The sequence below is a fragment of the Thunnus maccoyii genome, chromosome 11 (genome assembly GCF_910596095.1).
Source record: "Thunnus maccoyii chromosome 11, fThuMac1.1, whole genome shotgun sequence".
Lineage (NCBI taxonomy): Eukaryota > Metazoa > Chordata > Actinopteri > Scombriformes > Scombridae > Thunnus > Thunnus maccoyii.
This window is the reverse complement of record NC_056543.1, coordinates 29,923,190-30,043,104: the sequence shown is the minus strand read 5'-3', so window position 1 is coordinate 30,043,104 and position 119,915 is coordinate 29,923,190. Positions and strand designations below refer to the sequence as shown.

General features: G+C 39.5%; 2 protein-coding genes across 5 annotated transcripts; one reads left to right on the top strand and one right to left on the bottom strand.

Annotated features, from left to right (window-relative positions):
- Nucleotides 1-4,795: 4,795 nt before the first annotated feature.
- On the top strand, nucleotides 4,796-16,424 carry sec22a (SEC22 homolog A, vesicle trafficking protein). Its single transcript, XM_042425451.1, has 7 exons — nucleotides 4,796-4,899; nucleotides 7,453-7,663; nucleotides 10,377-10,540; nucleotides 11,379-11,558; nucleotides 13,330-13,448; nucleotides 13,914-13,979; nucleotides 15,650-16,424. Exons 2-7 carry the CDS (start codon nucleotides 7,482-7,484, stop codon nucleotides 15,848-15,850), a joined length of 912 nt encoding a protein of 303 aa, XP_042281385.1. The 5' UTR covers nucleotides 4,796-4,899; nucleotides 7,453-7,481; the 3' UTR covers nucleotides 15,851-16,424.
- Nucleotides 16,425-20,979: 4,555 nt separating this feature from the next.
- adcy5 (adenylate cyclase 5) lies at nucleotides 20,980-115,756 on the bottom strand. 4 transcript variants are annotated; one of them, XR_006098668.1, is made up of 22 exons: nucleotides 113,681-115,756; nucleotides 73,120-73,269; nucleotides 71,234-71,355; nucleotides 54,487-54,598; nucleotides 51,251-51,378; nucleotides 49,857-50,015; nucleotides 49,611-49,752; nucleotides 45,471-45,608; nucleotides 41,516-41,538; nucleotides 35,785-35,944; nucleotides 34,113-34,210; nucleotides 31,948-32,035; nucleotides 30,468-30,584; nucleotides 30,170-30,334; nucleotides 28,187-28,371; nucleotides 28,047-28,067; nucleotides 26,912-27,044; nucleotides 25,682-25,945; nucleotides 24,874-25,078; nucleotides 24,671-24,795; nucleotides 23,404-23,826; nucleotides 20,980-22,630 (listed from the first exon to the last, which is right to left on the bottom strand). XR_006098668.1 is itself a non-coding variant. In XM_042425450.1 (22 exons), exons 1-22 carry the CDS (start codon nucleotides 114,614-114,616, stop codon nucleotides 22,590-22,592), a joined length of 3,570 nt encoding a protein of 1,189 aa, XP_042281384.1. In that variant the 5' UTR covers nucleotides 114,617-115,756; the 3' UTR covers nucleotides 20,980-22,589. The 4 variants fall into 4 exon arrangements, 3 of the variants coding, with proteins under 3 accessions (XP_042281384.1, XP_042281382.1, XP_042281383.1); XM_042425450.1 differs by having other exon boundaries at nucleotides 23,769-23,826; XM_042425448.1 differs by having other exon boundaries at nucleotides 20,980-23,826.
- Between the last annotated feature and the right edge of the window lie 4,159 nt (nucleotides 115,757-119,915).

Below are 119,915 nucleotides of genomic sequence, written 5' to 3'. Positions count from 1 at the left end.
ATTATTATTGTTATCTCCACCACCGCTCATCGATCTCACTACCATCATTACTTTAATGAGCGGTGTTCACTGCTTATGTCACTCAATCTTTGTGCTATTCTGAGTAATGATACTCTTCCTGTGACACATACATGATCATTTGTTCACTGATGCAGCATTGAGGAAGCTTCAGACCGTGAGAACGTGTTCCAAGTGATTGTATTATTACACCAGCAGCACCCGGCTCAATAGTGGGCACAATGAAATAAATAGAAGTTGACCTTGTTGGGTCACTGGGCTGATGGACAGTCCTGGTAAGAGCAATTTTTGTGCAGGTTTATTTTGACATTTTTCTCCGTTGTGCATCTGAGAAAGGAAACAAATGGACAACAAGCTGCACTCAGCAGATCTGACACTGATGGCTTTATTATGAGAAATGGCTGGAAAATGGCACTGGACCTAAAATTGACACTGCTCACAGTAACGTCAGTGAAACTCTTAGCTTTACATCTCCGACTTGAGCATTCCCAGACTGAGAAGCCTGTTAAGTATTATGAATCATTACGTTTAGGATCAAGGTCCTGGGAAACCTGTGGGGAATTTAGTCCACATGACTCAGTCTAAGCTGAGGAGTGACTTTGAGACTGAAGTTTCTTGTCTTCAGTGTTTGCAGTCTACAGGTCTGCTTAGATAAAGTGGTGTTGTTGCGATGCATGCGGTGTTGAGCCACAGCAGGCTGATTAATGCCTGTGAGCACAGGCAGGAATGCCCTCTCAATCCCAATTTCACCTGAGAAGACTTTTAAAGGGATGTAGTACTTTTTCATGTCTGGGAGTGTTGCTTCATTACTTTTTTGTGTGTTTTCTTGGAGGAGGGTAGCCAAGGTTTTTAACCTTTGGACAATAAGCATAAGAAATGGAGGGCATAGGGTTGTTAATGCAAAGTCAAGGTCTGCTTGGATTCAAGTACCCTTCATAGAAGCCATTTTACCATCATGGATAATTGTGTTTGGGGCTGTTCAGGATTTTATCTGCTTGATGTCAATTTGCATTCTGCTTTTCTCCACCTGTCTGTCCTCTACCTCACCTCTGCTTGTTTGTGTCATCATTATGTTGTTCATGCTCATTTTTTTCTACCATCCTACCCGACCCCTCGTTTATCAGATGCATCTTTTAAAAAAGAAACTTTCTCTTGATGATTTTATCGATCTTTTCTGTACATTCTTTAGTCTCATCTGGTTGTTTTTGCAGTATTCAATATGCTGACTCTCGGACAAATTGGTCCACATACAGGCAGCCAGAAAAATAAATAGACCTTTAAGTATCTGCTTGTGAGAGATAAAGATTTTCTTTAGCTCGTTTTTCATGAGGCAGTAATCAAAATCATTTGCATCCCCTGCTGAAAGATCCATATGTTTACTCTCTGTGCAATTTAATGGAGCTGTCATTGAACAATGAGAAGAGCAACCCTTTCACTGTATTATTGATAGAAATTGGTAAAATATGGTTTTGGAAATCCATCCACCATGAAAAATGTCAAATTCTTACCCTTGATTGACAGGCCTTTGAATGGACTGCTCCCATGTCTGCAAATGAATGCAAGATAGAATTATGGATCAATCCATACTCCATCCTCCTCCAAGTCTTTGAGTGTGTCTGGTGGAAATGACTTTTATGGTACCCATCCAATGTTTTCTAGATATTGAATCTTGATTGGCAGCAGTCAGTCACACAGTACACAACATGAATTTACACGTGAACTGCCATTAGTCGTACAGTTGATTAGATCAAGGCATTTGCTGTCAATTATTTATGATCACTTCTGTTCAAGACTTTCCCCATGCTGAAGATGCTGTATCATGTCCTGTTTGTGTCACCACAGTCCAGTCATTGACATTGTTTAAAATTATATACTAAATGTGCTTTTCCAAATACTCACCAGACATCATGATTTGTTGTATTAAAATATTTAACATATTGAAATTTATCAACATATAATTACAATGTATTTTTTATTTAAATTTGCTTCTGTTTTTGAGTGTGAGACATATCTGCAGCACGACACCAGAATAAAACTCAATATTTTTAAAAAAAAAGGGGACTCCGGTTTAGTACTTCCATTCAATTTTGGACTCAAGAAAAAAATGATCAAACCTGATGCAGAGGCTGAGATATCCTACACTTCTCATAATGTATTTTGATAGGGTAAGACCCTCAACAAATATATGTAATCCATGTGCGCTGGCTGGTGAAGTCTGATTAGTTTTTCCTACAACCTGGCCCAGAGGAAGATTTCAAGATAGCTTACTACTGGACACACAGGCGTGAAATTTGGTTTGTATATTCACGTTCCCCAGAGGATGACTCATAGTGATTTTGCTGGGCATACTGACACTTTCCTCAGGAAAAAAAACTTTTGATTCTCATGACCCCATGGCCTTCCTTTTAGCACCACCCTGAGGATAAACTTTTTTACAGACTGTTCAATAGTTTGACATTGCAGCCTTTGGAGACCACTAATGAAGCTTTAAACATTTGTTTTAATAACATGTGTCACCCAAGACAGATAAAAAAATATATTTTATGTCAAAATTCTGCAGTTAAACTGAAACATTGCTTGAGACCCAAGAAATTGTGTATTTTTAGACATGTCACAGTTGTCAAGAATGAGCTCCAGAGCTACAAGTTGAAATGTATAATGATGACATGCTGGAAAAGAGACATTTGGTGGTGATGTATTTGAATGCTGATGCGTTTGCACCACTGTTTAGACTGTGTCACCATGAATGGCGACATTGCCTTCCTCACACCTGACATTCTCTACACTAAACACTCGCCGAGACCTGTGGCTATTCATCAACTTGTCAACAGCAGCGGACATCCATCATCCACTTTCACTCAGCGAGTCTGTCTTTCTCTCTCTGTCTCTCTCTCTCTGTCTCTCTCTCTCTCTGTCTCTCACTCTCACACTCACACACACATACACACACAGCTGTGTTTCCATCACTTCAGAGGACATTACATTGATTTACAGTCATTTCATGGAAACCTATCCTAACCTTAACCAATAACCAGCACATGCCTAACCATAACCCTTACCTTAACTTTAACATAACCCTAAACTAACCTTAACTTTAAACCAAGTCTTCACCCTAAAATTAATGATTTACCTTAAGGGGACTTGCTTATTGTCCCCATAAGGGAGGCGATGTGTAAACAGATTTATGTCCCCACAACATGAGGAATACCTGGTTGACAAAGCCATGAGGATAGTAGGAAGGTTCCTTCAGGCTGACACATTGCCTGGGCTCTGGGGAAATTGCATGGGTATGTGTGAAGGATGAGGCCACTAACCATATCTGTATTGTTGTTTTCATTTCCTCCAGCCACAGTTGTGTTTTCTTCCATATTCTAACAGGAAATGTATGAAAATAGGAGAAAATGCTGATGCCAGTGAATGGCCTATTTCAGGTCGGAGTGGAGCGCTAAAGCTTGGCAGGCTCCCGGTACACATTATTCATTTTTCATGTTATTTTAATTTTAATATTAAAAAATTCACAGCATCAGATGCTTGGAATATAGAGCTAATTTGTTACTGGCTTCCAGTGGGAAAGTAGCAACTGGGGCAACTAGCAGAGATGAGAATAAAAGAAGAGCCAAAATGCTGTGAAAATCAATCCATCACAAAGTTAATGATCCCAGTCCATGTTAAAGAGAAATGAGTGAATATAGTAGCAGACTATTTGCAGCCTATTAATCTTGTTGTGTTTATTTATTTCCATTGTGGTCTTTGATGGATGGAGAGTGAAGATGCTGGAGTCCAGGTGACATCAATCAATACAATAAAAATAAAAATGTGGTGTCTACTTCCTTATTTCAATTCCCAGCACCACAGAAGCTAAAGGAACAAGAGTATGTTGGTGTTATACCTCAGCAAGCAACACCTGTTCTAGTGTGGTTGGCATTAGTTTCCCCAACCTTACATAAGTGTCCTTTGAGGTACTCTGGGCTCTGCTGTTATAAATATTATGTACCATTTTGTCCCACGCTGGGCTGTAGTGGTATGGGTCTATCTACAAGGCCAACCATCCAAACTATTTGATTACTGTCTGTCAGCAGGTGCCCTTGTGTTCAAACCCAACTTGCTCTGGGAGATCATAAGTTACCTTAAGAATCATTATTATGATTATGAGTATGAGTATGATGATGATGATGATTCAAATTGTTATTATTATTATAAAGCTCGATTAAATTGCAAACAGCATCATTGCACTGATTTTTTTAAACAACTTTATTGAAATAATAAGACACAGTACAGAGAATAACACAAGACAATATGCAGAGAAGAAAAAACAGCCTTCATAAATGCATGCATTTAGAACTGTAAAACATTTTTAAATAAATAAAAGTTAGGTGGACAAGACACATCAATAATGACCAGATTAAAAAGGCAGTTTGAGCCCATAAACTGAGTGAGTGAGTGCAAAAACTAAATACATGAGAAATCGACTCCGTTTTACAGAAGAATGTTGGGGCTAGTAAGTATGTCATTTTTTTTTGTATTAATTTGTTTTTGGGGAGGAAATGCTATCTTAATATTAACTGTAATGTGCGGAGCAGAAGTTAAAATATCCCTGATTAGATATTCATTATTATTATTATTATTATTATTATTATTATTATTATTATTATTATTATTGTTGTTGTTGTTGTTGTTATTGTTATTATTATTATTATTATTATTATTATGACAAGAGAGAATCTTTTTTCATTTGGTGCTGATGAGAAGTTGGCTTTACCCACAATGCAAAGCGCCACAGCCACGTACACGTACAGGATCGCCGCTGCTGTTAGCTCTGTGCACAGCAGTGACACAGCTGCACATCACAGACTTCCGCATGATGCTACACCCGTTTACCAGGTAGTGAAGATCCAACTACCTCTCTCAGCTTGTCAGACATGGGTGTTTTTTTCAGGTGTACGTATAGCGTTGTCCTAAGTTGTGGGAGTGCAAAGTAGGTAGCTGTTAGCTTCTTAACCTGCTAACGTTAGCTGAACGGAAATGTTGTTGAAGAAGCTAATGTAGTTAGCTGCTAACCTGGTCTGTAGTTAACGTTAGTTATGTAGTTTTCTGTACTGTAAATTGGCCGCTAGTATTATAGGAAACTTTCCAGTAGAGAAATCTTGTAGTTAATGTGCTCAGCATTGGAGTGGCAGAGTTAACAGATGTAAATAAACTAGCTTGCTGCTGCACAGATGAACGCTATGTTACTCACAGGCGGCGCCTAAAGTTAGCTAACGTTAGCTGATTTAAACGTCTTTTTCCTGTCTAAACGTTGTCATGGAGTCTTGCTCGCTGTTCATTGTATCAAACTAGATACTAATGTTGAGCTCTTGAGTTTGTTTTGAAGCTTTTACGTCCTGTATGAGTGCAATGAAGCCTCGGTGCGATGAAAATGCCTCCCAGCGCTAGCGCTTCCTTTCATTGTGTGGAGCTGTCCATGGTTCCCAAACGCCGACCACACAACCGTCCACACACCCACCGACTCATCGACTACATACCCACTGACACACCGACCGCACAACCGACAACACACCCACTGACACACTGACTGCACAACTGACCACACACCGATCGCACACCGACCGACACGTGCATCATTAATTAGAGCAGCAGAGGTTCCCAAACTGAAATTTAGTGTGTCCCAAAGAACCAGGCTTATGAATTCATAGCTAAGTATGATAACATCTCCATTAGCCAATGAAAAAATAAAGGCAGGCATCAAAATACTTTGATTTTCATCAATCATAAACTTTATTTTACATCTTTACCCAGTATTACAGGTTAGTGTGACTGAATTTACTAAATTAGTAACGAGAGAAAAAATACACACTGCTCTGTATGCATTAAACCACCTTTGGAGAAATCAGCAGATCAATCGATCCTATTTATCTTGAATGAGTTATAAGGAAAGGTCTTTATCTTCTGCACCCACTTTAGTTTACTTTAAATTCATGTATATCTCAGTATATGTAGATGTAAGTGTATCTCTGTATATGCATGTGAATGACTTTGAGTACACAGTTGTATTTTTAAAGGGAAAACAAATGGATAAAAAAGTCTACTAAAGTATTGATAGCACTAATAGTAATTCTTTTCTTCTCTGCTGCTACAGATCACCTTGTTAGTTCAGTGAAGTCACATAATAAACATTTTTGTTATTTACCTTCACCATCACGCATTGTTTTGTGTATTACTACAGGGAATAGTAAAAAGAAACACTTATTATTTGTCACATCTCTGTTGTAATGAAAATCTATTCAGAAGTAGCCTGTTCACCTCATAGCTCTCCCCTAAGCGGAGAGCTTTTAATAATAAAACTAATTGGTATTAGTATCAGTATTGGTGACTTTGGCTTTGGTTTCACTTGGTATCTGATGAAAACCGATTCTTTGGTATCGTTTCACCCCTTCTACCTTATATTTTCTTTTACTTTTGAGACACTGTCTTTTGAAGTTTTCAGCTTTGTTCTGGCCCTCGCTTTCCCCTTTGGGTGTTACTGTGCAGGTGTCTAATAATTAGCTGCTTTTAAAGCTTTCATAACAGCTCTCCATACAAATCACACTGCAGCCACTCCATACTGTTTCTAAGTTATGTGGCAAAACCGTATGAAAAATGTAAACCTTATTTTTATACTGACATGCCTTCAGTTTGGTTTTAAAGGTGATGCTTGGTTGTGGATAGGCATCTTGAGGAACAACAGTCAGGCAGGAGATTGCCAGGAATGTGGAAAATGTCTGCTGACACACATTATAAGCAATATAAGCAGATGCCAGTGCAAAGTAGAGCTGCTATAGGAGCATTTTGAACTCTGTGAGACCAAAAAACTGTGTGTAAAGAATTATACACATAAAGATATTTTGTTGGGATCCACCCGTAAAGGGCCTGTAACCCACTTTGTGTTAGGAACCATAGTTTTAGAAACACTGAATTAGAGTCAACAGAAAGACTGCACACACCTATTTATATCTGAGATGCTACGACAAACATTTGAACAGTTTGTTAGTAAGAGAATGAACTGTCTAAACATTTCACATAAGCAATAAAGTTGGGTTGAAAGTTATTGTAGCTTGACATTTCCATCCATTATCTAAACAGCAAAAATAAAGTAGTAGCTCCATTTCATTTCTCAGTGTGTTATTGTAAAATCCTCAATATTATAAAAGTATGATATTTGAGATTTTGGAAAGCAACAATAGATTTTTGCTTGACTCATTTAGAGTGGGGGTGAACATATGAATACAGCATGATCTAAGACTCAAACTTCAAAACAACTGAAACACAGCTAAAGACACTACCACCAAGATGGGTCATATTGATGACAAAATACAATGTTTTTAAGTATTTAAGATCTTATGCTTATTGCCATTGAATTAGACATTAGATTTCTCTCTTCTCTCCATGTCTATGCAGGGCTTCAGTGACAGTGCCAGAGCTGTAAGATGTCGATGGTGGTGTTTGCCTCTGTGGTTCGGGTCGGGGATGGCCTGCCTCTCTCTGCATCCACTGACTATGAGCAGGACAAAGAGCTTCAGGAAACCAAGAGGCACCTCAAAGGTCTCTCCAAGAAACTCAGCCAGTTCCCGGACCGCTGCACACTAAAAACGGGACCATACAATGTCAAGTAGGTCATATGGAATGTTGACTTAAACTCCAAATGTTCAGTCATTTTAAAACGAGCTGTCACATTCAATAATATATAAAATATATCCACTTATAATACCTCTGTTAAAGTGGATAATGTTTAGTGTTTTCCATGAACATCAAATCCAGCTGCACATTATGTGGCCCTTTTTTTTTGTATGAGTGAATTCATTCAATTGACACATTTCAATCTCTTCAAGTTGAGAGATTTAATTTTAGAGATTTAGATCATCTCCCTTCTTTAACTCCCACGGGTGATTAAACTGTTTGCTGTTAGCAGTTTTTCTGCACTCCTCTTGACCCCTTCTAACAAAGTTTTGACGGAAAAATGCTTTTTAATTGAATTGATTTGACAGCAAGGCCTTCATTTAAGGTGTCAAACTGTTTCTAAAAAGCCCCGCTGGTGCTCGGGAAAAAGGCTTTGAAACTCTCTCACTCGCTCTCTCACGTACTGTTTGTTAAGAGCTAATTAGTCTTATTAAGATAGAGGACATGAGTTTAAAAGAAACTCAGAGTGAGCCATCAATGAGCCAGCTGCACCTTTCAACAACCACGGTCTCTTTTGATAAGTGTCTCTTTAATCAATGAGAGCCTGAAGCATCTGAAGAAGAGAAGGTCAGAAGACAGAGAAGGTCAGAATGAGAAAGGCAGGTTTAAATTCACGGGTTAATCTCTTCTGTGATATACTGAACCCTTTAGAGGCTGTTGTTATGCCTCAAATATTTCTGTGTCACAAAAGCAGCTGATTCCTTGTGTTATTCAGCAGGACTGTGAAAAATATAATCTGTAATATTACCCACCACTGGTAAACTGTGTCAGTAATAGCTGACTTTATTCAGATATTTGAGAGAGACTAGTTTACAGTAGTTGACTGCATAGTTTTTCTCTAATATCCCAGTAGGGATTTAGAACAGAACTGGTAGGATTAAAGTCGCCTTTAGACTTTGTGACAGTCATGTTTTTTGCATGTCACACTGTCCAAGATGGGTCTAATAATACAGTCTTGGTTCTTGGTTGCAGTCTGTGTCAGTCTGCACGGTATCAGTTTGAAGCTGTCAGATTGTGCGATGAATATGAAGTGAATTGTAGCGCCAAGAAGAAAAAAGTATATGAAAGCAGAAGCTCATCATTTTTTTGTTTCACTTCCATTGTTTTGTGTGTTTCATGGACGTATTAATCAGCATGTGTGTTTTTTCCCTAAACTTTATTTAAAAATGCCACTTATGAAATGTTGCGCTGGCCAGTGTATTCTGCATCATTTCATATTGTATCCTGATTGGTTGGTTTGTAGATGTGGGCCGTAGCTGCAGTCATATTGTGAGAATTTGGTCTTAAATTTCTGACACTGTCAGCTGCAGGCTGTCTTTGGTTGTCTCAACTTTGTCAACTTTTGTCTCAAACCAAATCATTCAGTGTAAAGGGACCTTTAGTGACTTTACAATAAGCTTAACAGGCTACTTTACTTTACTTGACTTTTTATTCAACAGTGAGTTTCTGATATTTTTCTTACATGGTAGCACTAAAATAAAATCCAGGCTGTCAGTCTGTGCATTCTGTCCAGACACTCTGAAGGTAATGGGAAACGTATATGTGGTCAGTTGGATGTCACAGGTGAACATTGACTTTTGACCAGACCCTCCAAAACGTCTTATGTGACATTGATCTTGATTTCTTCACACTGGGAGCCAGTATCGACTGCAAGATTCTTGTGATGGATTTCAGAGCTCTGCAGGCATCTGTCAGGCATCTGCCTGCATCAGTGAGCTACTACTGCCCTAAATCACCAGCAGGTCTCTGAGGTCCTCTCATCAGTGCTTGTTGGTTGTTCCTCCCTCCAGCCTTAACTAAAGAAGACTATCTTTGAGGTTGTGGCTTATAAATTTTAGAATTCATTCCCTTTGAATGGGATTTTTTTTTTTCATTTCTGTTGCCTCAGTTTTTTATTGTGAAGGACTCTGTTACATATGCTTTAGAAAGGTGCTATATAAATTAATTTTACTTTCTTACTATAGGCATAAAATCCAATTACACCCACATTAGTATTGTCACTCCCAACCTGGTGTGGAGTAACTGTGAGGGGAGATTTTGTGTTTTTCACAAAATTAGACACACAGTGTCAAGAATCTTATGAGCTTATGAGAGGAAGGTGCCAGCCAGCCTCTGTCTGTTATTTGTATATGAGTTCTGAGGCACCGCAGCTAAGTATTGACATGCTGGCATCAGATGCATCCTCATTCTTCAGATATCTACACCTCCGTTTTTTTGTGGAGTCCCATGATAAGCATCGCCTCAGTCTGTACTGTTTGTAGACATTTATGTTCCACATCAATTTAGATGTTGTTGTGATAACCGGCTTTCCCCTCAGTTGTGCTCTGAGCTATTCAGATAATGTAGAAGTCTTTGTATCTGGGGAATTTAATTTGTGCTCTGTGTATCAAATAACACTGCAGGGCCAAAAGATGGTGTCTGCCAAAATGCATTTGAATGTGGTGTTTTGTTTAATTAGCTGTGAATGTTAGGCACAAATGTGCTGAAATAGTGTGTTCAGAGCCGCAACCAGCATAATCAGAAATACCGTTGTATTTTTATTTTTTTTTTCTAAAATCTGCACCTTATTTAACTCTACAAAGTTTGTGTCAAGAGAACAAGAGTGCAGTGCATGAAAAGCAATAATGAGTGTGTATGTGTTTCAGTTTTACAAGCTCATTGGGTGTTGGATATCTGATGGTGTGCACTGCAAACTACCCCAACGTGCTGGCCTTCTGCTTCCTGGATGAGCTACAGAAGGAGTTTATCGTCACCTATGACACAAAGAGAATCAGCAGCGCTGTGCGGCCGTACTCTTTCATTGAGTTTGGTGAGTTCCATGGAGTATCACACCGTGTTTGACAGAATGTTTCTACTGACTGAACCTCATTATGTCCGTCACTCAGAGTCAAAGAGAAAGGGCTTCTTTGTAGCCTCCTCACTTTGCACAAACATTCATCAATAAAAAGGAAAAAAAAATAGGAAAACTTCCTCCTACAAGTTTAGCCTCATGTCGACACTTTTAATTGGACGCCTAACAATTTGAGTAATGCTGCATTCACGTCATATCATTTAAAGTGAAGATGTGAGCAACAGCAGTCAGTAAAAACCTTCATGTCAGCCTGTGGTTTGTACTTCAGAGTTGGAAACAGCGACAATACCTCCCACTTGGTAAACAGAAGTGTCAACAAACCGCTGGCTGTAAAAAGCCTCCGTCACTGACTGTAACGAAGTAACATTCTTGATGAATGTGTTTTAATATTTTTGTGATTAATTCTTGAATTGTTTGGTTTGTAAAATGTCATAAAATATGGAAAAATGCCCCCAGCACAAGTTCACAGAGGCCAAACTGAAATCTTCAAAATTACTTTCTTTGTCTAACCAACAGCCCAAAACCCAAACATATTTGCAATTATATAAAAGTCTGGAAACCAGAGAATATTTGGCATTTTTAGTTAATAATTTAACAATATACTCATTGAAAAAACGGTTGAGTAATTTTCTGTTGATTTATCGACTCATCATCACAGAACTAATGCAAAGTACCAAGAGACTGGAGTCTTGCTTTATCCCTGACAGAATCTCCTGCTACAGATGATCTGTGTATCTCCCTCGTTTCCTTCCCTGTTATTAATCACCTTCTTGTTGTGCTAACTGTCATCCATCAGACACTTTCATCCAGAAGACCAAACAGCGCTACAACAGCCCTCGCTCGCTATCCACCAAGATCAACCTGGCTGACATGCAGACGGAGATCAAACTGCGACCACCGTACCAGCTCTCCCCTGAGGACCTGCAGGCTATCAACGGATTCTCAGTGCACACGCCCTCTAAGTACAAGGGCATAGGTAGGACACGAGCCGCTGCCACACACATATACACATATACACATACGTGCCCCATTCAAGCATGAAAGAGGTTTGCTAGTGTAATATACTACTTACTTAATTTCCCTGGTGATCAATAAAGTGTTATCTTATCTTCCCTCATTGCTTGGCATGATTAACACTGCTGCTGGTCTTTGTAACACAATGACATAGAAAGGTCACATGATTTCTGCAGTATATAGTATCCTTCACTACAGCAGTAAAGGAAAGATACTGGATGCACCGTCACACCTGTCAGTGTTCATTTTTGAGCTGCTGGGTCTGACAATACGTGTAGACTGTACGTGTCCTTGTTATGATGTGTAAAGGGGCAGACCAGTACCAAAATAAACTCCTATCCACCCAGTTTCTCCAGTCCTAAATACTTCCTCTACTTGCTTATAGATGTGGTTATATTCTACTGTCCTGTACTGGAATGTTGTAATTGGTTCATACTGTAGATCATGTGTAGTATCGCATGAAAGAAATCTGTTTTTCTGTCACATAATGTACTTTGAACTTTAAAAAACAGGTGAAAATGTGATTTAAAAAAAAAAAAAAAACTTCAGATAAAAATTGGATTTCAGAATAAACAATTTGCAGCACAGCATTTATTGTTTTAATAATGACTTTTTATAGATAGTCAGCAGCACATTTTGTGTTTACTCTCCTTTTTTTCTTTCACTTTCAATTACATGAAACATTTTCTGAGCTTTTCACGATGATGTTTAAAAAACAAACAAAAAAAAGAACATTAAAGGTTCAGATGTTGTTCTGTATTTTTCTATTGTCAACAAATCACATGAAAATACTAAAACCAACAATAAATTAGTCTCTCAATAGTTCGACTTCACTACCCTGTCTGTTAACAAGCCTTTCGCTTTGCTTACATGTGAATCTTTAAAAATGGGTCACAAATGTATTGTGTCATTTCTTTTAAAGGCCCAGTAATATCATAAAACAGCTGGAGCTTTTTAGCAAACTCAGACAAGAGGAAATAATGTATATGTTAATCACATTTGGTGCTCAGATTAGTATTTCAGGCAGCAGGGTGGTGTGTGTTAGTGTGTGTGTGTGTGGGATAGACTCAAAACAAACTGTGTGTGTTCGTGGTAATGAAGAAACATTTCAGCCAATGCAGCAGTGTGGCTCATTGATGTGTTTGTAATTGTTTTGGGGGAAAATGGAGCTCTGTGGCACAGAGGAGAAAGATATATCAGGCTTTGGATGCACTGGTCATGCCTGTTAGCGTGCCCTTCACGGTATTTGTTGACAATAAGAAAAATATAGTATAATATCACCAGCCTTATCCCTTAAGGATACTGTGTCTGGTGGTCAGATATCCAGCTGCTTAGTCAAACAGCTCCTGTGTTTTGTGTGGCTCAGACTCCCCACCCCTCAGCTGCTCCAGAAAACAACCCCTTTGTACGCACCGTCACACCTCAACTGCCTCGAGCTAAGCGATGCCACCTTGGGTCACTTAGAGCTGTTGTGTTTCCCCCTGACATCTTTCGAGGCAGCTTTCCACGCATTGTTCACTCTCTGTTGTCCTTGCCAGTCTCAGTCTCAACATAAATCTTTCTGTCCTGAGTGATGAAGTATGCTAATCTGATAATAGTGACTCATCACTCTGCTTACCATGCCAAAAATGTTTTGGAAGTCACAAATGAGAACATTTCATAAAACGTTTTGTCATGTATCTTGGAAAGCAGATTTTTTTTTTTACTTAATGTTCAATCTTAAATTCTTCCAGCTCCCACACAGATGTTGGAGCCAGTGACTCTCCCTGGCATCGTCTCCTGTGTGCTCAGTGTCCTCTGTGGAGGCTTGAACCTGCTGAGGGGAGTCCACGCTATTGAGAGCATACTTCAGGTGAGGATGTGACTGACTTGACAATGAGATTCAGTTTCTCTTAAATCCCAGTTTTATACAAGCTGGGTCTTATTTTCATAGTTTTGGCTGTCTATCCTATAGGTAATAACAATAATGTACTCACAAAATTACTTCCTGAGACCTGGGAACATGGCTACATCGCTAAAATGAAGTCTGACAGGTCAAGAAACAAGCTGTCAGACAGTCAGACCAGTTTTAAACAAAGCCCTGGGTTAGCAAAACATCCAACTTTATTGTAGATATGTTATCATATAATGTCACACAATGTAGAATGCTGTCATAACCAATAAAAACAATGGCAAAACTACCAAAATGAAACTTCCTATTCTGTAAAACTACATGAGACTAAATGAGGGAACTGTTCTCATCATATTGGTTTCATGGTGCTTTGTTTAGACTTGGATGACTAGTGCTAAAAACTCTACCTTTTCCTCCTGTCTCCAGAATGACGATGAAGACTTTAATTATGTGATTGCCTTCTTCCTCGGCACAGCAGCCTGTCTGTATCAGGTAAGTGACATTCTGTGGTAAGAGCAGCCCATCACTGGCTGACTAACAGCACTTTACAGCTCAGCAGCTTGTCAGCTAGACTAACATTAGCAAAGGCACAATGCCTTTTACCCCACTAAAACATTTTCATCAGCTCCTCCTGTGCAGGTCTTGATACTAAATGGAGCACTGCAAATTGATACACTGATGGGGGGAAACAAAGTTACCAGACAGGATTTCTTACTTAATCCAGGCAGACACTGTACAGATTTAACTAATTTTAGAATAGTGCCAAATTTCTGACAGATTGATTGTGGTTTGATGTGCAGTTTTAGGGAACATGGCCGAAATACTTGCCTGAATGATCAACAGTCTGGCTCTCAGACGAATGTCAGTAATTTTGGTTGGCTGTCTTGCAGGTTGAACAGTTCCATGATCCAATTTTCTGGATGACTGCCGTCAAAACATGTATTTTAAACCATAGTGAGCTTGTTTTAATATTATTGGAGTAATCACTAGTACAAAACTAAAACTGCAGTGTTCACTGTGACTGCTGTGATATCAAATTGAAGACGATTGTATTGTCTTCATCTTCCAGCCACACAATTTTTTCTTCATACTCTACTCATAGTAGACTGGCACAAAGTAATGTTGCATTTCCCTTTTTGTCAACATTGTTGAGGATGCAGTCGCCTTGTTTGAATCATTTTTATTGGACCAAACGGACCGGGGGTTCTGTGCTTACGTTCAGCATGAGCTCCCACCACAAGTGGTGGCGGATTAGTTGATCCATACAGTGTGAGCATAAAAGTTGCAGGTTCAGGCTGTGCAGAAAGTAGGGATGCACGATATTATCGGCACGTTATCGGTATCGGTCGATAAAAGCTCTTAAATGAAATATCGGCATCAGCAAGTTCTCACCTTCTCCTCCGCCGCCTGACTGTGCTTCTGTCGATGGACCATGTCATCCTGACGGTCCCAGTGTTTCCTCCGCAGGCTCCACTTCACTCAGCTGCCCGTCAGACCTGCTGCTTCCTCCCACTTTAACCTGAATAACAAGCCGGGGCTCAGTGCTCTGGTTGGTTCCACATGGAGAGCCGGGGCTAAAGTTGGGGGGTGGGGGGGGACTTCTTTTTGGTTTATAACCAGCATATTAGGTGCATTACCGCCACCTTCTGCTCTGGAGTGTGGTCCAGAGATTAAATCCTACACATTAATCCTGTCTGTCTAATAAACACAAAGAAAACTCTGCTGCTCCACCCACTTGGCAGGTTCATTAAAGTTTTAATGCTGAGCTCCTGAACTTCAGTCTTTCTAAGTTCTTCCTTCATATATTGTCTTTCTTGATCATGCTTAGTACAATCTATGCTTGCATGTATAATAGTCTCCTCAGACAGCTGGTAAAAATATGTGCATATATTGGTATCAGCATTGGCAATCGGCCACAATGAGTTGGAAATATCGGCATATCAGATATCGGCAAAAAATCCAATATCGTGCATCCCTAGCAGAAAGGCCTTGAGTAAACACAACATACAAGACTAATAACAAAGCACAGTGTCTGGCCAGCTTTACTAACCAGACTTATTGTTCTGTGAAGGACATTACTGATGAAAACATGTTACTGCTCAATGTCAGTCACTAAAAAAAAGCGTGCAGCATTCAAATTCTTCTCTGCCATTTCCTTTCAGTGCTACCTGTTTGCCTACTTCTCCGTGTGGAGGAACAGTAAGTCCTTCCTGGCATTTGCACTCATCTGTCTGTCCAACATGTATCTGTATGAACTGAGGAACATGTGGCAGATCCTCTTCCATGTGGCGGTGGGGGCCTTCATGACCCTGCAAATCAAACTGAGGCAACCGCTGGGCAAAGCACCAGACTACAACGTCTGACAAAGACCTTAAACACAAAGGACTAACGGACCTCCAGTCAGATGTCCCGCACATGCAGCAGAGATGGCACTGGTCAGTCTGGGGACAACGTTCAGGAAGAGAAACCAAAAATCTCGCAGCACCACAGTTCCTGTTCACACCAACCATCATCCACTGATCACGGTGTGGACTTGGATAAAACTCTGCCACAAGCCCCAAGTACATACGGATCTTATTGGATTGATTTTGGGAGTTGTCTGCTCCCCACCATTGTTTTACAAATATATTTACTTTTACTTATTTTAAGTGCAGCCATAGTTTAAGTCAGGGTCCTGCACATGAGCAGTTTTGCAAACCTGTACCTTCCACATAGCTGCAAAGATAAGTATCAGAACCCAACGTACGGTATAATCACACACTCACTCTGTTCAAAGCTGTCTAGTTGTTACCAGGAATTTATTGTTTTTTAGATGGTGGTGCAAATACAATACCTGAATTAACCAGTACCAAAATTATACTTTTTTGATACCTTACTTTGAGGAATATGAAAGCTTTTTTTGTTTTTTCTTAAAAAATAAAGGTGCAGTTTGTGGAATTTTGTAGCATCTAGCGGAAAGGACTTGGCAGAAATGGAATATAATATTCGTAAGTATGTTTTAATTAGTGTATAATTACCTGAAAATAAGAATAATTGTGATTTCATTACCTTTGAATGAGCCCTTTATATCTACAGAGAGAGCTGGTCCTCGTCCACAGAGCCCGCCATGTTGCACCGCTCTGTTTCTGCAGTAGCCCAGAATGAACAAACCAAACACTGACTCTAGAGAGGGAATTTCACGTTATTCATGAGTTTCGCGGCCACCGTAGGTTCTCCTACATACCTCGCAGTTAGATGCTACTTAATCCTACACACTGGTCCTTTAAGTGAAACTTATTGAATGAATCAGTGGCTTTGTCCCAACACAAAGCCACCATATAGAGAACTTGGTGTAAATACATGCAGTCTAAAATGAGTACATTTATGATTTAAATCAAGGAAATATCTGATAACCAAGACTAAAGTGCAACACACATTGGTTGTGCTGCAGAGCATGTCATCAATTGATGTCCATAACACAAACCGGACATGTCATAAAGATAGAAGTAGTACAGTAACCAGGATATGCTAATCCTGGATCATTTCAATACACAGATCCACAGACACATGTCAGTTGGTATCCTAAAAGAATTAAGGCTTGATTCTCAGCCCTGTTGACTCCTTGAGCTTGAACAAAAACCCATGTAGTATTAATTAGGCTGAATAGATTTAACCAGCATATGGCAGAAATTATTTTAGAGAAGATGTTAAGATTAATACAAGTACTTTGCTAAAGATAAAATACGAGGACCACAAGACTTGAATTTCAATTTCTTTTTCGTCTCATGTTTTTTTTTTTTTACCCACAACCCACTGACATCTATTTTTTCCTGCTTTTTTCCCCATCTTTTTATCTCTCTTGTTTTCTTAACCCATTACATGCACTTTTTGCACATGTACCCACGGGTACCTGACCCGGTGCAGAACCCTGGTTTAGATCTTGGTTTAGAACTATGCAATGCTGCCTGGTGTGTATGGCCCTCATCTCAGTGTTGCTGTGTTCTGTTTAGTCAGGAGCCAATGCTCATATCTTATTTTGCAGATGTCGTTTTGTAGACAGTTAATTTTGCTATTTATTTACTGACTGACTGTTCAATGACATCTGGTCAGTGAAGATTCATATAAATCATTAATTTTATTTGTGGTTTTATGATTGCTCAACTTTGTACTCAGACTGATGTCTAGTCGTCACAAAGTAACTCATGCTCAGACACAAACAGCCTGTTAGCATTCATTCCCAACTTCCTCGCCTACACAGCTTCAAGCATATGCCAGTGTCAAGTGACTCTGTCAATAAACAGGTCTGTGTTGGCAGCAGTAAAGATGTGTGGCTGTGTTGTCGAGGCTGGTTGCTGCCTGTATCATCTGAGCAACCTCGGGCTGCGTTTCCTCCCACCGAGCCCCTCAGTTCAGACATAGTGGCGTCTGCCACTTATGAAGACAAAAACTCACTATCTCACCCTCTGCCTGTTTGATGGATATTAGCAGTGTTCTCATTTAACACAGTTACAGTCAGGAGAAGCCACATTCATCATTGTTAGGTAGTGTGAGATTTTTTAAGGGAATTATGGGAAGATTTCCCAGCTTCTCGACCTCACCGACAAATTATAGCAAACAAATGGAGAAGAACAGAGACTTACATCATGCCTTTATTGTTTGTTGTCTATGAGTAGCTCAACAGTTGTGCCACGATTGTTATAAAGGTTTTTTTTTGTTTTTTTAAAATAATCAGTCTCTCTGGATGAAGTTAAAAGTGAAAACGAAAAGGAGCGTGTACTCCACATTCATCTGGCATCTGTACTACAGATCTGTCAGGGGACCACTGCAAAACTTCAGCCTCGTATGATTCATCATCACGCTGTCTGAATGTTCTCTGCTTTCCAACAGCGGTACCACACCTACATGACCTAATAGCGCTTTTTACCACATGGCTCAGATCTGGATTGAGCTTCACTGGCTCAGATTGTGCTCACATTCTGCTTTTCCACAGCAGTTCCAGTAAACATGTAGTGTGGGTGTGAAGTGTGAAATATGGAGAGTAAACACAGTTTCTATACTGGTTTATCTAATTGTGGAAAACTAATGTCATCATTTCCAGGTCTTGAAAACTTTGGAATGAACTGCTAAAAACATGTTGTATGTGTTGTGCTAAATTTTCACCTTAATGTTTTATTTTACACTAGAGTGTCATGTGACACCTTTTAAAGTTCCCCAGTCATAATTAGCATACACATGTTATGAATTATATCCATTGTTAAATTCAGAAAATGAAGACCTAGGAAAGAATGGATTTAATTTGAAATGGAAAATGTGTTAGAACACTGGATTTGAAGCATATCTGAGATCAGTTTTCTCCTGCTCATGGAGACACTTTGATTCATCATAATGTGATCTGGTTCAGTCCACTTGAAATATATCTTCTCTTGTATTAGGCCTCATTGTCTATGAGCTCAGCTATAGAACATGGAACATTAAAAAAACTGAGATTACCGATACGATGATATTCATTCTTCAACCAAAACTGAATGTCCTATCATAGCGCTGCTGTAGGTTAATGAGGCATTCAGTGAGATCTGATGAATGTTGCTGTAATTGTGAAAAGCTGAATTATGAAAATATATATGTATATTACAAGACTCAACGTATCCTGTAATAAGGAGAATATCAGATCCAAGTCTTTTATTATTTAAAGAAAACATTTATCTAACCTTGGAGGCTGGAGCTTCCAGGATACGTTAAATGCTACACGTGTGCACTGATGTTTCAGCTGCTGAGTTGAGTTTAATGTTCCCCACCCATTCAGTCATTTTTATTCTCTTTGGAGCAACAACAAGTAAAAGATTGCCTCATGATTCAGAGGCAGCTGAAACATTTTTCAGGCAGCACTTTCTTTCCCCCTTTAATTTAGCAAGTAATGCCACAAAAGACATTGTGATTATTATAACTGATATTATTTGTGTGCACCTCATTATACAGAAAACCACTTTCTTCCAGATGTAGATTAATGAAACAGGGATATATTTTACCCTGAGCAGGAAGTGTGCGGATTTAAATGACAAATGGTTCCTGCAGGTGTAAATTGCAGACTACTTGGAAGCACAATTTCAGCTCAACATGCTTCAAGTGAATTTCAGTAGTGATAAATGTTTTTGTGGCAAAGCTCACACAGTCAGGGACTCTCAGATTGTGCAAAAAGGTCAAAATCATTTGACTGAAAACTGAACTAAACTGATTTAAACTGAAAGATATTTGCTCCAACTTGGGCTTGAGTTTGAGTTCCCCTGTGAGAAGCCAAGTAAACACCACTGTGGTCACTGCTTGTAATACAGTGGCCTTTCATTCCATGTCTGACCATTCCTCCAATCCTTAAATTGAATCTAAAATTACTCCATTTGTATTTAGATAATTAAATTCTCAATTACAGTCCGACATGGCTAATTAAATTCATATCACAAATATTAACTAAGACTGATTGATTCTTATTTGATGTAATGACCAGTGATTTGACTACTATATAAACATAGATATTAAAACTGTAACGGATGAGGTAACACTTAGGGTGCTAATCAGCAGATTATCATTTTGTTTCCATCTCCTCCATCATGCATAAACAGTAATCATGATGTAAAGAAGACAAAGGACCCTCCATGGAGACCAAGTGATGTACTGCTGCTGCCATCTGTTGGTGATATATGAACATGTCACAACTATTTCAACCTACTGAGGCAGAGGAGTTTCAAGCATTGTTGCATAAGAAAGGTTATAAAAGAGGGAAAGATTACAGTCCAAAACTATGGGCATTAATCTGCTGCTATAACAGCTTCCACTCTTCTGACTTCATGCTTTCTGCCAGATGTTGAAACCTGGCTGCAGAGATTTGCTCCCATTCAGCCACAAGAGCGTTCAAGAGGTCCAACACTGATGCTGGGTGATAAGACCTGGCTTTGTGCAGTGTCATGTTGAGACAGGAAAGGGTCAAACACAAACTGTTGGAAGCACACTATTATATAAAACATTATATGCTTAAGCATTAAGAAGTCCAAGCTGGAGTGTCAACACACTTTTGGCCATATAGTGTATGTCTGAGGTCTTTGGGGAAAAAAGACTAGCTTTTATACAGATTCTCCAGCTCTGGTACTATTCGTATGATTAAGTGTGATAAGACAACAGCTTGTAAAAAAGTAAACAGACATTAAATCCCTCAGTAAACTGACAACACAGACAGATTATGCAGAAAAGAATCCAGATGAAATCATGTTGTACCTGTGAAACATCTCAGCAGTTTATTTGACTGTTTAAAAAAAAAAAAAGAGCATAGTGTTTGGCATGACAACAAAAACAACCCATGGTTTTGTCTCAAGCTGCTTTTGCCACAGGTGCCACCTCACCTTATCTAATCAGTCATTATGAGGATCCTCAGCTGTAGAAATGAATGAAGTTGAGCTTCTACTTTTCCAACCGACTCAAACACCCCTCATTTCTGATTTGTGCCTTCTCCCCAACCCCCCCCCCCCCCCCCCCCCCCGTGTTTTCTAATGGCACATTCCTGCACAATAAACAGTAGAAAAGGGGCTCACAAGGGCATAGAATGGCACTGCATTCAATGAGTCACATGGGATGACACTTAAAGTTTTAGTAGTGGTGTGTGAAGATAATGGTTGCAGCAGTACAGTACATTAACAAAACAGAAACCATCAGAGTAGACCAGTGCAGGCGCATTTTCATTCTAAACGCTCCATGCAAACATTTGGACTAAGTGCCAAGTTTCTCTTCTTCCTTTCAAACAGGAAACTAAAAGCAAAACCACCAACATTTAAAACAATGTATCCATATTTTTCTTACTGTATCCAAACTGATGAGAAGGCCAAAACCAACAATAAACTGATCCACTGAGAAATATTATCTGTGTAGGAGAAGCTTGATACATCTTGTTCTTCTGTGCCACATAGCTCCAAAAACTATTAAAACACTGTAGTTTCCTGCCGCCAGAAATACATAGTAATGCACCAGATGTGTATTAGAACTGAAAACCATTTGATCAATCAGTCAATAGATAGAAAATTAATTGGCAGCTATAATCAAACTTACAAACTTGATCATTTTTAGTTTCAGCTTCTCAATTCTGAGGATTTTTTGCTTGGTTTTGTCTTATGTGACAGTTAACAGGATTTCTTTGGGCTTTTAACTGTTGGTTAAAAAATACAAGCAACTTGTCGAAGCAACTCTGGGGAAAATTTGTTGGGCAATTTTCACTCTGTTCTGACTAATTTTGGACAAAATGGTTATTGTGAAAATGATCAGCAATCAAAAATGTAAACAACTGTCAGTAGCAGCCTTTATGTGTTTTAATCCACATCTGAAAATAGTCTCCAACAAATGTGCTGTTTATTCCCTGTTTGACTAACTGCAGTGGCTGGCTGTGTAGGAAAGGACTGAGCCTCAGCTGTGGGGCTGAAAGCCACTGACAGGAAAGGGAAGTGAGACAGTCTTGAGAGATGGACTGTTGGTTTTGACATTGTTGGTTTTGGTGACAGTAAAAAAAAAAAAATACAGAATAACACCAGCCTTATTTTTTCTTATTTGTTTCAATGAACTTCGGTTTTCTCCAGATAAAAACTTGAGACTTGGTCCAAACGTTTACCTCATAATGTACTCTGGGCCTCAGCCAAGACAAACAGAACCAGCTGTAGTGTTTGGTATCAATATCACTAAAAATCACCCAAATCCATGGAATGTCCAGGGTGACATGCTGAGTTATGCTATAATACTGGAGGAAACTACTCTGGAAAAAAACAAAAACAAAACAGCAGATAAAATGGCACATTTTCACGTGGGCTTGTCTGTCCCTGTCCACAGGATGAGCATCATCACCGTCGTCAGTATAGAGTTCATATTAAAGGCCTCATCGGAGATCATTGGACATTCATTGGGTCGTACCATCTGATTGAGCAAGCAAGAGGGGTGTGAAGGAGGGGGGGAAGGGGGGACGGCTGAAAGCACTGGAGTGCAAAATGGCTTTTGAGCACCGAGACCGATGCATTCCCATCCTCTAGTCTGTCATTCAAAGTCTTACGGTGAGATTCAGACACACAAGAGGGGAAACCATCTGAAACCTCCATCCAATCAGCAAACAGTTGACTTCCTGCAGATCGAAGCAGTCGATGCTGTGAAAGGAGTGAGAAGCAGGCTTTCAGGGGCGTCAATCTGCTGAAGCTAAATGGTACATCAGCTATGCTGCTACGCAAAGACCAGGCAACACCAGTGAGGACCTCTGCAATCCCAACATGAGTGATACAGTATGTACATCTGAATACACATTGGTGTTTATAGATAGCTCTCTAATATATTAATGTACAAAATATAGAATCTTAAAATATCTGATAGGGTTTGGTGTTCTGAAGTCAAAATACAAAATGTCGAAGATTAGAAAAAGCTCTTCATTGACATCCTCTTTGTGTTTTTGTGTGTGTGTGTTTATATGCTGTTGATTCTGTGGTGTGAGTTTGTGATGGGAGGCTTTCTGTGAACACTGTGGAGTGTTTTCTCTCTGTTCTAACAAACTGTCTCTGAGGGACCTCCTCATCGATATGACACGACTTACTGCGACTCATCCATCAATCGGTTAATTACTGCTGTGATCAGATATTGATACAAGGACGGATAGTGCTGCTTGGGGTGTCCACACTTAAGAGATTTGTACCTGTATCACAACGGCATGGACAAAATTTGTTTTTACATACAATCATATACATACACATAAAACTGTCTGTGTTTTACATGTACATATATACTTCAGCAGGAGAAAGGCAGAGAAATAGAAGGGGAAGTGACACAGTTCATGTCCTCCCACAGGTTTGTTCAAACCCTCAGAAAATCTAGCAGAATGAAGCAAACAAAGTTTCTCAGAGAACATTTTCCCATCAGGACTGAGACTCACGCGGCAAAATCTGTCTACACGCTCTGATTGGACATCTTTGGTCTCAACGACAGACTCAGGTTAGTGAGAGAACTCTCCCGCTCGTAGTCTCCTCCGCAGGCTGAGAATTAGGATGAGTTTTCTCATCCTTCCCTGTTGTGACCTCAGTAGGTTCAAGAGGGGATCAGTGCCGCAAGAAGAGAGAGATGGTCTCAGTCCGCCATGAGCTATTTGAGGTCCATGAGCCTGCTCGCTGTTTCAGAGGCAGAGTTTAAGGTGCCTACCCCAGTGTGTCTGTCTGTCACTTAGTGTGGGTTAACTGCTGGAGGGTCCACCGGTGAGAAAATAGGTCATCATCTCTCCTTTGCCCTTAACTGTGACCATACCTCTGTATTCTAATGTGTAGTTATAGGAGCTCAGGAGTTGGTACAGGTCTGCGGTCACCTGAGGACAGAGAGGAAGTGAAAGTGAGTGCATATTTACAGTTTTTCATTATAATCATCACTAGTTTGTCTTTCTTTAGCACCTAATGACTCCCAGTGAGCACCGATTTGGAAATAATTAAGTCAAAAGATGTGTGTAGAACTGGTCTAAATTTGGTTGAAAAGTAGATAAACATTGCATTTTAATATATTTAAAGGTAAAACAAGTCCTTAACTAGACCTCCATGGGTCGATGAGATTCTGTTGAACATATGTGACCGGTGGGCAGCTGTGGTGAAAGTAAAGCGGGTCGGTCATTAATCTCACTTGCTTGGTTTTTCTGTAGATTTCAGCCACATCTCGAAGCAATTTCCATCCACAAAGGAAGACCAGGAGATGTGGCTGAAAGATCTGTAGAAAATGGTGCTGTTGCCTTGTCATTTTTTCATGTTCATTTGGAAGCAGCTCTTCATACAGTATTTGCTCTCGCATTTATGGTTTTTCAGAAGATGCAGTGGAGATGGATAAAAGGAAATTAAAGAGGCCCATCTGCTTTCAAAGTAGCTTTGAGTTTAAGCTTTAATGGGTTCACATCTGAGCCATTTTTCATTATGTTGAATAGACTTTTTCTAAATCCAGCGATCATTCATTAGATGAAGTTCAAATTTTTGACCAGAATGTTCTTGACTAAATTCTAAGATGGTAAAGTGAAACTAACAGCTGTCCTGAGCCAGATAGAATTATAAAATTTATTTTTTTCCTTATCATCGTTTCCTTATTATCATCAGTCAAAACCTATCAAGACAGGATCAGATACTTCAAAACAATGTTAAATGAATGCATAATTTAGTCACACTTTACGTCACCTGGATCCTCTCTGGTACACCTGTGCTGTCCATGCGACTCGCCACGTTCACTGTGTTCCCCCAGATGTCGTACTGAGGCTTCTTGGCCCCGATCACCCCGGCAACCACTGGACCGATGTTAAGACCTAAGAGGAGACACTGATGTAAGATGACACTTCTAAAAAAAGCTACAGTGGTGTCATCCCTTTTCCTATTCAACCCACCTATTTTCATCTTGAAGTTGTTAAAGGAGTGTTCATTGATGTATTTCATCTGGTCCATCATCCTCATGGCGTAGTCAGCCAGGGCGCGGATGTGCGAGCGCCCCACTTTGTCATATGTGGAGTCGTTGAGGCCGGAGGCCGCCATGTAGGTGGAGCCGATGGTTTTGATCTTCTCCAGCTGACGGAACTGGTCCTCACTGATGATCTAAAGGTGGCAGGAGAAGGAAGGTTTAAAGCAGAAGCTTCTATATTTAGCAGTGTTGGGTTCAGATAGCAGGCTCTCGTGGGTCCACATCAGTTAATAAAATTACTAGTTTTTTTAGGCCCTGAGTGTAATGATGCTCCTATTGAAATTTTTATGCCCTGTGTATTTTTTGGTAGCAAAGAACAACATACAAAACATTTAAATATTCCTTCAGGGAAAAGATAAATATTTAATCTAGTTTCAGTTGTTTGGTTTGAACATCAACTTCTGAGTTTTAGTTTTCAAATTTGATTTTAATATTGAATCATAGAGATAAAGACTTCTCACCTCTTCTGCCTCAGCTTTTTAGCCTCTTTTGGCTCACTGTTTTGGTTTTACAGCTCATTTACTGTATGGGTCAGTCTCATATAGTAAATGAGGATTCATCTATGTTGAATCCTCTCTTTTTACAAGCATTAACTTAGGTGAAGAGAAATGATCTTACTCCTCACTTTACTGGGGACCAACAGCCTCATTAAGCTTCACTGACTCCCATGGAACCACCATCCAGTGGAGACCACAGACCTACATCTTCACATTAACACACACCTGTTCACATCTCACCTCATCAAAGTCAGCGATGATCTCATTGAGCAGCCGCAGACACTCCACTCCCTCGTTGTTGGCCTCCAGCTCCACGTAGAACTCTGAGAAGTTACTGATGGAGGCGAACATAACTGCGACACACTCGCACGACTGGTAGTAGAGCTCGTCGTTACGCCGTTCACGCTGCAGGAAGTGGGCGGCCACATCTTTGGGCAGAATGTTGTGGAGCAGACGACGATTGTAGGCCTGCAGCTCCTCCATCTCCTCCTTCTCCTCTGTGGCCTGGTGAGGGGTTTGAGACGGGGACGAGACAGGATGTTCTTAGAGGCAGATCCCGACACATGTATGACAAAACAACCAGCTACTGCACTTCTGCAAAAGCCACACATGGAAACTACAGCACTGTTGGTATCCGGTAAGGTCATGATTTTTGTCTTTAGTGGTAAATCCTAATGACTGTGGTGATCCCCTGACTTTTAATCTAAAACATTTCAGTAAAGCATCTACTAGATGGATGTGATAATGTGATGCACTGTCCAAACAATCAGAGTGCAAAATTACAACTGCAATTTACATTTACTGCACCACATCAAGACCAGCATCAAAACCAAATGTTGGACCATAACTGTCATCCGTCTTACAATTAGGCTCTGTTTACAATGAGCATTACAGCCTCACATAACTGCTATTATGGCTGTAGACACTTAATCTTGTTTTATACTAACCATCAGTGGCAGCAGTAAGCTGGAAAATAAGCAAAGTTTTCTTAGATTTATAACTTGTTTATCCTCTTCACTGGATTACCCAGCACAGGCAGCATTAGGGGGGAGGGGAGGGGATTAGGCTTCAGTGAAGGAAGTTTCTTCACAACAAAGCCAGATACGTTACTTCCCTGTCACGCTACTTAGCAATTTATCGGTGCAGGAAGATTGTTACAGCTGCAGTCCTCCATGAAGAAGCAAGCCACAAGCTATTTAGAGCCACCAGAGGTTGTGTGATACTCAAAAGACAAGATTTTGGTGGATCACGCCTTTAAATAAATATTACTGAATGCAATATTCAACTAAATTTTTGTTTTATCTGTTAAAATTACAAGATCTTCAAATTGTACTCTCCAGTCTACATCTGGTTTCTTGTTGGTAAATACTTAGGTAAAAACGTAGGAGTCTTGGATCTCTAACCAAAGTCAGTCACACACACACACAAACACACACACACACACACACACACACACACACACACACTGACCTGCAGCTTCCACAGGAAGTCGAGTCTGGCTGTGGACTCCACCTGCTGGGCGTGAAGATAGAGGGCAAGAACGAAAACAGTGATGACCACTGGTGTCATGATCTTCAGAGGAACCTTGGAGTCCACCATACAGCTGGAGATCAGCAAACAAACATACACACACACACATTAGGTTCTCAGATGTGTTATGCTAAGTACTGTTCTGTACTGACTAAAGACCAAACTCTTTAGTCTGATGAAGAGCAGTAGTGCTCGAAACGTCACCTTGGTGCAATAAATTAGTGGACGTTGGAGCCCTGCAGTGCGCAAGCTGTTAATAAAAGAATATAAACTGCTCTGATATTCTGCTTAAACAATGTTTCAATTTTACAAAATGATACTATAACTTTAACACAAGATAGTTTGTGGCAAGTTGTCTCCAGTCTTTGGTAGCTAACTGTAACATTAAGCTAGCTGGCAAGCTCTAGTTCAAGTTTAACTGTCAAGCTAAGCTAACAGTTAGCATTTATTGAAATCTCATCAGCATTGTCAGGACAATTGTGGTTTGAGCAGAATATCAGGGTAACTCAAATGACACCATGGCTAATACAGGCTAGTTTGTCCCTTTCCTAGCTAATTAATGAAAAGGAACTAGCTTGCGGACAGTTTACACCATTCCTGCATTTGATACAGATACACAGGAGATTGCACTTACAGAAAGATTTTATTGTCATCAGCTGTAGTTTTGCGCACTGTCAACAGTATCTAGAATGACTCTGATTAGGGTTTTAGTGTTCAGAGCAGAGGGTTATCTCACCTTGTTATATTTTGTTTACAGTTTGTCAAATGATATCAATCAGATTTTGTAGTCTGTGTGCACACATATATGCACCCATGGCGACCCTGAAACCACAGAGTCCCCCCAAATAACAAATCCCAGTTTAAGGCCTGTTGATGATGTACTTTGTAGCAGCACTGTGACACACACACACAAGCCACCCACTAAATTTTGGCTCATTAGCCTTAGCATCTGTTGCCAGTTGGTCATTATCATTACATTTGTGCCAGCACAGTGATAATGATGCTGTTAACTTAATCAAATGACAGAGGTGATGCTTTGGGTCTCTGTGGTCATAAAAGTTGCAAACAGTCTCACCTTGTTCCATTAATATGCTCGCTGTGGAGGGAAGAACAGAGAAGAACACATCAGCGGTTAGAACATCTGCACACAGTCACAGTTGTGAACAGTCCACGTCTATCATCTCACACACATGCAGCAGTAATGAAATGACTCACACAAAGTTGATGGCGTTGGCCATGACCAGCAGGTCCTGGTTATCGAAGAGACTCACTTTGGGCACCTCCATGATGAGGACGTAGAGCAGCTCGATGAAGAGCATGAGGAAGAGCTTACCAAGGCTGCTGACCTGCAGAAAGACTGAGCAGGCCAGCAGGCTGAGCAACACGCAGGACGAGAAGTACTGAGGGAGGAAAATGAAGGGAAAGAGAATTAGGAAAGGTACATTTGTTTTTATGTTTGGAAGTGAAGGTTTATACTCTGTAACAGACAGGTCAGCCTGAATGAGATGTTGTAAAACACCCAATAAAGCCACACTTCTAACCACTTAACTGTTCATTTAAATATCAATGTGCAAACCAAAAGTCAACACGTATACCTGCAATTACCATCACTTACTATCTATTTGTTCTGCTACTGCTCACTTTACAACCACACAGTGTTGCTTCCCAGCTGACAGTCAGACAGAAAAAATGATGTTTTCCCTGATTTACACTGCTTGACAGGTATTATAAGCAGCACGTTTTGTTGTTTTGACATGCAAGCTGATTTGATGACACTGCTGGACATCTGCATGTGTGATTAGACCATGTAAAGTATGTTAAAATATTTATTCTATTCTGCTGGCATTTTATGCCTTTTGAGCAGGACTTGGCAGCGGCTCCAAAGTCTTTCTTGTGGAATAACTGAGACTGCTTAAACATTTGGAACAGATATATTTGATCAGTGTAATCACTCATAAATATACAATGCTGCATCTTTCTTGCTCAGATGAGCAAGAAATTTGTTGACGCCTCAGTTTGCCTGCTTCACTTGGATACGTTCATGGCACCTCTAAATTTGCTTGTTGCTGTAATAAACTATGTTCTGCTTTAAACAAGGCCAATAAGTGAAGCATGAAACATCTATCAGCTTTTCCAGGAGCTTTTAACTGTATCACCTTATCATCATCAATGAACACTGTGTGATAGGGTTGAAAGCTCCACAAAAAGCCAGTAAGTGGACCTGAGATTGTTTTGTCAAGAATGAACTTTAATGCTTCTTTCATAAGCCAACTCACACACAAAGTCCTTAAAATGGATGAAATTTTTGCAGCTACTGGAATCCAATGTCAACAGATCCACCTCTGTGACAACTGCGCAAACACCATCCATTGATAAAGACCATGTGATAAGGTTGAAAGCACTGGAAAAAGCTAGTGTGTGGACCTTTGTTGAGGTTTTTTTGGTCAACAATGTGCCGGTATACAGTTTCTACTGTATGCTGTGGTGAAACACTGACGGTATCAATACCGCCAATCATTACTATTACCACCATTACTATGATTATTGTCATTTTCAGAGGACACAGTGAACAAAAAGCAGCCCTCCTGCCTTCATTAGCAGTTTGACTTTGTTTAGCAAACAAGCAGCCTGTAGGAGCCAAGTACAACTTTTATTATGTTCTGTGTGCCTTTACAAAATTCTATTTCTTCTCTATGAATTTAACTGTTAACACCCAGCAAGTAACACTTACTACAAACTTCTTGTACTCCAGAAATCAATCAATCAATTCCATCAGGAAAAATTATTGAATTTTTAGCATATGAATATGTGTGCAGAATCTAAGAGACATTTCTAGTCAACTGTCTTCAACTTTGAACAACCTACTTTTGTTTACATGGTTTAAACAGTTTTTGATGTAGTTTCTTATGCAGAGTCCAATAAAGTTGCAATGTACAGACCACTGTTCAGTGAATAAAATCCAAAGTGATCAAGGTGTGAAGTAATTGGACTATATTTTAGCAATAACAGTCTATGTGCTAGTGATTATCATGATAATACCATTTATCGGCATATTTTTACCTGTGATAATCGTAGTGTGAAAATTTGATAATGGCCCATCCCTACTACTACTACTACTTCTACTACTACTACTACTACTACTACTACTACTACTACTACTACTACTAACTGCTGGCACACACTCAGCACAAGGCACACCTGTACCTCAGGAAAGCTGCAGTTGAGTGCGTCGTCTCCACAGGGGCTGTACTGAGTCTCCAGGCTGTAGTTGAGGAGGTGGGCGTGGCAGGCGTTCACACTGTCCAGGCTGATGTTGAGCTCTGCCTTGATGCAGCTCCGCAGGTCGTGGCTGCTGCAGGTGAACTGAACAAGGTCAAAGGTCAGTGAGGACGTGTCAGTAGAGAATCAATCAACATGAGCAGAATCTTTAAAAGAATTGTCTTACAAGGAGAAAATGATCCTTTTTGTTTTGGGACTCCTGTTAATTAAAACTCACAATGTTGATGAAAGCAGATAGAAAGACGACGATGATGGTGAAGACGCCCACCAGGGTGCTGTTCAGTCTGGACTGGACTATCCTCTTAGACAGAGCCTGCAGTGGGACTGGGAAGAGCTGAGAGCACAGGACAACCAGGAAGACAGAGCAAAGGAAGGAAGTGATGGGTAAAGAGGGGAAGATAAGCTTTGAGAGGGGGATTCAGTCTACAAGTATTTGTTTTTATTCCGTTTATTTAAGCTAAAGAAATAAATCCCTGAATACATACTGTAGCAGTGCATCTGCTTGGCACTGATTTGCATGCTGCCATTATATATTATAGTGTTCCGTTTGTACCAATTCTCTCTGTAAGATCAATAGATATAGTGTGGAAGATTTTTTTTTTCTTCTCCAAAACAGAACCATGAGTCATCAGTGAAAACCATCTACGGCAGCTCCACTTTTCTCCAGTTTTTCTGATCTCTTCTGTCCCTCATGACCCGTCAGCAGCCCACGAGAGGAGGAAAAAAGTCTCCTGAGGTCTGACAGGTGAGCTCTCATCTCAGTTTATAATACACAAACATAGGTGCATGAAATTGTGTGCAAGACAGAGTGCATGTGGGAAAGAAGAAATTCTTCCTCATGTATACAGTACTGCTGTTTCTACAGAAAGGATTCTGTTTTGACAGTATTTTCAAAGGATTTGAGGTCTGGCTGCAAAATTCCTTTGATGAGTCAGACTTTTCACATGAAGCAGTGAAGGGTGTTAAATTGAACAAATATTACAGAATATAAAATAGCAGAGTTTCAGTTTTATGATTGACTGACTGATTTTTAATTTCATGTGGTGCAACACAAGTCCACAAGAGCTCATAAGACATCAAGCACATTACAGGTGTAATAGTCAAATAAAACTTGGCATTAAAGAACATTAATTACCTTATAAACACTAAAACTTTGACAAAACACTCTGTCACCTCTCTTGAGCTCTGTATATACAACAAAAAGCCCCCATCCTGATCACAATCACATCACAAACAAACCTGTGTGGCTAATAGTGGTGCACAGTAGGATCTTTGACTTTGTGGTTCTACATTATTATATTATAATGAAAGATGTTCATAATTTAGATTTTTAACATACATCAACAAACTATCCTACTAGTGAGTCTCTGTTCTGCATCTCACATCTTTGTCTGATATGAAAAAGCCAAACAGCTGTGACCTGAATCTCTGTAATTTACGGTGTTACAACTTTCCTCTTCAACATCAGAAGAATAATCTAACAACAGGCCTCCAGTGGACTGACAGTGGTGTCGTCATCATGCCAAGTTTGACAACTGATAGGCTCACATAAACATAACCAATTCCACAAAACTCCATCCTTGTAAACAAAAACTTCTCTTATCACTCAGTTAGGTTTATATCTGGAAAAAACATGTCTCAGATCTGTATAAAGCTTTGACTTTATTTTTTATTCATCACAAGTAGAGACAACTCACCCCAAAACAGCAGTAGATAGCTGACACAAACATGACAGCCGTCAGGATAATGAGACAGGTGATGAAGAAGCCGATCATCAGACTGGAGCTGCAGACAACACAGAGTAAGAATATGATTACATACAATATAAGCTCCTGTTTATTTCTGGGCTGCATTTTCATGCTTTAGGGGTACAAGATAACAGCATGAAGGAAGTGCAGCAAACACAGGATCAAACGTGTGAAAACGATTAAGGAAAACAGATTAAACAATGTGAGGGAAGAAGAGGTGAGGAGTCTACAAAGGAGGGAATCTGAGGAGGACCATGAGGTAAAGACAAGAATAAAAGATGAGAGAAGAGTTGTATGATGAAAGGTTAATAAAGAGATAGGCTAAAGAAGATCAATACTGAGCAATGGGCAGGGAGAGAAGTCTGGAGTGCAGGAGAGAATGAGAAAAAGAGGAGGGATCGCCACGAGATAAAATCTGCTGGAGCTTTTTTGATTTGATATTCTCTTTTATAACTCGGCTGTTAGGCTTTTTATGTTGTGAAAACAACTTCTTCATTTGATAATTGTTTGTGAGATTGTGAGATGGAAGAAGTTGCAACAGATACTGGAAGGTCTAAAGCTATCTGAGGATTTGTGAGACTTCAAAGATTAAAGGCATAAACTGACCATTTGGAAAGATTAGCCACAATGACATGAGAACGTCAGTTATTTCCAATATAAGGTTTATAAGTCACACCACTTTCTAATAAGACCTGTTTATAAAGGATGTATTACTACCTCACCAACTATGTAACTAATTTATTATTGGTTTAAAAACGTTTATTGATGCCTTTTCGATCGGTTATATATCATTAATAAGGATAACGATTAGGTTGCCAGGTTGTAGTTTTAGCATTCAAGTAGTCATAAAAATGCTGAGAAGAAAAGGAAGTCAGTTTTAACTGTGAGCTAAACATGTGCCTATCCTTCTACTGAACTTTACTGGTGTCATCTGACAGTCATCTATAGTTTCCACCACTCAGTAGTTTGTGAAGTGCATCACTTTGTCAACTGCCTTAATCTGCTTAATAGCAAAGCAAAGTGTGCAGGCTTTATATACGGCATACAGTGGGAGTGAATGTAGTCGTGTGTATGTTGCTGAGCTAAATGATAAATTCCTGTAAAATCCCGTGTAGATTTATCTGATAATTATTTTGAAAAGTATCTGCTATCCAATGAGAAAAATTTGGCACCAATGATCAGATGTTTCTTGCCCCATTGGACATCATTGCTGCATTGTAGCAGTGTTGTGTTTCCAGAGCTCAACAATTACTATACTTAGTGAGTACAATGAAAAATAAGATCCTAAAACAACAAAAATAAGACTGGAGTTGTAATAAATCTGAATGATCTAATAATTCATCAGGAAGACCTCACCAACACACTGTTCAACACTTTACCTACTACAGTTAAATGTTCCTGCAGATAGCAAAGCACTAATGATTTATTAACATTAATAAGGCCATTAGTCACAAATAATAAACTCTTTTTATTATAACCCCTATGACTTATCAGACAGTGTGTTCTCTATATGTCGGGTATTTTTGGGTACACACTAGTGTTGAGTAATAGTGGGCTGATTGCCTTATCCAAGGTAAGAAAACCAAAGTTTTTAAAGTGAAAAGTTTATGTTTTATATGATATCGTTTATTGACTCGTACATTTTACTTTATTGATCCTGGCTGTATTGGAAACACTGCAGCCTATTCACTTACTGTGCAGTGATTTTTACTTGTGAGCATTCTCGCCTGCAACACTCACTATCTATGTAAATAAATGAATATTTCTGTAATTCAAAAGTTTTCACAAACAGCCAGACTGACATTTATTATTTGATATTATTTACCATTTAGCTTGCAGCTGTCACAAGCTCATTTCCTAACTTTTAAGACATTATTTAGAATAGTGGATGCTTGGTTAGCATGTAGGAGACACATGGATGATTTGAACATCTTTCACTGTTATTAGGCCTTCTGTTGTTAAATGACAATAATAACACAAGTGTCGGTGAGGAGTCATATTACTGTCATCACATCCATTTTATCATAATAATTATAGTTGGTAATAGGGACATATTTCAGTGGTGGGGGATAAGGAGGCTTTTCCAGATTGAAATTTTGAAAGCGATGACTCACGGTGGCACAGTGATGATCTGGATGAAGCAGATGAAGAGAAAGACGAGGGAGGCGCAGGCCACATAGGCCCCGAACCTGGAGTCCACCTGTTTGGAGTACTGCAGGAGGGAACGAGAAGAGCAGAACGAAACAGCATCTTAACATCTGACACCAGACCTTCTGTTCCTCTAACAGCAAACACTGTCTATCCGTAACAGATTAGAATCAAGGTCACTTTATTTGCAAAGTGCAAAAATATAAAAGGTATGACTTAGATATGCAGTTGCAAAGACAAACCTTATGTTTTGTAATTAATACTTACACATGACACATGGTAAACATGTAGCAGAGCTGTAGACGTGACACTCGTGACTTGAACTCAGGTCAGAATAAACTTAAGAAATAAGAACTTCATACCTGACTGCTGTGAGATGTGACTTTTGACCTTTCTCAAACATTTTTAGCTTTGTTCTCACAACAGTTGCAATTTCATGAATAAAGTCATATTGTATTCTCAAAATTACATCTGCTTTTTCATAACATTACAATCTCTCTCTATTTGGATGATGGTTATTCTCAGTGGCCTTCGTGTTTTTGACTCTTGAGATTTGACTCCCTCAAAACTTTTAGACTTGAATGTTTTGCTTTCAAGTCAAATTTTGACCTGGTAAAATCTCTGAACAATAAAAATAAATCAAGATAAGATTAAATATTTGATTATTTCATAAAAAACACAAGAGAAATGGTTCTGAGGCTACAGTACTTCAGTTTGATGGTTATCATTCAGACTTGAATGACTATAGTCCAAATAATACAAGGTTTTTGAGGTTGATATTGGAGAGTCCTTTGATGAGGATTCTTGGAACTTGGTTCTTGAAGAATTGTGATAAACATTTGTGAAGACATGTACTGAGGTTGACCCATGCCCCAGCCTCTGTTGCTTTCATTATGACCATTCTTTTTTGAGCAAGTCTCTTGTGTGTCCCTAAACCTTATGTAGTGTAATACTGAATTGCTGGAGAACTTTAAATGCTACTTTATGGGTTGAGAAAAAGTCTTAAAAAGCTAAAAACAAAAGGAGCTCTAAAAACCCACTGAAAGAAAAAAAAAAAACACTGTCACAGAGCTTAACACAAAGCTGCTTTTCTTATTTCAAGAGTACTTTGACTACTTTGATAGACGTGATACTTGGACTACTGATAACTATCAGATAAGGACTGGTGGCTGAGTCTCAAAACCGTTACTGCCCCGTCTAGGCCGATCAAACTGAGGATCTAAAGGACGCAGGACACAGAGGCAGAGATGATCTCACCCAAAACAAACTGGAGACTCACAAAAAGTCTTTCTGATCTGCTCTAAGTCTTCACCTCCTAACACTTTTACCACGGCAGAGAGAGTGATCCAAACTTAAAAAAACAGATTTTAACTCTTTTCCCCACACTCTAACCTTTTCTTCTTAACCTGTCCGTCTGAAGCAGTTTACTTCCTCTTCTTTCCTTTGGTAGCCGTCTCCAGTCAAACCCCAGTTCCTCCCTCTCTATGTTACACTTTGCTTTGACTGACCTCCTCAAGGGACAGAAGAGAGAGAGCAGGGGAGAGCTTTTTCTGCACAAGATAGATTGCTTGTCATGGCCAATTACTTGCTGCTATATTGGCAGTGTGTGTCGTTATGTGTGTGTGTGCACATCCTAACCTTTTTCTCCAGGTCAGGCTCTCTGAAGGTGAGCAGGAACCTCTTGACGTGTTCGGAGCGCAGACGGTCGATGCTGCGTGCATCAATGGCCCGGCCCAGGAACTCATCCACCTCGTCCTCTGGGTTTAGGTTTTCCTGCGTGTTTCTGAATATGAAATGCCTGAATAAGACAAGATGAGACCAGGTGACATTTATATGTCAGGACGACTGGAAAGGCTCTTCAGTCTCTGCTGTAGCTTAACTTTTTTGACTACAATGTCTGTTTTCTAAGGAGAACTCTGAACACCTGCAACCGAGCATCTAATGAGTGGGAACAACTGCAAAAGAAACAGAAATCTATAATTATCGTATGGTCACCTGAACAACCTACCCTGAGGTGCAGTGACATTTAGCTAATCATATGCAAAGTAAAAAAAGGGCACTTGACCTAAAAGACCGCCACACTCTTCAATCACAAAAGACACTGATAAGCAGGTTCATCTTGGACTAATCACCAAATCTGCAAAGTGTCATTTAAATTGATTGAAATTCTCCGGCCTTTGTGACAGGCGCTAATCAGCTGATTGAGATGTCATGCTACTGAGATCGCAGTGATTATACGATTGTCTAAGGCTGCTGCCGTTTTTTCGTCCTCAAAAATGCGTCCTTGATGAGAAAAAAGTGAAAAGAGGGTGAATGAATACAACAGCACACAGAGTAAATGCATGTGATGAGGTGAGAACTTGATATATGTTAGATGGGTCTTAAAGGTAGAAAAAAATGAAAATGTTCAACTTTGGTTCAAGTGGTTGTTTTAAAAAAAGACAGCAATGCATAGGAATATAAGGCATTTATTAATGTGAAACCTTGTATAATGGGCTCCACCTCCTAAAGGGTCATCTTTAATGTCTGTAGGAAACATTAAATTCCATTCTCAAATGTTATTCGACATCAACCCTTGATCACAAAGCCATGTTATGCCTTATTACTGAGGCGTTTCGTTGTGGTTGGTGTCGTCTCAGCAGGTCTGGGTTTGTCTTAGCTTAGCTGTAGTTAACTGCAGTGTTGAGCAGTGCGGCCTGGCTCGGGCCGTGTTGTAGATCTGTAGTCTTTGCAGTGGTGTTGAACCATCGGTGAAGAGGAGTCAAGCCATGTTTCAGGCTGCTCTGTGAAAGAGTCTTTCTCTCAGCTTAACCCCCAGTTTGGGCTGTACTGCTCTCAGCAAGCTGGCCCAGATCCAGTTTAAGCGTCGCTATCTCCTTCAAAGTGATGTTTCAGTTTGAGTTTAGGATTCAGGCTTTCGCTGGCTTCTTGTAATCTTAGTTTAAAGCTGAAAAAAGTTTAAGTTGACTACACTCAAATCTTATTCAGTAGCAGATAAACTCTGTGAGAGCTGATGTGATTTCAAAAGCAAATACTATTCATGGAAACATGAGACTTAATGTTACAAATTAACAAAAACAAACTGAACTTGTTTCGATAAAAGACTAAAATACGCGCTTACTTGGTCAAAAAACAAAGAAAAGAGATGTCTTAGAGGAATTGTGGCTTAGCTCATGAGTTTCTGTAGACTTTCTATTTATAATTTTGGTCAAAAGGGGCGGAGTTTTGTGTTTTAAACGATTTTGCACCGGATTGTTGACGAATATTCATTTTCTCTGTTTTGGGGACTATTCAGGTGTGGCTGACTTTGACTTGACATGGTAAATTATTTTACACTGGGGAATTAAATTTTGAGTTTTAAATGCAAATTTCACACTTCAGAGTCACTATGTCTGAATACTTCATGTCACATTGTAAACAATATAAATGGACTGCACTTATATAGCACACTTCTAGTCTCCTGACCACTCAAAGTGCTTTTACACTACATGTCAACATTCATCCATACACACACATTCATACACTGATGGCAGAGGCTGCCATGCAAGGTGCCAACCTGATCATCAGGATCTAATCTCATGCACATTCACACACTGCTGGTGCAGACGTTGGGAGCATTTTTGGGTTCAGTATCTTGCCCAAGGACACTTTGACATGCGGACTGGAGGAGCCGGGGATCGAACCACCAATCTCCCGATTAGTGGACGACCCGCTCTGCCTCCTGAGCCACATATTGTAAAACCATTCAGAAGAACAGTTCAGCATTATACATTCATTTCATAATAAGTCAATCCTTCCTAACATACACATTCATATTAATGCTTCTCCTAATGTTCAACCTTCATTGATTCAACCTTGTCAAACCATCTATACATCTAGTAGTGAAATAAAAGTTTAAAGCAACAATTATGTGATTAGATTAAACTTTCAGAGACATAATTTCAAATATAAATTCAACATAACTCTTACTTCATAATATAAAACATTCAATGTGACTATTAACCTGAAATTCTTCACACATTATGTCTAACATTCCTATTACTTCAGAGAACTTCATTCAATACAACTACTTATCTAAATAAAACGTAAACATTTAGGTGATTTTAAAGTACTATTGCATAGTAACTTAATAAACATTAATTCACTCTTACCATTAAAAAAATTAAATTTGAAGATCTAACCTTGTCAATTGGGCCAGTAATACAAAATGTAACAAAATCAGAAATTAATATCTCCTCAATAGATTATAGCATAGTAATCAAAATTATACCATTATTTATGATTTTTTATAAGAAACATGATTTGATATACATAATGATTAGACATTTAATTCACACCAATTCAGATTTGGCTCAGATTTGCAGAGAGACTCCATGAACGCGACCCAGGAATGTGAGTTAGAGTTTATGACTCCGGTCTTGGGAGATGAGAAAAGGGGTTTTCTGTCCATGTGTTGAGTTATCGGTCCTTTCTCCTGGTTCATTTATGCTTTTAGTTCAGGCTTTAATTTAGTTATTGGTCAGAAATGGCGAAGGAGGTCTGTTCAATCTCCATTTTGTCACAGTGTTTAACTTTGGTCAGTGTCATGTCACGCCAAGAGTGTTCCATGAAAACTAAAAAGCTTCACAATTTAGGATTGCAAAGGTCTTCAGATGTCACTTCACCAAATTTGAAGTTGCTTGGGTTAAATCTCTTGGAGTTCGTTAAAGTACAACGTCTATGTCTATGGCTTCACTTTGCAAATGCACAGTAGATTCAAAATGGCTGACTTCCTGTTGGACTTAGAGTATGACTCCAAGAGGATTTTTTTTAAGTCTGGAGATGTTACATCTGCCTACCAAATCATGTACATATACGTCAAATTTAAAGGTGGGGGCTTTGACATCGGAATTGTCTAGAGGGTGTCCTCGAGCCATTTTGCCACACCCAAACCTGAGACCCATATCAGATATGAAGTTTCACCACTTCTAATGCATGTGCAGCAAAGGTTTGTGAGTTTTCGAGCACCCCTAGCACCTGAAAAACGCTTTAAGTAATTAAAGGGTGCAGTAGAGCCAAGGTGCCACACCCAAGCCCAATTGTGATACTAATCGAAATTCTTACTAGCTCAAACATAGGTGCTAAGTTTCATGAGTTTTTGTGCATCCTAAAGGCCACAAATGTGTCAGTCAAATGGCTGACTTCCTGTCCAGCAAAAAACTTTTTTTTTTTTTTTTAAAGTATGTATTATGTCCAGAATGATGAGAGCAATGATCCCACCGAATTTCATTAACATCCAAGCAACCTTATCTCAACATGGCCCTGTATTTGGGGGTGCTATCGAGCCTGCTGGACACACCTGAGCCCAGTCACTACAGAACTTTGCAATTTTCCCCAGTTCTGATGTGTGTGCCAATATTTGTGAGTTTTCGAGCATCCCAAGTCCTTCAGAAATGCAGTGGCGTAGGGGAATAATAATAATCTTTACAAAAACAATAGGTTCCTCACACTTTTGTGCTCGTGCCCTAATAAGAGTTCTACAGAGAGATTGTTAATGAAGTGACTTTATAAGACAGACATGTTACAATACAAAACGTTCTTTTAGTAAGACAAAGTAAGGAGAAAAAATGGAGGAATTACTTGAGTCCAATCCACAATAGAGATGTCCTTAAATTGAGTCTCAATCCTTGTCATTTAAGGCCTTAATATAGTGGCATAGAAGAATTTTTGTAGCAGTCTAAGAGGCATTTTTCACCCCTGAAATGCCTTCATTCAGGGTATGCTTCACCTTCAGGGTCAGAGATGATTTTCAGAGTCCTCATAAATGGACTAAAAATATGTGACTGCTCACTGCAACAAGCCTCTGAATTCACCAGACCACTCAGCCAGATTTCCAAACTAAGCTGTGATATCATATCAAGTGATACCTTCTAGCAGAGCATGATAAAAACACAGCATGTTCTTCCTCTCCACTCCAAAAAATATGTCGGTCTGCATAAGAAGTATGATCTGTGGTGTAGCCTGGAGCAGAAGCTGTCAGCATGGACGCTCCGGCTCTGTGTGATGTCAGAATGAACTCACAGATACAGAACAGCATGGGAGGAGAGGAGGACGACCACTTCTTAAGAAATGACTGCAGTGCTTTGATCACTGACAGCCTGTGGCTTAAACATCCCCTCCCTGTCTTTTATAGATTGTAGCTGAGACAGTCGTCATTGCACCACATTATGAATATCTATCTGACAGTGGTAGACCTCAAAAGACGACATCATCCATGAATTGTGACAAAATGAGGACACTTTCTGAAAAAAAAGACTGAAGAACATTCGTCACAGTTACAACACTGTTTCAAAGGTTGGTCACATAAGGTTAAATGCCTATTAGCGGCATTTATCGGGTATAAAGCCTGCCAGGCCATCAAGACGTTTATATCTGGGTTTCCATAGCAATGTGAGACAACTGATAGGATTCCAAAGAGGACAAATCATGAACAATCTCAAATTCATATCAACAAATGATAAAGAAACTTCCAATGATACAAACCAGACAGTAAAAAGCTTATATGAGCCACTTTAGCTGTGTTGCAATAGTTTCTTTTTTCAGTGAAAACAATCATGGTTACACAAGACCACTAGACTAAAAGGATTCCCGTTCACAACAGTGATTTCATTACTTAAAAGTCCTTTTTCATCAAGTTATTTTGTGTACTGCCTGTATTTCCCTAGTCCTGCATCGATGAACACAACATGGCCAAAAGTATGTGCATGGCTAAGTATTACGTCCTTATGTGATTGTTTGTGTCCTTGTTTGTGGGTATTTATATGCCGCTGTAAAAATCTTCAATCTTCTATGTAGGAAGGCTATCTACCAGATGTTGGAACCTGGCTGCAGAAATTTGCTCCCATTCAGCCACAAAAGCATTAGTGAGGTCCAAGAAAGCTGCTCCTTTAAAAGCTGCTGCATCCTCTAGGTGCTCAGTAATCAGGTACACAATGCATTAAATTTACAATCTGTGCTTTGTTTCTGCTTGTAAACAAAGTGGTAAATGTCTAACGGGTATTTACATCAGCCATAAACAGCAGCAACATAAAGTCTCATAATATTTCATGACCACTACTAATGCTGGTCTTTTGTCAACAGTGTGGAAACAAAGCTAATTCTCAGATGTATTTTAGTACTGTAGATGGATCTTTAACCTGAAACAGTGTCAGACAGGCTTTGCAGTACATCCTTAGAGATCACAGCGATGTCCTGTGACTCAAACTGTGAGTGAAAGTCATTAACTTCACTGATTTTCATCAACAGTGCCATGGAACACAGACAAACAGATACAAGACAGAGAGGGATGAGAGGGAAGACACAATGCTATGGAGGTTCAATAACTACTCACTTGTCCTTGGGGTCTTCAAAGCCCTGCAAGACAGAAAAGAGAAGAGAAAAAGCAAAAAAGACAATTAGCTGAAAATTACTGCAACATCTGGGAACTTTATCAGTGGCCTCTCTACATTACTTTATCCCACATTATCCCATAAACAAAACAAATCAAATGTTGAGATCTATCTGGTGATTGACAGATAATATATTTCAAAATCTTTTTAATCCTTTGAGTCATTTATCAAGGAAAAATACTCTTCTTTTAGTCCAACTTCTCAGATGTGAAGAATTTGTTTTTCTCTTTTATATCATTGTAAATTAAATACTTATAACTAAGGCACTTGAGCCACCCAGTCATCCATCTATCTGAGTGTGCATCAGTTTGTTCAGTTTAACATTAATTATAAAAGTTCACATTGGCTTTATAACTTTGAAAATAACAGCACTTGGAGGCCTGTTGACAGTGACTCATTTGAGCCAAAGAAAATGAAATGAAACAGCAGGTATAAAGAAAAAAGTTCACTGAGCAGAAAAAAAGTCAAGCAGATGCCTGCTGAAAAATGAAAGAGCAAGCTGTGGTCAACAAGTAATTATAATAAGAAGTAAGTGATTTTTTTTTTTGGATTTTCTGAGGTCAGATTAGGTGAGAAAAAGTAAAAGAAGGAAGAGATGAAAGGTGGGAACGCGCAGAGACAGAGACAATGAGGTTCACTTATTTTCTGTAACATTCTCGTCTCCTCTTCGCATCTGTCTCACAAGAGGTAGCGGTGTCATAAGAGTGTCGATGATATTTTTCATTACGGTGTAAAGTAGATAACAGGAAAGCGGCGTACTGCACATAGTAATCATCCACTCCTCCGAGATAGGAGCAAAACCCTCAGACTGAAAAAGACATTTGCAGGTTTGCTGCTGCTGTTGGTTCAAAAACGGCAGCTGAACTTCAGTATTTAGTATTTAGTTCACACTGTGGCTGAAGAGAGGCTGTCTGACGTCTGTCCAAAGCTTCCTGCCACAGTAGATTCACCAACACTCACACTTTACTAAATGCTACAGCAGCAATATTATAGGAAACCATCAAAGAAAGTCTGAGAGGCAGGTTTGAGTTTCCAAAATAAATAGCTTTACTAATTTGACTGTATTTAAATGAACAGTAGGCATGTTCAGTAATGTATCCACATCTATGTAAGGTATGACAATGAAGTGAGCTAACACGTCTCTCTAGCTCCCTCTCATGAATAAACACAGTAATGTCACTGCTGAGGGAGCACAAGTAGTGCAGCTGGCCTCAATATGCAAAGACTGCAACATGAAAAAGCAGAAGGTAAAAACTAAACATTGTAAATCCTGCTTGTCCCAGTCTTTCCTCTCATGTTCTCAACATATTACAGTTGTCTGCTCAGCTCCATCTGTCTCTGGATGGAAGAACAAGAGAGAATATACATCCGTAACCCTCCTTCCCATTTGTATCTATATTCTCTCTCATGCCCTCTGTGCATCTTTGACTCCTCACTCTCTACGACTCTGTCTGCACAACTTGTTTTATCTCTGGTGCTTGCCGGGTGATTAATGAGCGGTACAGAGATAGAGAAGGAGAGAGAGTGATAGGCAGGGGGAGGAAACAGAAAGGCTGAGCTATAGCAAAATAAAGTTGATGTCAAAAGTGTTACAGTTTCTGCAAACTTTGAAAGAGCTCTTTGAGTCAAGGAATAAAGAACACATTCTAGCGACAAACTCATCAAACGAAGAAAAAACACAGAAGCCGCTGACATGGTGTCAGAACCAGTAATTGAATGTAGTCATCCAGAAAGCCGGGAGATAAACCTCTTTTTGTCTTTAATGCTGACCAGCCTGAGCTGTGGTGTTTCTACTTTTTCAGCCTGGCATCATTTTGTTGTCTTTTTCCTAAGATTTAATGCTGATGTGGTTGGAGTTTCAGTAAGTGCTGCTCTTTTTTTTGTCTATTTAATTCACAGTGGCTATTAGTGATCAAGCTAACCAGCTGCTGTGGAGCCCCTTGGGGGTCAAATACAAATATAAAAAATAATCAATTAAACATGTAATGCAGCAATAAATTGTCATACAACTAGTGAAAATACTTTTTGTTATTTGTCAAAATTCCTCTACAGGCCTGTACTTTATTCTCTATAATTAATGCATTAACAATCAAACAGGACTTACACAGTGGTTATTCTAGACATTGTTATGCCTCCTGTAGGAACAAAATCTAAATACAGTATCATCAAAAATTGTAAGCTCATCCCTCAATAACAAACAATTATTCTCACTATATTTCTCATTACAGGAGCATTCCAGTGGTTTAGAAATGCACTTCCATAAGGTTGGGGAACTTGCAAGAGACATTATAATAAATATATAAATATAAAGATAAGCGCTCGACTCACTTCTTCTATGAAATGTCATGCAGTGGTGATAGGACTTCAAAACGGTAAAGTCTGCACATCATGACTTATGCAGAAAATATTTTTTAATGCGTGGACATTTTGGGCCGAGGTCTTCCTCAGCGTGGTTAGACCTCACGTATGTGGCAGTAATACACAGACTGACTAGTCAACAAGGTACATCTGGCATAATAAACAACCAATGGCATCAGGAAAGCCCTTACAAATTCACAATAGCACCACAAAGAAATAACCAAATAAAAAATATTCTTAGCCCCCCTGCGGATCTTTACAAAAGATACGTGAAAGAAAAATCCTGATTTAAACTGTTAGGTATAAAGTTTGCAAAACATCAATCCAAAGAGACTTTTTTTTTTTTTTTTTTTTTTTTAAAGATCAATATTGATGCACCAGAGGATATCTTGATATATAGTCCCGAGGGTCGAGTTAAGCTTGAAAAACACCGGAGCCTACATTCCCCATGCTGTAACTTGATAGCAATATCCCTCTCTGGTAAATGCCCACATCTTTCAAACTGCACATCTCCAGTGTTGGCTTTATGTGAAAATGTTCAAGTCTTCAAACCCTGATAACCCTGATGAAGACAAGACATTATACCTTAAAATGATCTGTTTTCTCATATCGAGTAACCTGATAAAACAGTTATACTAATCTGATAAGAATGAATAACAAATTACATTACTTTAAAACTATTTAATCCTTATGCACAGACTTCCTATTCAATCTTTTAATTTTCTACTATGTGACCACCAGGGGGGTCTGTAGGCTGCTATAAACACAACTCAGATTTTTTTTTTGTAATTAGGAGATGAAGTGTGTGTGTGTTCCACAGGAAATGTGAAACTTCAGAGAAAAATTTGCATGCAGCCTGAGTTTTGTCATCTTCTTCCCTATAATAAATACAGTGAGAGAGGTGGGTGGACTGATAACATGAGGACAAACAAGAAGCAATCCTTTGAGTGTGTGTGCGCGTGTATGTGTGTGTGTCAGGTGTGGGTGCATCCATTCACTGAGTGAGTCACTGTGCACAGGGTCAGCTCAGCAGGGAGAGCAACGGTATGTAAATAAAAATCAATCTCCATACGGTCTCATCACTCTGCTGCTCCTACATTTCAAGTTTTTCCTCCAAATCAAATTCAGCCCAGTTTGGAGGACGGGAGTCTTTTTCTCTCTCTCTTTTTTTTTTTGCTGTTCAGATAGCTGTAGACCGACAATTTGCTGTGGTACTCGCTTCATCACGGCCGCCTGCATATTGCTGTTGTCTCCCTGAGTGCCCCAGAGAGCCTCTCAGAGCCAAGGTGAGGTGTGGTGAGAGGTGGAGTGTGCCATGAAGGGCCATCACCGCTGCTTATCAGGGCTGAAGATCAAAGTATCATGGGTATTAAAAATGTGTTGGCTTCATCACCAAATGAGAGCTGAGATGAGATATTGCCAGGAGAGATGCCTGGTTGTTGCACTCTATTAGCATTGACATGCATAATAGCAATGCTACAAAGCAAAAGGTCAGGACACTTTTCTAATAAGAATGACCACTTTTTAAATTTTTCTCACCATCCTCTTCATCTCCTTGGAGATCTGGTTGCCGCCCAGATGATTGTAGAACGGACGGTCAGTCCAGTGGCCGCTGTTGTGGGTGACAGAATTCGTCCTCTGTCGGTTCATTTTGGCTATCATCGCCTTTTCCTCTTTCTGTAAGAGAAGAAGATACAGAACAGAGAATCATTACCTGTACTATTACTGTAATACTCATTACCTGTTGATGGACTAACAAAAAACATAAGACGTTTTGTATCACAGTGCAATGTCACTAGACCTCAGAATGAGCTTGTTCTGAAGGTTCCCACCTTTGAAACCAGGCAATGAAAAAGCAATTAAAAGTTTCTTTTATCCTCAAGAGGATTTAAAGTTAGATCACCTGATTTCTTTGGCTGAATCTACCACTGACTGCACCTATTTGATGGTTAAATCTGCAGATCTTTAAGGAAAAGACATTAAGCTCTTACCACCTATTCTTATATTTAAATGTATGTATTGCTGGTTCAGTGCCTTTTGAAAACAGTTTTCTTTTATTTAAGTTTCAGTTTTGTATGTTTTAATGTTTGTTTTGATGCTTGTTTGGTTTTTTTTTTGTACTTAAACCTGCCGTATGGAACTTTTGTCTCCCCCTTCTGGCAGTGAGAGTAATTACACAATCGCTGTCGACGTCATCATTGCAGACACCTCATGCTTTTTACGTGAGCCAGTCCCTGCCCTGGCGATGCAACTCGGTTAGGGTGCACTGAGGACAGTCCGTCCCAGTCGATAGTCACAAACCAATCATTGCTGGTTGACGTGAAACGCATCACTATCGGTGCGCCAGTTTGGGAAAGTCACCACAGACACCAGATTTAAAAACTGTGGTATACTGCAAAATACAGAGAGATTTATCTGGCGGTGACAGACTTAATCAGCATTGTGTGAACTCGTTTGGCAAAGGCTTGAATGTAATGGATGTTCATTTATATGTAAAAGTCCTGCACTCCAGCTTTAAAATTGTTAATGTAACAATTCTGCCTTTATAGTCCTGTGAACAAAGGGAGCCCATGCAAAAGAAATAACCTCAATATATTGGTGGTGAAAGGCATTCTGTTTGTATTCATGAAAGCATGAGAAATTTACATTTGAAAATTATTCACTGTGAATAATTTTCATTGGGACTATTTCTTCAGTGGGAAGTAGTTCCAATGAAAAGTGTTCACAACAGGATCGCTGGATAAACCAGAACATTATTTTTAGAGAGAAACAATGGACATTTGAGCAACACCAAATTTTAATATCTTAAAATCTGGGCAAGTAAAACCAAAAATATCACATTACTATAGGTAAGAAGGAAAGGTAAGACAGTTTTTTTAGTAATATGGGTGAACTGACCCTTTAATATGACAGAAACAAATGACAAACGAAGATATTGTGCAGTATATGGAAAATGGGTGAGTTATGCCACCCCTCTTCTCTGTTCTTTATTTAATGTTCTTGTGTTTATGACAACAGCTGATGTACAGTTTTCATCCCAATCTCAAATTTTCCAAAGACAGCTGGTTGTGTCGTATCATGCGCAAATTTGAATGCAAAAGTGCAAATGGCTTGCAAATGGATTTCCAACAGCAGAGTCGCAGCGGCTTCACATTATAACTCCACACAAAAATGTGTATTTCTTATTACTTCAGTTGGATGTTTAAGCTTCACTGTGCAGAATGATGTATGTGCAGAGTTTGACACTAGACGGCTGTTTTCACATTCATCTGCTCTAAGTGGAAAGTTTCTCTGGGAGCACTTTAAATCTAAGTTTAAGACGTGTATCTATGAGCCTGATTTGTGACATCACAGGTAATTTGGAGCCAATCGTGGTCTAGTATGCAACTTACAAACCCCCAATGCACATACATGGACTTTTCAGTGAAGTAAGAAACATCTTGCGTTCAGCAGTTAAACTTTTTAAATGAACAATATCTGTATATTCATAGATATGTATCATTTTCATTGAAGGAGAAGGAGTAATTTTAAATTTGAAGAATTTCTAACTTGGTAATGGAACTTTTTTGTGGAAAACCCATATCAGGGACATATTGTTCAAAGAGGAGTATTTTTTTATTTTTTAAAACATGTCTGGATCTTTAAAAAGCGTTCCTGAAGATCTTAATGATTTTACTTTGTTGTTCACACTTGACAACTAACTAGCCTGTTCCTGAGGTTTTGCCTCAACAATTAGCTTTATTCCCTGGCAACACAACATGACAAAACAGAAACGGCCAAAACCCACACAGAAGCAGAAAAACATGGAATACCCAGCAGCTGCAACTGTGTTGCTTTCAAAGATGGTTTCTAGTGATAGTATCTTGAACTGTTTTATTTCTTGCAGATCTGAGATTAGAACGGCATACTTGCTCTAGGATGTATTCTTTAAAAATAAAAATTTGGAAGCTAACTAAAATAATTGGACCGTACAATCTTTCCTCTGTCTCACAGCATGAGCAGCAAAATGAGAGGAGGATACCACTTCACATGACATGCTATCTATAGTCACAGCTTGTGATACTGCTGGAGGACAGAGACAGCTGATAAAAGCAGTCCAGTCATAAACACACTGGGGCTCATGCAGTGAAGCGGAGACAAACTCATTCCTCTCTGAAACACAGTTCACATGGGACAGAATACCCGTTTATAAGCAATCATATGTGCAATATGTACTGGCCGTGTGTATCTTAAAATATAGCTCTATCAGTAACAGCACTATAGCTTTGGTTATAATGATGCATCAAAAATGTCAAGTTCTTAGATTCAGAATAATTCAACATCCACACAAAGAAGGTCTCAGTATATTTTTGGAAAGTTACATTGTGCTGTTTCAAGCCTTAATAGACACGTACCGTCAGCTCTTGGATTCAAAATAATAATATTCATTACATTAGAAGTACTGTCAACTGTAGCTATTGCAGCTCCACATGTACTGTATGTAAAATAGTTAACGCTCAGTGTTTTCAGTTTAATGATTCGTTACCAAGAATACAAACATCTTGTAGCAGTGGTTCAATGTTTCCCAGATTTTATGTTACCAATCATTAAAGTTGTCATGTTCCCTGCTGCCAGTGGATGCTTTTCAGCACATTTTTGACTACTTGTACACTGGGCCCTATGGGAATGAGGACAGCTCCAAAAATGCTTTCACTAACAAAAATTGAAGGGAAAAAAAGGAGGGAAAAATGCAAAAGTTGCTGTTTAAGCTGCAGATGAATCCCTAAAATGAATCCCCAAATAATTAAGAAACAATAAGTGATGAAACTACAGACAAAAGCCCCTTTCATACATGCACTGCAACCCTGAAGTTATCCAGATATCACCCAGAGGAGCTGTATGTGAGAAGGCAAATGTCCGAATCAGTTGGACCAGACATTAAATGGACTTTACCCTGCCAGCTCCCTTGTACAAAGTCCATATAATGTCCGATTTGTTCCCATATCTGAATAGAGCAGTGAATTTTCTGGAGAATTCACAGCATGTGAGTGGGCGTGTTTGATGATATTTCTATCATGCAACTGGCACAAAACCGAAAGAAAACAAATATCTGAGGGTGAAGAGGAAGGGTCATTTACATGAAGACACCAACAAAAATGTCTAACAAGATTCAGGAACTTCTGTCAGTAAGGGCCGACACCGAAATCATTAGACAAATTCAAGGAACGGCAAGAGACTTGGTTGTTTATGACCAAATTATGAACTGCAGTGTACTTTTCACATCATGTCCGGCCTCCTGAACGCTCTACTGAGGCACCCCCCCTCGCCTAAACTAAACAGAATATTCCAGTAGGTGAAAACACGTCTGACACGGACAATCTCCTGTTGTATGCTACATGTGTGAAAGAGCAACTCCGGATATTGTACAGAATTCATATGAGAAAACAGCATCAAGGTTTGCATTGCTGGATGTGTAAATAACCATTACTTGCTAACATGTTAGCCTGCACAACTTTAAAAGGCAAATATGTCGACGGCGTCTTTCTGTCAGCTTATTTTGTAATTATTCTGCCCCCTAGTGGCCAAAAGTTGATTAATGCAACTTTAAACAAAAACCTAAATATGGTTTATCTGTTTATAATCACACTATAGATAGAAAAGTGACTCTGCATTGTGGACAATAGTGAGGACTACCCGTACCCGTTTCTGACTGCATCCCACAATGAGGTAGGTTTCTATGTTGTTCTTCTTTAGGTAGGGATTTCTTTCTCCCCCTGCTCCCGGCTCCACATCATAGTCACCATTCAGATAATTCAGAGTGGCCTTGGTGATATGGATACGTCTGCAATGAGAACATAAAAAACACAACCATAAAAATGTCTGTAACATACTCGGCAGCTCATCCAGTTTTAGCAAAATGTTGAAGTTTATTAGAACTGAACATACCCAGCTTTGCCCCCGGCCTCCATCTGATTGGCTAGTGTGACGTCATTGGACCAGACGTCAAACTGCCACTTCCTGAGTCCCAGAACCCCACAGTGCACCCTGCCGCTGTGGATGCCCACTCTCATGTTCACGTTCACTCCCATCACCTCACGCACCAGCCTGCAAGAAACATCACAAGTTTGTCAAATCATCTTTAAAGGGGTAATCTGCTAAATTACTGTCTTCTATTTTTGCAAACATCTCTGCTGATACACGCTGACTGCTGAGGTGTTTCTGCACTACACTTCCCAGAGATAATTGGTCATCAACTTTATTTAGCACTGTGATGTCTTAATCAGTGTTCTTTATTTTTTGTTTGTTATTGATGAAGTTTCTTTAGGCTATGTTTTTTCTCTTTGACACTGCAACTGGACTAGTCTCTTCACTATGACCTATAGTGTGACTGAAGACTACCTCTGAGTTCATCTCTGCTTTAGCAGACAACTTCAGGGTGCTGGTAAACCATCATATTCTCACCAGTTGAGTATTTGCAGTGGTCTTGCAATGCTTGCCATGCTGCATTAACAGCATTAAAAAGGAAATATCCAGAAATGTAAATAAAATGAAATCCTGATATGCAGAAGCAACATTAGCCCTGTGACAAACTGGTGACCTGAGGGTGGACCATGCCTCTTGTCCTCTGGGCTGCAACAAATTATTATATTCATTAACAATTAATTTTGAATAACTTGATTAGTTGTTTTTATCAAAACTGATGTTTTTAATTTGCTTAATTGCTTGTTATGTCCATCTTACAGTCCGAAACCCGAATATATTAAATGTATAATGATATAAAACAGAGAAAATCCTTAAATCCTCGCATTTAACAAGGTGCAACCTCAGAACATTTGACATTTTTGCTTGATAAATGACTTAAACAATTACTCATTTTATCAATTATCATTTCATTATTATCCCTATGCATGCTGGGATAGGCTCCCATACAGTTCAGACCCCTGCAACTTTGTACAGGATAAGCAAGTACAGAACATGGACAGATGGGTGGATAGATGCAAAAAGAGGATCATGCTAACAGAGCAATGTGGAGCAGATGAACTGATATGGTTTAGAAACCTGCGGTTGGAAAAGTCTAAAGGCATTGAGGAGCATGTGGGCCCAGGAAATGAGTAACAGACAACTAGCGATCAATGTGTCACCCTCAAGCCATGAACTGTAACCTCAACCCTCCCGAGCAGAGTAATGATGAGATGCTGGATGTCAGTATTAATCTCTGATCATTCACAGGAGCAAACCAAGATATGAAAAAGAACACAAGCAGCCACTAGTTCTTGCATTTTACAAATTGCAGTCACACGTTAACCAGTGATGACTTCTTAACCCTGGAGGCAACTTACGAGATAGCCTCTATCATGTCCAACCCCATCTCCACACAGCAGTGGGCGTGATCTGCTCTTGCCTCTGGCAGCCCAGACACGCAGTAGTAGCAGTCTCCCAAGATCTTGATCCGCAGACAGTGGTTCTCCTGTCAGAGAAGAACAACTTACTGGAAATGCACACACGCTCATAATGTTACATAAGGGAATGAGCGTTTACTGTGGTGGGTTTCATAATGGCTTCACTTTTATATTTCTTCGCCTGGATAAAGTACAGATTGTTCTACTCATAAGTCATAAGTTTATTCATCATTTAATATCATTGGCTGTTGTGGGTAGTGAGTTATATCAAATGCAACATAGAGGTTGCCAATCACAAGTATGGAATTTAAATAATATAAGAAGTAAGCAGGCATTTACAACACCCTTGTTTCTGAGGCTCTCAGTAACAAGAAATTAAAGCAGCTCTAATTGAAGTTGTAAATGAAAGGTTTGACACTGTTTTGAGTGCAAATTCAGGAGGCTCATCTCTGCCCAGTTATCACTGTTACAGTCAAAGTGCTCCTACAGAGCAGCAGCCTCACACTGAACTGATATAACAGCTACATGAGTTGCATATTTTACCTGCAAGACTCATGTTTTAATGCTGTTGAAATCTTAGAGACAGATATTTCAATACCAGGACACGTTTTGCAAAAATAAAACTATCTGCACTACCCACTCTAGATAAGTGAGAAAATATCTTATTTGTAAAATTTAGGTGAACTGACCCTTTAAATAGATATTCAGCCACAGAGCTGAATATTTGCAGCTTCTAACTGCTGTGAAGAGAAGACGCTGTATCTGCAGATATGAATTGTTGCATAGAAAAGGAAAGCAAGATTTCTACAAGAGCTGTGTCTCACTATAGACCTCTTAGCAGTGTGTGGGACGGTCATAATACGGTTTGTGTGTTTTTCTGTGTGTGTGTGTGTGTGTGTGTGTGTGCTCGTGGATCCGGAGGGCTCGGGAGAGCACGGTGTCTCATGATAGCCACCTGAGTATCTCTCTAGCACATGGCTCTGGGAAAATACAAAGACACCCACTGTGTAAAGAGCACAGACAGAAAAGGCGTGTGTGTGTATGTGTGTGTGTGTGTTTCTGTAGTGTGTGCATGCATGTGTATACACAGATACAAGGTACATCTGGCATGGACATAAAAGTGTCAGTAGCAACGTTTCTGGTTTATAATGCCATTGTGCCTGTTTCACTCATAAATATTGATTAGTGCCTCATTTCACCTTTCATAAACAAATGACATACATCGAGTGTAACCTGAACAAACATTGAAGTGTATTGGATAAGAAAAAGAAAATATCAATATTCATGAATGTGCCATTTATGAAGCTGTGGCTCAGAGATTTATAAACAAGTGTCAGTTTGGAGAATATGACAGATGTGGAGTAGATATTCTGGAGCTTTAAACATGGGAACTCAGTGCACACATCCTTGTGTGTGTTAGGATTGGTTGATATGAATTTCATACCTGTCTTTTAGTCTTTTAGCTGACTTTAAGGGCCCTGAAATGCCATGCATCATTTGGAAAATAACATTTTAGTAGTTTTCAGTTCTAAAACATGAAATCTAGGTGTGTTGCTATCCGAGTGATTCCACAAGTTCTATCTGTCTCAATGAAACAAGGTCCAAATAAAGTTAAGGACTATGGTTAAGACTTTGGTCACACACTTCTCTCCATTTTGTCTTCTGTCCATCATCGTGTTTCTAAAACCATCTCCAGAGCAGATAAACCTGGAAACGCTGCTCACTCCTTTTAGTGTGGACTGAGCTTTTGGAAAATGATAATGTTAACCTGCTGAGACATGCAAACTCAGTTGGGGGATGTAGCCAGCTTTAATGTGGACACAGTCCAAGTGAGAGACAACCATGGGTCATGCATATACCTGATATAAACCATGTCATTGCTCACCAAATATTCCACAGCTTTGGAGCCGGGTTGGGTTTGAACAAACTGATGAAAGGCGAGAGAAGCTCTGTTGTAAACCTGCCACAGGTCAGCTGCAGTGTCGTATCAGTATTCAAATCTGTTACACCTTGTTCACACTGGCTGCATCAGTCTGTTTATTTGCTCTTCAAGTCCCATTCTTAATGCAGCACTGTTCCCCTCCTGTGGTGACAGCTAAATTGAATTTCATGTGCTATATATTTGTCTGATGTCCATCTCAGCACCTCCTCTGTCTATTTATCTAAAATATCATGTTGATTATACCCCTGAAGAACAAAAAATATGTTGTGAATTATCAGCACTGTGTTACCAGTGTTTCAATAGTACATTAAATATTCTTGCAATTGAGATGGTATAAATACCACAAACGCCTCAAAACCTTATTTTCCATGCAGCTTCAAAAGAGCTTTTCCTCCTCGAGCCCTCCTCATGCACAGGAGGTCCAAAACAGCATGTCCTCCTTCATGCCTCCTCATGTACAGGAACATGAAAAGAGCCTTTCCTCCTCTAGTCTTCCTTGTGAATAGGAGCTTCGACCTCCGTATAGTCCTCCTGCTGTACAGAGGTTCATAGAGCATGTTCTCCTCTACTGCTCCTTAAGCTTTATAGAACCTGTACTCCTTTAATCCTTCTCATATACAAGACTTTTGGACCTTCAGCTGTGGACTGTGAGGAAAGGAACCTGTTGCATTGGTGACAGCTAATGATGATCCAAATAAATTAACAAATAAACAGATCTGAGCTTCAAACTTAGTAACACCAGAGGTAAGCTTTCAGCTGAATAGCTCAGTAACACTCAATAACTGCACTACTACTTATCTCAGTCACAGTCACCAGCAAGAAGAATGATCTCAGGAACACTAGAGATGTAATCAGGCTTGTCTGACCTCTAACTAATGTCACACATAAGTAGAGCTGTGGCTGTTTTTCTAAGAAACACTCTATATAACACAGGATTCTGCCTGAACAAGCCGTGTTTCATTATTGTTATCTTTTGAAATGGAATCACATCTTTTCTGTATCTGTGGCGTGAACTAGTGAATTTGTTGTGTGTACTGTTATATTTGCTGCCTATTGACATCGATAACATTTTTTTTAGTTTCCTTAACATCTACATGTGAAGGAATATGATCTTTCTCAAAACAAAAAAACAAACGATAAAAAAGTTAAAACATATTCAAATAAAATTTCACAACCTAAAATGTAAGCACTGTTTGTGAGTGTTACACATACATGTGTGTGATTGCATCCTTACCGCTGCCAGCTTGTCAAAGCGAGCGAAGAGTTCATTGAGAGTCATCACCAGCTCCTGTGCTGTGCACTGGGACGCCAGACTGGTGAAACCCTCGATGTCTGCGAATAAGATGCTGCAGAAACACACAGACAAGAGGGACACAATTCAACATTCTTTATTTGGAACATTTTCCTTTGTGTTATCCCAGTTTGGAATTCCCAATTCCCTGTGCACGGCAGTCCTCGTCTCTGCTCACTGTACTGTTTGCATACAGAGGCTGTAGACAGACATGTACTACCTATGAGAACACATGCTGTCACCAGTCACTGTTTTGAATCCGCCAGTGTTAAGCTTCAACAGGAATATGTAACTCATGGGAGCTTTCACTTATTCCACCCGTTACCAGACTCTCAACCAACCAGTAGGAGTTGTTGTTGAGCAGCATGGTCCCTCACCATCTTCCCACTGGTGAACACAATGAGTTGTATTTGTTGGAACACATGGCCAGAGGGACCACTACTGGCAATCAGTCCCCTGCATCACCCCTAGCCATGTAAGCCTTCTTTAAAGGGAACACTAGCAATATTTTAACTTTTTAAAATGATCACCAATTCCTCTGAAGAGACCAAAATCAGAACTTATAATTCCACTGTCATAGCAATCCATCTAAAAAAAAAACCCTCCGACCTCCTCTGACTGCTGGGCGACTAACATCACAAACAGCACTGCCAGGAGTGAGGAGGACCAGAGAAGCTACCGTTGTATGTCACAGGTTGTTCTACCTCTCTCTCTATCTCTCTGCCTCAACTGCCTAATTTTCACTAGTTTCTGATTCCTCTTGATGTGGTTATTTCATGAAAAATTGTAATCACGCTGCCAGTGTACCAATGCAAATGCAAATGCATGATGTAAGGAACATGAACTCACCCAGCTGACTCCAGTACAAAGAAGGTTGCTGTGGCAATTGGGCACTATTGCACTTGATCAATCGGAATATGGGCGACCAAATGAAGTAAATCAGACAGGATTTTATATGTTGGATGTTTAGTAATTTCTTGGTGGGGCTACTGCACAGTGATGCCTAGATATGCCTAATAAAGTTTTGAGTTCGGACATGCTGGGGCCTCTTTATGGGGACTTTGCATAGCCGCCCTGTGCCTGAGTGGGTTTCCTCCAGGTTCTCAGTTATCCACCCACAGTCCAAACACTGGTTAGGTTAACTGACGACTCCTAGGTGTGAAACGGAGTGCGAATGGTGATTCATCTCTATGTGTCAGACGGGCAACCTGTTCAGGGTGTAACCAGCCTCTTGCCCAATGTCAGCTGGGATGAGCTTCAGCCTCCCTACATTTGGATGGAAAGCTGTTTCACGTCAGGCAGATGTCATTGAGCATGCTTAGGGACAAGTGTCCCTGTGAAACTGTTTTACTAATTTGATGAGTAATAAACTCAGCCATGTTTATCAGAGTGAAGGAACATGTTACCCTGTGCAACAGCAAGGCTCTTTTATGTGTTTAATAGTTTGTAGACAACAACAAAGTTCTACAATGCATAAGGTACTGTGTATCAAGCTGTTGTTACACAGACAATACTTGCCAGAAGGATAAATTTGTCAGTTTTAGTCTCTCCATGACATCATTCCATAATATTAAATGAAATAACACCAGTGTTACTTTCAGAGCTATAATCTATAGATTTCTATTTAATTTAGAATTAGTCCTAAGGCTGTCATGCAACATTTTAAGCATTCCTGCTTTGCTTTATCTTGTAAAAGACTTGATTCATTCATTCATTACAAAGAAACCATGCTTATTGTTCAGTATAATTCACCCGCAAAGAGATTAGGTACATGAAATTGTTAGGTGGTAATTCAGAGAGGTAAAATGAAACTGGTCATTGTACCACTGAAGCCATCGATGGAAGTGAAAGGTGTGAGATTACGACTGAGACGACTTTGTATAGGCATGTCTAAATGTATCACAATGCCTGTAATCTAGTGTTGAAAAGTACTTTATATAGCATTTGTGCTAATGAGGTCTTGCCTTGGCAAAGTAGCAGGGAGTGAGTTCAAGTGTGTTTGTGTGTGTGTGTGTGTGTGTATGAGAGAGACCTGTGAGCAACTTTGCACATATAAAAAGTTTGCGTCCCTTCCCTGAGAACAAGGTAAACTGATACAGTAAAGGTCTTTTTATGATTGGGGCATTTTTATTACTCTCCTAACACTGGCACAGCAGCAGGGCAGATGATCTCACCAGGCTGAATCATTTCTCTCAGGTAGAGACTATAATAGGCTCAGCATTAGCTCTGGGTGACAGTCAGGTTGGCCTCACGTACACTCACATATACGACCCACGAGCTTGTCCTCAATGGCTCAAGTTGTTCTATAAACATCATAACCCTCTACCACACAAAGTCACATCTCATGCTCACTCACAGATACAACCCTACAACCCTCTCTTTCTTCAATAAGCATATTTATTTTCTGGTCACTGATTTCTTCCTGGGGTGAAACATGTGATGGACCTCATAAGTCAAACTCAGAAGGCAAGACCATGCCTTGTCTTTTGCTACTTAATGCTGCTTTCGTACTGCCTCCCCCTTCAGTTAATAATGATCCTATAAGGAGCTTGACTCAGCTATTTATATGATCCCCAATGATCAAATCAAAATACCATTTTAAGCCAAATCTAAACCTTTCTCCCACCTTCATCTTATTTACCTCACTGGTTTCTAATTAATGTCCTAGATTTCTTTATGATGAAAGTGTGGACAAAAATGTAAATTCCTTTTGCAATCTAACTGATCTGCAACAGTAAAAGAGGGTGCAAAATTGACATAAAGAGCATGTATCAACTGATGACAGTACTGTTTCTCATGGTTTGGGCTGGGCCCCATATTAATGCTAAAGCATACAGTGATATCTTACACAATAGCATGCTTCCCCCTTTGTGGTAACAATTTGGGTAAGGTCTTTTCCTGTTTCAACATGACAATGCCCCTATCTACAAAGCCAGGTCCATAAAGGCATGGTTTTCCCAGTTTGGTGTGGAAGAACCTAACTAGCCTGACCACCAAAATCTAGTGTTGGACCTCTCTAATGCTCTTGAGGCTGTATGGGAGCAGATCCCTGCAGCCAGGTTCCAACATCTGGTGGGAAGCCTGAAACCAGAGTGGAGGCTGTCATAGCATTAGATTAATACCCATGGTTTTGGAATGACATATGGGTGTCACCATACATGACTTTAGGTTAGACTGGATTTTCATGGCAAATGATAGTGGATAGGCAGGTTAAATGACAAAAGTAATGCACAACTCTTAAAGTCCAACTGAAATCACATGTGATCACTCCTTTGTGTCAAGTGTACTGTAAATAGTTTTTATTATTAAAAAATAATGGAAAAAAGTCTTTTCACCTCAGCCAACTAGATGGGTGTGTCTGTGTTTAATTACAACAGCTGACAGGTTGAGCTCCAGTGGCACCAGCAGGGCATCACAAGACAAAGTAAACAAATTTGTGCTGTAGCTAATAAGTCACGTGCAATCTGTGTGTTTTTAGCAGTAGTATTGAGGAGTAAGGAACAAACCAACATCAGGGTCAAAGAGACATTTTCAAGTATGCTTACATGCTGTTTAATGTGCTGCAGCTGAGCAGCTAATTGACTATCTAGTTTACTTTTCCTCGGTTTGGTGGCCTGTTCAACAAGCTAAGCTGCAGGACAAGACGTGTGTTCATGTTTGTAAGTTAGATAAGGAGGAGACTTTAGCAGGAAAGCTAATGTGGGTTGTTGTTCAGAGTCTATGGCTCTTGTATTGTGTAGCAGGATGCAATCAGGCTCAGTGTGACCGTCTGCTCTGCCGATGATAGAATGTCATGTTACTGCTTTATGCAAGATTTGATTAGCTGTATGGAAACAAGGTCTCCATCTATGTAGACGGATAACAGACAAAAAAATGCTGTTTAATTTCAGCTGGACTTTAACAGCAAAGCTAACATTACTATTCCCTGATAGTATTATAACCTTTATTGGTACAGTTCCGTGTACAATATGATATGAACAAAAATACTTCATTCAAATAAATGACACACAAAAATAACTGCATCAGTGAAGACTACTGAATTAACACAGTTTCCATGGCAACAATGTTCAGAGACCAGCTATTTTCTTCAAATACAGAAATTGTTATTTCATAGATATAATATTATATCAGAGTTATGTTTTCTAAAAGGTATTTGTAGTGTTTGTGGGCCAATTGGCTATGAAAGTAGCTCATATTGTTGAATAGGGCGCTGTGCTACGTCAGGCAGAACTGACCATCCGCTGATCTGTGTTCTGCTGATTCTTTCAGTCACAGTCAAATAAGTCAGCAGTCATCATAATCTGACACTATGCTCTCACTCTGCTTATTATTCATGTCGCTGCTGCTCTTGCATATGTTGCTTAGTCCTGCCAGCTCATCTATAGTAAGTTTATTCATCATACTTGTAGATGTTGTCAATTAAGTTATAGATGAGAGCTACTTTTCTTGCCAGTCATACATCCAGTGACAAAATACAATACCACATGATTAAAGACACATAAGTTATGCACTGTAATGCATCCCTACTGACAAAGTGCCACACAAAACATGAAACAGATATTATCCAAATTAAAAGACTGAATGAAAGTGCAAAATTCATTGATTTTAGAAACAAGTTGCTTTTAGCCAAATTTTTAATTGGCTTTAAAATTCCTGACTCAGCTATAACTCTTAAAGTCATCTGGCAGAGAGTTTAACAGAAAAAAGCAATTGCTTAAATGCAATATGATGAAAGAATACAGTACAATCTTTTGTGGAAGATATGCTAAAACATTTTATGGTGTTCTCACAACCATGTCATATAATAAAGGCTGGGTCAGGTCATTAAATAGGGATCTCTATCAATTTTACACACTAAAGTCTGTTTACAGGTGTTGGGGAGTACTGCTGCATACAGTTTGTGATAAAATGTATATAAAGCCTTTTGTGGCTACAGATGATCTGATAAATTGGTCATTGGTTGGGGCTGAAGACAACAAGTCTGAAAATAAAAAAAAAAAAAAAAATCTGGGGATGGGAGACCAGACCCAAAAAAGATGATATATCTGGTTTTGCTACATTGATTTTGATCCTTTTTTTTCAACGTGTCCACCGTGAGTCCAACAATGTAAATAAGTGAAAGGTGTTGTATGTTTTGTAGATTGTATTTAATTGCCTTTGTCACTTTTTGTGTTTCTGAAAATTAAGGTCTGAGATTAAAATAACACCAAGATATTTATATTCAATAATTACATTACATTATCATTTCCCCTTGATAAACATGTCCACATTAGGTGGATGCAGATGGGTTTAAAAACATACCCAAACCAATTTGTGATCATTTCAATATCAGTTATAACCAGTAGAGCAGCTTTTATGCATACTCTGTTATTATACTTCTTTATTATGCTGCTTTATATTGTATTTTTACCCATGAATCTCTCATGGTCCTGCAACAGCCCAGTTTTCTTGCAGTTATTAATAAAGTAACTTAATCTGTCCATGGTATATGTTGCATATGGCTGACACATGACGTGAACACATTCACAGCTGGATTAGAAAATCCCAGGTTAACGCAACCTGTTGGTATCCAGCTACATAATAACACTTGTCCAAACAGCATTGTCATTGTTTGATTTTGTGAAGCCAGATATTGCAACAGTTCTCTGACTATTTAGAAGTCGCTTTGTGAGTCAGATCCCCAGGAAGGAGAAGAGAGAGCTATAAATAAACAAAGGTTTCAGACCAAACAAACTCACATGAATCTCACATGAATCTCACAGGGTAGGTGCCTGCTACACAGCCAAGAGAACATAGTGTGTTTGTGTGTGTGGGCAGGGTGTGCAGGCATTTATGTTCAAATATGCATGTAAAAAAAATGTAAGTTTATATTCTGGGTATGTGACATTCATTTAATCTGAGTGTGATGGCAAGTTTTTTCTGGGTTCACAGACTTTGCCCAGAGCACTCAGATGCTCTAATGAACCTACGTTTCAAGATGCCTAAATTTACTCAATTTGAGTCTCGGGCTGAAAAGGATTAAGAGTCCCCACTCTAGGGAACACATTTCAGAGAATAATTGATTGCTTTCTGTGAACTGTTGCATGGGAGGTTGAGTGAAACCAGACACTTGAGCGACCTGTCTGAGCTCAGACACAGGTCTGTCTCTCTGGGTAGAAGCAGTGGTGATGGAGGAAAACGAGAGAGGGAGGGAGTGATGGCATACTCTGGAAGGATTAGAGGTGAGTATGGGTATAAAGATGATTGACCAAGACACTTTAAGTCACTTGCTCTTAATGCATATTTGTACCAAACCTCTTTGTATCAGAATTAAAAGTGAGACAAACTGTAGTGCACCTTCAGTAATCACATTAGTAGTGTCACATTTAACACACACAATTGAATCAGACATGTATCTAAGCACACAGTAGTGCTTAGTAATTTCCCTATATTTCCCAAAATTCGTTTGAGGCAGTCACGCTCATGGCATCATCATTAGTAGTAATTGCAGATCACATGATCACATTTTTCTCATATGCAATCAATACAAAAGATATCTGAAAAAAAGTTTGAAGAAGAAGAAGTTTTGAAGACCTTTATGGGCCCAAAAATCTGGAAGCCTGAAGAGCTTATTCAGCATGTGTCCCGTGAACAACTTCCATTGGAATGAACGGGGCACCAGCTTGGAACAACACAAACAACAAGACAAACAAGACCATATATGTATTAATTATCAAGCCCCCAGGAACAACACTGGTGCAAAATGCACAGATGTCCTGATGAACACTTCTTACTGGCACACTGAAGCAGAGAGCAAGCCCACGGCCTGATGTAACATCAGATGCAACAGTGGGGGTAAGCTACAAAAGCAGTAGAGTGAGACAGGCAGCGCCAGGACATCATGCTTTGTGAGGCAAAAATTCAGTGGTTGAACATATAGGTGATGTAGGAATCTAACATTTAATGTTTCAAGAGTACACTGCTATCACTACATGAACTTGTAGACATGCCTCACCACATGGTTACAGATGAGTTCTCCTTTGATTCAAAATAAATTCATTCAATTTATTTCACCTTCAGAAATAAGCTGCTCAGCTGAGATAAACCTGCGATGATGAGCGTGAGTGAAAGAGAGAGAGAGAGAGAGAGAGACGGGTGATGAAGCTATAACTGCCTCTTAGCCAACTAATCAATAAAAAGAGAAAAAAATCTCACCACTTACTGAGAAATTTGGGCCTGTTTTCTTTGGCCAACACTGCACAGTTCAGTGCTACACTGCAGCCCAGTCGCTAAGAATCACAGATCTAATCTGACCAAATCCACACTTAATAATTACACATAGGCACACAAAACAAAACAATATGAAAGCAGCACACAGCCTTAATACATAAAAAAACATCCTGCCACATGTCTGGATAAATGATATGCCTCACTGACAGAAGATAAAGTCAGCTGTCCTGCACACACAGTTCAACATACTGAGCTGACAGCCATTGGATTTTTATTTAGTGTTATTCCTTATGGGCTATCATTTACTGTACACCGTACACATCAGCTTTAACACTGCACTGTGATAGACAACTGACAACCAAATCTCTTCTCCATCAGTGTTAACTCACTGTTGAGTCAGGCTACATATGTTATAACAGATTAAAACAAAGTTGGATAAAGTCACAAATGGAAGAGAAATATATAATGGTAGAAAAAATGTAAAATACAAAGAAGTTGCCTCACTGTAAAATTACTAAACTCTACCAGATTTGTCTGAAGAGGAATATATTAGACAGGTCTTGAAATGAAACAGTAATTGAGCTATAGTGCTCTGGATTTTTGATTTTATTTCATCATATTAAATTTAGATTTGTCATTATTATTATAATGAATGAGGAGCCCTAATTGTTGGGTCAGTTTCCTAGGCTCCTTGTGTTCATTTTCACGCAGTCGTTGAACAATATGACGCATCTCTTTGCGATTTCATGACACAGACTAGAGGCTATACTCTATAACTAGAGGCTTCTGTTTTTTCACTCTTGCCTACTTGTGCTCACAAGCAGGAATGAAAGACAGCCTTCATATGATAACTATTACATATAAATAATCAGCAAGCCAAGTAATTTACAAAAAGCTTCAGCTTTCATGACCATTTCAGTCTGTTTACAGTTCCTGGGGAGTGCTATATATGGAGAGATGAAAACTCCAGCAACACTTGTAGTATGAAGAACAAATTTATTAGTTGACCGATGCGTTTCCTAGTAGTACTATATATGGGAAAAAACGTTGTAGAAAGCCTTTTGTGGCTGGGCAAAGTCTGATACATTACCTCAAGTAATGTCACTAAAGTCAACATCAGTTGGAGCTGAAAACTCCAATGACAATGTTATAGCAGTGCAATGCTGAATTGGTAAAGTAAACATTTAATAGCAGATGTACCCCCTGAGAGAGGGACCTGTGGTCTTGAAGTCACATTTCATCGTTACCTTCTTGATAACTCAACGGTAGGTATGAATCCTGGAGATTTTTGCCTTTCTCAGTGAGTACAGCAGAGATCCTGAACTGAACGGGTGAGCTTGTTTCAAAGTTATTTAATCCCGTGAATTTTACCAAAAGTGGTAACATGATGATTAACAATGATAACCACACAGTAAGTTCTGAGAAAAAAAGCTGAATGCCTTGCAGATAAATCTGTGACTCTCTGTTTGGTTTCAGATCAGTTTATAATTTGCAAATGAATTCAGAATATCCTAAATCCTGTGACTGTTAAATGTTAAAAAGTAGCTGCACTGCTCACTTATTAACGTCATCCCACAAGATTAGAGAAAAAGGCTGTGCAGGCTTCACACAGAAGGTTTGAGGTCTGTCAATACAAAGCCTTAAGTCATCAGTGTACTCTGTATGCTCAGATGGTGTGGTTCTCTTTAACCTCATGTAGGCTGAGGCACATGCTGCTATTTATAAAGCCATTGTTGGGATACGACCACAATATTTATGTCATACATTTAACATGTGTGAATGGTTCTGTCCTTTGAAGCCAGGGCAGACATTAAGTCCTCACTACACAGTATACTGTATATATCTCAGCCCACTCTATGTAAGAATGATGTGATGGTCATCTTATTGTGTGAAGGTTTAATACTGCTTTTAGGTTGTTTTATGGTGTGATTCTAATAATGATATAAAATCAAATTTTTTTTATTCTCTGATGTTCATCTTTTGGTGTTATGATGTATATTTTGTGATGCTGGTCTCTACACCAGTCTCACTGCAGCCTCTTGGCCAGTACACTCATGAAAAGAGAGATTTAGATTTTCTCTTATAATACATCCATAATATGGATATGTCATGTCACACATTTCTCCAAGTTGTTTAAATTAGTTATAAAGTTATGAAAAAGGTTTGCATCTTTATCCTCCACAAGCTACAAGATAACAATGATATGATAAGTTTTCCTCCCTTCTGTAACAAGCAGCCAATGAGGAACGTTCAATGTTGGCTAAGTTAATCAGAGATTCTAGCATCATTAACTATAGTTAGCAGTGATGTTATTGTGTTTGTGTTATTACTGTCAGCCATTAAAGTAATGCCTAATGTACAATTACTACAGTAAAAATACATATTTCCTTTCTTTGTATTTTATATGTTATGTTTGCTCAACTGGTGTATGGTGAGGAAATGTTAACTGTTAAAATCTTTTATAAACCAATGTCCAATACACCTTATCTAAAGCTTACATGTTGCTTTTTAGAATTGTGGCTTAAATGTATGATGTCTTCTGAGCCTCAGTATCATGATATGTGAATTATATTAAACTAATATGTTGGCACACAGTAATAGAATCGTAGCCACACAATATCAGCATCTTCTTATTGGCTGTTATTACTGAAGCAATTATGTCTTTTATGGAGAGGTGGTAAGAGATGAATATGGAGGTGAGAGAGGCAGCCATGCAGCCAGAGGAAATGCATCTTTGTCAGCAGTATTAAGCTGAGTTTCTGCAAGTGAGGATGTCAGTCAGAGGGCTACAGTAGGTAAGAGTTGAGCTGGTTAACATGTGAGGAGAATTTATTAAAATACACTTCATTTCTTTGCATGTATCATTAATTAACTGTCATGTAGCTGTGTTTGAACCAACGTCAGTCATGGGTTTGTTTTAAATAGCCTACATACATTTTAATATCCCTTTAACAGCGTCACAAAAGTAGTCATCCTATTTATTTAATTATTCTATGAATTTGAGCCCCTGCGCCTCTAACATCTGCTCATCCATGTTTCAACATAAAGCAAGTCTTCATCAGAGGCAGCAGCGGCGTAGATGTTTAAATCGCCTGTGTCCAGCTAATACAACAGTTACGCTTCTTAGCAAGAGGAAACATGGAAAAATGGAAGACATATAGAGAATAATACAGTATATAGGCAGTCCTTTTTCCTGTTTTAAGAGCCACTGCTGCAAAACCTGTTCTGGGCCAAATCTCAGCTGAACCAAAGTTGTACTGCGCTTGCGCTGCCTGACCCTGTGATCCCCTCGCGTCTGCCACTAGCACTGCCGCCAGCCAGCTGCTGGTGGCTCACTAACCTCAGCCAGGAAATAAACTCCCACAAACCCTTCAATCCTTTTTCATCGTTGTCTGGCTCAGACTTTCCTGCTTCTCTTTCTCTGTCGCTCCCTTCATCATTACATTCACATATATCTATTACCCATTCCATCCATTACTGTTTTCATTTCCTGTTCCTTTCTTTCTGGGTAACCCCTCAGTCTGTGTTTCCTATCTTTTTTAGATTCTTGGCCAACCTTGTTTCACCCCCTAAATGAACTCATTCTTTGCTTGTTTGCAAACAGTGTGTGTTTATGCTGCCCTCCTTCTCATCCCTCTTAAAGTAAATGTATCAGCATCTGGACACCTACTTAGAGTGGATGATGCGTTTTTGTCACCCCGGTTAGATGACAGATCTCAGCTTAAAGTATAAAGTATGTTTAAAGGCAATGAACATCATGATTTAAACACTTTGTGTGCTGCATGCATGTGTATTGCTGCCTGTTCACCAAGAACAGATTCTCAGGTCAGGCCTCGCTCCAACACCAGCAACAGAACGGCATTATGTAACAGACACGTGCATAATTAACTGCATCACACAAACTAAAACCATGCGTTTTTTTCTATCGATTCTTGTCCTCACTTCAATTAGTAAGTACATGGAGAACAAAGGTAAGGTCAGTTCCTCTAATTTATGCAATGTTCTTTCCATGTCTCTCTCTTCAGGGTGCTGCTGGCCTACATAAAAACAACAGCAGTTACATCCACAGTGTTCTGTTTGAGAATATTTCCCGAATGCTCACAGGGCAACCCGACAGCATCAAAACATCCGCCCCAAAGCCCTCTTGCATAATACTTTTGTCAGCACACATTGCATGGCCTCATTGCTGAAGCCACAGGACATCATTTTACTCCAGAGGACAAACACATGTAGGGTGCCACAGTCACAGGAAAAGGTAGAGCACAACTGCACCTTTGGGGTACAAAAGCTTGTTGCGTGGCCACAACTCTGAACAAGTACAATAACATTAAGGAACCATTTGTTCAATAGCTCCAAATCACTATAGTATAATAGTATCTTAAATGGTACCCACTTATCTTCAAATTTACGCATTTATAGAGTTACCTTTAAAAGAAAAAAGATACATAAAAGATATAGTCATTCAGGCATATTCATCTTTTCTATATCTCTCCATTTCTCTCAAGACAGAAGGAAACAGTGTAGAAGAGCCATAGACTTGAGATTTAAGACTTAAATCACAAAAGTGAGGTTTTGAGACTTTTTTTTAGGAAATTTTGCAAATGCTATTTTATTGTAATGGTCGTGAATTTAGAGACTTGGAGGACTTACCCTCCTTCCTCTTTACTACTGTGTCTCTTTCCTATTTCCTCAAAGACTTGAGACCTTGTGACTGGCTCTGAAACACTTGGATTTGTTTTGAGCTACTAATGACTTGGACTTGAAAGCTTTGACTGAACAGCTGTGCAGTGTAGACAGACCAACCAGAAGACTGTAGATTCCTCATGATCTTCCCACACACCAACTAACTGTGCATGGTAGGGTCAAGCTGGAGGCACTGTTGCTTGAACTGAATTGAACTTGGGGCTCTACAGAGGTAGACAAATGCTTTTTCCCTGTACTACCCAGGTACCTCATTCATTGCAATGCCTTAACTGACTTTAATAACAGTACATTAAGATTTTAAGAGGTGGGCCAAGAAGCATGATTTGTGACATCACAAATAGGTTGGAAGCCAATCATGGTCCAATATTCAACTTACAAAAGTGTGATGTGAAAACTTGAAGCCTCCAGTGCACAAACACTGAGAATGGACTTAACAGTGAAGTAGGAGACATCTCCAGCAGTTAAACTTCTGAAATGAAATATATTTGCATATTGATAGATTCTGAATTTTTAATGAGGCAGAAGTAGATGCCACTTCCAGGATTTTAACAAGATAATTGAACTTTTTTGTCCAAAAAAAAAAGAAAAAGCATATGAGACACACATTCTTATTCAAAGTAGAGTATTTTATATACATCTTTAAACATGCCTGGAGGGGATCTTTAAACTATCATGGACTACTTTGTGCTTCAAAGGATACAATTATGTGCCTGTCATGGTAAATCTGCGAAAAATGAACTAATCTCATACCTGGTATTATTGAGCAATAGAGTATAGGCAGTTGGGTAGAGACTGTGTGAGCTCTATGCCCCAGGCTAGTCCCTCTTTACCTCTCCACCTTCCTCTGTGTCCTCTCTTACTCTTTAATCGTAGCAGTGGGAGCTGTCACTTCTCTTCCTGTTGTTACTCGGCCTCTCAGCGGAGCCCCAATTACCAAAAGCCACTGCCGCTCCCCGACAAGCACGGTCACACCTGGTAAGCTAGCCATTAACCACACACTCATGACCACAGATAGAAATCTGCCAAGTGTAGCAGATGCTGCTTATGTGCCGCCTACTCCCCTGTGAGTCAGATAAAAAGCTAAAGTAGAACATACCAAACTAACACCTTTCTTTGCCTCTTGATTTTGCTTTGGTCCAGCTGAAACTGCAGATTTCTAACAGTCTGTCTTTTCTAATTACGTAAAGGGTAACACAGGTAAGAATGAGTTAACATGTCATGTAACATGAATTTTGTTAACGCTTGACAGCTACAGTAGTGAACACATCCACACTGATCCAACATGACCTTCTTGGAATTTGCCTCTCAATTGCACAACACAAGTGTATTGTACGCTCATGTGGCTCGGTGCACATTGGTTTCAGTAACAACAACTTCTGTCACATGCCCTGGCAATATCTAAATTTTTCACCCCTTCCCACTCTCCTAAAACACTCTTACTTATATTGAGCTCTTAAAATTAGGCAACAAAAAAAAAGGGATAATTCCTGATAATGATCGCATTAATAGTGATAAAAGACCTTTGTGTATGCAAGCTCTGAGTACATGACCTGATGCTCTATCCTGTGAGGTTTCAAAGAGACACATCAAAGTGATAAAGAGCTTCAATAGCACCCATTATGTATTAAGCTTTGAGCTTCCACCTGACTGTGAAAGCTACAGGCCATAAAACTCCAACTGCACAGTATGATACTCAGGCTGTTGTTTCCCCACAAACAAACACACAATCTTGTTTCCATCACTTCAGAGGATTACATTGACTTACATTGATTTCCTAGAGACTTACGCTGACCCTAACAATATCTACTACATGCCTAACCCTAACCCTAACCCTAACCTTAAACCAAGTCTTCACCCAAAAATGTAATGATTTACATTATGAGGACTTACTTTTTGTCCCCAAAAAGAAACAATCTCCACAATGCGACCGTAAACAGATTTATGTCGCCATAACATAAATAATGCAAGTGCACACACACACACACACACACACACACACATATGTACACACAACTAAGAAGTCAGTTGCTCAGTATCACCTTGATGTAGTGTTTTCTTACTCCACAGGGTGGTGCCACACCTAACCACAGCTGTTCAACTGCATCAGCCCTGTGGGCTTACACAGTATATAATGATCTCCTATGTTTTAAGTAAGTAAATGATCTGCATCCACAGTTACGAAATCATATGCACCCATGTAAGGTAAACCACTTGCTCAACACTGCATCACAAACTGCAAGAACCCTGGACAAGAGACTGAATGAACACCGCAAAAACAAACAACATCCGCCGTCTGTAAATGTCGGAACAATTATCGGTCAACGCATTGACTAGAAAGGGGTCAAAGTCATCAATAGAGAGTTTCCGGAGAAAGATCAAGGAGGTCTTTCACATCTGATGCCAGAGGGTATCTTTGAATAGAGACAGGGGTTTTTTTGATCCCCACATCATATACATCTGCCTGTTATCACATGACGGAAATTCCATACTTACTGTGAATCCACATCAAATGCCAGATGTGAGTGACACATAAGCATCCATCTGTTCAATTAATATTGACTCTGTCCTACGTTCAGCCGTCACTGTCATCAGAGCCAGCTGAGAGGACAGCAGCCAGACAGAAAGTGCAGAAAGTGAAGCACATCTGTTCTTTGAGAGTCAAAATGCTCTATGTGTGGATTGCCCTTTAGATCACATGATAAGAACTAAACCATTTCAATGACAACTGAACAAACGCACCAAAGTGCCAGTGAGTGGTACTTTCTTTTCTTTTTTTCAAACTATTTCCAAGGTTAGTAATGAACCTCAAAGCTCACTTACTCAATACATATTTAGTAGAATTTAGTAGATATATAATATGCCACATTATGAAACTAAAGTTACTCCAGACAATGACAGAGGCATGTTTGCTGTTTTAAGTTTTTACCTTAAAATCATTATCAGGAGGAGGTAGAGGTGTTGGGAAGCTGATTCATTACAATAATATATTGAATAGTAGCATTTTTTAGATAGACATAGATTTATCTTTTCGATTGTTTCATCATTTGAATGTACAATGTTTTGTACAACTCTTGTCCTGTTTTTTTTTCTGGTTTGTACTGGTTAGTTTATTGATTATGCAGGCTTGAGTCTCTTGCCCCAATGTTGTAAATTTGCAGCACATGTCCCAGTTGGTATAAATACCAGTCAGGTGGCTGCTGAATTTTATCCTGAAGAAAGCAGTTTGCAGAAACATTAATCTTCATTTGTTGAAATAAATGCATCAGAGTTATGAGTGTTTGGCTTTCCTGTTATTTTTCTGATGTCTGCCTGCCAGCCAGCACCTCACTAGAACAGGTGTGTGTTCCAGTTTCAGTTTTTTATTATCAGCATAACTAACATTACAGAGCAACCAGCTGACACACCTAAGGTACAGAGGTGTTATTTCAACTCCAGCTCCTCCTGGTGATGGTATTACAGTAAAACTGAAAGCGTGAAATATAGTATCTGTCATTGTGTGGAGTAAACTTAATACCTTTTGGGATATCAACACAGCTCCTTTGTTTTGGAATGTGTTATAATTTTTGAAGAACCAGCTTTTCAGGTTGAAATAAATCTTAAAGACATAAATCCATTGTTTACATCATTGTAATAAAATAAAAGGTAAAATATGGTGGTCTGAGTTTACCCTGGGTTTTGGTTGACATTTTTTAAAATTAATTTCATACAACTGATATTTCATTCTGTGTGGTTACTGATACTGAAACAGGTGGAAAATACTCTTGAAAAATACCACGCAGCCTATTGTCATGGCGACGCCTGCACTTCTCTCTTTCCCTCCTCCTCTGCCTCTGGCTGTCTATCTCCCTGCTATCTGTGGGTGGGCTGCACCATTCAGGATTAACCTGGATTCATTTGTGGTTTATTGTACAATTCTGTTGCACTAAAATTTTACACTTAGTTTTTAAACACAACAGATCTGATTCTTTTACACTGGATTACACCAGACTGGGAACTATTCATTTCAGATTTTCAGGTTACTGTAGACTTTGTTAAAATAAACTATGACAAAATATTCAAATCAAGTTTAAATTAAATACCATGTGCTGCATGATTTAAATTAATCGCTGGGTTAGAAAAATATGGCTCAATGATTTAAAGAAGAGGTGTAAATCAAATCAAGGGATCCCAAGATAAATCTGAGTGGTTATTAGGTGATAGGAGAAGAAAAACACATTTTATATAATTTCTTTTGTCTTTTCTCTTGTTAAAAACTGGACAGGTTCACCTCTTCAGGCTAAAATCCCTCCATTGAGACAAATCAGAGAAAGAAAAATCACTTTTTAGTTGAATTACTTAAAGCTCATGTTCACCCTAATGAGGGGTTACAAGGAGACATTGCTTCATTTTAAGTCGTCACTGGGAAGCACTGATTTTAACTAAGTAAATATTAGCTGTGAATATCAGTGAATATATTATAATGAATATACAAGTGAAATATTAAAGATATGGGCCATGCTGAATATAATCCAGATCAGAATGATCTTTGACAAATGCCCATGAATACAACCATCGGTGGTGCATCCTCAAGCCTTTATACAGTAACTGTTGGTTATTTCTAACTTTACTTGGAACTATTTCCACAGCAGAAAGCTTAGCTAACATTAATTGATCATGAAAGTATAGCAAAGAAGCTCAAATGTCTCGAGAGCTCGAGAGAACTCACAACTAATACCAATAATAATTCCTTTTATTTATAGAGTTCTTTTTAAGATACTCAAACAGCCCCTGATGGTACCTGACATTGTCGTGCTTCTGGATGTAGATCTTGTGAAACATCATGTCCTCCTGCTTGGCGTTTATGTCAGCTTTCATCTCCATGGCAACATGGCGGGGAAGCACTGAGAGCAGGAGACGCTCCTGCAGGAAAACATAGGAGAAAGCAAGTTCAATGGACAAGTATAAGTAAGTTAAGAGGTATAGGCTTTGGTACAGGATTTGTGAGGGTGGAACATGCTCCAATTACCAACTATGTACCTTCCAGCCCAGAGTACATTTGGAAATGGCCAGCCAAGGAAAGTGCTTTTTGTCCAATTTGGGATGTACTGTATAAAGAACAAACTAAGAACCACGGTGACTCAGAGGTGTCGCAGTCATGTCGCAGTTAAATCAGATTTGAACGCTGGTTTATTGTAAGAGAGCTCACTCTGTTATCGTGTGTTTATAGCTGGTTTAAAGAGGAGTGCAACAGTTTGTCAGGCTCTGTGATCAATGCTTTGTTCAATGGGTAAATGAATAGATGCTTTCAGACCAAACAGTTCTGGGGACTCCCTGAGAGGAAGTACCCACTGGGGAGTTCCCCCGAGAACATACCTTCGCACTACCAATAGGAATGCTTAAGTGACCGGCCAGCAGTTGGTATAGCAATGTCACTTCTGCGTGAGATACAACAACAAGATAGAGAGCGCCATGATATGAGCTGTGTGTTTGTTGTGTGTCATGGGTTGTGGGTCGCGCTGCATTGGCAAATGTGTTCAACCAATCAATATACACTTACATCTGGACCAATGACCTTACACTTACGTCACTCAAAGTTCCTCTTGTGCTGGGAGAGTACCTACCCTGAAGTAGAAGCTAAAAAAGTGTTCTAAGAAATACTGTAGTTCCCAGTTCCTACAGTGCAGACACAATAAAAAGGGCGTTGTTCCTCCAACAGTTTTTAGAACTATGTAAAAGTTCCTCTGTTTCGGAAGCGCATTATATTGGGCCATTTGAGTTCCAGTGTGTGACTTGCAGCTGCCACTTGCATGTAATTCAGGTTTGACAAAGTAGGCAGACAGATGGTTTTGGATGGAAAATGCATCCGTTTAAATAATTTGAAAAAAGAAAAAAAAGACAAACAGTTGACAGGTATGTCAGGGAATCACATGTCTGCACAGTCTTTTTTGATGCAGCTGCTAAACTTTTACTCCTCCTTTTATATCCAATTATAGCATTATGGTTTCTAGCATATTTTATTTTCTGGCAGTATATATTATTTATATAACTGCAGGAATATAAAAGGCAGTATAAAGAGTGGGGGGGCCTCCATGTTCTTAATCATTTTGCCTACACATGGTCTGGGACACTGAAGGAATCAGCTCATTTCTCACCAATAACAAGAACTTATTTATTGGTACAGTCAAGGTTAGTGTTATTACTGCTGGTAGCTGTGTTAGCTACACCTATAAGCATGTGTCCTGTTGTAAAAACAAAGTTATGGAACTGCAAAGACAAGTGTTTCATACTAATTCACATCTAAAAAGTACATTTTTCCATAATTGCACAATTTTAAATACTAAAAGTATCAATACATTAGCAACCATGTTATAACAATGTGTTTTGTGAAACCCGCCTATAATACTAAAATAGCAATTAAAATATGTGTCACCCAGCCCATTTTATACAGTATCTTGAGTAAAGAATTGGGCATGGTGTTAAACAGACAAACAACATCGGAGCAAGCTACACACTTTCCAGAGAAATTCTTCAAGCCTACAGGAGGTGAATGTTCAATATTCACAATTAAAGTTTTTTGTGGAGTATTCCATTCAAGTTTATTTGATTTAACCACAAATGTTAGGTACTTTCTGGACCCTGCCTTCCCCCATTTCATCATGACACCCTGTCCATGCTCTCTCTCACCTGCTGCTGGTTTTCCCTCTGGGAGTGGAGGCGAGCTTGTATGCATTCCCTGGTCTCCTGGAAGGCCTGCCTCTGGGAGCCCTCAGCGGGGTAATGAGTGCACACTCCCACGATGTTGGTACAGGAGAAGATCAGCACATTGGACACTATCTGTGGAAAAGAGTGAGACGAAGAGTTAGAATGCAAAGAGGAAAGGTCAAAGCCTTTTGTTGCTTCTCATTCCCCTTCCTCTTCCTCTCTCCGCCCTGTTGCTCTCTTTATCATACAAACTACAACTGTTTTTTTACCATAAGGGATCAGTCCCTTTTAATCACCCATAACATGGCACCCAGCTGAGAGATTTCATGCCATGCTGATCATTAACCCTCCAAATACAATTCAGCTAAGTGACTAGTTTTGAACCTACTGTCTGTAACACTTTTTTTAAGAAAATAAATAAAGAGATGCTAATTTTATTTCTCTCATTTACTTTAAGAACACAATAGGGGCTCAATGTTCATCAGATCTATGCCATTAACAGTTCCTAACATCTGAGGCTAGATGTGATACATACATGTACTACTATTCAAACTAAAACTGGTATTCTTTAAGCATTTGTATTCCTCCACATGTGCTTTACATGTACATGTGTGATATAGAAATCAATTTGTTCAACTTTTTATGTTTTTAGCTCCATATGGTCACAGTCGCAGGTTGTCTTTTGTCATTTCTGATTGGTTGTCAAGATTCAAGAAGGCAGGTCTTACCCAATATGAATGAATGTAAGGTCATTTTAACTGTATGATAGTAATACCACTGGAAATAAAAAAACATGTTATAGTATACTATGGTTACAAATGTAAAGTATTTAGCTCAGGACACACATATTACAGAACTACTGTGGTAAACTGTGCTTCAATAGAGACTCAATGAGCCTTATATAGAAAGTATTTAGACTTTAAAACGTCAGATATGAGTTGCATGACAAAGGTGGTAAGAGAGAAACAAAGTGTTTGATGTACTGTTTTCCAGGCCTGCAGCTGTTCTCCCTCTAACTAAGAGTACAGCGCTCTTTGTTTCCATCAGCTCCACTTGTGTGCCTCCCTCTCTGCAGCAGGAACAGGGCATCTCAACCCTCTCTCCTTGATTTTGACACAACATCCATCAGAATATCCCTATACAGCCCAGAGAAGACAGTGTCTGTCTTCTTAGAGGACTAAACACAGAGAAACTTGCATGCTACATGGTTGTATGTTTGTGTGTGTGTGTGTGTGTGTGTGTGTGTGTGTGTGTGTGTGTGTGTGTGTGTGTGTGTGTGTGTGTGTGTGTGTGTACTTATCAGTGAAACTACTCTGATACAGAACAAACTCACTAAGTACGTGCCCTTTTTAGAGATTTTGGAGATCTCTCACATATTTGTTAAACAATCGTATACTAGCTGATATCACGTTACAAATTACAGGCTTATCCAACATAGTCCTAGTCAGCAGCAGAGTTAGTTTTCAGTTGGTGCGGTAGTAGGCATCCAGGCCAGGTTTGAAAGCTTCTTATGCCCTTGCATCATGTGAACCCCTCAGAACATTGTAATCTTTATTTATACAGCACTTTTCTTTTTAAAGCCACAGTCAGTATTTTCTGTTCTCTGGTCAAAGGCCTAAAACAAGAGTTAACACTGTTAAATATCTGTTGAGGGCCAATAAGCAGAACTTCAGCTCTATCAGTATTAAGTGCAGGATGTCCAGATTATAAAGCATACTAGGTTGACACAAAAACTACAGTTGTGTCAACATCATGACAGCGGCATGAAAAACAAAAGTGATACAGTTAACTGAAAAAAAAATGGGCCAAGTGTAGAACCTTGAGGGATGCCACACAACATATTTTAAGCACTTCATGATCTGGCCATTGGCTATATTGCTGAGCATCTGACAGCACATGTGACGTAAGATCCTAAAAAACACATACAGTGTGTTTACATGCATTATTTATTTAACCTGGTTTACTGCTTTCTCCAGTAATCAGGTTACTTAAAAGTCATGTAATCAAGAAACCCAGTTTCCTTAATTGGGGTAGGCAATAAGACAAACTTGATTTCCCCAACTAAATTTCACCTGGAGAAGGCATACCCCTGTACATAAAGAGTTAAGACGCCAACTATGAACCACAATGTCACACAAGTTTAGCTGGGGACCTTTTAGAGTTTTTTCACTAGCCCGGGTTGGTGAACTGTAGCCACACCGTGCCAAGCCAACCTGCAAAGCTATGTTTTTAAGTCTCTCTGTGTTTAGCTCTTGGTACTTTGTTGCTTCTAAATCATTTTTGTGGTTTGAAGTTTAGTTTCTCTCCTGTCTTCCTGTTTGTACTTCCAGATATCGGCTATTTTTTCTGTTTCCTGATCGCTTTCAGCCATCCATAGTTGTGTTAAGTTACTGCTGATGAAAAACCAACATTTATTTATTGTGAAGCCGCTGTGGGATATGAAATGTTTTATCACCAAGTTAGCTGAGCTTTGTTAGCGATGCTATTCTATAATAACAGCAGGTCTACACAACAAGATATGGAGATATTTGGAGCTCTTTGGAGCAGATAAGTTATAAATACTGCGGGGAGGTATAGTACAAGCAGAAACAGCCTGTTGTCTACAGAGCTGTAGACAACAGGCTCTTATTGCATTTTCTGCAAACAGCACACCTCCAACAGGTAAATGTCTTGTACATGTGCTGTGGTAAAAAACACTTGCAGCATGCCAGCACGTCTCAACTGCTTACATGGCGCATGTGCATTACAGTTTGACAGGATGAAAGGAAAAATCATTACACATAGTGATGCATGCTTGTATTCAAAATAATTCCACCCAAAGCTCAACTAAAAGTGAAACCAGCACAAAGTAGCCTTGAGAAATTGAAATAAGTTCTACTTCCACAGTTATTTGACTATTTGTAAAATTAAGACACATTCATGCTGTAAGGAAGCACTGTGCTCTTACTACAAAGCCCATCTTCTTACTGCTACATCAGTCCTCCAACACACACACAAAAAGTGTATTAAGTTAAAGTTAAAATACAGAGAGTAATCCTTCTGAAATAAGTTTGGGGGAGAAAAGTGATTACTGACCCGTAGCATATACACACAGATTTAAATTAAACATGTTAACACATTTCTGATTTCCCGCATAACCTGAGTATGTACAATGAATATGTATGATATATACAGTTTAGTCCAGTACAGGTTCAGGTTTCTTGTGTGCATGTAAACATACAGAAAGACTTACAGAAGCCTGTGGAGCACAGGATATAAGAGAAGGGGCACTGGATGTCTATGGAAAACCCTGCTTTGGTGCACACTTGCATGTGTGCCTCACTAAAACCTGAATTTTTAAAAATGTAGTATGTAGGATTTAGTGGCATCTAGCAATGAGGTTGTAGATTGCAACCAACTGAATACCCCTCCCCTCACCCTCCCCTTCCAAGCATGTAGGAGAACCTACGGTGGCCGCAAAACTCGCAAAAAATGCAAAAGGCCCTCTCTAGAGCCAGTGTTTGGTTTGTCCATTCTGGACTACTGTAGAAACATGGCGGTGCAACATGGTGGCCTCTGTGGAAGAGGACCCGCTCCCTATGTAGATATAAAGGGCTTATTCTAAGGTAACAAAAACACAATGATTCTTATTTTCATGGGATTATACACTCATTAAAACATACTTATGAATATTATATTCTATTTCTGCCAAGTCTGTTCTGCGGGATGCCACTAAATTCTACACATTGGACCTTTAAGTAGCAGAAAATCAGTACATTTGGGTTTCATAGACCCTGTCCAAGTTTCCACCAATCAAACAGCTTGCAAACTGTCATGTGTCCAAGTCACCAGTGCTCAAGACATTGTTTCCATTCAGTACCAGGCATACAGTGGGTCCTGGGACTGGCAGCCAGCAGCAAGCCAAAGCCAGCAGCCCATTCTTTTCACAGAGCCATTTAATAGGCTGAATCAGCCAGCTGAATCATATTCACACCACGGGCCTCTCTGTTGCCGGAACTAACTGAAAAAAAACAACGTCTTTATCAAGTCAAAAACCCCTCAGCAGGTCTCAGTGCAAAAACCAAGCATACTCAGAGGGAAAAGTGACTGGCGGAAGACTAGCCTGGAAGTGAGGCATGACCACGGAAAATAGAGAAATGAGGTGTGAGACGGAGAGAAGGTGGTGAATTTAGAAAAGGTTACTCCTTGCTATTTCTGCCCCTTATCTAACTGAAACACTGTTCAGCTGAACTGGACTGAACCAATGAAGACAAATGGCTTTTAAGATAAATACAGTCAAGCCTTTACAAGCAGACATGTCAAAGCGTACAGAAACAGATGTATATTTCCCATGATATTTTCTATTTTGGATATCATAATTTATGCATACAGTGCATTACTTTGACAGTTCCATTCGTACCTTATCGCATTTCAGTCAGGGAAATGTAGGCTCTGCTCTTTGAGAGAGCTCTCAAAGAATCTGAGCAGCAGCAACGATTAACCTTTAACACATGGACTATGTTATACTCAGTAACTGCTGCCAGCATACTTTGATTGAACATTACATCTTTGAAAATTCAACAATAACAAAAGCTTCAACACATTAAGGATTAGGCTAGGGTGGTGAAGGCAGCTGTAGAAGCAGCCAGTGTTAGCATGAGGGTATGAGCAACAGTTAGAACTATCAGGCTACAACAGCAGCCCAGTACACCTATATGAATATGTCAGATGGTACAAATCAGCTTTTAGTCAGGGCTTTACAATGAGAAATATTTTTGAAAAATCTATTTTTTGTGAATACAAAAACAATTAAGAGAATCCTATGAACACACAGGGACAGTCTTAAAGGCATAAAGGATTTCTCTGCATAATGTTACAGTAAAGTGAATGTCAGTGTTTAGGAGGTATAGGAGATCAAACTGTTATAGAATCTTAATCATTAATGTCAAAGTTAATGGTGTAATATTGCATACATTTTAAAATTAAGTACTAAAGATTTTTATGCTACAAAACATCAAACATTTGTAGCAGCAGTTCTATCTCCTAAAAGCAAGGCCCTGACTTTGCACAACTCCATGACACTCAGTGAACAAGAATGTATTTGGGGTGAAATGCTTCTTGACAGCTGAAACTCTGCTTAAGAATTACAGTGTGTTTTCCAGTCCGTAAGTGGCTAATCAGCATTACAAATGTGTTTGAGGCATATAATCAGCAGAGCAGGATGTGTTATTTTGCTCTTGGGAGAATTGTTACCTAGTAGAAAACCCCACAGTCTGTGCGTTTCAGTAAAGACGTTGAAAATGGTCACAGAAAACAAAGAGTCCTGCTTTAAATCATCTTGAAACTGACCAAATTTGACATTTAAAGATGGGTTCCTGCTACCTACCGTGAAGTCAGACAGCCAGCTAGCTGTAGCTACACTGCAGCCTCGTAGCATCCCACCCCCACACTACCATGGAAACGGCATGCATCAGATAAAGTCTTTCAACAGGTCAATACAAATATTCCCCTGCAGCAGTCTTATTCTATTAATACTGCCGGCGCTCACTCAGGCCTTATTTGGAGACCTATGGGCTTTTCCTACCGCAGAGGGAAAGTGAGAGTAGAAAATCACCCGTGTTTAACACAGAGACTGTCCCCAGGCTAAGAACGCAGAATTCTATTATCAAATAACTACAGCGGAAATGATGAGGTCTCTGCTGATTATTGGCGTTAATAGACGGAAATACATTAATGTCTTCTCAAACTTAACATACACAGTGAGGGACAATGATTTTCCGTAATTTCCCTCGGTGATTCATGCATATTGTTTTGCTCACTTCTCTCACGCTGACTCATCTTAATACTATTCAAAACCTGCTGAACCAAAGACAGTCAAGAGCACTCAGGCAAGTCATTGTGATGGAAAACACAACCAACCTAAATGCAGCTTAGAGTCCCCAAATGACCAACTACCTGCGACAGCAATGATGTGTCAAACAAGACAACGCTGCTGCATGACACATGAACACAGCTCCAATTCCCAACTGCGGAGAAAAGATGTGATGTAACACTCCAGGCAAAAAAGCTGCGTGCTTAATGGCACTCCCACAGGTATTTTACTCTTTACTGCCCTTGTTTCTGTTATCATCTGATTAATGGAGACCACTGCAGCAATTGGCACCAGCAAATAAACATCTGTAGGTAGACAGTGCTCAACAACACCATGAACACATCAGTCTCATTATGTGTCTCGGCTGAGCAAAGTGCAGTTCTCTGGTCTCGTGTTTCTACAAAAAAAAAAAGGCCAATCAGCAGCACATGACCACATCAACACCACTGATTTATAAAACAAAACAGAGATTTAAGTGCAGTGTCCTACCTCAGCTGTGAAGAGTCATATACTGTAGTGTTTCACAATTGCACTAACTTTATGTTGCTTTTACCAAAGATTATGTTCTTTCATGCATGAAAAACAGTTCCTAATTTAGAGGTGAATGGGATTTTAAGTCTTTTTAAATGTTTGGTCATATATAAATTGCAGTCAGTTCTCCTCATTGTCTTCTGACAATAGGGGATGGAAGTTGTCATCTGACAAGTGAGCAGCAAGTAGAAAAGCAGATGGAACCTTTACTTGTAAGTAATCAAATTAAGTCAACATTAAACAAGCATGAACCATGTTTCAGCATCTCTTATATAAACATCTGAGATGTGATAATGCGTCCTCTAAGTAATAAAATTAGTTTTGAGTCCAAAATAATATCATATCAGTATGTTTATTCTAGACCTCATGTGACTTTCCTGATTACTTCCATTTATCTATCATAAGTATGTATTATGTATATATAAATAAGACCTCATACAGTACATACAACATGTGCAACTGCCAATGAGCGAAAAAGTCTCTCTTGGAACTAATAATACACTCAGTTTCCAGTTTATTAGGCTAAAACTTTTGCGGTCTAATACAACAGCCCTGCCATGTATAATGAAGGCATCAGATTTTGTTGAAACTGTTTTAGAGAGGTTTTGATTCAGCTTTATGGTCATTTTGGACGGTGTAGTTTAATAAACTGGCAACTGTTGGCCACAATTTAGAAATACTTAACATGTAAACCATGTTACATATTGATACACCATTTATATATATCAATATCAGAAAAAATATTATTATTATTGTGATATGTGATCAACCATATTGCCCGCCCCTAATGTTCAAACATGGCTAATTGATGCTTAATCATTAACTAATCAAACCATATATCATCTTTTCTATCCTATTTTGACAGTTATAAAGCCACAGCAACAACTACAGAATAAAACCTATGTTGTGTTAAGTCTGTTAAGTAAGGTACAATGATAGAAACTATGGAAGGTGCCAGTCCAGCTCAACTGTGTGCAACATTATATTAGTGGGTGATTAATAATTACAAGCAGAGGCATAAACAACAGAGCATGACATCCTAGGTGACAATATTTAACCAGCAGAGTTTTTACCCTCTTCCATCTCACTCACACTTTACTTTTTCCATACTTCCTACATCCACCCTGAGACGTCAAGTTTCCAACAGACTTTTCATGTATTTCTTCTAGAGATGCCCGACATGATGTGTGGTTGAGTTTTCAACCACTAGTGATGCTGTAGAGCAATGTTTTGAGTAATGCCTATTGACAGCTGGTGGAGGTAATACCCCCAAAAGGGTGGGCACGGTGGCCTAAAGGTTAGAGAAATGAGCTTGTAAGCTGAATGTCCCATGTTCAATCTCCAACCATCAGGATGGTGGCTGTATGGAGCCAGTGGTGACCCTCTGTCATTACCACTGCTGATGTGTCCTTGAATGAGGCACTTAGTCATTACGTTCTTTAGTATTTACTACAACGCCGAGTCCAGCTCCCAACTAGCTCCATAAATCACATGTTTAGTTTGAGCACCATTGTTATTTATAGTTAATTTTAGCTGTAAGGTTCTGAATGTTTTTTGGACATTTGAATTGGCGAAGCTTGTTGGAAGCAATGCACAGCCTGAGAGTAGGCAATGCAGGAGGACAGTGATGATTCTTCTACCACTTTTATGTTAAAAAATCATCAGGAAGCAAGAGAAAATTGCAAAGTTTTTCAAGTAACACTGAGACTAATGACATTTAAAACAGAAATTACTGTAATCGCAAGGTCACAAATTCCTGGAGGAACTGGCTTCAGCAAACCATAGACTTTATTTTGAGCAAAAGTATGTAAAAGAAATAAACAGGCCTCTGTTAACTCTGTTTTGCCCCTTGGTAAGTAAAGCAACACTGTGTCAGTCTGATTTTTACTTTTACTTTTGATTAGATTATTAAATTGATTACAAATGTACACCCCCTTAGTTAGCACACTGAGGCACATTGTGTGCTTTAAGGATATAATGCAGGTCATGTGCTGAATGCTGATTACTGTGTACAGCCCACTGCCAGCCACACTCTGCAGGGCAATGTACAAGAGAGTGAAAGTCTCTCACGTGAGAGCCTGCAGTTATTTGTTGCCGGATTTTACCTCAAAAGCTGTCAGCTGCTATATTAATGCCTTTGCAACCAGGAACAAACCTGAGGATCAAGCTGTAGGAACCACAGGAAGGTTTTGTTGTATGAGCTCTGTGTATGTAATATAGTTTATATCACCATGAGAATCCTATAAGACTTCTATTATTAGACTCATGCTATTTCTGCTTTAGGAAGACAAAGTGCACTCTACCACTGTACATTAACTTAACCTTATGTAATGAAAAGTGAAGCCTTTTATTGGAGAATAATCATGTGTCAATCAAGTCTGCTGTATCACTTACATACTTTATGCATCCCTATATTCTAGCAGGGTATATATAGACAGAGAGAGAGAGAGAGAGAGAGAGAGAGAGAGAGAGAGAGAGAGAGAGAGAGAGAGAGAGAGAGAGAGAGAGAGAGAGAGAGAGAGAGACTGGAGTCATTCATTCATCCATTAGCCGTTGAAAAGTAGCAATCAGCTGAAACACCTACTAAGATGCAAGACAGTGTTACTTTACTGTATATGTGCTTCACAAGTAGATGCATCTATTAAACTAAATAGAAAACAAATTGAGACAGGTAGTATTTCATAGGCAAACACACATACATTGCAGTATACAGTACAGTTACAGTACAGTGCAGTTTCCTTTTTGCCATACTAAAAATATCTAAAATATACCTTGTTCCGATGAACAAACACATAAAAGCACACTTTATACTTGGTGTATACAGTTTTTCAGTATAGGTAATCTCCTTCAGGAAATCTTATTTTCAGCTTATAGGCTAACAGGAAAGGTTTTTCCAGCCCTAAGAGTATGTTTGGTGAGGTGTGAAAGCTATTATCAAGCTTGGGACCACCACAAAATAGTGTTCAAAGGGTTTGGTTTGAGCAGTTCCATGGAGTCTGCATCAAATGTGAGAGGCAGTTGCTCCATATGCTGGTAATCTGATTGGTCTACATGACACATAATGTTGTCTGTCATGGCGACTGGGATGGAGGTGATGTGGTCAGATGAGACAAAGTAAATTTCAAAACACAAATGCTCAAAAGTTAAAATTCTGAAATAATTCCAACAGCAATAATGTATTTTTTGGCCTCCTGGGGGCAGCACAACAAGATGTAAACACAACATCATATTACCTTATCAATTGTTCTGGCAATCATGTTAGCAAACAGATTCTTATTCACACATTCAACAGCCAGGGGGTAACATTAGGAGTCCTGTTTCCTGCTGCCCGAGTCCAATATTCTTTCTCCTATTAGCTCTTTTGGTCTTTACCAACTCCTCTTTAGCTGTCTCCTGTCCTCCTGTCTCTTTAGCTGCCAAATATTTAAGTATGCTCACCAGCTGGTTGCTAACTTTATCTGTCTGTAATTTGGTGCTGGGAAGACAGTGTACAGTAGGTTTATTGGAGCTTTTTCATTTTAAACAAGTGCTAGAAATGATGAGTGTGGTTCAGCTGACAGATGCTAAAACAAGAATCTGATTCTGGGCCAAGTGTGAAAATGGTCGAAATCATACCTCTAACCTTCAATGTAGCAGCTTCCTGACATCTCAAGACCATTAAGCACAACAAAAAATACATTGTTCGACAGAACGGAACGTGAAGATGAAGCAATTTGGCAGTTTGGCTTTGACTGGTGCCTCACAGGAGGCATCAGGGCTGCTTGAAAGCATTTGGTGATCTCCTGGGAACTGAAAGGTCATTCCGTGAGTCATGCCTTTGAAGAAGAAAGACAAGCCCACCGACAAACAGAGGAAAAGGCACTTTTAATTTTTCATCTCATGCTTCAAAAGAGAAGAGACAGAGAGTGGACGCTGACTTACTGGAGATTCTTCCAAATATAGATCCCACATTTCAACACAGGCCATACGGGAGACAAGGCCGCGTGGCACTCTTTGATGTCAACATCTAGCACTCAAATCCGTTTTCCTACAATGCTTTGAAAACTCTGACAGCAAACACATTCTTTTTTTAATAGCCAGGTAGGTCTCTGCATCCAGTGCACTGCTATCAAGCATGACAAAGGGAAGAAAAGGACAACCTGTAGGAATTCTCTTTGCCCAGACAGACTTATTCAAAGCCGGGGGGGGTGAAAGCATTCAGTCTCCATCTTAACTTTAAGACCTCGGAACCAACACAGCCTTATGAAACCGTCTAAAACAATGCTACAAATATCCTGCAACACACTCACCGTGTTACTGGAGAAGCCCAGAGCTTGTAGAGAGAAAAGAAGTGGACTCAGAAGGCGTCCCCTAGTCTGCCTGAATTATGAAACACCATGAGAAACATTAATGTCTCTCCTGGTATGACCTGTCCTGTAATAATGCTTGTCATGCATTCCCTTAGCTTGTACAAACTGAACTGTTTTTAAACACTTCTACATCATTGTTGGCATAATTTTTACAGTAAAACTGGCCTGACATTATTACTACAATTATCACTGTACTAATAACATTCATGTAGAGCTGCAACGATTAGTCGATTAATCGATCGACAGAAAATGAATCCACAACTTTGAAAATCGAATAATCCTTTTAATCCTTTTTTTTTTTAGCAAAAACATCACACATTTGCTATTGTCAGCTTCTAAAATGTTACATAGTGATGATGTGATAATGAAAATAATCATTAGTTGCAACCCTTCATTAACACATTATGATCTGATAATCATGTTACATTAGAATCAGTTTAAAGGATTTGTTCGACATTTTGGCAAATACACTTGATCGCAAGTTAGATGAAAGATCGATACCACTCTCATGTTTGTGTGTAAATATGAAGGAATATTTGTTTAATTCGTACACAATCAGAAATGTAAAAAAGTTGTTTTTACAAGGAGTTACATGCTGGAACTATTTTTCTCCAGGTGCAGTGACTATTTTGTACTTTTCAAAATGTCAAACTGTTCTTTTAAAAGACAATTAGTGTAAAAATAATCTTCAAAAAAATGCGATCAATCAAACCACATCATCATACAGGATGTAAATTAGGACTCAGCAAACCATTACAAGAAGAAGAGACTGACATTTGGTCAGAAAGGATGGAAGGAATAGATCTGGTGGCAACCTTAAACTCAAAGTTCCATTATACAACACAAAATGGAAAGTTGATTTTAATAATTACAGACATAGAACACTAAAACTACTCGTACAAGTCTGCTTTTCACATGAAACAGAATAATTGAATAAATGCTGAGGCACACTGGCACTCAAGATGCAAACTGAGACACCAGAGGCAAGTCTAGTTCCCCTGCAATAAAGATAACAACAGCAACTGAGCTTATTATTCAAAATATATTCATAACACGCTGTCAAGTGAGCACTTACAGCAGTGAAGGAGAGTGTGTTGTCTCTGATGAATCTGAGTGATACGAACTCTCTGTGTCCTAATACTGTGTGCCCACTGCAAGAATTCATTCTCATGTTGTTGTTGAGTGCTCCGTCTTAGAGCACGTTAACTACGCACTCACTTCCACAAATAGCAGCAGTCAAGATGAAAACAGCAGGGATGTTTTCAAATATAGGATATGTCATTATGCATGAGTGGAAAAAGAAAGCTACTAATCAGTATCGGAGGGGAATTTATTGGGCTTATGAAAATCATGTATGTATGAAAAAGGAAGCCTCAATTTCACGTAAAAGCTCAGCCGTTCTCTGTCATCACATTGGTCGTACACTACAACGGCATTTCCTTATGTCTGTATCAGGTCACGTGTTTTACTGTGAGCAAGAGGTTGGCTGAACTTTGCTAGAACTTGATTTACATAAAAGTGCACGATTAGACAAAATGCAATCATCTCTGTGCAAACTAATTTCCATGCAAGTATGCCACTGGACATGCACCAGCTGTGCTTTGCAAGAAAGCATGTAATTGGACAAGTGCTGAGTGTGCGCATTGTATCCACCAGTAACTGAGTGGCCACAATGTATGATTCATAGTCCAGAGTGGCTACCCTCAGCCTTAAAGTTTTAAAGTGACACTCTACTCCAACTGTGGTGAGTATAAAAAATTTGCATTTTTCCAACACGAAGGACAGTGGCTGTGGTCAGCTTGAATTCATTTGCTGTTACAATGAAAATTCATCATAGCATAAAAAAAGGGTATTAAAAATATCCATAAAAACTCTAAGACCTCTCCTGCAGCATAAATTCCTCTGTCCATTCATATTTTCAGTAAGGTCAGTCATAATTTTGACAAAATATGGGTAAGAATATGGGACAAGTAAGTAAATTACAATAGGAATTCACACCAAGTTGCACATGGCAGCCAATGAGTGAGGAATGACAGAGCGGGTCTGACTAATGCAAGAGCAGGAGACAAGCGTGAAGATCGACTTTTTTTCCTCCACCACAAAAACACTGTTTTACTGAATCCGTTGTAACTGTGGACCACAGCCTCCATTCTCAGTGAAGAGGCAAACTACAAACTTTTCAAAGTCACTTTTCAAGTCTACAGAGGCTTAGAGTTTCACAGTCAAAAGACGAGAGGGGTATGGTGAAAGTAGAGAGTTGTCTTTTATTGTGATATAGAACAGTTTCTCTGAGTTTGTTCGAATGATAGTGGCCCAGTTAGGATCCAGCCAACTCTGAGCGGCAGCACACTCAAGGCCCATTCAAGAGCAGTGCAGTGAGATGGACATAAACTTGGCTGCATGTTGAGAACTGGTGTTTTATCTAGTTTGCTTACTTTTAGTACTCCCATGGATTTGGTAATATTTGTGTCTCTGAGTCAGTTGGCTGCAATATCTCCTCCAAAATAAGCGCCAACTGCAAACTCCCAGTGCAACAGAACAAGCAGAACCCGGTCCAAATCACAATCCTCTTATTTCTCTGAGAAAAATGACATCTTCATGAAATAGACAAGAGGAAACAAGTGGATCAGTGAAACCTGATCTGTGCTTTCTATTAGCAGGAAATAGTGAAAGAGTACAAGATCGTCTGACAGGAGTGCTTGACTTAACATCCAGTTAAAGCTGTTTCTAACTAAATCTGTATGTCCTACATGATCAAAGGAGGCTTACTGCAGCTCAAACACAGTATAACATTATGTGATGAATCATGGCTGTCTCAGGAGTAGTAACAGCTGAGTGAACCAATAATTCCTGTTTAGGAAAAGTAAACGGTGGATGTGTGTGGGCGAGAAGGAGAGGAAGTGTGTGTGTGTGTGTGTGTGTGTGTGTGTGTAAGTGAGTGAAAGAGAGAGAGCTTAGTGAGAGAAAGTACCATTGCCTCCAACATACCAAGCATGCCATCTCTGACCCAGCAATGGATAAATATTAATGCTGAGCCCGAGAATATGTGAAACTCTGTCCCACTGTGTATATTTACACCATTACACCACCATTGACACCATTTTGGAAAACAAGGCCAAATATAGCCAAAAGTGGCCATTGTGAGGCTCCAAGAACAATATGCCAGTATGACTGTAGTTACCTCAGTTAAAACGGAAAATAATAAGAAAGAAACTAGACTTACAGTTGTGTTGTATACCTTTTAACAATTAATTTAAGATTAGAAAATGTAATAATGTAAATTATGCAAACAACTGACAAGAATGTCACATAATGCTTGAGATTTAACTTCATTATTAGAATTATATAATATATAATAATTCAATATCATACAATCAATCTGTGTCATTTCTACTGTATTTACAAAAACGTAGTTTCTTTTTTAAACCTTTTTTTAAAAGGCAGAGTTCAACCTACACTAAAATATCTGGTTAATAATGTCAACATTTGGCCTTTCCACAACAATAGAGCACACTCCTCTCTCCTCTGATAAAACATTCAGTTGTTTGTGGTGGTAAATATATGATTGTCTGTTAGGAACTTTCAATGTGCTGATTCTATTCTTCTGATTCTTGCTCATTAGCAAACCTGATCCTGATTTACTTTTTGAGGGAGGTGTGTGTTTCACAATTAGACTTAAGCCCACAAACAAAGAACAATTCTGTAATAAAAAAAAATATATATATATATCAATTTAATTTTTTAATCTAATTTAATTTTTAATTTTAATTTACATAACCAGTGGGGAAAATGTAGAGTGACCTACAGAGGAATGGGCTTATTTTCACAGCAGACATTTTCACTTGTCAAACACAGGTGTAACATCATTAACTGCTACATAGCAGCAATTATTGCATCTGAGACATTGTTAAAATGACTGCTGAGAAAAAGGTCTATGAATCTGATATTGGGAAAATTATTTTTAGAAAGAGTGCCCTGATGGTAGTAAGGCTATAAATACTCAGGTTAGCACAATGTATTCAGAAAGCAAAACATGTAAAATAAAGGATGGACAGACTTGACAGAGAAGAAAAGAAAAACAGGTGACACTCATCAAGTAAACATGTCAGTTAAATCCCAAATTTGAAGAATATGTCTATCTTTGCTCTCGGGTTCATTGTCAGTGTATCAGGAGAGCCTTGTGTTTTGTGCGTACAAACTTGTATTAAATTACACTTGAAACCCTATAATTTAGCAAAACCTAATGAGAAACTTGCCTGAAACATGTGCAGTCCACTTTGTTACTGCTGTTTTGATCAAATTCAACTTGGCTCCTTCTGTTACTAGTTATCAAAGTATTGTCATTGTTGGTTGATGTTTTCAGCTTCCAAAGCAGGTTGTGACAGAAAAAGTTTGGAAACCACTGACCAGCGTTGGACGAATTACTTGAAAAATGTAATAATTTACACTTAACCTATTACTCTGTATAAAAGTAGTCAAATAACTAGTTACCCAACAGCAAATGTAATTAGTTACATTACTCATTCTTTTACTTTCTTTACTCAGCCCAGCTGCGTCAGACTTTCCTTTTAAACAACTTCAGAGCTTCCACACCCACGTTGCTGTGTTAAACACGTGGAGAAAAAGAAAACCAGTCATCGTGGTTTAACAAGCAGCCAGCCTACACAGCGAGCTTAACGTTTGCCTTGTGTGACTGCATGAAGTCCCGACCGCACAGTGAAGCTGTTCTCACACCCTCCAACTCTGAACGAAACCAGGTGATTCCTAAATACCTTAATTACCTGTTAACATTAGCATGCCAGCTAAAGTACAACATACAAATAAGACAACTTTGGAGTTACCTGGTGTCTCATTTCTCCTCTTTTGGTGGTGGCTAACTGTATCCTCACACTTCCACCCCCACAACAAGCTAGAATGAACGACACCAGTCTGTCCACTGAACCAACAGTACAGTAATGTGCACAGATAACTGCCTAGCACTGCCATTGTATAATTTATAGTATTTATATATAGTATAGAATAGCAGTGTAGGAGCATAGAAACCCACCATCAAAATATACTTAGGGAAGTGGTTTCAGATAATGAGACATTTGGTGCAGAGAAAACGAATGATGCTACATAAACATGACAGTTCCAGCGCTATGTTCAATCCCCTAATAATAAACATCCAGTAGAGGCTTGAACTATGTGAACGTGTGTCAGTCAGATGTCCCATGCTCCTCAGCACCTCAGCTTCCACTTGTTTCACAGTTTTATCCACATGGCCCTTGTGATGTTCTGTGTCTGCTGGTCTGTTGTGTTTGGGTGTCTGAGAGCCGTCCGGCGGCCAGCAGCCATGACAGTTCTGTCGGAGTGATCAAACACACCCACGCAGTGATTTCCACAGCACCGAGCCAAAACAGACTGGAGGCCGTCTGAGGCTGTTGGACCGAGTCTCAACTGGCCTGTTCAGTGACAGTTTACACTATAACACCTTTCAAAACATGCCAACTGCACTGCCAAGCCTGCCAAACCCCTTCAAACTGTTTTTTGGTTGTGTCAATATTCCCCAGAAACGTATTTATAATGACCTTATGGTATTAAAATATTGTTTAATTGCTTATCTCACCATTTTAACTGCATGGCAAACAGCTTTACAACATATATCTCATACATCTTAAGTGCCATTTGTACTACCATATTGACGGGCAGTGTTGGTTGCGTTATTCTGGTAAGTGATTAATGTGCCTTTCATTTAGCATGAAATTATAGTTTTATTTACTGGACTTATATGATACTCTACATCTTCTCAAGTAATTGTAATCCTACAAACTGTCATCTCATATGCTCAATGATATTCCAACCAGTTTCTAACAGAAATCAGCATGTTTGAATAATTTTCTAGAAATGAATATCTAGTATCTTGAAACAGGAAAGAATAAGGAAAGATGATGCAGTAAAGTAAAGTAGAAATGGCATCTGATTTTGGAGAATACTTTTTGATTTGCAATAGAAACAACTTTATATTTTTAAGAACTCATTTACAGACAATAATGACTTGATAAAGAGGAGAGTTTTGCAGTGAACACACCGATTTTCAACATGCATGAACATGAAACTACTTTCAGAGCAGGTGTGTATTAAGACTAGTCTACAGCCATGCTAGTAGCTCTGTGACACTGTGCTAACGTCGACATGCTAACGTCGACATGCTAACATGCTCACAATTGATTATATTTTCTGAGACATTCCACTTAAAGGACCAGTGTGTGGGATACAGTGGCATCTAGTAGTGACGTTGCAGATCACAACCAATGAATACCCCTCCCCTTCCAGACGTGTAGGACAAACTACAGTGGCCGTGAAACTCGAAAACACAAAAGGCCCTCTCTTGAGGCAATGTTTGGTTTGTACCTTCTGAGCTACTGTAGAAACAACTATTCTTATTTTCAGGTGATTATACACAAATTAAAAAATACTTATGAATGTTATATTCCATTTCTGCCAAGTCTGTTCCGCTAGATGCCACTGAATTCTACACACTGTGCCTTTAAAAACCACAAATGCCAAGTTGCACTAGAGGGAAGTCAAGGGGATCGCCAAAGTCATTAATATTCATGCTCTGGTTGTATGAATTTATGAATTTGAGATATTTAAGTCTGGACCCACCAACATTGCCATCCCTACAGCCATGCTGCTAGCATGGCTAAAGATGCCAGAGTATTCAATACAGTGTGTGGATCCTGTTCCTGTTCCCTCCCTCTGTTGGAGACTTTGATTCAGCACCTGTTTATTGTTTACTGTTAAGTGGATCTCCATTAGCTTCCACTGATGCAGTTGCTGGTCTTGTAAAAGCTTTTTCTTGTGTATGCAAAAACCATTGAACCATGTGATATGAAATTCCAGATATTCATCAGAAATAAAACAGTGATCACAGCACAGTTACAGTTCACGAAGAAGTGATTCATCTAGCAGTTCTATTAGCTGTAATTTGTGCATAGCATCTCACTCTCCCTAATTTCCTGTCATCTCTATGATCTGTGATAAAAGCATACAAATACACAAAAAATACATTAGAAAGTATAAAAAAAAATAGCCTAGGCCTAGAATGGCCTAGAAGACCTATCCTGCATTGTATTGATGCCTATACAGAATAAGGGGATATAATCAGTGTTTAAAGGCCTTAAAGACAAAATGAAAATGTTGCATGAACCTCAAGTGCTTGTATTGTCAACATCAACTGTGTTTCTTATATTATGTCCAAATCTGTACCGAGCTGTGTTTTCCCAGGTAACAGGGAACTCCTCCCTCAATGATTCCTGATTTCTGCACCTGCTGGCTGGCCTTTAAAACCCTGGTCAAGCTCCACCCACTCCCTCTCTCCCTCTCTCTCTCTCTCTCTCACATTGCAGCCAGTATCAGCAGCCTGGCTACCAGCCACCACCTTCTGTATCTTCTATTGACTTTTGTTTGTTTTGTTTGCAATAAACTTTGCAAATCCTAGGTGTTGACTCCTCTAAGCTGTTTCCCTTGAGCCAGGGTCGTAACACTTACAGGATGCTCAGACTAACAGTTTACCACACAGGCTATGTGTTGATCCTGTTTGTATCAAAATTCAGCTCAGAATATTCATCTGTAACTGAGTTACAAATAAAATAGCAAGTAAAACCTTCTCCAGCGTATTCAGACTTTTCACAAACTGCTCCTATTGCAACAAGGATGCCAGAGGTCCTCTTCCAGCTGTCAGCTGTTGTTCTGCTGCGTCATTTCTGACACGTTGAGCTGACAGAATGCCATTAGCAAGGCACAAGGCCAAGGAAGAGTACCACAGTATCTAACACGGCTTGGTGTTTTCATGGCAACAGCATTCAAAGCCTTCTGAAGACATGACTCCTGGATGGATGAGTGAGAGGTCACTATTTTTAGAGGCAATAATTGCTTGATTTCTTCTCATAATACTATCTCACACCTTTTGATGGTGAGTTGATTAGTCCTGCAGAATAGATGAGAGCAATGACATTATTGTATGCTTCGTTGTTCAAAGTTACCATACCGATCTGTTCATGTCGAACTGTGCAAAGAGGAAAAGCCAACTGCAGGAAATGTATCCGTGTAACGTACTGTAGCAGGAAATACACTCTTTATGTATGCTTTTCATTATTTGTGCTGTTGTACTCTGTAAATGGTTTATTTAACATAATGTCAGAACATAAAACCTCATGTGTCCATTAACTTTTTTGTCTCCAAATCACACTTCACTGCACATATGAACAAAAGGACTCTGAGGGCAGTTTTCTCATGTTTTCTTGTTGAGACACCTCTAATGTAGTAACCATGCAGCGTATGTCCAATCTAAAACTTTCTCACTTTGTATCCATTTTATGTTCTATACTTATATATTGTAACACAAAATCCAAAAGGCATGAGGCTCTTCAAAAAACAGGAATTGTAAACTTAATCCAAAGCAAGAAGCTAGGAACTCAGAACCAAGAAAATCCTGAGCTTGAGTGCATTTTATCAAATTTAAGACACTTTCTAAGACTCAAAAGTCTCCAATGCCAGAGCTTTACTTCAAAACTGAGTTTAGTATCATCCCTTGAGACCCACATGCTTCCTGCAGTTACGCTTCTGCTACTATCTTCACTAGAAATGCACACATCACGGAAGCTCCATGAAGATGACAGCTGTAACCAATCCGTGACCTGTAGCTAGTGAGCAGTTTTGTCCTGCTCGGTTTACGAAGCAGCCGAGGTTCAAACTCCGTCCATATAAGGCCAGGTGAGGAGACTGTGAGCCTTATCACACCCTGCGATACTTTGCTGCTCTGCCTCACAGTCATAACACATGTGGGAAGCATCTCTGGTGAGGGATCTGAGGACTGAGGCTTTTCCTTGACAACCAGCCACAGAATAATGATAACCTCAGAGCTGAAGACGGCTCTTCCCGCCCGATTTAGGCCCATCTGTAATTTCAGAGCCAGTTTTAGCTCAATCTAACCAGCCCTCTCTAAATATAAAAAGAATAAACAGATGGGCTGACACACTTCTCTCTCTCTAGTGAGAATAAATACACTCAGACAAAAGTTTGTTTCTCTGAGGGAAAGCATTCCTTTTGCATAACGCAAGTCACAGCACTTTAATCAACGTACTGTGTAAAATCTACATTAAATAATTAACACAATTACCAACTGTGAGAATATACACATGTAAGCTATTAGAATATGAACAATGCTTATGGTTGAAGAGTGTATACAGTGTTGAAGAGTGCATACATAAACTGATGAGTTTAATCAAAAATCATCCATTTATAGATTATATACTGTATATTCTCTACTTGAGGACACATTGTTTGCAACATTTCTTTATTTGCCAATTAGTGCTGAAATAAGTAGTCAATGAAATGATTACTTGATTAACAGAAAATTGTCAGTAATTTTGATAATTGATAAATCAGCTTCTCAGATGTGAGGATTTGCTGCTTTTCTGTGTTTTATATCAGCGTAAATTGAATAAATCTTTGTACTGTTTATCAGACAAAAGCAGCAATCTGAAGACATCACATGTTGGAGCTTCTGATGGGCATTTTTCATTTTCCTGACAGTCAACAGACTGAACAATTAATCAACTGACCATAAAAACAACAATCAACACAGTAACTGATTTGCTGCTTTACTTCAGTTGTGAGTTGAGAAGAGCCTGTCACATGCCTGCTCTCCATATGGAACATTTGTGCCCCAAATGGCTCTGTTCCCCATGTAGGAGGGGTAATTGGCGATGGGCATGCTGCCCCATATCCAGCCTCTGTCATGCACTCTCCCTCCAGAGCAGGCTGCTTTTATGTCTCTCTCACAATGGTGCCTCTATAAAACTATGAAGGGGTCTGTGGGAGCTAGAGTGAGACCTGGTGCCAAGTAGACTAATTCTGTCTGCTTTGTGGGTCCGTGAAACGGAACATTTAGCAATTGCAGGATTATCTTTCAGAGCATCAGTCAGCTTTATGGAGAAATTAGATTTGAAGATCTTTGTCTATACCGGACATAACATTTCATAGCACAGATCTGTAAATAAGCCGCATGCTCAATCCTCTAATTATCAAAGCAAGGACCATTTCTCACATCCCTGTCACCTGTATATATATGAGAGAAAACCTCTTGTATGAGTAACAGAAAAACATATTTTCTCCCTCTTTCCATCAACGACCTGGAGACAGGACAATAGATTTGCATTCATTACTCATAATAATGGAAATACTTTCTACAATTAGCATAATGGCACATAATGGGCTCAATGGACTCTTCGTGCCACCTTGACAATGGCAGCCTGTGAGTCGCACTATGTAACTGTGCATGTAAGCACATTTTGTGCACTGCGTACATGGTCCAGTCAGCTCAGGGCTCACTATCTGATGAGACAAATAGTTGGAAACTGCAACAAAACAGTTAGGAAATGGGATACTTTAGCTGCTTTTTGAGTAATCTTATTTTTAACACCACACAATAATCTGTAAAAATACACCACTCTCCTCATTTTAAATCACAGTTGTGCAGAAGAGACGAGCGTCCTGTTCCTTCAGGTTAAAAAGACACAGATTCACTCTCTGTTTGTTTGTACCATGGACAGAAAAAAACTTACAGATGTAGAGATTATACTGCAGGTTTAAAAAGCTGCTGTGGGCATTTTTTTTTTTAAAGCTGTGTACTATTATAATTCATTGCTGACATGAATTTAAGCCAATGACAGCAGCTGTGCTACATGAAAAACAAACTTAACATTTTACATTCACCCATACAGAGGGTGAGCATTTGATTCTGAGAAGATCAATCACTCAAAAGCTGCACTAGTCAATATTAGCAATGTCTCTATGGCATGGAACAAGTCACTTGTAGTGATCAACAGAGTTCTTATCAACTCTGCAGCTCTACAGGAGTTTTAAGCATTTTTTAGTTCATTGTTCTGTTTTTTTGCCTACGACTAGGTTTGGTTCAGTCTCACTGTTCTCATTAACTTTTTCTCCTCTGTTTTCAGTGAAAAAGATCTGATAACACCATTGTGCACAAGCCTAACTTAGGGTGCAAGTGGATCTGGATATGGCGAAATACCCAAAGAGTTGTACAGCGACCACTTTCACATTAAAAAAAATAACTTTTTACATATAAAACTGCACTTTATGACTTGTACATGCGATAAATAATCACCAAACTACTTAAAACACAGATATGAGTCCAGATCTCTACAAATGGCCAAAAATTGACCTCCTCTACCGTGGACTGTTGCCAAAGCCCTCATTACAGTTCCATTACCAGAGATAGGATCAATAAAAAATGCAAGGTTGGTAAGGATCTACTGTACCCATCTCAGACGCTCTGGTTACATTAGGAAGCATATGGCCAAGTGGGAGGTGAACAACACGTCATAGCCAGCTGGGCAGCAGGGACTAACTGTTTCCCCGGATATTATGGACTCTGCTGGTTTTACACATGAGGCCAGAGGCACACATATGAGAAGATGAGTTGTATTCATGAGGTTTTACCTGGGATCTGATTCCTGTTCCAGCTGCAGCTACCACAGGCAGAGATTTGCTGTCTCCACTCATCGAGTGCCTCTGATTTATTGATTATGAGGTAAGCCTGCGAGATGGGAGAGGAAAACATCCCCTATGTAGCCGGCAGAGAGGCGGGCTCGACTAATATAAATGGATGTGGCGTAATACACACAGTCCTGCAGGAAAACAATACATCATGTCCATCATGTTTCAAGCTGGGTTAAATTAAAACACATTACTTGCTTGTTGCTATTTTAAACCACCACTCATTTTCTGTGCTTACGACAAACTTCTCTCCAGTTAAATGTTACAGGTCCAGAATTTCACTGTGGATTTCAGTCTGCTGTAAGACCAGCCGTGGACAGAGAGTCTGTACACTTGCTCTTTCTCCCACAGACCACATACAAACACAGGCGCAGTAGTGCCTATTTACATAAGAGAACTCTTCAGAGAAAAGGGCACAATCCCCTAGGATACAATTGTTCTTGTCTTGCTCAAATACTTATTAAAATACTATTTAGCAATTTGATTATACAGCAGCAAGACAACAGCAAGCAACAAGATCTACATTCTTGGATGGAAGAATCTGTAAATCTGTAAAAGATTTGTTCTTTACTGTTATAAAAGCAATAAATACACAGCTGTGATGCACATACATACACCCATGATACATGATGAACACACATCCTCTTGTATTTTCTCTTTTTATTGACTCGCTGTGAGGGAATCGGCTTGGCAGACTTAACAACTTGGGGAGCAATGATGTGACACGGGATGCAAAATAAGAACTCCGAGAGAAATGTAGCAATGTAGAATTTATAAGGGAGGGGATTTTCTCAGTCGAGTAGTAAAACATGATGCCTTCAAATGACAATTGTGTGTCTAGAGATGTACAACACAGGAAAGCTGATTACCAGGTGTACTTATGACCAAGCTGGGCATCTACCTTCATGGAAAAGGAGTTACTTTAACATGTTAATTGTCACTTTAACTACTCAAAAGGAAAGACAGAGTAGTGAAAACAGGGTTAACGACAACCCTGGAGAGTTAATATCACAGATCAACAAGTAATGATTGCCTGAACGCCCAATTTCAACCAGTTTGAGTGCTCTAGTCATTTCTCTATTGATAAGAAATAAAGCTATATCACTTTCAAAAGCTGTTAGTATAATAGTCTTCCTATCGTTTATCATTGTATGTTGCATTTAACCACATAAATAAGTTATTAAATGTGGCAACCATTCTGTCAGCTTTAGCAGCCATAACTGAAACAGAAACTGAAACAGACAGATGAGGAGACATGCAGTTGCAGAAGGGCAGAGCTTGCGTGTCACAGTAACCTGTAGCTTTAACATCTGTTCAAATTCAAAGCGAGGAATCGCCTCATTACTCATCCAGACCACCATGCCACGATCCCTGGTGCTGTTGACATTAAGAAACGTGAGAAACAAGACAGGAAAATCAACAGCAGGAACAACAGGAATGTGGTTTTTATGACTATGTCATTTGGAAGGAGAGAAACGAGATGGGTTCAAAAGGTACACACAAAACCAAACTATATCACAGGATGACAGACTAAAGACTAGTCAGAGTAGTACCATGGATATGACTTTTTTTTTTTTTTAAAGGCTGCAGTCGCCACTGAGAAGAGTCATAAGACACCAACTCCATAACTAACCACAACATTCAGAGCTCAGTATGACCCAACAGCTTGTTTTTCCAGCAAGACTTTCAAAGAAACCTCTGCTGCTCTCTTATGTGTCATATAAATGCCCACTGACTGCGATGACAGACTGAATCGAATCTAATGTAGTGTTCAGTAATAGAATCATGTACTGTGGAGAATAGTAACAGCAAAATCAATACCAGAACCAGCATTTCTGTTGTATTCATTCAGTATAAGGATATGTTGATTGATTCATTTCTTAGAAGGAAACTGTTGATCTCTCTAAACTGCAAAAAATACATCTACATATATCAAAATGACTGCGCTTTCATCAGGACAAGCCTTTGTTTCAGTACAAAAACGCTGCTTTATGCACTGAAAACATGAATATATATAGACAGCACAGTTGCTGCATTGTGAATAAGCATTAGAATTTCTGATGAGCAGGTTGGCACTTTGCATGGCAGTGTATCAGTGTATGAATGTGTGTGTGTGAATGGGTGAATGTTGGCATGTAGTTTAAAGCACTTTGAGTGGTCGGGAGATTGGTAAGACTCTATATGAATGCAGCCCATTTACCATTTCCCATTGTAACCCAGACCCTGATTTATATGAAATTAACCTTCACCTCACCGCATCTGAGAGTGTCATCACGAAGAAATAATCTATGTGATTGTTCATGGCTGCATTACAGGTATGTGTTCCGATGCCAGCACAGTTACAGGGGCACATTTTTAGAGGACACAGTTCTCATTAAATCAATGACTCATTCATGAAAGAAAAAGCACAGGACAAACCGCAGGGAAATGTCCGCTTGTCTTTCTCATATTGAAGACAGAGCTGTCAACAGCATGCAATACAGCATCCACAGAGGGTCACTGACCCTGGGAAATGACCAGTAAGTTCCTGAATGTCATTATAGCAAATAAACTGAGTCAATATTGAGGTCAGGAGCCTGCCATAAGCAAGTCAATATCATATTCATTTTGACACATTAGTATAAGTAAGTGATAATGTATATCCTGATATACATAAACATAAGGAGGATGTGTTGGTAAAATACATTATCACACTTCTACCACAGTCACCACTGTCATATCGTTGAGTCTGTAAGAAGAATTCTCTATTAACAGAGCTGGCTAATATTCCACAGTGATGAAATATCAGTGCAAGAGGCTGCACTGAACCAAAGCAAATATATCATTAATAATTAACATGCAACTGTAATTTTTTTTTATCACTCACACTTCTAGAGACTTAACAGTATTTCTGATTGAATTAAGAGTCATGGAAGTTTAAAGTTGCTATGTGGAGTTTTCTTGTAAACAAATAGAGTCATGTCTACATTCAGTGCTTCTCACCAAAATGTATTGTGTTTATCCTTGAGGTCCAAAAAGTAAGTTAAATTAATTTCTCATCCTCATAAAACATGTGAAAAGCTGATTTTTCTTAAATGTTTGACACCTGCAACGTTTACATCCACGTGTATTTGCTAGCACTCTTCTTCTTTCCTGCCTTTGTTGGCCCATTGCTGCGTTGTTGTAGGTTATGGCCACTTGTAGATCAGTGGAGTGGTGTGAAACCATTGACAGGAATGTGTTGCATCACCCACACGCACACTTGAGCATACGTACGAGAACAAACAAAACAGGGATCCACTCGTAAAAAGGTTCTCCATAGCACCAACACCGGTCAAAAAATCATCAGGATGCCTTTAAGTCTTTGTACTGGTTTGTAAACCACCACTTCTGTCCACTTTTGTACTTGTCATGCTCATGTGAATGTAGCATTTTTGTCTATACTGTCACATAAACATGGTGACTCAGTTTTTTTTAAACAGATGATTGATGATGAGGTGGTTCCCCTTCATGTTTTGGTCCAGGAGCCTGAACAAAAACTACACCTAGCAGGTTTGGTGTGCAACATTAGATACCACAGGGAAAGAGTGTGGTCTACACTTGTGCCAAAGTTAGTTGGATAACTCTCTTATCCTGTTTTGTCAGGCAAGCAATACAATCTAAATGGTGTGACATATGGTCAGCTTAAACTAAACACCTAGACTTCCTTAATCCCCAACTGCAGTTTGGATTGGATTAAATGGACACCATGTACAGTTCAACTTAACTCTTTTTACATGAAAAATGTAAACTTTTCAGGACACTGTCTTGAATTTATCTTGATGGCAGCACATTTTGGTACATTATCCAAAGGTTTTCATAAGTCCAACAAACCCAAGAGTCATAGATTTTCCACAAACTATAGAGACAATCTAGTCTTTGTAAAAGAGGTGGAAAACCAACCAAAACTGTGTAAGAAGTTCTCAAAATACAACAGCTATATTCAATTTCAACATTTTCATTGTGCTCTATATTGAGCCACAAATTCTCTGACACAGTCTACATAGTCTAAATGGTTGGTATACCCAAAATACAAAACTTACCAGATGGATAATTTAGTTTTCATCCAATGATACAGATAGTTTTCCTTTTAAAAATTCAATACAAAAATTTTCAGCAGTACAAAAAGACATCTACAGTAGATATCTAAAAACCTGACCACATAAAACCAAAGCTCTCCACTGCTCTACTTATTTGATCATCATATCTAGATTAATAATATTTATCAGTTGTATTAATTCAAATTGACTATTTTATATTTTTCCATACAGATTGAAACACACAGAAGGAAGTTAAATTAAATATATACAAAAACAGCAGCAGTGTTAACAGCAGAGTCACACCTCAGTTGATGTTCAATAAAACATTAATGTCAGACTTTTCCTTAAAAGATAAAATCACCTGGTTTCAGGTAAACTGTGTGTAAACTCTATGTTATATGTAGGCTATTTCGTGCTGGGCCGACTCACCATCTGTCCCATCTTGAGCAGACCTGGCTGGGATGGTCCAGGTGTAGCCCATGTTCAGGCCGCTGTCTGAGCCCTGCATGTTGGTGGTCGTGATGACTGTGTGTGACATGTTGGTAGTGAATAAAACAAGTAAATTAATGTTTAAACAAGTTAAAAACTGCAGCAGACGTGCTGTAACGTTACTAGTTGACAGCGAGTCTCTGCTGCAGTTCATATCATTTCGTTTTAGCGTGTGTGTGTGTGCAGCTGTGACGTTACTGTCTGTGCCCCTTTGTACACAGCCTGAACCATTGTGCAGTTATGTGTGGCATGTGTGTAAATTTGACTGCCATAAAATCATATATATGAGACTGATTGGGGCCAGTCAGCTATCATGGCCAATCAGCTAAAAAAAAAAAAAAAGGTCTGTTTTTGATCAGTCACCAATCGATTGATGTATCTCTATCACAAAAGTATGAAGTAGGGAGGTAGGTTTGTACTAAATATACTTCAGGTGAAATGTCCCTTCAATACTGCTGAAGATACATTTTTGCATTTGATGCTGCAGCACGATTCATTTCCTGGCACCTCATTGAGGATAATGGGTTTCCTCTCCTGGAGAGAGCACATCAAAGAACAGGTAGAGCTTTGTTAACCTCTCACAATGAACAAACTACAGTGTCAACAAGCCCATGTTAAGAGTCCTGGAGGATTAAATGAAAGGACATGGCCCATGACCAGGGTGAGGGGAGGCTATTTTTATGGTGGTGAATGACACTCACAAAACCAAACAATACAGTACAGACATATGGAACAGCAAAGCTCAAAACAACAAGAAAAATATGAGATTGATCAGATCAGATAGATCAGTGTACATCTAGAAGAGTAGGGCTGCAGTCAATCATGTTTCTTTCATGTCATCTGTGGTGATTATTGAGCACAGGAGACTTTTGTTCTCGAACTTCAGCCTTCAAGGCAGTGCCTCCTTCCAGGCAACATAAGTAGCCTGGGTCTGGAGAGACAAACTAAAGGAACAAATATCCCTTGCCTTATCAAGTTCCACAACCTGCGAGCTTCATGGAAAGATAAAACAGAGAGTGGCAAGCTGATCAAGCTCACAAAAATTAAGTGAACACAGCATGGCACATTATTAAACTCTGTCAACGAGAAAAAACTCACAATCTGACAACGATGACACTGACGACAGTTACAAGGTAGAGAGAGGATCATCTCCAAGAGGAGATGGTGATATGAACAAAACATTACACAGGTAGACAATGAACCACCAGGGTGTGTGTTGATCAGTAGGGGAGTATTCAGATCCTTACTTAAGTAAGAGAAGCAATACTCCAATATAAAAATACTCCATTACAAATAACTGTAGTGTCTATCCTGTCGCAACATAAGAATATTTCCCTAGCATCTTTGTGGTTGCTTTGGATAATGATATAATTACATTTTCCTGCTCCATCGACAGTGACGGCTTTGCTCTACCCTCCTGCCCTATCTGGCACAACCAGATGTTTACGGCAGGTGAGCACATTTGGTGTGACAGATGGTGGCAGAAGGAGGTAGAAGTATTAGGACCATTTGACAAATATATAGTGATAATATGTTAACTTTGAACCAATTAAATTCAGTCCGACTGATTCTTGTTTTCTAACATATGTATAATTATTAACAATGATTAAGAAGAATTTCAGAGATGGTACTGCCCCTGCCTCTTGCTCAGAACATGATCAATGTCTTATAAAGCCAACCACCTCCAAAAGGTACAGTTGCTATTATGTGTAGATCATTAACCTGTGTGTGCTGCAGTGCTTACTCAAGGTTTTCCCTGGATTTTTTGAGACAAAGGTGACAAAGGCTGGAGAATGTGTGTAGTGCGGTGTACACAGTTTTTCATTTTAAAAAGTTAACTGCATTAATTAATGAATAAATTAATTTGAAAGCATCTTATACTGGGATATGGGGAGGAGTGGGAGGCGGAGTGCTCTGCTGTGTTACTATTAACGTCATGTCTCCAGCAGTGGAGAGCAGCCTCTCTGCTGCTCCGTTAGCTCCAGGGAAAGACATCGCTGTACAAGACGCTGAGTGGGGACAGGGTTGTTGAGGTGAAACAGACTGAGCACTGAGTTATTTTCTTCAGCTCAGAGTTGGTTTAATTTGTTTAATGCTGCAGAGTGTGTTGGCCAGCTGGTCTTGTTTGTTGCTGCTGCTCTGCTCCGCTACTGTTAGTCTCTAAGGGACTGCATAGAGAGTTCACAGTATACTTCACGTTGGTCTCGCAAAGGTAATTATTTAGTAATTAAATCAAATCATGCTTGCAACCGCTGCCTTTTTTGAAGATAAACTACAAGATAACTCTAGCATGTGCATGCTGTAGACTGTCCGAGTGCTGCACTGCCCTCACCGATAAGTTCCATCACATGCTGGAATTTTCAAAAAAAGGCCTTTAAGTTTGATAGGTAGGGAAAACCCTGATACTGGGAACAAGCTCTGAATACTTCTTTAAGACTAGGAAAATAAAGGGAAATCACCCTTACACATTAGTCCTCTAAATGTGTAAGATATAAGGTAATTCAGTATATAATTTAGTGCAGAGCTTATATTACTCCCAATGGACTTTCCAAAATCAAGGACAATCATCATGATAATGATGATCAATCTGTTGGACCAGAAATTTAAAGCAGTGCACTCATTTCCGCTCATTTCCTTCTCATGCTGGGATGTCTCTTAGCAAAAATAACAATCCTGATAAACCATCCTGCTTTACAATAACAGTTGCTGTCAAAGATTTTGATAAAGGGCCGGGGAGCCACTGAAACATGGTCAGCAGCGTAATGGAAACATACCATGTAACTTAACTTTTATGGTATTATCCCATCAACTGTTCTGTATGCAAAATGCACTTTTAAAAGTACTCATAATGCAGAAGAGTGGCCCCTGTTAATTATTTGTAATTATTAATTGTTATATATAAAATTGTTGGATTACTGATACATTAATGTACAATTTTAGTTATAAAGGCCACTGTTGGGTTGTCATAACAGTGCAATCATGTTTATCACATGTATTTTATGTAAAATGTTAGTCAAAGTAAAATAAAATATCTACGTACAGTAAGTTCAGTACTTTGTCACATACCACCAATGGTGTTGACCAATTACCCAGACCTATGTTAACTCAACAAGCACACCAGTCCATCCTCTGTAGTTCGTGTGATTTTTTTAACCCACCTACCTGGACACCACTGGGTACAACATACCAGACAGTCAGTGGACCGTGATCATTGAAATGTGGCTAGAAAGTGAGATCAACAGGAAGAGTTGTTTTTGTGTTATAAACTGCATAAATCACAAAAATAATAGGTGGGGAAATGTTCAATATCCGGAGAAGGAGACGTTCCTTTAAAATCAGAGTGCACGGTTTGATATCTGCTTTTAATAATGTGGTGAATAGTTGTGCACAGAAACCAGAGAGGAAAAAACACCTGTTCCGAAGTAAAACAGCTGGCATTGTTACGGCATCCTCAGTCTGTGTAGTGACAGCACTCTTTCCCATGTAAGTGTAAACTCTATACTGTTAAAAGAGGATGTTGTGTTTAACAGCTCCACTCACTGTTGCCATAGAAGCATGAGTCAATGTGTAGCCATTAATGGGCTTATTAGGGAGAATGAGAAGTGTGAATAGAAAAGGAAAGGGTGCACGTTGCCAGTTGCATTCACTTCATATGTTTACCATTGTCACAGTCCTGTAAGAACCATGTATCTCCATGATGTAATTTATTTATAAACTAAGAAAGCTGCACTTCCAATTCTGTTTCAGTACATATTTGTTCTTTAGTTTTGTAATGTGTTACATAAATAAAATACTACAATGCATGTGGGCGAGGAACTGTTTACATTAAATATTTATTGCCTAATAGTGTGTCTTGGTGGTTTAGTCAGCTCTCAGATGCCTTATTGAGAAAAGTACTCAGTCCAACAAACCACTGAATCACATTATAACATAGAGCATCATCATGCAGTAATGTTAACCATGCAAATTACACTACCACAGACTTCACGAGGCAGAGACATTAATAACAGTTCCATGTCTGACAGAAATCAAGACAAAACCCAGGGCAGAAATGGCACATGAAACGGAGAAGATTTTCATACCATCTCAAATCCTTAGTGACCAGCAAAATCCTGTAAAAACTATTAGCCTATCTCTGAAGCTTTGAATGCTGTTGCTGAACAGAGAAGCACAGAAGTAGTTGTGTGAAGGAGGAAAAAAAGAGCTTGAGAGTGAAGTTCAAACTCTGCCTGCTCTCTCATCTCTGCACAGCTGGACAATCACTGCGTGAATCCAATAAGCACTATGATTCAAGCACGCTGAGGCGCCAAATGTGGTGGATACAACTTTATGAGGCCTGTGAGTATCTAAAACAGTACGACAGTATGACCTAAGTTGTAAAAAAAAAAAAAAAAGACTTTTCCTTTAATGAATTTATCAGAAATTGAATTTTTTTTTTGTTGACCGAAAAATCGAATTTGCTCCATTCACTTGCTGAAGCAATTTCGATTTGTCACCCTCCCGCTAACCAGACACTCAACCTGCTGGAAACAAGCAGCAGCCGAGATCCTCTTCCCCTTCTGTCTTCAGGTCAGGATGTCATGTCAAGTGCTGAAAGGTCGCGTACACTATATGCAGCATGGACGGCACATGAACACTATCCCATAAAAAAATACACATCGCTCTCGTTAGTAAAGACTATAATTCCAGTGTCTTGAGCAGTTCCCAGTAAAAGCTGAAATGAAAATTACACCCTTTCTTACTTCAATAGACATAATTAACCCCAAGCTAACTGCTCCTAGCCACTGCTAACTAAGCTTCTGGATGTATCAGTCACATCCCATTGGTCAGTGCAAAAGAAGCCAATGTCAAACTGGATTAAAAAAAAACTTGATTCTAAATATCAAGCTAAAAAAAAAGGCCAGCCTTTGCTGAGAATAATGAAGATTAAAAGGAATATTCACTCCCATAACATAAAACCACAGCAGTAATAGTCATAATCATCACAATGCTGGTGTGGTCAGCAAGAAACAGTAATGCTTCATCATAATACAAGCCCTCAGAGGAATTACCTCGCTGGACGAATAATTCCATAACAGAGATCTGAATCATAATTATTTGTAATTCCCCCTGCAAATAATATAACCATGAGTCTGAATTCCTACATAGCAAACAACCTAATTAAAGCTAATGAAAGTCAGATGAGCAGAATGAAGCAATAAAGCCCAACAGTCAAGTGTTGTTCAGCTCACCACAGTGAAAACACAACAACGTGAAAAGTGGAAAGTATCCATCAGTCTTAAATTCCACTGTTAAAGAATTTGCTCTTAATTGCAGCAACATGCAGATTAAGTGGACGGCGTGTTTTCTCTGTAGGAATCATGCAGCAAGTTGTTTGTAAAAAAAAAAAGAAAAAGCTTAACTCAAGGTCCACTTATTAGCTTTCTTCAGGAGCTGCACATTAACAAGATCTGAGCAGCGAGATACAGTACAATTGATGCAAACTGTCATTAATAGATGAAGCAGAGGAACTTCAATGAAGGTCAACAGCCACTTACAGAAAAATGGGAATTTGTGCCTGAAATTAACAGTCTGAATGGTTTTTCAGTACTACCTTTTTTTAAAATAGTATGAAACATTGTGGTGCCTTTCCTGAGCTTACAATCACACTTGGAATGATTCTTATCAAACACACTTGATTTTTGCAGCAGGGCATCTTGACAAATGTGTCACTGACCACTGAAATTTCTTAACAAGTAAAAAAATAAAACAGCTTGCTCCTCACCTGAGAGTTTTATCTGCTGCTCTCTGCTTCCAAATGACATTTCAGTTTCTGTTTGGTTTTGCTTTGTGGCTTAAGCACACTGCTGCCGCCAGAGTCACACACAGATATGGAAGTTTCTTGTTTCTTGGTTGGATGGCAATGTAGAAAAATATCCTTTGGTGCGAGGGGTTATTTATATACTGCTTTAAAGACTTAAATAGAATTTAAACTATAAACTTGTGCTACTAAATGTGCTTCTTACTGAGGTCATCTATGCAAGATTTAATGCAAGGAGTTCAGATCTGCAGGATAGGAGAGTTCACATCAGTATCATGACATTAAACATCACATTATCTACATTATTTTAGTCTGTATGCTGCCATTTTTATCTTCACTTTTTGTCTTTTTGCCAGTGTGAAGTTTGGATTCTTTTTTTTAAGATTATTTTTTGGTCTTTATTTGTCAGTCAGTGCAGAGAGACAGGACACATGGGGAGAGGGGTCAAACCACAGACATTGCAGTTATGTGGTAGATGCCTCAACCATTAGGCCAGTGTGGCATCCCAAGTTTGGATTTTATGATCTTTGTGATTTTTATACCTTTACAGATTAATTGAGGTGAATTTCTCCAGATTCATTCTTCACTTTGATCTTGCGATTTCTCACATTCATCAGAGCTGAAAATAGCAGTTGGGAACAATGCAGAAGACAACCCTCTAAAATAAAATAAAAAAAAAACACCACCTCTAAAACCAACAAAAAAAAGCCAAAAACATTAAAAAGGTGCAATATACGACATTCACCCCCACTAGATCTCGAACTAGAGAATCAGCATCTCAGACCAAAACAAATATGCGTGGTTTACTCAATAAAGTTGGAGAAAAAAAAAAAGAAAGAAAGCAGAAACTCAGATCAAACTGTCAAACTAGGCAGTGCTGAATATGGATGTATGGATCAAAATTCTGTTGATGCATTGCTTATTTCCCACCCCAAATGTTTTCAGAAACATATTTTAGTGTTGTTTAGCTGTAATACGAGAAACTTTGTGACCCGGCCGCCATGTTGAAAACAGACGTGTGGAGCCAAGGGAGAGACTCACATGCACTAACATGCACGCTCACATGTACTAACATGCACACGTGGCTGGACCGGCTATCAAAACCAAGATAAGAGAAGCTGGGATTACAACACACACGGAGGGAGTATGACTTCATTCTCTGCTCAGGTCGCCATTACTCCACTATATCCTTACATAGCAAATGACGTATTTTGCGACTTTAAGATTAAGTTGTGAGAAAAAATAAACATACAGTACACAGGGTGTTGTGTACCCTGTGTTATCAGAAAAACAATGCAGTGCAGGGGGGTAATGCTACAGCCATTCTACTAAAGTTATGTGTCTCAGCGTGACCAAGAACACAAAAGGATGTGCAGGCAGTCCACGGCTGGAGGTAAAAAATACACAGGTGCTCCCAGGAAGCACTGAGAGGAGTTTGATGGTGTTTGTGAAATAGAAAATCTGTTGCTAAGTTACAGGAGTACTGAGCACAATTTTCTGGACTCACAGGGGAATGCATGAGCAGTTGTATCTGAAAGGTGCTCTGGCTTGCCCTGCATCCACATTTGGTTGAAATATCATCTCCAAAACAGCAACATCCTCTGTAACAACCCTAAGCATCTGGGTGCTTAAATTCTAAAATACAATTAAACTAAGCAAACAGTGGCTGGGACTATATATTTGGACACCGCCACAGGGGACAGGTAAAGCAGTGAATCCTATGATGCGAAATCTGATGTTTAGATCCTGATTTAGACAGCTTTCCCGTGGGGCACTTTATCTCATCGCTCTACAGAGCACGCAGCTTGTTCTGCAGGGATGGAAAGTGGTTAAGTCTGTCCACAGGGGCTGAGTCTCACAGGGAAATTAAAAGCATGTCTAGAAGCAGGTCAGGACCAGGAGGGATGAGTGTATGAAGGCAGGTAAAGGATGGAGAGATGAGGTGGACATCTGTTTTGAATTTCTACACATTACGAGCAACGGGCAATTCAATTAGACAGGCAGAAAACCCTGTTAGCACTGGAATCCTGCCAAATGGGACTGGTCCGCTTACGTGCCCTCCTCTGTGAATTTGGAGAGGGGGCAGAGAAGAATAGAAGCAGGGCCTTTCAACCAAAATGTCCCATGAACTACTGAGCCCCAGGAAACAAACTCGAGGAGTAATTCAGCATTTCCACCAAATCTGAAGAACTGTGGAGATGAATTAAACCGGTAACACATCACATTTGAGATCATTTTGGTACGACACAAAGTGATTGAATTGTTCTTTATAACTTTTTGCTGCGACGGATGTTGTAAAAAAGTTTTTGCAGAGGTAACGGCAGAGAGGCAAGACACTCCTCTCCAATGTAGAGAGTTCCTTTTCTTCTTTATTAAAATAAATTAAATAAACAGTTTCACTTTTGGTTCTCACAGGGCCACTATTGTTATCTTTTTCTTTTTTTAAACTAACTGGGAAGCCAGCTACGTAAGTGTCCTTTAAATGTCAACAACATTACAATAAGTTCCCATAGCAAGTCCTGATATTAATACTACTAATAACCAGTACCTGCTTGCAGTCTGAATGACTTTACATGGGTCAAGTCCACCTTAATAGTTCCTGGGCCATCAGAACATAACTACCCCAGGAACAAGGACTTTCTGGGAGGGCGGGAAACAAAACCTAGAGCAGAAATCTGCAGGTGAAATGTTATGTAACCAGGTTAAAACTCATTTTATTTACTATTTTTCAATGTGTAGTGAAATACAGTCCTTTAAATGTTGCTGCAACAGCAGTTCTATGTAACTCAGAAGTCTGAAAACGTTCAGTTTAATAAAATAAAAAATAAAAATAAATTAAAAACTATTATCTGCTTCTTCTATGCATAGCCTCTATGCCCTGCCTGTTGGTACCTACGCCCTTTTGGACCTGAACTTAGCTTTATGGCACTTACTCATGTTGTTCTCTCTTGACTAGATCCTTGCTTGTGTTGTATTAACCATCAGATCTACATCTGCTAAATAAAATTGTAACAAGTTTACACCCAAACTTAGCCTACCTAGTCATCTTTAGGCCTTTAGAACTGTCAACCACCAAATCCATACTTACCGGGTCCTGGAAAAGTTCCTAAGTTCAAAAAGAGCCACAGAACAAGAGATCTGTGCTGCATCATCATCCTTTCAACATGCATTTCTCTATCCTCATAAAAAAACAGCAGTATTACAAGATTGGTGCCTGTTCAGATTTCAGTCTCACCTATAATGAACCACAGCACTGTTTGGCACAGTGTTTCCCCTATAATAGTACAGGCATGGTGGGCCACCAGGCCAACAACAACCCCCGCTAGGCCAAAAAAAAAAATCATTTTTTTAATGCCAAAAATAACAACAAATATCCATTCATTCAGAAATCAATAGTGTTTGGGAGCTTCTGCGCAGCGCTGTTCTGAAACATGAGTCAACTTCTGTGTCGTTGCCTGGGAAACTCTTAGCGTAGCTCCTTTCAGGAATAGTGCAGTGCGTAATCTGTGTGCGTAGCAAGTGAATGGTTGAGTGAGCGGAGAGAGTGAGCGGCAGAAAAGTGATGATGAATGTGAGTGGAGCAGAGGAAGAGGTTAGCAGGTAATTGTAAATCTGGTAGTCTCGTTTGTCGTTTCCCCAACTGCTGGAGAAGTGAAGGGTTTAGCCCTGAAGTTAGTGACAATGGGTTAGACATTTAAGGTGGACCAGCTATTGTCATTTTTGTGTCAATCTTAGCCGCTCCTAAAGAAATTAGTCTCTCCCGAGTTATGCATCTTGCCCAGCGCACACCACCACCACCACCACCACCATCATCACCCACCAATCCATCACCAAAAGACACTTGTATCAATGTTGAAAAATGTGAGAACATCATCCTTGTTTAACACTGATGTGATTTCCGGTACAATTGTCCAAGCTCATGACATGAAGCATTAGGAAAGGGGAAATATTCCTGGGAGCGTATGCATAAGAAAAGACATTATCTTGGGATCTCACATAAACAGCAGTGGTCTAACTCAGAGACAAGGCGAGTCCTATGTAAACAGGAGAGAACAGATATGCTAAAAACAACAGCATGGTGAGGAAAGAACAACAAATACAGCAGCTCGTTCCCACACACTCACATCATCACATCAAATAACAAAGTGGCTTTTGCGGAAAATACAAATAGATGCAGGGCTGAAATACTAAACCATCAGCCTGCTTTTTACTTGTATAATCAAACATTAGATTCCCAAAAAGAAACACAAAGGATTAAAATGTTTAGTGAAACTCCACATCCTTTATGATATTCAACACATTCTTTGCACGCTTTCATTTCTGGGGTGATGGTGATGCGTAGGTGAAATGACTGGGACTTTGCCGTGTCACAAGGTAGTCTGTGCACTGTGATTGGCTTTTTAAAATGGTGTACAATTTAATGTTCTCTTTCTAAAGTTGGATACAATACTAATGGCCCAGATATACTGTGGGACATTTTCCATTTCTAATTTCTAGAGCACAATGTCCACTGTTAAATAGCTCATGTGCGAGCCTGTTTTAGGCTTTTTAAGTAGACATACATGCTATTTATTTACACTAGATGGCCAGAAGTAAATGGACACTTACTGTTCAATATCCCTTTTCACAACCACAGGCATTAATTCACTGCCATTCTAGTCAGTATAGCATTGTCCACCTTTGTGAGTGCAGCGTCCTTTCTCCTCTCATCTATCTTTACATGTCAGAGCTCTCATCCCTGAGATGTGAAATTCACTTGTGAATGTATATGAATGCCTATTATCTATTGACAATTGGAATGAAATCAATATTAAAGGGGACATATTATGCACATTTACAGGTCTATATTTCTATCTAAGGCTCTACTGGAATATGTTTGCTGTAAGATTTAAAAAAAAACGACTCCTTGTTTAACTCATCCTGACCCTTTATGCAGCCCTTCAGTTCAGCCTCTGTCAGAAACAGGCCGTTTTAGCTTCTGTCTCTTTAAGAACCCCCCTCCCCATGAGCCCACAGTGTTCTGATTGGCCAGCTCTCACAAGCTGCCCCTCTGGAGACTTCCAGCCGCTCAGGAGGCTACATCAGCAGACCCTGCAACATTTTCACTACTTTTTCTCGTTCTTTGCTCAAAATGTCGACTTCTCAAATACATCCGTGCATGTTCGAGCTGAAATCCGATCTCAAATATGAGAGTGGACAATGCAAACAACGCATGGAAAAACCTTAGCAACAACCTTAGCAACCAAGGCTACAGAACAGACGGCTGTTTACGGGCATATACGACAAGCTGACATCAGCTCGTCAGCAAGGTAGAGTAAAACATTGCAAATGAAGCGCTCAGAGCAGGTTGAAGCCCTGACTCTTGACTTGCAGGAAGCATTTCTACCTACTATAACCTCAAGCTTTGGAACTTTGACCATGTTTGGCATCTGACATCATAATAGTGATATAAATAACAGAAAACCACAAAAAGCATAATATGTTCCCTTTACATGATGCACTTCATTTGTTATTGACTTCATCTTTGAATATTTACAGAGCAACTAGTTTCTCTTGTGTGTTTATGTCAATTCTTCCAAGTTTGAAGGAGGAGGAGGAGGAGACCATGTTTTTCTTCTGTTAATGTCCTCTACTCAGGAAACACAGATAAGACAGCTTGCTGCATACAACAGTTCAAGTGCAGCCACAAAGTGTCTGACCCTACACTGATCATAAATGAGCTGCAGATGTGTTTTCAACAGGCTTGTAAAACACAAAAAAAGCTTGGTAAAAAAACACAAAACAAGAAGGGGTCTTTTCCAAACTGCCACCACAAAGCTCCCACAAAGGTGTAGGACACAATCGCTTACAATAAAAATACATTTTTACTAAATTAGAACTCAAGAGGACCAACCTCCTGCATGATAAACCACCCCAGAACAAAAATGCACAACGACTAACACTGAGTAAACTAAACCCCTTTGAGATGAACCGTTTCACTTTCAATGACGTTCTTAGACACCAAAGACATAAACAACAGACTCGGTTCTCTATGTGACATTGCTACATTGTTAGAAAATGTTTATGAGTGCACCAGGGCCTGATAAAAACACTAAATTGAGTGCAGCCCAAACTATGAGGTGGGGTGACATGGAGTTAGAAGTTGCAGCACTGCACACACAGGCATAATGGAGAGCACAGTTTGGGGTTAATAATACTGAATTGTAGAACTGGGTAGATGAGGCAATTAAATGTACTTTTAAATAATGGTGGAAAACCCATTTGTGTAAGCACCTTTATTACAGATTTAGTCTACAAGCCTTGGAGAAATGTTTTGAAAGCAATATTGATGTTGTAAAAATGCTACCAGAGGCATTTGGATTTCATTAGGAACATGTAGGCTCAACGGCACATTAAGACAATTTCCCCTGCAACTATCGACTGTAAGCTTATTACAAGTCCAAATGAAGTACAACCAACAGCCCTGAAAAAAAAATCTGCCTTTCTAACACTAGAGTTATTGCATTTACAACAGTTTATCCAAATTTTAGATGTTAATGTTATATTCCAATTCCCAGATGAAGGCTGTTGCTCATAGAACTTTACAACTAAATATGATAAATATTTGTGCTTGTAAATGTACTTAAAGTCTAACATTAAGAGCTTTAAAGCAGGATTTATTTAAGCTGTGTGTCTGAGCTGTTGTTTAAAAGCATAATGAATAAGCCCAGTAAAGCAGAAGGGAAGCACAAAACATGAAAACCCCAAATATACGATAAATACATCACTGATAGAAGTCGTTCCCAGACCTTACAGTTATTTGTCTAAATTAATGCATGGCTTTCTTTATGCACCGCAAGTCATTGTTACACTAATGGACAAAGATTTAATTCAATTCACTTTAATGACCACACAGTGAAGCTGGTGGAATTTGATTTCAGTAAAACGAAGGACAACGGGAACTTCAGACAGGATCATCTGAGTCTAGTTTTTTTTTTTTTTTTTTTTTTAGGTGCTTTTTTGCTAAACTCACAGTTGAATGCATGTCTGAGGAGCAACAGTTGACAGCTGATGCTTTAGTAAGCAGCAGCTTCATCCCACAGTGTTTGTCCACCGATCAATACCTCATTTTGTCTATTAATGATTGTTAAAGAGGCAGTAGTTGTTTTGAACATTAAAAAAAATAGTCTTCCTTGTTTTTTGTGCTTAACTGCCCTTCAACGCCCACTTTTTAATAATCTTTACTTGACCATTAATTGTCTGCACTAATGGGGCTCATCCAAGCATAATTTTTGCCCCAGTGTCCCCTAAATGCCCCCGTGTTCTGTCCAAACGTCTCTTCAGTTGACCACTCTGCTCAGCCTAAATGCTCCATGGTTAGCACAATGAAGTTTGGACATAAATAAAACTTAAAGGCTTCAGTATGATTCAAATAATCGGTCTGACAACATCTAAAGGGAGAAGTGTTTATACTTGTTTCAAATGGCCACACGGAGAGCCTGCTGTCACAGAGCCTCCTCCTGGCTGCAGGACTGCCTCAGTGTTTCTCCAAAAACTCTTTATGGTTTGTGAGTCTTTGTAGTTTTAATGTGATGAATCATACATTCTGGGATAGTCTCTAATTGAGGATATTCATTGTTTTGCATTTTTTTTGCACACACAAAAAGTTTTTTTTTAAAAATAGTTGTGTGAAGAATAGACCCTGCATGAGGCGGTGGTGTCCCTTTTTAATTTTAATTTAGGCTACTATGCGAGCTGCCACTTGTGAGCCTGTGAGAGAAAGCAAGTTCAGCAACAGGCAGCTTTTAAGGGAAAAGTCCATGTTCTGTGGTGCGTTATTGCGCACAGTGAAGGCGCGGAATCCCACTTCTCTGTACGAATGATTAATATACTTTTAAACAAAGCACATTTCTCTACATACCTGCTTCCACACAAAGCTGTCCGCGCCGTTTAAGATCCAAGAAACAGCCACGTGGATGGCAGATAGAATAACTCCAGTGATGACTGCGGCGCGCATCCTGACGGGCAGCAGAGTGTAGATGACATGGATGAAGAACACGGTCCACCAGATCCCCTCTGAGGCACTTCTCGGCTGCACGAGCAGCACACCGATCACCTGGATCACCAGCACCAACAGGATGACCACATAACACACAATCCACATATGGTCCTGGTGAAAGCCGTTCCTGTTGCAGACCACCATGAGTATGAGTGTGAGGAAGATGGCCACAGAAAATACCACCACATAAGTTACGCTCGGCCTCACTGTCCCCCCAGAGCAGTGGAAGACTAGCATGACCGTGAAGACCAGCACCAGCACTGCCATGAGCATGGTCAAGCTGCTCTGGTTGAGACGGAAAAAGTAGCGCTGATAGAGTCGCTCCAAATTCTCCGACTGGAATTTCTTGGATTTGAAAATGTGCATGACGCTGTTGCAGCACGCAACTAAAGAAAAGTTTACTTCGGGCATGACCTCCTCCTCGTCGGCCCTCGGCTTGGCTCTCCGCTCCTCCAGACCCAGCTCCACAGACTTGGGTCTCACCTCGCCGTCAGGACGTTTAGGGGACGCGCGGTTGTTGTCTCGGCTCTCCTCACCATGGTCCTGCCAAGCCGACCTGGACGTGAAGCTGACCCTGCTGACAGTCGTGGAGGCTCGCCCGGGCTGCCGGTGGTCCAGATCATCCTCTTCCCTCCACCGACTGTTGGTCCGGGTGAGCTTCTTGCGCGGAGATCTGGCTGAGTACGGGCACCCGTTAGCCACAGACTCAGACTCTCCCCAAGCTGATCTGTGCTCAGTCCCTCCCCTCAGCCCGGGCGCACCGACTCCGGGTGGGCTGACACTGTTTGATCTGGACATTGTGGAAAAGGAGGAGGGGGGTGGTGAGGGGTGTGTGTTGGGAGTGGGGGGGTGGGGGCAACAGCAGAAATATGCCTGAACAAAAACCACCTCAGGAAAAGTTCTATTCCAGTGAACACCAGGAAACTATTTAGTCCCAAATATGAGGCGCATCAAATACATGTTATACACTGAATTTCTCATTGTTGGTCACTGTTGAAACAGCCTTTACATCTAAAAGTGTAATCTCACACCTTTAGAGGCAAACATTCATTTTAAAATATTTCAAACTCGAGATGGGATTACGGAAAGCAATAACCGAGAGAGGTGAAAAGCTCTGGGAATAAAAACAATTGAACATGCGCAAAGTCACAGGGGAAGTTTCGCAACGAGAGGAGGGAACATTAGATCCAGGTGGATTTGGCTCTACATCATTGGGCCCAATTAACTACCATCCATGGAGAGATTATAACTCAGATTGTCCCCACAGATCATAGCGTGACAGCATCAATTACACTAATCCGTTATATCTGCGGACATGTTTCCTGTATCCTTGCAAACGCGTTGTGAAAAGAAATGTCGGAGGTGAAGGGAAATTTTTTTTAAAAAAAAAGGTGAATCCCATGTCGGCGGTTTTAATTTAGTTCCGTCAGGTCTTGATGCACCTGTATTGACCAAACATTGCAGCCTGGACGGCGGGGGGAGCCTCACGTTTGGCCAAAAAGCATCATCACGACCCTCGCACACTTGCGCTGATGGGAACGCTGAGGAGAAAACTCAACCGCTCCTCCTCCTCCTCCGGCAGCCACAAAAAACACCTCCTCGCTCCATGGTAGGCGACAGTCCGCGTTACCACACGTCCAATTTAACAACGTTAACGTCAACGTTAACGCCTGCACCGAATCAATGTCCAAAACTGGTGATCACTGCTTGAATCCTCACACAGCAACTCCTGATCTGATTTACAGCCAGACTCCGCGCACATTCAATCCGCGGCCATGCAGCGGCAGCATTTCATTAAGTCTCTCCTCGATACCAAAGTGCGCAGCCGGAGGCTCTGACAATCCGCTCGGTGTCTGTTTGGAGCTTGGCATCATCATATATTTACCGCTGATTGCTGTTTTAATAGCCATTCAACCAAGTGTGCTTTCTGTGGTCCGCTTCATCGCCGCGCTTCCATTGGAAAAGAAAGAAGGTGAGTCACGCTCTGACGTGCTGTCATTGGACGACAGGCTGGTCAATCCAAATGAGAGGCTGCGACCCCCGGCTGCTTTCGATGAATGGGCGGGTCTGTGCTCACAGCTGGATAGTGCTCACACACACACCTACACACACTCGCGCACGCACGCACGCACAGTGAACCCCATGTCTCCATTTGTGGACAAATTGAGGTCCCAGGACTTCTTGAGGAGTTGGGGTCCAACATCAAAACGACAAACAGTTTATCACATTTATTCTAACCTGCTTACCTCGAAGTATGCTAATTTAATAAAACAATGTTTTCTGAATTGTTGTGTCCATATTGCAGCGTGATATCCCCAGATCTCAGTTTAAAATGAAGGAAGACATTTTTGCCCTTCAGAGCTAAAAACAGTAACTATAACACATGAGGTCAAAATTGAGATATGAACAGAATCTGACTTTTTGACATTTGTGTAACTGTATACAATAATATTATTCCGTCATAGAAATGTATAATTTGAGAGAAAACAACATGCTAAGTTAAAACTACAAAACAGAGCTAAAAACAACACCATTAATTTAAAGCTAGAGATAGCCACAGAAAGTCAAATATACAAAAATCTTGAAAATGTCTATTTCTATGATCCAACATAACTCAGTTTGTTATCCCATGTGAGGCAGTCGTTTAATCCAAAAAGGCCAAAATGTAACAGCAACTGCTTAAAAAAAATAGTGCCATTAGCCCCTGTGTCCCTAAAGGTTTGATGGTTCCTCTCTACATTGGTGGTCCAAAGACAGACTGTGAAATAACCTGTCTAAAAAGGCTTTACATAAATCACATTTAAAATGTTTCTATCTCTTACAAGGTTTGTCTAACCAGCCTCTATTTTTTTAACCCCCTTTTTCTTAACTGTATCCTTTCTTTAGTTGCTGCTCTCTGTCTTTCCAGGGCAGATATGTTGCCTCTCTAAACATTTAGTTTTCCTCTCACTATTATCATCCATTTCAAAGGGGAGTTGCATTCCCTTTCTAAACATTTTGCATTTCCTTGGATCCACAGAGGAAGGATGAGCTGTAATGATTATTGAATATTATGTATCAATTACAGCCTCTGATTGTGATCACAGCACAAGCATGTGCACTCTCAGCTGTGGCTGGCTCTGCCACAAGTCTGTATCATTGCAGCTAAGCTAACAGAGGCCAATTAAACTAATTCTCTGACTATTACAGCATTACACTGCTGCCATGGCTGTGATTCTGACTGTAGCCATGGCTATGGCTTTGACTGTTACGATGACCAAGGCTGTGACACATTAGTTTTTAATGGTTATATCTACTGTACATCCCGGGATGTGTGTGTGCAGTGCAGTGACAGGACTGTGAACTCCTGAGGTGTATGATGACACATCTGTCATATTTGAGAGAAGAACTGGATTCATATCATGAGTGTCAGACTTTCCAATGTTTTCTCAGTTAATGTTGATCTGAACAGTAAAGAGTAGCCATAGTATAGCTACTGCAGTCATATCTACAGCATCATAGCAACAATGACAACTGTAGCCCAGCAATAACCATGTCTACGGTCACAGCCCCAGCTCCAACCATAGTGCAAACCGCAGCAGGAAGACCAGCTGCTGTGGTTACAGCTAGTGGCTGTGTACTGTTAGGTCTTGGCCTTTCAAAAAGAGCAATAAGCAATAACTGCATAATCTACAGTGACAGATCTTTCCTCCTTTCTGTAATATCTGCACAACGTTGCCCTAATCTGCCAGTGTTTAAAACTCTCTCAAGGACTGGCCCAACACATTACCTATTCCAGATCAGGGGGAGTGTAAAAGTTATTGCAAGGTAACAGAAAAGCAGTTCCCACCATAACCTTTCAGAGGCTCCGTACACTTGCAGTCCCTCCTCTCATGTTACTATCCAGCCTGTTGGATGTTTTGTGCTTTGTTTTGTAGATCTAATCTATCTTGCAAGTAAATTTGCGTGATGTTAAACTGTTTGTGAAAGTACTATGGGATGGTGAAATTGTGCTCCCTCGAAGGTTGCATGCATGACGTCCCTTATTATCTCTTACTCACAGTGTGATGGGACGGTCATTTACATACGGGAAGAGAGCATTTTTCTGTCATTTAAGTTCACATTGTGTGCTAATGAATGTAAATTGGACACATGACAAAGAGCCTCATGTGTTTGCTGGGATCGGTTCACCTCCAGCTCAATTCTCTTTGGCCCCTTTGGAATATATCAAGGGTGAAACACTGTTAACCAAGAGAACAGGAGCTTCCATTCAACACTGTCCTGACCAAACAAAAGGGGAACTCAGATATAAATCAGACACATATTTATCTTGATTCAAGTTGTGCAACTTATTTACTCTGCTTGTCTTATGACCGCTTGTTTGCTTGCTTTCACTCTACCCCTCATGCTCTCTCACACACAACTAACACAATTTATTGTTGAGTAATAAGAGAAAATAGTTATTTAGCCACATTAAACCCACTCAAAAAACATTGATGAGAAGAAATAAGGATAATTTTGGAAATCTGACTGCTCTCCCCCTTTTTTCCCACCTTCTAGTGTTCAGTAGTGGAAAGTAACTTAATATTTTGACTTGAGTAGAGTAGCCTACTTAAAGCATAAGTCCACCGTAATTTCTACCATTAAAATGCAACAGAGGGGTGGGGTGTAAAATAAGGAGTGGAAGAGGATCTTTTAAGGTGATTGGCCACACTCTCTGCAAAGTGCTTTTATTCTGAGCATCATGGATCTACTTGAAAGCCTAGAACTTACTCAACATCTAACTGAACCCACTCATCAACAGGGCAATATCCTTGATCTGGTAGTGTCAAAAGGATTGGCAATGTTTCAGTGTCTCATATCCCTGTCTTTGATCACTATCGTGTGTTTTTTAACAGTCTGTAGCTATAACTACATAAGAGTGCATGGTGCAAATCGGTTCTTAGATGCTGCTATAGAAAGTGAGTTTGTTGAGCTAGTGAGCTCTTTTGATCCATGTAGTGTGAGCTGGTCGCTTAACAAAATGGTTTGCTGCCCTAAACCAAAAAATGAAAAATGCCCTAAATAAGGTGACACCACTCAAGGTCAAAAAGAAGTCATGTGAAAAAACATCACCATGGATAGACAGCATTATCTGAGAGTTGAAGAGGTCTTGTAGAGCAGCAGAAAGGAGACGGAGAAAAACTCAACAAGGTCCACTGTAATATTTACAAAGAAAACTTAGTTACCTATAATAGCACTGCACGCACTACAAGAAGGGCTAAAATCATCTCAGAAAATAGCCATCCTAGAATACTGTTTTCCATTATCAACTGATTGTTAAACCTTGCCTCTGCCTCTGACCTTTTAAACCAAGCCTCTTCCCCTAAATGTGAGAAATTTGGAAAAAAAAAATTAACAATAAAATCAACTATCATAGCTGAAATTGTTAAAACTCCTGGTGACCTCTGCAGGTAACCTTGTGAAAGGCAGGCAACAACGAGAAAATTCTCCAGCATCTCACTCTCAGAACTTTGCAGGATTGTTGCCTTGGCCCTGTTCCTTCTGCACTCATTAAGAAGGTCTTCAATAGTATTTCAAACACGCTCATAAATATTATTAATACATCCCCTGAAACAGGAGTTTTTCCTAATGACTTCAAAACTACTGTTGTGAAACCTCTACTGAAGAAACCTAACTTAGATTGTGGAGTTCTAAGCAATTACAGACCCATATTAAACCTCCCCTTTCTAAGCAAGATACTTGAAAAAGTTGTTTTCCAACCAAATAAACAACTTTCTAAATGAGAACAATCTTCTGGAGAAATTTCAGTCAAGTTTCAGAGCTAATCACAGAAATTGGTGTCATTAAGATAGTTAGTGATCTGAGACTTAGCACTGATGCTAATAAGGTATTTGTTCTCGTTCTTCTTGATTTAAGTGCAGCATTTGATACTTTTGACCATGAAATCCTCATAAATCATCTCAAGAGCTGGGCCGGTCTCTCAGAATGTGTTTTAAATAGGTTCCAGACATACTTTATAGGAAGACAATTTTTCATTAGTCTTGGAGAACATGTGTCAGAGAAATATGACATAACTTCTGGTGTTGCACAAGGGAGCTGCCTCGGGCCTTTGCTA

Excerpts from the sequence above, each read along its gene's own strand:
- sec22a (XM_042425451.1), top strand. The coding sequence starts at position 7,482 with ATGTCGATGGTGGTGTTTGCCTCTGTGGTTCGGGTCGGGGATGGCCTG. Across the intron at positions 7,664-10,376 it reads ACGGGACCATACAATGTCAA|TTTTACAAGCTCATTGGGTG; the intron begins GTAGGTCATATG and ends TATGTGTTTCAG. Across the intron at positions 10,541-11,378 it reads GTACTCTTTCATTGAGTTTG|ACACTTTCATCCAGAAGACC; the intron begins GTGAGTTCCATG and ends GTCATCCATCAG.
- adcy5 (XM_042425448.1), bottom strand. The coding sequence starts at position 114,616 with ATGTCCAGATCAAACAGTGTCAGCCCACCCGGAGTCGGTGCGCCCGGG. Across the intron at positions 34,211-35,784 it reads AGCCTGACCTGGAGAAAAAG|TACTCCAAACAGGTGGACTC; the intron begins GTTAGGATGTGC and ends TCCCTCCTGCAG. Across the intron at positions 32,036-34,112 it reads CAGATCATCACTGTGCCACC|CTCCAGTCTGATGATCGGCT; the intron begins GTGAGTCATCGC and ends TGTTGTCTGCAG.